Genomic DNA, 141306 nt, shown 5'->3' with positions numbered 1-141306 from the left:
ATTAAACCCAGTACCTCCCACTAGGCAAGCTCTCTGCCACTGAGCTATAGTCCCAGTCCTGAGAGATGGCTTTTGAGGGTCTCATTCCAATAACTAAATGCTCTGGCCTAGATGTGATACATGTTTTTTGTTTGTTTGTTTGTTTGTTGTTTTTTTGTTTTTTTTACAACTCATTGACCAGAAGAGTTATGTGGCCCCACCCAAACACAGGGGGCCAGACAGTGCACCCCAGAGTGTGCCTGGACAGGGGGAGCAATGGAAATCATGGTGAACAGCACTAAACATGACCATCTCTCCTCTGACCACTACGTATGTGGACCATCAACAAGCAAAGTGAATCTCTCCCTCCCCTAGAGAAATAATCCCCCAAATCCCACCCAATTAGGGCATCATGATGCAAGTCTAGGACCTCTCTCTGAGCTGCAGAATCTCTTTGGCAGGTCAAAGGAAGCCTTCTCTACATCCAGAGATGTGGGAACAAAAGTTCAGGTTACCCCAAGTTATGGCCCCACTCTCAATATATGGAATAATTATAGGCTAATTGCCATCAACACACCCTTCAGAAAGAGGAAGAACGGAGCTAAAAGAAAAAAAAAATCACAATTGCAGATCTTACTTGCCTTTATCTGAGATCCTAGAACCAGGCAGCAGCCTAGACCAAAGATGATTCAGAGTGCTCCCACCACCAGCAGCACCACCACCAAGTGGGTGGGTTATATTTACAGCCCGAGGAAAGGAAGTAACGTAAAGAACATGCAAGTGATACAGAGACAGCCTCAGTGCTTGGAGCTCAGACCTGTCTTAGTTCACCATGATCAGAACAGTTGGCTACTTGTGATTAGCTGAGACTCAGCTACCTGCTTCCAGAATAGGATCTAGTCTATTTACACATCGAATTAGGTTACCGTTCATTATGGACAGAGAAACCTTCGGGCCAAACTTAAAATATGTGTTGAGACAGCTTTAGAACAAACTTAATGGAAAGCCCTTAGACACCAACTCGATTTCTCTTTCTCTGGTGTACTTATTGCAGTCAGCATGTACATAATAGTGTCAGTGATCAGCCAGGAATCCCTCTAAGCCTGGCACCTGTGTTAATTGATTTAATTCTCATGCCACAAACCTACAAGAAATATATTATCATAAACCCCATTTTCAAATGAGATGTTTTGAACAATTCATTTGTGTAAGACCCCCCTGCTAGCACATATGTGCTGGAATGGGGACCCTGACCCAAGAAGCGTAGCTCCAGAGTTTGCTCCTAATCACTACACTCCCCAGCCTTTGCAATTTTGTCTTTATCTTTAGAGAGTCACTTACAACTCTAAATTCAACTTGCAGCTTTAAAATGGAAAGATATCTGTTTTGAGAAGTCTATGTTAGTCTTCAAAGGAACAGACTTGTGACTAGAGTTACCAGTGTACAGTGCACCATGGTGTGCATGTTCAGGGTCCCCTGTGCTGTGGTCATTTTCACTCAGAGTGAGCCAGAGAGACAGAAATACCTTTCATTGTTGGAGTCCAATGAGAAGATGGCTTTCAGAAAGGCCCCAAATAGAAAACACTTCTGCATTTTGATTATTGACAGCAAAGAAAAACGCCTGTGGACATTTACACACTGGTATGTATGCAAATGGAGATGGTGTTTATGGAACTAAAGCAGGAAGTATTTTAAAACTTACCTCCTAGATAGCCCCTAAGTTGGTGCCTGTGCCCCAAGTTCTCCTCTAGGGGAAGGAAGCCCTGTTGCCAGGAGCAGAAGACTCCACCAGCTTGCAGAGAGAGGTGGAGGTGGAGTGAAAGAATCCTGGCAGCATGCAAGTCTTAGTTCTGGTCTCTCTCATGGCAGTTGACACTTGCCTTATAAAGCTTGTTCAAGTTGGAATTCTGTCCCTTGCAATTAAAATGGTAGATATGCCATCATTTATTCAAGCAATCTCCTGTTGAGGCCTTCAAATTTTTCTAATTTTTGCTACTGCAAATAATGCCTGAAAAAAACCTTCTTTGTTCTTTGAGCCTGATTGGGTATGTCAATAGAGGGCGATCCTTAAAGTAGATTGTCTTCTACATTTAAAAAGTATTAGTGTTTTTTATGTATATATCAATACTTGTAAAAATGCCAGGCGTCGTGGTGCACACCTATAATCCCAGCTAATCAGGAGGCTGAGACAAGAGGATCACAAATTTGAGGCTAACCTCAGCAACTTAGCAAGATCCTGTCTCAAAATAAAAAGGACTGGGATTTAATTCAGTGTTAGAGCACCCCTGGGTTCAATCTCAAGTACAATCTCAAGGGGCTGGGGATGTGGCTCAAGCGGTAGCGCACTTGCCTGGCATGCGGGTTCGATCCTCCAGCACCACATACAAACAAAGATGTTGTGTCCGCCAATAACTAACTAATAAATAAATAAATAAAAGTACAAAATCTCAAGCAAGGGAGGAAGGGAGGGAGGGAGGGAGGGGGGCAGGAAAGAATGAGCCATGGGTAGTAGTAATATCATCATAGATATACATCTTGGACAAAAGGCACTGTATGAGTCAGAGGATTCCCTTTTATGACAAAGATTACATTCCACAACACAAATAAACATCATGTACTTTGGTACACCCAATAGTGTAGCTTTGAAATATATGAAGAAAATCTATAGGGCAGACATGGGGAGAGAGGAATGCATAGCAGTAGAGGGAGAAACATACTCCTCCCAAAACCAGTCAGGAAAAACATTAATGAGGATAAAGATAGAGAATTTGATTCTATTTTATATTCACACATGTACACACATACATATACATATATGTACACATATTTTATATGTACATATAAAATTTGTTATTTTATTTTAATCATATAATTTTAAATTATTTATATATAATAAATTATAGCCCCAGTCTTAGAAGGAATGTCTTAAAATTTGTGATTGTCTAAAGTTAGGGCTGAGATGAAAAGATCAAAGTATCATAGTGGCACTTCCTCCTCCACAGAAGATATTAACGAAGCTTCTCCAGAAATCTTCACCATAATTGATCTTAGGACTATCAGCAAAAGAGTCTCTACAAAAGAGTTCAATGTAGGCGAATTTCCTATTTTCCTGTTGCTCTATTTTACTTGGCCACTGGCCTGGGACAAATCAGCACTCTAGGTGCTGAACACCCCTTTACTAGGTTTTGCAAACATTTATCCAGTATAGTAGTGTGTAAAAGTGTGTTTGCAAATGCAAAATGTGATTAAAAAAAAAAAAAAGATCCTTTAACAAGGCCTCTGGCTTTGAGCAGGGGCTTCACAGAGATGTCTACCTTTCTAAGATGAGAGAGTTACCGATTGGGCTCCATGGTTACAGCTGGCAGGGGGAGGAAAGAAAGGGGAGAAGAAGCTCTCCCCTTCTCAGGTGTTGTCCTTGAAGGGTTAACCTGCCCAGAACAGTGAAAGAAAAAGCTGCTTCTATGTGAACTTCTGCAGACTGTGAACTTCTGAGCCCCTCCTCTTACATGCTGGGTATAAAGTTCTGAAACTCCCTGAACTCGGGGTTCAGGGGATTAATTGATTACAGCAAAAGCTGTACCTTCTGAACCTGGCTACAGCCAAATAAACTGTTTCCTGCTATCTTCGGCGACTTGCCTCATCTGTCCCTACCACAGTATCTTTATTAACTTTAAAAACAAAATTTAGATGATTTTCATTTAAACAAAACCTTAAATAATAAAGTGATTCCCTGTATAAAATAATGAAAAAAATCAATATGCTCTCCCATTCCTCACCTGCTTGGCACTAGCTGAGAATTTTGTGATCTATTATATTTCCATAATAAGTTAATGTAAAAATATTGTAAGTGAATTCTACTTCTATGCTCATAATTTCCAGCCATTTAGACCTAATCGTTTTGTATATTTACATTCATGGCTCATTGCAAACTTTATTCTGAATACTCAAGACTTCTTTATTTTGATTCTTCTTTTACTACATAATCCATCAAACACCTATAAATGATTGTCCCATTAACTGTTGGCATCTTGAGTTTTGGAAGAAAGTCAGAAGCCAACCTCAGAATTTCCCAGGATAAGTTGACCTTCTCCTGCTCTGGAGCTTTAGAGGACTGGTATTGGTCCTGATGGCCTCGTGCTCCTTTGTCTCGTGATAGTGAGAGAATCCTTTTAGCGCACAATTTCCACTGTAAATCTATTTTGTCTGTAAATCGGGTTTTGTCTTGTTCTCCTGGTGAAACTCTCTGTGCATTGTGTCACTGCTGTCTGCTCCCATGTCCGTCCCAATCACACTCCCTCACCCTCTGTCCCCTGCACTCGGGTGCTTTCTCTTTGAACCCCACCTCCATGACAGTGGTGCAGATTAGATTCTCAAGTGCTTGGGAGGTGGTTTTCATCTTACCTAACTTTTCCCTTGAACCCATTCTCCAAGAGCTACTTCCCCCCTTCTTTCTGAGGTTTAATGTTCTTGCCTTTAACCTCCTATGTCTCTTGTTTGAACTCTTGCTTCATAGACACGTCCTCTTTAATTTCTTTGAGGAGCTAGAGATGTTTTATCTAAATGTTTCTACAATTGTGAGATTCAGTTATTGGTCAGGGATTGTACTCAGGGGTGCATAACCATTGAGCCACATGCCCAGACCTTTTTATTTATTTATTTATTTTTAAGATATGGTCTTGTGAAATTGCTTAGAGGGCTTACTGTTTTTTCTGAGGCTGGCCTTGAATTTGGAATCCTCCTGCCTCAGCCTCCTGATTTGCTGGGATTCCAGGCATGTTCCACTATACCCAGCACAAGTGCATATTCTTAATCCATACTCATGCTTCCACTGTCTTGTAATACTTCATTAATTTTGTAAGAGCTCTGCCTAACTCCTGCATTGCTTCCTGTCTGGTCATCACCGTATACTGGGTTGGCTCTATCTGAGCCCACTAGAGAATTGCATAAATGCCATCACTCTCTCTTTCCTGATAAACTGAGCACTGTTTTAGTTCTTCTCTTAGAAAGAGAGGTGAAGAACTAGATGTGAATTATTTAGGTGTAATATCTGTTCACTCCTTTTGCTGCTGGGGCATGGGAGAGGGGGAGTCCGCTGGACTCATTGGCTCCCTTGACTTGGGAAGGTTGCCTGCAAATCTTTTCCACTGTTTTCCCCTGATATTTTAGGCACTTGTCTTTGGAGTGAGTAAGGTCACATGGCAGAAGTCCCCAGAGCCTGACAGCTCTGGACTGGTTATCTATGAAGTTCCTACAGACCATCTCAATACTTAATGGCTTAGTGTAACTGATTATTCTCTCTCAACAGTTCTGTGGTTCCCTGGCCTCCATGACGGGTCCTTGCTCAATGCTGTCACATTTGGATGGCATCTGGGGCTAAAGTCATCTTCTTCACTCACATGTCTGGCACCTGGGCCAGGATGTCTACAAGAGCAAGAGGCTGGCAGGGCATCTCTTTCTCCACGTAGCCTTACCCACATGGCTAGCCGGGGCTTTCTCACTGTGTGGTCATCTCAGTGTAGATGGATTCTACATGGCTACCAGTTCTAAACTGTGCAGGTCGGACTTTAGACACAACAGCCAAAGAGCTCTTGTTTTTGGTGTGCCTGTGACCTGAATTGGGGTGACAGAGTTCAGAGGAACGCAAAAGGTGACTTCAGGGACAAAACCCCTCTCCTGCATTAGGGCCACAAAGAAAGGTAAGGCACTCTGAGTGTGGGGGGTCATAGTAAATCTGTGCTTCTCAAACTTTAAAATGCACTGGTGGTTTTTGATAAACCTGGTGGGGTTTTTTAAAATATTTTTTTAGCTGGGTAGGACACAATATTTTTATTTTATTTATGTATTTTTTATATTTTTAATATTCATTTTTTAGTTTTCGGTGGACACAACATCTTTATTTTATTTTATTTTTTTATGTGGTGCTGAGAATCGAACTCAACGCCCCGCGCATGCCAGGCGAGTGCGTTACTGCTTGAGCCACATCCCCAGCCCAATATTTTATTTATTTTTATGTGGTGCTAAAGATCGAACCCAGCCTCTCGCATGTGCTAGGTGAGCACTCTACAACTGAGCCACAACCCCAGCCCCAACCTGGTGGTTTTTGATAAACCAACATGTTATATAACAACCATCATCATTTCAGTGTCACACAAAACAGTTTTCTCTGTCCTAAAAAAAATTCCCCTGTGCTTCACCTAATATACCAATCCCCACTCAAGCCTCGGGGAATCCTTAATCTACTTCCCATTTCTACAGCTTTGCCCTTTCCAGAATGTTATGTAATTGGCGCCACACAGAACATAGCCCTTTCAGACTTGCAACTTCTACAGGATTTGTCCCTACCTCCGGTCATAATGATACAAGAACTCTGTTTTTCCTTTGCATAAAGCAAATTAGCTGAGAGAGATGGGGATACCAGCTACCAGGAAAGTTCAGGATGAACCATGTGTGACACGGTTTGTAAACAAAATGTTTTCACGATGTCTTTGAAAGTTCTTTGACAATGTCCTATTTTTCTTCTAAAGTACTTGGGGAGGGAGAGAAGTACTCTGAATCATTGCCGCTAAAGAGAATCAAATGTCCTTTTCTGAAACAGATCATTTAAGTGTCTTTCTTAAGAGGTGCACCAAGTCCTCTTTTGAAGGACTAGTTATTATTTATCTTGGAAACACTTATGTATCTGTACAACTACATAAAAAAAGTGAGATATGGTTCTAAACTCAAGCTCTTTTGCTGATGACCTGTGATGTACACTATATTCTGTAATAATGTTTATTCAATAATAAGCATCAAATTAAAAATAAACATCTCTTTCTCTTCTTAAAAAAAAAAACAAAACAAAAAGATATGCTGCGAGACCTTATGGCACACACCTGTGATTCCATCAATTGAGAGACTTAAGCAGGAGGATCACAAGTTCAAGGCCACCCTGAGAAACTTTGTGAGGCTCTATCTCATGGGTAGCATGCTTGCCTAGCATGTGCAAAGCTCTGGACCAATCCCTAACACATACACACACAAAAATCAGTTGACTACATGTATGAGTCCATTTCTAGGATTTCTAATCCATTGGATTGATATATGTGTCCATTCTGTCACCAATACCATTCTGTCTCGATTACTGTAACTTTATATAAACCCTGGAAATTGAGTGGTATGAGTCTTCTAGCTTTGTTCCCCTGTGGTATCATGTTGATTATTACAGGTCTTTTTCTTTCCAAAGTTGATAATTAGTTTCTGGACATCTACAAAGTAGATATTGATTGTAATTATATTGAATCAAGTCAGGAAAAATTGACATCTTTACAATATTTGAATCTCCCTGCCATGAATATCTCCATGGAATTTCTCCATTTATTTCATCTTCTTTGATTTCTTTTATCAGTGTTTTCTGTACATTTTGTTAGATTTATATCTAAGTATTTATTTTTACTCTTGGTGCTATTTTAAAAGACATTTTTAAATTTTAAATTCAATTGTTCATTGATTCTAGGTAGGAAAACAATCAAAAATTTTATATAAGTAATCCAGAATTCTATAATCTTGCTGTACTTCCTGTATTTGCTTATTAGCTCCAGGTACTTTGTAGAGAAATGGTGTTTTTGTATGTTTTTTTGTTTGGTTTTAGTTTCATTTTTCTTTCTTTCTTTTATTTCCTTCTTTCCTTCTTATTCTTTGAGATTTTCTATGTAAATAATCACATTATCTGTGAATAAAGATATTATTTTTTTCTTTCCTAATTGTACTTTTTTGTCTTAATTGTACTAGCTACGACTTTCAGTATGGTATTGAACAGGAATTATGAGAAAGGGCTGAGCTATGATGCTCGGTCAGTTAGCTGTACTAAGTTCACTTCCAAATTGCCATATTTTCAATTTATGATGGGTTTGTTGGAATATAACCCCATTGTAAATTGAGAAGCATCTGGACATGATGGTTATTATGCATATTGTATATGTGTATGATGTGCCTACATACATGACAATGAATCCGAAAAATTCTAATAATAAGGGAATTGCTAAATAAATGAAGTTTGTGTATATAATAAATGGTCATTTAAACATTAAGAATCTTGTTCTCCAAAACAACCACAAGATCTTCAAAAAATATATCATTAAATGGAAAAAATTTCAGAACCACACAGAGGAAACTAAATGAAGATGGTATATCCAGCCTCCTCTGACTGTAAATGCCTAAAAATGACAGATATACATAATCACACACATCTCTGTCTGTATTTTTACATCTATAAACAGTGCTTAGAAAGGACGGGGTGCTTTCAATGAACCAGCAATTATGAAGAACTCTTGAAACTTGGAAGGCAGATTAGGCCTGAATTGGGGGACACACTAGCCTAACATGCCCAGGAATGGATGTCTATGGAATGTGGAAGCAGCTAAGTTATAGAGGCAAAGGGAGCTCCATGCTCCAGTGGATGGCTCTGGGGTGACCTAGGCACATCCCCTGGTCAGTTCCCCAGATCATGCCAACCAGAGGCAGGAACAAAGAAGTCGCAATCCTGAGAGTCCACAAAGCTAGGATGACTGCATGAAAAAGAACATGGAAAAATCTTGAAAATGAATGATCCATGCTGCAGAGGAGGAGCAGAGAGCAAGCGGCATGGTAGATGGAAATGTATGTAGAAGCCCAGGATGGGAGGGAGGGCTGAGAGAGGAGCTTCAACAGCACTTCAACTGATATCCAGGAGAAGAAGGTCTAAGGGAGAGGAATGGTGGGAGGGGGGATGGAGGAAGAGAAACAAGAGTGAAGACAGACCCGAGTCCACAAGCCAAAGAGTTCACAGAACATCAAGCAGGAAGAGTGAAAAGGAGGAGAGAGACTGACAACCCTGAAGAGAAGATCACAGAGCAACTTTTTCAAGGTTTTGAAGGAAATTATCCTGCACATGGAATTCTATTCTTAGCCCAGTCTCTTTCAAAACTAAAGGTCAAGGGCTAGGGCTGTAGCTCAGTGGTTGAGCCAGCATGTGAGGCCCTGGGTTTAATCTCCAGCACTGAAAAAAGGAAGGAAGGAAGGAGGGAAGGACAGGAGAGAGGGAGGGAGGAGAAGGGAAAGAAAGGGGACTAAGGGCCAGAGGAGAAACACATATTTGGGGGAGTCAGCAAATATATCCATTAGTTAAGAAAGGTAGTAACTCATGTGTATGTAAGTCTCACCAAATAGGTAATATTCCTGGCCACCTTAACAAGGCAATGGGAGGAAGTAAGAGTTAGTAAGGGTCTCACCCTGCAAGAGGCAGCAACAGGGATACTGCTAACTCTAAATCTTAGCAGGATGTAATCATGCTGTAGGAACATTGATCTGATTCTATGGAATCATTGATCCCAAGGAAATCCAGGTGATCACTTACATGCAGTGAGAGGTTCATTTATACCATCTGCAAAGGTTTGAGTAGACATGTCTGTTGAAGAAATATTTGTGCCTTTCACATGGCTGAAAACTCAAGAGTGTTAGGGAGATGTTTGAAAATGCAACCAAAGGTATCCATGGCCCTGTGCCTAGTGAGGCAGGTTCCGTGGCATTGGGGGTTATTCACGGCCAGCAGTGTTTGTTGTGTGCCCTGTTTGTTCTGAGCGAGCTGCATGCTCTAAATCTCCGACTGAGCCCAGATCAAATCCCAGCTCAGTCCTGCTTCAGCCAATCCCAGCAGTGCATATAAAAATACTCAAACAACTTAAAAGAACCTTCCACGAGGCTCTTCCCAAATAGTTATTCACCCAGGGTCATCCCATCAATGATTTTAAACCATGATTTTAAAACACGTGGCAAAATTTTTTTAAAAATAAAACAAAATTTATGACAATAAAACCTGATAACTTGCTACATCTAGAATTATTGAATCTGATACATTTTAATACCTTATCTCAGCCTCAGAATTATACCGAAAGCCTGGTATGGTGGTGCACTCCTGTGACTAAGGAAGCTGAGGCAGGAGGATCACAAGTTTAAGGCCAACCTCAGCAACTTGAACAGATCCTGTCTCCAAAGTAGAAAATAAAAATGGCTGGGGATATGGCTCAGTAGTTAAGTGCCCCTGGATTCAATCCCTAGTTAAAATATATATATATAAAGGTAGTGCAATAGGTAATTTTGATGGTTTTGATCATTATTATATTACCTTTGAATTCTCAGTTTTTAAAATAATTCACAGCTTTAGAACCAAACAGGTGAAACAATGTTTTTAAAATGACAAGCTCATCTAGTAAGACTTCCTAAAATTGAGAAGTCCTTTCCTTCTGGTCAATATTCCAACGTGGTATGTTAAATGTAAAAGAAGATTTTGTTTGTAAGATTTCTTTTTTTTTTTTTTTTTTTTTTTTTTGCCAGGGAGAGGGAGCCAGAGAATTCTCCTAAGATGGACAGAAATTGGCTCTATTGGGTTTTAGCTGAATAATTAGCATGGATTCAGTTTCTTATTTGTCATGAGAATGAAAAAGATAAGTGAATCAGGGCTCTGACCATTCTACCCCCAAATACAATTTCTTCATTATAAGGAACAAAACAGAAAAGAAGTTAAAGAACTTCCTTAATAAAAGCAGTGAACTGCCACAAGTCTAATGGACTATTAGAGCCTAGATGAAGATGGAAAATTACCTAATAAAAATTGCAATTTGCATAGATTTGCCCCATAATTACAAAACTTATTAAGCTCCATTTTCCTGATACCATAATGGGGTTCACCTTTCATTTAATGCGATTTGTGATCACTGAATACTGCAGGCAGCAAACGTTGGTAAAATCGAATCCATAATTACATTTTTGGTTCATACGTGGAAGACTGAAATATTCATTAGGTGTTATATATACTATTTGTAAAATAAAGTAGAATGAAAAATCTGGAAGAGAGTTTTCTTCGAACCCTTAAATTCCTTTTCCCGGGCTTTTGGTCCATTGATTCTGTACAGATTAAGGTTACAAAAGGTGATGAAACAGGTAGAGGGGACACTCGCTTTGAATCTGTGTTCATTCAGTCTAATTCAATACAACAAATGTTGATTAAAATCTTCCCAGATGTGTGGTTCTGTCTGGATTAAGCAGACAGCAATACAGCCAAATATCTGTTTTGTGCTGAACCTTTGGCAGCAACTGCATTATAGTTTTGGGTAGGTTGAGATAAGTTGGCTCCCACCACCCCATGAATCATGTAACCAGTGTCCACATCCTTTCACATTGTGGCTTTGTGACCTCCCTACCACAAGTGGAAGGATCTTTTTCTCCACCACCTGAATCTCAAGTTGTCCTTGTGACTGATTTTGGCTGGTAGACGGGAGGCCAGGCAATAAAGACTTTGGACTTCCTCTTCTACCTCTTGGAATGTTCCTGCTGAGATGTGAGAAAGACTGGGCCAGACTCCTGAGGGATGAGAGACCAGTAGTGAGTGAGGCCCAGCAACAGCCAGCTCTAGGGCCATCCTGGAATCTCAAGCTGCCCAATGAATGAATGCAGTTGAAACAGAAGGAAAACCTGAATAAACCCTCTAGTTTCACCTGCTTTCAGTTAACAGTAAAAATCTAATTCGGAAGCTACATATCATCATATATATGCTAAGCTATAGATTATTAGTCTCCCACTAGCTTCATGGTAGATTTGGGTCTCCCACCTCCATCGTTGGCTGTCTGACAAATAAACATGCTCTTTTGCAAAATTTGCCATTTTCATGATTGACACACCAAGAGGCAGACAAAGCCGGCCTGCTTTGATAGCACACTTATGTGAGTGACACTAAGTCAGGACAACAGGAGAATCCATCAGCTGAGCATGGCCAGACCGTGGAATTGTGAGAAATAATAAATCATTCTTATTTTTAAGCACTAAATTTGGGAGCCGCAGGTACTGACTCCAAATTCCCAGTTTTCCGGGAGAGAACTTCTATGGTACCAGAAACCATGTCAGTGAGAGTTGACTGTCCAGAACAAATGTACCTTTTTTTTTTTTCTTTTCATTGCTTTTACAAGTAATTATTGCTTCTAGTTCAAATGTACTGCTCCTATTCTCTCCATAATCACAACAACATCTAGGATTATAAAACATTTCTGGGATGAAACAGCGTGCAGGTCATGCATGCAGGACTCATTTCAGTGTGTTCCTTGTACCAATGAAGTCTTGCAGAGTGATTCTGAAGAGATTCCACACTTGCAGACTTCCAACCTGGTTGTAATCACGTAGTGGACTCTCAAATATGCAAGTGGATGGGTAGTTTGGTTAATTTATAAGGAACTAAAATCCACTGATATTTGTCCAATTTTGTTGAGCTTCAGTTAGGAGGGCAGAGAGGGACTCTCACATGGGGGCTTGTGTGTTGTGAGCTGGTTTCCTGACCCCAGGAGGACCCCTGTCCCTTCATGAGGTCCTCATGCCTGGCCACCCCTAACTGCTCCACTCCTTCTTTCCCACCAGACTTGGTTAAATTTCTCCAGAATGAACACCAAAACTCCTTTCCAATTGGGATAAATGGTGGATCTAGTTGAAGTGTCGGAAAAGGTATCTGAAGCTTGAAAATAAATACAAATTTGAAAATAGATAAAAGACCTGCTGAATGTTTTTTTCAGGGCAGTGCCGCTCTTGCATTTTTGATTGACTTTCTATCCACAGGGGCTGTTTTACAGCTCTGCGAGGGCAGAGGTGACTTCAGAAATTTTTTAGATATGCAAATCATGCCAATGTCAAAGAGAACCCCAGCTGTGATTTGTGGTCCTGCAGGAGAACAATCAGTTGACTATGTAAGCCAGCAAGCCTACCCTAATATTTCTTTTTTAATTTTTTTTTTATTTAAAGAGAGAGAGAGGAGAGAATTTTAATATCTATTTTTTCTTTAGTTTTCGGCGGACACAACATCTTTGTTTGTATGTGGTGCTGAGGATCGAACCTGGGGCACACGCATGCCAGGCGAGCGTGTTACCGCTTGAGCCACATCCCCAGTCCCCCCTAATATTTCTCTATTAACTTGTCTAAAATATCCAGTCCCCGGCTGGGGCTGTAGCTCAGTGGCAGAGCGTTTGCCTAGCATGTGTGAGGCACTAAGTTCGATCTTTAGCACTGCATAAAAATAAACAAACAAAATAAAGGCATTCCAGCCATATACAACTATAAAAATTTTTTTAATCCAGTCCCTCAAATGTGCTTTGAACCAATTTTAATATTTTCTTGTCTCCACAGTAATGAATGAGTCAAAGAAAGTCTTTGATGCTTGTTCTATGTATTGCCGAGTCGGGTTATTTAATCTTTTGTAAATTATAACCTAACATAAGACCACAAGAAGGTCTCAGGAGGCACTTCACTCATCCTCCTGAAATAGCTTGACTCCACAGGTTGCCTGGGGGCCATATGCTTACTTGAGCTCTCTCCTCCTTCTACCTCTCTCCTTCCTACGTTGATTCCCACACTTGCTCCTGCTCTCTTTCCACACCCTTAGAGAACAGAGTCCTCACCCTGCAATTCCCAAATTGCATTTCTCTATTTAGAGGAACACCCAGAATGACCAGAGTACCAGCAGATTTTTTTTTTTTTTTTGTACCAGGGATTGAACCCAGTGAACCCAGAGATGTTTATAAAAATAAACACCTGAGCAACGTCCCCATTCCATTTTTGGTTTTGTTTTTTTGTTTTTGAGACAGAGTCTGTATAAACTGCTCAGGGCCAAGGCTGGCTTTGAACTTGCAGGCCTCCTGCCTCAGTTTCCCTAGCCATTGAGATTGCGCCACCATCACCGGCAGTAGTCACAGAATCTGTTACCAGAGTGTCTGAGACAATTCCAGTTTGATTTCAGCATCTATCTTCCCCTTGACTACTGGATCATAAGGAAAAGGCTGTGATGTTTGTGCATTTGTGTGGCCAAAAACATCACTGGAACTCGCCCAGAGACTCCAAGTAACAACCCCTGCAGTCTAACAGCTTCTTGATATCCTGATACCCTAAGAGAGCTGAGCCAGGGAAGAGGGTAGAAGATGAGAACAGTCCTATTGTAATGGTAAGCCGTCTATCTCTAAGGTAACCCATCCTTTGCCATACACTAATGTTTTCTTTCTCTTTTTCTTAGTTAGCGTTACCAAAATTTAAGTCATTTTGATTTATTTATTTATTTTTTGGTACATCCCCATCCCATTTTTGTTTTTGTTTTTTTTGAGACAGGGTCTGGATAAATTGAACCCAAGGGCACTTGACCACTGAGCCACATCCACAGTCCTTTTTATATTTTATTTTGAGACAGGGTTTTCTTAAGTTGCTTAGGGCCTCACTAACTTGCTGAGACTGGCTTTGAACTGGCAACCCTCCTGCCTCAGCTTCCTGAGCCGCTAGGATTACAGATCTGCACCACCGCACCTGGTGGTTTTCTTATTCTTTAACGAATATTATTTATGTTCATCCTCACTTACGTAATAATGAGAACCCTTTGTTACTGGTGGACTGGCAAGGGTCCCTTAAGGGGTCAAAAGTCCAGGTTGGCATCCTGAATAAAGAATTGAGCAAGATACAAAAGGTTGACAAGCAAATCAAAGGTCAAAGTTTTACTGAAATCAAAAGTTCACTTTGGGAGAGAAGAATGGGCTGAGCTGAGAAGGCGCAGTCTACACAGTGGAGCTCGCTTTTATCGGATTGTGCTAGTTCTCCTCGAGTTGATGGACACCTTGATTGACAGCTAATTTACATAATTTCTCTTCTACTGCCCATGCTTAAGTTTCTTTTCCCTTAGGAAAAATGCAAGGATGGGGAGCAAATAGCAATGCTAGGTTAACTAGCAACAAGCTAACTTTAGGGCAGTTCTTCAGGCTATTGCCTAAGCCCAAGATTAGGGACTTTCCCTTCAGGGTCCTGAATTCCCCTAGTGGCCTCGAGCTTTCTTTAACTTCAAGGTGGCCCAGTTTCCCCTCACAGGAAGATGCTAGGTGGGGTTGCCGGGCCCTGGCCCTTTCCCAGGTCCTATCCCCTCCCTAACAACTTCATTGTCTTACTCTGAGCAGAGATGTAGCTGCACCTCTGAGAAGCGTTGGTGCTCTCTGTTCTCCACCATCCTGACTTCTAAGGAGCCTGCAATTGCTATTTGGGTTTCCTCCTTGACGGAAGAGCTACTTTAAAAAGTTTGTTTAACTTTTGAATTTTTAAAGTTAACCTTTCATAATTGATTTCTAGTTGTATTGCATTGCTGTCAAAAAATGTGCCTGGTGGCACATCATGCTATGTAAGTGGAGATTTTCTTCTTGTGACAGACTCATAGGTTCTGAAATAAAGATGACTATGCTTAATTCACAAAGTCCCATGGACCTAAGAGCCAGGGTTTCATTTTGTTTTTTCTTACTTGACCCATCAATGATTGAGAATGGTGTATTAAAGTGACTCACTATGATTTTCCTTATGATCATTTATTCTTGACTCTCCTCTAGTTTTGTTACATATTTCAACTTCAGTAATTTGCTATACCTGTGTTAGTGATATAAACTTCTTTATTGTCTATCATAACTCTTGTACTGTTAGTATTTTGGCCCAAATCCGTGTCACATATTAATATAATGACGGTGTTTTAAATTTGTATCTGCCTGACATTCATTCATTCATTCATTTGCTAGCATCTGCTATGTGTCAGACACTGTGCCTGTTGATAGGGACAAAAATGGTGAGAGGAATCAGACTCACGCTCTCATGCACACCTCCCCCACCCCTACACACACACATATACACACTCTCATTCACACATGCTCATGCACACTCAGACACATTGTTGCTCATTCTTGCACACACACACACACACACATGCACATAAACATACATTCTCATATGCACACTCACATAGTTCTTAACACCAACTCATTTTTAACTTGCAAAAGAACTCCTTAGGAGGGATTATTAGGAAAAACATTTGGGGGATTGAAAGTCATGGTCATTTTAAATTGACAAAAAAAAAAAAAAAAAACTGCTGCAAGTATCCTCTCCAAAGATGGCACAATTTTATGCTTCCACCTGCCACAACCAGTGTGGCCAAACTCAAGCAGTCCCAGCATGGGGCAGAGAGGGTTAAGAACAATAGACTCACACAAACATATTTTGAAGATAAAGCTGGGGTCAGGTGGAGTGCTGCTCTCTAATGGAGAAGCAGATCAGAAGAGTTACTCCAGCAATCTTTATTTATATATGTCTCATTCTCAAGGTTAAATACTATACAAACATTATTCTTCGTATTCAGGAAAGTTACAGAAACTAGAAACATCTATGTAGCTTTTCCACAGTTGCAATCCACAGTCGCAAAGTGCAATGTTAGGAGCTTTGTGTAATGCTCAAGAAGGTCCATTGTTTAAAGTTACTCTTAAGCAGGCAGGCTCAGGAGTAGCAGAGCTGGTAAACACATCCTGGTTGTCTAGCAAGAGAATTCCTCTGTTCCCAGGAGCTATGTGCCTGAGATCAACGTGGAAGCTTTTAAGCCTCCTCTTGCAAGGCATTACCAAAGGAGCTAGGGCATCCTGTGCCTTTGCATAGAAACATTCCAAGGCACCAGGCATGTCACAGCTATAAAGTCATCAGAGACCCCCATCTCAGACACTTCTCTCCTGTTCTCCAACACCACTCTCCACATCCACCAACAGAGCAGAAATGCTTCTCTACCATACACTCACAAACAAAATAAATTTCCCTATATTTTCACATTTAAGCTAGTCTGATAGATGACAGGGATATTTTTGCTAGTTTGTTTATATTTATTTGATTCATATACTGAGCACCTTTTACTGTATTTTTCTTATCTACTTTTAGAATCCCCACACACATTCTGGATGTTAACACTTAGTCATGTGTCACAAATATGTATGTGGGTTTTTTTAATATTTATTTTTTAGGTGTAGATGAACACAACACAATGCCTTTATTTTTTTTAACGTGGTGCTGAGGATCGAATCCGGGTCCTGCCCGTGCGAGTTGAGCGCTCTACCGCTGAGCCACAATCCCAGCCCTATGTATGTGATTTTGTTATTTGTTTGGTTTTTTTTTTTAACTTTATTGACAGTGATTGTATGTTTTAAAATTGGGGATCCCTTCCTTTTTTCTTCTATTGCTTCTAGATTTCTTTTCTTACTCTCAAATCATGAAAACATGCTCTTGTATCTATTTTCTTTGGATACCTTAGCAATTCTTTTACTCTCACGATTTTTAATCCATTCAGACTTTTGTGAATAGCAGGAAAGCAGAGATGTAATTTCTCCCCAAGTGGATAAGTCAGTTGTCCTGGCAACCTTTATGGCCTAATCAATGAACCAATTCACTAAAAGCAAAATACAATTATGCGAGAAAGGGATAGAGAAGAGAGATGCTGGGCAGAGGGTTAAAACACAAAAACAAGTCTGCCTTCCAATTTTCTTTTCAAATCTCAGAGCCTATATTCTAAGAAGAAACAGAAAGTACATGAAGAACCATATCCAGCCAAGAGAACTTGCTTTATTTAAGGAAGACAGATTTTGTTTCATAGAGGACACCAAACTTCTGGTCTGAGTCCAAGATACCCAGTCATGAGCAGAGCCCCCCCATCGGGAAAAATCTCCCAGGAGCAAAGGGAGCCGGTATAGGGTATAGACTGCATGCTGTGAACACTTCCGTGGTGAACAGTGACCAGCTTAATACAAAGCCAAGTCCTTTGTTTTGATAAAACTCAAATGCTTATCTTATAGAGAGAGGTTGCCATGGTAACTCTTTCAGTGACATTGTCTTCAGCAGAGACCAGTTGTGTAAACTCTGGAGAACAATCTTTTCCTCTGTGATGACAATTAAAACCCAACGGGAGAGCTGAACTTGGCTGCACCTCAGTGAAACTCAGGGAGACCTTCCCTGGTTTTCAAAACACTTCAAGAATCCTAAAATGAGGACTTTAAAGATCTGTGACACTTTTTTCAAAAACCTAACCCGGTTGATGCTTAGATCAACTGTTTTACTACGTGGATATGAAATAGCAGTTAGATTAACATGGCAAAATGAATAGTGTCATAATTTTATAACAATACTATAATAAGATTTCTTTTGTAAAAATATGGGGATATTCAATACGAAGTTAAAATACATGAACCCCAATTAAAATACATCCTCCTCATCTGCAGCTTCTAAAGCATTGTCTTCTGATGTCTTAAACCCATTTTGGAACCAGAGTTACCTGGTGCCTGACAGAGTCAGGCTAATAACCCCTGTTTGACTGTTCAAGATGTTTGAGGGACAGCAGATTTAAGGAAAGACTACAGAGGTGAGGTCTAGATCATGGGAACCCAAGGAGGTTGGTAAGGCGTTTTGGGGGACAGCCACGGTGGAAAGCCTGAGTCTGACACCTTCTTTTGGAACCCTGTGAGAAGGAAGGTTCGGGAGAGGGGTCTCTCCAAAGGACCGGTGGTCTCACATAGAAAGCAACTGCCAGGTGCAGAATGCAGGTTCTGGAGTTTAAATCCTGCAAAACAAGGTTATGTGCTTTGGTTTCCTCATCCTTAAAATGTTGATACTGATATTACCAATGTCGTAGAGCTCCAGATTAAACCTGATCGTCATACAAACACTTGGAATAGTGTTTGGTGGTTCAAGTAATAGATCTTCAAACATCTTAGTAAAAACAGGTTAGGAAATGAACCTTGCAGATTATGTTGGCAAATTAATTTTGACACTAGAACTTTTCTAACCCAGCCCACCTGTCGTTCAAGTGTTTTTCAAGTATGTAAAGATTTAGAAAATTTACCACCCACCCCTCATTCGGAGCATGGATGCCCTCAGTCAACAATGAGATACTCCAGTGCACAGAGTTTGCCTGACTGGAAACTTTGATAGGTACCGGAATGCTGTTTTGGATTCTATTTTTGAATTAGCCTCTAGGAAGATTAGTGAAACCAACAGTCAAAGGGGGGAAAAATGTAAATGTTGTTACCTTGAACATACAAAAACGTTAAAGAGACCTGTGACAGAAGTTGGAAATTTAGGTAGAAGGAGAGGGGAGGCAAGTTAGAAGATGGATTTCTTCGCTCCAACTGGTGACAAGCTTAGAAATACTACTCAAATTTGGTGAAACTAGACACAGATATTTCAGTGAGCTATTTAGTGTGACAAAGGTAACCACCCCTGTCAACAACAAAAAGTAAATTGGAAAAAGGAGGGAGATAGGGTGAGGAGTCAGTCCACAGCACCTGTGGAGCAGAACTACAGGCACAGTAATTATAGTTGTGGACAGAGACACTAGAAAAAAAACAAAGGGAAAATGTTGTAAAGTGACTGAGAGTAGATCAAGAGGCAGCCATTATAAGAAATTCTCTAAGCTTTTTCCATATTTTTATTGATGCATAATAATTATACATAATGGTGGAATCCATTGTTATATATTCATATATGCACATGATAGAACAATATAATTTGGCCCATATCATTCCCCAATGTTTCCCCTTCCCCTCCCCTCCTCCCTCCCCTTGATCCCTTTCTATTCTCTGCTGATCTCCCTTCTATTCTCATGAAATTTCCCTCCCCACCCACATTTCTTTTCCATTGTCTTCTCTCACTTTTTTTCACGTCTGAGAGAAAACATACAACATTTGACTTTTTGAGTTTGGCTCATTTCACTTAACATAATGTTCTCAAGTTCCATCATCCATTTTCCTGCAAATGACCTAATTTCATTCTTCGTCATGGCTGAATAAAACCCCCGCCGTGTATTTGTCTACCCATTCATCCATTGATGGACACCTAGGTTGGTTCCATAGTTTGGCTGTTGGGAATTGTGCTGCTATAACATGGACATGCTTGCTTAAGATTTTCACTATGGACATACATTGATGAGACAATTATAATTTTTCGCTCATGATAATTTCATGACACTTGCCATACTTAAAGTACACTCAGTGTATGGGACCATATAGGCATCTGTGTGATGAACAACCAACTTGTCAGATGGAACAACGCATCCAGTACACTTCATAAATGTTTAACTGGACAGATGGGAACCAAAGCACAGGCACTGAAGAAAGGTAGTAGCTTTTCCCCAAGAATGAGAGAAGAGGCTTGTTAATGAAGGCCAGAATTAAAACCTACATGACTTTTTACTGTGGTCTGAATGTTGTTCCCTTCCAAATTCATATGATGAAATCCTAACCCCCAAAGTGATGGTATTAGGAGGTGGGTCCTTTGGAAGGTGGGAGCTTCAGGATGAGGATCAGGGTCCTTATAAAGAGAAAGCAGAACCAGGTGTGGTGGTGCACTCCAGTGATCCCAGCAACTCCAAAGGCTGAGGCAGGAGGATGGCAAGTTCAAGGCCAGCCTCAGCAACTTAGCCTCTCAGCCACTTAGCCAGACCCTGTCTCAAAAATAAAAAAAAAAAAAAAAAGCAAAAAGGACTGGGGTTGTAACCCAGTGGTAGAGTGCCCTGGGTTCAATCCCCAGGGCCAAAATAAAAATAATAAAAGAGAAAGCAGAGAGCTAGGCAGCCTCTTCCACCATGTGAGAGCACAGCTAGAAGATACCACCTGTGAGGAAGCACCAGCCATTGGATCTGCCTGCACCTTGATCTTGGACTTTCCATCTTCCAGAACTGCAGGGGTAAGGGGACTTCTGTGTATGGTATCTTGTTGTAGCAGCCTGAACAGACTGAGACAACTTCAAACCAAAAGCTGAGTGTTCCCTGGTAGGAGTGAGTGCCAATATTCCAAATATTCAGCTGCTCCTCTGAAGGCCTTTCCTGCTAAAAAGAGCCTGAAGGTTTCCATTAATTCTTGTCTAAACTCATTTCTAACCACCCGAGGCACATCTTCTTTGGAATTTTGTAGTATTTTTCTACTGCATTTATTTGTTGATTGGCATAGTGTGGCTGCAACCAACCTCCCCAGTGTCATAAGTAGGCAAAAGGCAGCCAGAGTCCTAAGTCGAAAGAATTTAAGAAACAAAACATGTTTGCAAAGTACGACTTAGACACGAGTGGAAACGGCATTGCAGAAATGGCAAGATTCCATATAAATTGCTTCAGCTGACTGTAGACACTCAATTAGGCACTTAATTATCCTGCAGCCTTATTGATGCCCTATTAGAAGCAGCCCCACCCCTTAGAATCAAACAGAGACAAGCCAGCTCCCTGGAGGAGCCCGGAGGCGGGTCTTGTGCAGCCAGGGTAGGCAGCATCAATCAACAGGCCCCTGGGCCTCCTCCCCTCCTGTTGTCCTGGTCACACCACTCATTGCACAAGCATTTTCCCCCCCCTGAGAGCCTCTGAAATCTGAATTTTAAATGTGGGTTTTCTGTTCAGGACTCCAAAGAGATGATTGCTCTGCATGGCCCCGCTGTAAGGATGTTAACCCTTAGCAACAGCTAAGACTTCCAAGGGTCATCATGCCAGGCTCTTTGAAAAGCTGCTTGGAGTCAGACTCTGACTGATGAAGTCTGTTCATGTTCCTATCCCTCCCCCCATTAATAACTCACCTCTATAGGCAGCAGCGCTAGGTCCCTGCCCCTGATATCCCATTATATGATAATTATACTCAGATTCGTTTTTCATACCCTTTGGACAGAGACATGCTAATTTGGATTCTTAGACATTAAAATCTTATAAGGTTCTCTGGTGAATTTAGGTCCAAATTCTTCATTTGGGCACTCTACTAGAGAGAAAATATGTAGCTGTCAGCTTTGTACCAAGAACTGAGTTCTTGGTAGATAGGCAAGTGACTCTAATCAGAAGCTTCTCTGCAAAACCAGGGGTTATATCTCATGCCAATTCAACATGTTATTTTTTTTTAATTAATTAACTTATTTTAATTAGGTATATCTGACAGCAGAATGCATTTTGATTCATTGTACGCAATTGCAGCACAACTTTACATTTCTATAGATGTACACATATGGGTAGTCATACATGTACCTAGGGTAATGATGTCCATTTCATTCCACCACCCTCCCTGTCTTCCCTCCCATTTGCCCAATCAAAGTTCCTCCATTTTTCCCATGCCTCCCCCTACTCCCCATTATGAATCAGCATCCACTTATCAGAGAGAACATACAGCCTTTGTTTGGGGGGGGATTGTCTTCATGTTATTTTTTTCCCCATATCCTTTATTGGAGCATTTGAACATAATGGTGAGCATTTTAGTTGTACATAATGGTGAGTTCACTGTTACATGTTCATACATAAACACAATATAACTATATCAGCACCTTATTTTAAAATGTCTGTCAGAGAAAGACAAATGAACTAGCTGCCCCAGCACCACCACTTATCTGTTGGGGATACATTCCAAGACCCCCAGTGAATAACTAAAACTGTGGATAGTACAAAAGACTATAGATGAGCACTGTGGTATTGCAACAGTGATTCTGATAATCAGGATGGCTACTAAGTGACTAAGAACCTACTGTACTTGTATGTTCTCACTTATTTTGGAATCTAATAAAGTCAAGCTCATAGAAATAGAAGGACGGTGGTTTCTAGGGAATGAGAAATAGTAGAAACAGGGAGATGTTGGCCAAATGCTACAAAATTTCAGTTATAAAATGAATACATTCTGGAGATCTGTTTAGTGTGGTAACTATAGTTAACAATGGCATACTGCACACTTGAAGTTTGCTAGGATAGATCTGAAAGGTTCACACACACACACAAATGATAACTAGGTAAGGTGATGGATGTGTTAATTATCATGTGGTAAGCATTCACTCTGTGTGTGTGTGTGTGTGTGTGTGATCATCACATCATATACCTTAAATTTACACAGTTTAGTTTGTCAAAATATATATATATATATTCCAGTCCAGCCTTAAACTTGGGATCCTCCTGCCTCAGCCTCTTGAGTTCCTGGAATTACAGTGTGATCCAATAAACCTGACTTAGAAGTTTCTGAATGAAATATATATATACGCATATATGCATATATATGTAATTAGCTATATATGATGATTCAATGGTTAAGGGCATTTCAGTTAGGCTCTGCTTGGGGAATATTCTGTGTCTGACGTCCATCAGTCTGCCTATCTCTCTTTCTCTTTTCCTTACCTTTTCTCTACATGAACCCCACAAAGTGAGCTGATTCTGCCTCATCCATTCTCTGAGCATGGCTTATTGTCTTCCCAGCGCCCATTCATTCTGCCTCTGTCTCCCCCTGCTGTGTTTCAGGACTTCCCCTTTCCTGGTCCGGCTCCCTACCCTATCTGAACTCTCAACTGAACTTCTGGGAACTGATCTCCCTGTGACACCCTTAACATCCTTGTCTCAGTCCCACAGCCCACTTATCAGATTTCCAGGTCCTACCCAAAAGCCACACAGCCCAACGGACTTTGGCCACTCAAAGACCATGGCCACTAGCCAGGATAGGCCTTTAGGCCACACACCCTCCTCCACCATGCAGTATGCCAGCAGATAACGGACTGTGGCTCTTGGTATCTATGACTGGGCAAAGCTATTTCAGGAAAAGATTTTCTCACACATACAAAAATTATTTTTTAAATTTTCTTCCTTTCCTTTTCCGTGTGTGTGTGTGTGTGTGTGTGTGTGTGTGTGTGTGTGTTGCTAGAGGTGGAACCTGGGGCCTCACACATGATGCCAGTCAAGTACTCCACCACTGCTATACCCCCACACCCTCCAAACATTTTTTATAGGTTAATCTTGAAAATCAGGTAGTGGTAGTAGGATAGCAACTAATGGGATGACAGGGCATCTCAGCCTCATCAGTAATTATACTTCAGATACCAAAATAGATACAGAGACCAACTTCATTTCAAACTGGAATTCTGCGTGTGGTTCATGATGTACCCAGCCCACTATATTTTCTTTACATAAAATTCAACAAATTACCAAACTCAAGGTTAGGAGTCTTGGTATTCTAATTTTCTGTGGTCAGAATAATCAACTATAAATAACTCAGCATTGAGTTTTTGTGCATACCTTGTTCTGAAAGCAAAAGGTTAGAAGACTATGTATGTGTATATTTACTTTGGGTACCAGGAATTGAACTCAGGTAGAGATACCACTAAACTACATCCCCAACCCTTTTTATTTTTTACTTTGAAACAGAGTCTCCCTAAATTGCCAAGTCCAGCCTTAAACTTGGGATCCCCCTGCCTCAGCCTCTTGAGTTCCTGGAATTACAGTGTGAGCCAATCAACCTGCCTTAGAGAAGCTTCTGAATGAATTTTTCAAAAATACTCTAGGAAAAACAAAAGAGAAAGAAGTTGAATTCCCTTGAACTAATTCCCTTCTTGAAATTGTAAAGCTGACTTCGTGGAGGGCCCGAGGTAAAACAGTGACATTCAGAAGTGGCAGGTGTTCCCAGGCAGACCATCAAGGAAGGGAGTAGAGAGAATGTTTAGAGACAGGTAGGTGAGCCTCAGTGGAGTGACTAGAACTTTCTGTTCTTCACACTCGAATAAATCCTACTCCTTTAAAAAAATAAAATATGTATTCAACATCACTGTTCATCAAGCTATTTGATTTCAAATGGGAACTAGCCATTTACTTCCAAAATCTCAATCCAAAAGTCAGCATCAACATAGTAGGGAAACACTATCTACCTTTTCATTCCTTATTTCATAGCTTTGTCTTGGCAATACTCCCTAAAGCAATTGTTCAATAGAAGGAAATTCAAAGTATAAAAACTAGAAAGGGAGAGGTATACCATCACATTTTATGGATGATATGATCAGAAAGTCCAATGATATTAATAAAAATAACTATAAGAATTCAACAAGTACTTATCAAGCACGTGGGTGGGGCCATCGTAGACTATCCAAGCCTTGTTGCACCACCAGATTACTACAGCCACTCGAGCAATTCTTAATGAGACCAGCAGAACAATCCAACTAAGAGCAGCTCAAATTGCTGATCCACAGGACCCCCCCCCAAAGATAAGGATTATTGTTTTAATCCACTATGTCTTGAGTAAATAAATTCACTGGGAAACCTGATAAAGTGGTATGTTAACTATGTCACTAGGCAACATTGTTTATGATAAGAATGATCCTCAATAGGAAGCCCAATGCTTGAACTTTCCGGAGTGCAAAAACTTTTGTCATCGGCATGTCGTGCTCTGAATCAATTGCAAGGACCTGGAATGTATATGCATGGAGTTCTTACAAAAAAAAAAAAAAAAAAGCTTGCATCTTGTGAGACATGAGGCTTAAACTCAGTGAATCTCTGATAAAATGTATTTCATTTCTTTACACCTGAATTTTCACCTGAGAGATTGAAGAAGAAAGAGTCCACAGATATTAGATGGAGTGCTACTTTGACTGCTACAAGGTCTCCCTACTAAAAAGCCACACTGGACAGCACTTGCTCCCACCCTACATCTTTCTAAATAGACTAATTCCATGGGGTCATCTACTGACTCCAAATGTTTAGTTGGACCCGAAAAGACCTCCTGGTGGATATTCCATTCCCCCCAAGATATGCTTCATGCTCAGGAGCAGTGACAACTTACGTTGCTGTGCCATAGATGCTGTTTATGTCCTTAGATCCCCTTCCTTGGCTGCTATGAGTGTTGGCTGCTAACAGTTCGAATTATGTCCAAACTAAAGGCTGCATGAGGATCTTAGTGGCAGTCTTACTCCTAAGTGACAGAACTTGGAAGAAACAAAGATGTCCTTCCGGAGGTGAATGGATAAATAAAGAGCAGTACATCTACACAATGGAATATCGTCCAGCACTAAAAAGAAATCCGCTATCAAGCCAAGAGAAGACATGGAGATAATTGCACATCACCAAGTGAAAGAACCAATAAGAAAAGCCTCCATAGTGTATGATTCCAATTCTGTGATATTCTAGGAAAGGCAAAACTAGGGAGGCAGTCAGAAATGAATGGGTTGGGGTTGGGGAAGGGAAGAATAGGTGAAACCTAGAGGATTTTTAGGCAGTGAAACTGCTCTCTATGATACGATAATGGTGGATACATGTCATTATTCATTTGTTCAAACCCACAGAATGTACAATCCTAAGAATGAACTCTTGTGTAAACTCTGGGCTTTGAGTGATGTCAATCTAGGTTCCTCAGTTCTAACAATTGCACCAAAAAGGAAGGTCAGCAAAGACTCTACAGTGTGTGGACAGGAGAGTATTGGGAAATAATCTCAATATCCTCAATATCTCTTTTTTTTTTTTTTTTTTTTTTTTGGTGCTGGGGATTGAACCCAGGGCCTTGTGCATGTGAGGCAAGCACTCTCCCAACTGAGCTATGTCCCCAGCCCATGAGTAAAGTTTTTAAATAAATTAGTTTTTTAAAAATATGTTATGTTTGTCCATTTCTGTTCCTGAGACTGAGTAATTTATAAAGAAGTGAGATTTATTTTGGCTTACGGTTCCAGAAGGCCGGAAAGTTCAAAATCAGTTGGCTGTATCCGGTGAAGGCCTCCTGCTGCTTTCACACTTGGTGGACAGTGGAAGGGCAAGGAGTAAATTTGCCTGATAACAACCTGCTTTAATAGACTCAAACCCACAATAGCAATAATTGACTCATTCAAAAAGGGCACTAACCCATTCACGAGGGTTCAACCTCCATATCCAAGCACTTCCTACTAGGCACTCCTCCCCACACTGCCACATGAGAGCACTGAGCCTTAGCATGAGTTTAGTGGAGACACACCATAGCACATATTCCAATGTCTTCATTTAGCTCTTTAAGCTATAGGTTTGATGAAGGAGAATGAGAAAGCTCTTTCTGCATTTATATAGAAAGATACCATCAAGCGAAAAGGGTAAAGGACAGACCTCTAACAGAGTCTGCTATTTTGTGCTGCAAAGCAAGAAAAACAAAATACTGTGTATATTTTATAATTGTTTATGTATGTATAAATAAATCTCTAGAAGAGCACACAAGAAACTAATGATAGTAGGGTCTGGGGCAGAAACAGCAGATTGGTGTAAAGATGGGAGGAAATTTGTTTTTACACCTTTTTTGTAATCATGTGAGCATATTTCTGTTCAAACATTAAATATGCACAAAAATTAATTCAATGTTGATTTAAGAAGAGCAAGTTTTATTACAATGATGTTGACATTTGTTTAAAATATAATTGTGCCAGGCAGAGAGGCACATACCTGGAATCCTGGTGACTGGGGAGGCAGAGGCAGGGGATTCAAAAATTCTAGGCCAGTCTCAACAACTGAGCGAGAGCCTGCTTCAAAATAAAAAATAAAAAGGACTGGGGATGCGGTAGTGATAAAGCGCCTCTGGGTTCAATCCCCAGTACCAAAAAGTAAATATAAATAAATACATAGCTTGCGGGAAAGCAGGGAGCTGAAACTCCAAACCTCCATTCTTGTGTTTCCACACACACAAAAAAAATTTAAAGTCAGACACCAAAAGCCATGCAAGAGAACTGTATTAATAATTAGTGAAAGTGAAGTGGAAATGAAGTCAAAGTAAAATGAGATTCAAGCAGAGGGCACTCTCAAAGAGAGAGAATGGCCCACCTCTGAGCAGAGAACGACAAAGGAGATAACACTCTCCAAGTTTATTACGGTTTGATATTTACCAGGAGAACTGGGGACCACTTTCTGGACTCAACCAGGTGTTCAACTCCTTCACATCCAGAGGAGGAGTTTTTGACCTTAGCTGGTGGAACTGTCATGGTGACCATCCTATTGAGGGGGCTTCTTTTACAAATCAATTCCACGTTAATGCAGGCACTGGGTCATCAGCTGGTCAGAAGTTCCCTTAGTGCACCTGCTACTACCTGCTACTAAAGGAATCTTCCTTGCCAGACAAATGGGGACACCTATAGCTATAATTCCAGGCTTCACATCAATATCAATGGACCTGTCAAGAGTTAGTCCCATTGATCCTTTTCTTTTGATGTATTTTCCCATTAGCTCCTTTGCTTCTGTTTATTTTCTACAAATTAACCACCACCCTTTGCTTTCTTGTCTACTTTGGAAGCAGTTTAAAGAAGATCCTGAAGTAATTTGAAGAACACTTGTGACCTTGCCATGCATTTTACTGCTCATTGCTAGCTACTATCTAACAGATACATAAATAAAATATAATTGCACATAAATTCATTACTTTTACTTAAAACTCATATTCAACATATTTATTTAGAGAAACAGTCACAATGATTCAACCAGGTTTCTCCTTTCAACCTTTAATTTTAACTTTTTTTTTTTTGGATTGATCCCAGGGGCACTTAACCACTGAGCCACATCTCCTACCTTTTTATTTTTTTATTATGAGACAAGGTCTCCCTAAGTTGTTTAGGGCCTTGCTAGATTGCTGAGGCTGTTTTTGAACTTGTGATCCTCCTGTCTCAGCCTCCTGACTCACTGGGATTACAGACCTTTGCCACCATGCCTGGCAATTTTTACTATTTTTAAACCTTCAGAAAAAAATGAATAATAGTATCGTGAGCAGAGCCATATATCCTTCTCTTAAACTTACTGCTTGCTAACATTTTGCCCAATTAGCTTCGTCACTTTTTCTATCTCTATACAATATCTATGCACAACATGCACACAAGAATCTACACAAGTGGGGAGGCTAAAATATCTGAGCTTTAGTTGAAGACATGGTGACACTTCATCTCTAATAACTTCAGCAAGTAGCACCAGAGAACAGAGCTGTGTTGCCTGTACAACCACATACATTATTGCAATTAAGAAATTTAACATATGTGGAAGCTAGAGCAAAATAAGGGAAAGAAGGCAGTGGGGGAGGGGATCGGATCTCATAAAGACACAGGGAAGATCAATGGAGTAGACTCAGGAGAATGAGAGGGCGGAAGGAAGGGAATGGGAAGATAAATGGAATGAATTTAACAAAAGCATGCTGTATTCATATATAAAGATACAAAAGAGCACTTCACATTTATATGTATGTAGAAGAATGGAAGTTTAATGGAAGAGGGAGAGTAGCAGGAGGGAGGGGGAGGGAAAGGTAGGGGATGGGGCTTAAAATTAAATTCCTTGCATGTTTGATTTTGTCAAAATGAGCCCAATTACTATGTATAATTATGAGGTGCTAATAAAAATTTTTTTAAAAAGATGTAAGCATTTTGAAGTAGGGGATATGAGAAGGGTCAAATGGTCCAGTTTTAAGATTCTTTTTGTATTATTCTGAAGACAATAAAATTTTGAGGTTATGTTCACTTAAAAATTTTTTAACTTTATTATTTCACTGATAACCTGCCTGTGTTTAACTTTCCCCAATTATGTCTTTATTATTTCTTTTTTCTGGACCCAAGAACAAGTCCATGATCACAGATATGTTTTCTTGTTAGGTCTCTTTAATCTTTTTTTTTTTTTTAACACAGTCATGCTTTACCACTGAGTTACATCCCTAGTCTTTTTGTTTGTTGTTTGTTTTTAATTTTTTAATTTTAATTTTTTTTTTAAGACAGTCTCACTAAATTGCTGAGGATGGCTTCAAACTTGTGATCCTCCTGCCTCAGCTTCCCTAATCACTGGGATTACAATGTGTGACATCACACCCAAGTTGGTCATTCCTAATATCGACATCTTAATATTGATATTTAAAGAATCTGAGCGTGTTATTTTGCAGAATGTCACTATGTTTGGATTTTTTCAGTTGATGCCTCTTGACTAGATTTAAGTCTAGTTTTTATTTTTTTAAAAAAATATACTTATCTATTTTTTTTGTGGTGTAGAGGATTAGAACCCAGGACCTTGAATATTGAAGGCAAGTATACTCTACCAACTGAGCAATAGCCCTAGCCCATAAGTTGTTTGTTTTTGGAAAGAGCACTTACAGGTAAGTATGGGTATTACTGTATGGTATTACTGATAGGTGAAGTCTGATCATTTGGTTAAATAGTATCTGCCGGATTTCTGTATTGTGGAGACCCTTTGTAATTAAAATGCCCTTTGAGGTAATATTTTAAGATAATGTGGATATCCTTTTCCAATAACACGTCACTGGATGGCTTAGCATTCATTGATAAATTTGGCCCGAAACCAATTATAACAAAACTTCTTGCAAAAAACAAAAACAAAAACAATTTTCTGGTTTTATCATTTCTTCTACATTTACTATTATTATTGCCATTCTGTTTTTATAAGGAGTGTGAGGGGTACTAAGATTCAAACTATGTTTTTATTCGATGTGTTATAATCCATTATAGTTATAGTTTTTATGCTCAACTTGTCCAGATTTCCCCTGTAGGAATGCCTCCAAGCTAGCTCCTGGGTTTTTTTTTTTTTTAACATATTCGCATCGATGTTGAAACATGTCCTTGTATTTGGGAACAAGATGTTCCAGGCTTGGTTTGTATATTTCTTGCTCCAAACTTAAGTCCTTCACTTTTAAGCAGGCTTTGTCCTTTTAGTACAGAATGGTATTCACAGACCACAATCTGGAGCCAGGCACAGTGTAATCCCTGCAGCATGGGAGGTTGTAGCTGAGGCAGGAGGATGGCACGTTCAAAGCCAGCCTCAGCAACTTAGCAAAACGCTGTCTCAAAATTAAAATTTTTTTTAAAAAAAAAGGTTGGCGATGTAGCTCAGTGATCATCCCTGGGTTCAGCAACCCCCAAAAAGGAACTATTAATTAGAGACCACAGTCTGGATTCTAGGGGTTTCATTGCTTTGTAAATACACACTCATTTTTATAAAAATAAATTTTAAAACCAGTCTTTCCTTTTTACCTACCTTCTACCATGTCGCTGCCCTGGCCTCCTTATTTAAGCACCACATCCTTGACAGATGTCAGCTCTGAAGACTAGAAACTGCAAAACCAAGTGATCCAACACTCAAACGGAGATAACCCCTTCATTTCTTTCCCAGTGCATCCCATCAGCTTAAGATGGATTACAACTGAACTAATTTAGGGACAACTTTTGAAGAAAGGGGACACAGGCAGTAGTTTTCCACTCAGAACTTTTTCCAGGGGCAGGGGAAGAGGAATATTCTCTAATACAAATATCATTTGAATTTTAAAAGTCTAACTGCTACTTATAGTAAAAATTGATTATATACCCTGAAATTGTATGGTCTGAATATGTAATCAGAGATGCAAAGCTTGATGCCTTTGATTTGAAGTTCCATAACTAATGCCTCTCAGTTCACTCATTTCAGGGGTTTCTGGGCAGAAACTCCATTTCCTAGGGATCAAGATGTACATAGTAGTTCAAGACCTTCTCAGGATTTGGACCACCCTGAAAAATACATTTTATTCCTCATCATGATTATGTGTGGTGGTTTATTGAACTGGCTGTTACCTTAATCATAGAATGACATCTCACAGAATTCAGTTCTTGAATTCTAAAGGTGGTCTAAGATTTGGGAAACCCTGGCAGGTGAAAGGGTCAAATTTACCCATTGGCTATCAAATATTTTCTAAAGATAAAAAAGAAAATTATAGTTTGCAACAACTTGAGTTATATTCTAGTGTCTTATTTTATTTTATTTTTAGTTATAGGTAGACACAATATCTTTATATTTATGCGGTGCTGAGGATAGAACCCAGTGCCTCACACATTCTAAGCGAGTGCTCTACCTCTGAGCCACAACCCCAGCCCCCTGTTCTAGTGTTTTAGTAAAGAATTTCTTTACCAAGGAGCAGAGAGCATGTTGTTACCATATGATTCTGTAAAACACAGGACAAGCCATCAGGTACTTGTCCTGTGGAAACCCAAATTCTGGCCATCCCCTATACTGCAGGATCAGCCTTTGTCACACTGTGTGCCAAAATATGTAAAGAATATCAGCAGTCACCAGAATTCAAAGCAAAATGACTTAACCCCCAAATAGGAATTTTCTGGTAGTGGGTGACTCAAGCTATTTAGTGTAATTTAAGTTAAAATGATAATGTTAATGATAATATCTGCAAATCCAAAAACATTATTGTGTGGAATTAATTGTTCAAAACAAATTCAAGGAGACTTCCATGGTTAAATTAAGGTTAAATAACACATTCCAAACATTTTTTTAGGTAAATAATCTTTGATATCACCATGATCACAAAAAGAGAGATACTCTCAGAAAGAAACAAAAAATGTTAACAATTTGAAAATGACCCAAATAACTTCAAATGTCCTGTCCTTTATACCACTCAGATTATCTGCACTTAGAATAGGTGAGGCACTGGGTTCTGAGTTATTTTATTAACTTTGTACATTGTTCAAAACTGGCAGTAATGCAAATGATTCTTTTCCATTGAATTGCAAATGAATTTTGTTTGGTGGGATGCAATTGATCACGGCCCCATGGATATTTATCATTTTCGCACTTATTTCAGCACTCCTAGGTGGAAAAACTGCTTATGCTCAGTGAGGATTGAAGGAGCAATCCTTTTCCCTTGGGCCAAAGGAAACTCACCAGGCTTCAAGCAAGTTCTGTGCCGCCCAACCCCCACCCCAACCCCCCAGGCTCCTCCCCCTGAAGCCCTCTCACAGCCCCCCTCAGTTCTGTTCCTCACCTTGGCTCACAGCTTTTTACCACTTTGGAGAATTTTCCTTATGTTTTGCTATGTTACTTTTGTCTCCCCGAATCAATTAGGAAAATCCACCCACAGTCATTTAGAAGTTTCTTCAGTACTCCTCTGGCATTCTTTGACAATGAGTGCTCTTTATTAGGACAGAGAGACCAGGGTGGGTACAAACTTCACAGGTCATTTCAGCCTTTATTCAGGGAGAGGACTACATCTTCAGCAATGGACCCACTTTCCTGGTGGAAAAGGAAGGTACTGGGCTTATGTAGGTTATACTGAGAGGTGACTTAATGAGCATGTCAGCTTGGACACTCGGGAACTTGGGGTCTGTTTTATTGGGCGAAATGGGAGGGAGTCTAGGGTCAGTAGTCAGTCTCTGGGATTTATCTTACTGGACTTGATGGAGGGCCTGGGGTTTGTATTGTAAAGGACCGGCTAAACGTCGGAGGAAGAGACCACAAGAGACCGGCTTCATGCAATAAGCATAAGGGGATTTTTATTGAGGATCCTGATTCAGCGAGCTGAGGCTCCAGGCTCACTCAGGAAGACAGAGCAGCCCCGGGCAAGGGTTGAGCAGTGCTTAAGTACACTTTTTTGGGGAGGGCGGGGACTTTATACACATCATAGTCTCCTTTAACAAATCACCATACACCGCGGGAAAATCAAACAATAATTCTTAGACTTGATTAGTACATTCATTGGCGGGAACAGGCTGGGCAGGGGTGATTGGTCACTTCTAAGCAGGGTACACATTCAAACTGATTGGTTTTGGGGCCTGGATGCCTACGTGCGGGGCTACGCAGGGCCCTAAGTTATTAAACAGCCAGAGGATTCGGAGGAATATTTACTGGGCAGTTCGGGTATTGTCCTAACAGCTACAGGAATTCCAGGTTTGGGGGGTAGCGGAGGAATTTAACAATATCTGGTCCTTCACTTTTTAACTCAGGCCTTGCAGCTTGGAAACGTTACAATGCCCGGTCGTTTACACTTTAACTTCAATTTCTTTTACTCTTACAGTATCTGAAAAGGATTTTTTTCCAGAAGGATTAATGCTTTGGCCTCTTCCCAGAGACCGCCTTTCTAGGTTTGGTGGACACCTCTTCCCCAGGACCAAGGCTCTCAATGTATGGCTTTCCTTCTCACTCCTCTTTTCCCAGGTCTCACTATTTGGGGAGTTTGGCATTTTCCATAGCTAATACTCTTATTGCGGTTGTTATCATCAGAAATATAAAAGGAGCATGAACACACAGACAAAGCTTTAATTGGGGCAGGGACTATCCTCAAGGAGACAGGAGACTGCACTGAGAGAGATCAGCCTGCTCCCCAGGAAGGGAGGGGACAAGCCTTAGATCAGGTTGCCGGGGTGGGCTAAGGTCTGGTTGATCATGACCTCAGTTCTAGTTTTGCCAGGTGACTCTGCAGAAGTTCCTAGAGCTTGAGGACACAATCTCCATGTTGCATTTTGCAGGATGTTTATCAGACCTGTGATCCTGGAAGTCGGGGACAATTCAGTTCCCCTGAGGTGATTGTTCCTCCTTTAGGGGACAGTTTAATCGTGAGGTGACTGGCCTGCAAGACTCAGCTGTTCCTGGAAGGTGTAGGACATTGGCTTCAGGGGCTCTGGAACAGGATGTTGTAAAAGCTGACAGCTGCATGTCCCTGCACATATTGGAAATACCTTAGTTACTCTCATCTTGATGTCTTCAGCTTTGAAGGGGGACAGGATAGGTTCGGCAAATTTAGGAAAAGTTGTATTACCAGCTTTAATGATTAACACCAGCTAAATGATTAACATGCCTACAGGCAGAGCTGAGCAGAAACTTGACCCAAGGTTTAAGGTACTTAGGAGACAGATACAAAATGTAAGTAGAGATGTCGAATCTTTACCTTTCTTTTTTGTTACCCATGTCAGTGCTTTTTAGCAAAACCAACCTCTATGAATCCCTGTCATCATGGGGGCTCCGGCTTCTCTACACTTTGTTCCTGTGATGATCCCTGTCTCTTTAAGACTTGGGTTCCATTCCCAACATATGTCATTGGGCACACATAAATATTCAAAACAAAACAAAATCTGAAACATTTTTGGTGCCAAACATTTCAGACAAGGGATACTCAATCTGTACACGAGAAAACAATAGATATTGATACAGAACATCTGAAAAATACCAACTTCTACATCTATCAATTTCTGTATCTTTTAAACAGAAAATTCTTTTCAAATGTTCATGATGTATTTACAAAAATCAATCATACTGATACCGATGGTTATCAGTGACGGGTTCTGCTCCCTCGCATATTGAAGTCTGAACATTAGAGAAGCTCGCCAAGGCAAGCATATAAATCAGGGTTTATTTAAAAAGGGGTAACATAGACTTCTCCCGGGAGGGAGAAGGGGGCCATAGCTGGTGTCCTGGTATCCCCAGAAGTGAGGATGTTCTGCATTTTTATAGGTCTTAGGCTTCCTTTATTCTCCTGTTCTCTTCCTCTTATCTTTCTCCTTCCTGAATGTGTGACTAGGCCCAGGAATCCTCAGTGGGATGGCCAAAAGGTGGGACACCTTTTATCTAAAAGGGGGAAGCCCTGGACACATTAATCAACAACCTTATAACTCCCTGTAGGGAGGGGTCATTCTTGGGACAGGTTACCTTGGCAACAGGTTGGAGCTGGGGCAACTTCTGGATAAGGGTGGAGGAAGGGCTTTGAAGGAATTAACATTTCAATCCCTCAGGAGACAGCCTCCAACTTCCCAGACTCACTCAAAATTGACCTCCTTGATCCTAACTGACTTGATTTACCTATCTATACTGACTGCCTGTCTAATTTTGGCTTCAATACTAAGCTACAAAAAAAAATACATTAATTTCCAAAACAACATGGCATATATAATACTTAAAATACCACAGGTGTGTAGTGATCAGTTAATGAAACAAAACTGAACTAAAGTCACTTTCTTGGTCAGACTGGAAATCAATTAGAGCAAGGTATGTCAAAACTTGTCAGATGGGGTCCTAAATGAACTCAGAAAAAAAAAAAAAGTAGTTGACTAGAATGAAAAGCAAAAACACATTTTATAGCTTCATCCATTACAAAGTAGAGTTTGTCTACTCAGCCCTTGAACTTGAGTTACTTTGGCCAGCAGAATGCTTGGGAGTGACACTGCCTCAGCTCCTGAGCCTAATAACTTGTTGCCTCAACACTGCCATTTGAACAGGATCAACCCACTGAGGATGAGAAGCCATTGATTGAATAGTCCAGCTACTAACTGCTTGGCAGGTGAGTGAGGCTTGGCCCTTCCAAACTCAGTTGACCCACCAGCTGAATCCACCCCCATCAATGATCCCAGGTGAAAAAGCAGAGGAACCACTGAGTCGACCTAAATTATAAGAAATAAACTGTAGAGAATTAAGTTATAAAATTTAGGGCAGTTATAAAATTTGTTCTGCAGCAATGGCTAACAGTCACTTTGTTTTTGTTATTATGGACTTTTAAACTCATTACAAATAAACGAAATAACAGCGCTGAATGCCTCTTTTTGGCCTGTCCAGGATCCAGTTTCCCCTATGGTCCCAGGTCTTCTCCTGTAGATTGTAGGTTTCCAGGATGCTAGTGAGATCCAGATCCAGGTCAATCTGGGTAAGTCCATCCCTCTGGCCTGTGATTGGTTCACCTGTAGACCAGTAACCCACGGCCGTCCAATCAGGGAATTGAAGCGATTTTTAAGGCCAAGTGTCCTCTGCTTCCAGTTTTCCAGGGAGCAAGGCGGCTTGCAGGAGGTCCAGTCCCTCAGCGCAGTGAGAACCAGTCTCTCCTTGGGCTCAAGTTGGGGCCCTGTGGCCAGGGTAGTAAGACCTGCTGACTCACTGGACCCTGGGCACCCCTAGGAGTTCCGAAGTTGAGTTCTAAGCTCGATCTGAATCAATTATCGTCAATATTATTTCCTGGAAAATACTTGGCCGATGTTTCTGGTAACACCAGAAAGACACTCTTCAACTGATCCCTGACTTTGTCTTCTGAAGAGACAGAATAGGACACAGGGTTTATTTCATGTCCCAAGAGGTCCCAAGGGTCATCTTTCCATTTGTGTCAAAATAATAATTTCAAGACAAATAAACAATTGCTAGCTATAAAACAGGGATTTACTTCTTCCTTTTACCTTCTCAGAAGTATGTTTACAGAGTTATCAAAGAAGCCAGATATTGCCCAGTGTGGTGGCTCACTCCTGTTAATTCTGGCTTCCCTGGAGGCTGAAGTTAGAGGATCGCAAGTTCGAGGCTAGCCTGGGCAGTTTAGCGTCTCAAAAAGAAAAGGCTGGGGATGTAGCCCAGTAGCATTTTCCTAGCACGCATGAGACCAGGGTTCAAAACCCTCAGTACGGGGGTGGGGGTGTCAAATATTACTTTGTTGGTCCAGGCTTCCCCCCAAAACAAGTCTGAGCCCCAAAGGGTTGAGGCCCCTCAAGAGTGCTGCAGCCTTAGAGAGCAGAAAGATGCTCTTCTGGCTCTCCCAGGGCTGTGCGAGGGGCGCGTCCACGGTCCCAGTGGGCGGGCTCAACTCTGCCCCCCTGTCCAGCCTCTGCTTGGCAGGACGGCAGAGGGAGCCAGGAGGAGGAGAGGGAAAACAAGACGAGTCCTTGTCATCGGAGGCAACCTGGAAACCAGGGTGCAACCGAAAGTTTATGATGTTAAAGGGAGCCCCTTCGACGCTTCAATGGGACCAGGCCCCCAGAGCCCGTCGCGGGCCGAGAACTGCGACGGCTGCGCCCAGCACCGAATCCGTTTGGCATGCTCGGAGCGAAACTCGAGAGTTGGGTGAACCGGGAGTTTCGACTGTGGGAAGGGGGTGTTGACCAAGCCGCTGAGACTCGCGCGACCACAACCTGAATGGGGAGCAGATCGTTGAAAACAGTGCGTCACCTGCCTTCTTGAAGGTCGCCGCGAGGAGCGCGCGGGAGCCACCGCTGGGCCAGGCAGTGGCTTCGGTTAACCGCAGAGCTGTCGGGTCCAGTGACTCGAGAGAGTGAAGGGGGCCGCGGAAACCACATGTGGTCTCTATTAGGCGAATCGCTTCTTTTGCAGAATTAATCCTCTAAGTGGTTGGCATGGGGAAGTAAGTGCTGGGCATGTAACCAGGTAAGTGGCACCAGCGGTAGTGGTGACCTGGTATCCGGGAGGCGCTCGCTAGCTCCCCTCTCCCCACCCGTCCAGAGCGCAGCTGCAATGGAAGGAAGTAATCAGGACCCTGCACAGACCCCTGGCCAGGGACCAGGGCTTCGCTCTTCCTCCTTCGCTTGTCAGGCTCTTGGAGTGTGGCAAAGAAGTTGCCCACATGGCCCAGCTGAGGCCAGGCACCGTTAGGTACTGCTGTGGGGCAATGCAGAGCACAAGTCACCGCTGAGGAGGGAGGAGAGGATCTTGCCACAAACGCCCCAAGGGGTGTCTGTAGCCTGACATGCTCTGGGCTTTCTGTCCAGTGCCCAGAAAGCACAAGGGCCAAGGATCTGAAATCTTTTGTGTGCATTCAACTCTTTTATGCCATAAGAAGGGGACAAGAGAAGGGGCCTTCAGGTAGAGAGAATGATCCAAATCTACCACCCTTGGGAGTTGGATTGAGTAGCCCACCTGCTCCCCCTGGAGGCCCCGGAAAGAAATACAAGAGGTGACTCACAGCAGAGGCCCTAAATGTCACACCAGACCAAGAACACAAGTACCTGGACATGGCTGCTAAGTGTCCCTCCAAACTGATATTCTTTGATTTTCAAGTAAAAATATTAAAATATAGAAGTAATTTCATGCCGACTTCTAAATCACATTACTTCTTTAGGGGACTATTACAGTAGTTAAAATGTAGATTATCGATTACTCATTTGTTTCCAGTGAAGCAGTGGCAGGACCCAGCAGAATGCCAGCTCAGCACAGGCAGGCTGGCTGTCCTCGTGGGCTGTGCAACTGTCCTGCACAGACCCCTGGCCAGGGACCAGGTCCTCGCTCTTCTTCCTACATGAGTTGGCTGTGCTGCTTGCACTGAATGTCAAAGACATTCTTTGGATCAGTCCGTGAAAAAAAGATTTTATGTTTCTATTCTCATCTCTGCCTGCCACTGCAGGAGCAGAACTTACCTGATGTAGTGACAGCCACCCACCTCACTTCCAGGCAGCCTATCCCAAAAGTGACAGAGCAGAAGGACTCAGAGACCAAATTAAGATGCTAGAATCATTCTTTGTTAAAACCCAATGAAAACAGAGCTTGCAGTGAAGGAAAGAGATGGGGCAGGGTAGCACATTTCAAATAGAGGACAGAAGGTGGTTTGAAGGACGATCTTGAGTTATATAACATTTGCATGTCCTGATTCACTCAGTGGCATCAGTCTTCCCTGCTAACAAGGACAAAGCTGAGAACAAGTAAGCTACATAGGCAGCAGGTGTCTGGGCCTGTGCACATTTGCTCTTATCAAGGAGCTTTGGAGTGAGGATGCCCAGCGTAACCCCAGGTAGCCAGTGACCTGCTGAGCAGACACAGCTTTATCTGCATTTTGTGAGCAGAGGACTTGTGTGTTCAGAATGAGTATCACCATGGTAAGAGGTTAGGGAGAAGAGCCCAATCATGCGGCTATTAAAGGACACTACTTCCAGTACAAAACACAGAAGATAATTCAATGCATGTCAGCTGACACCAAAGAGGAATTGTGGCTTGAAAACACAAAATCAGTGGAAATGAAAGTGTTGAAACCCTGTGGCTGCATGCCCGGAGACACAAAACATAGGTCTTGCCCTAGGACTGAATGGACCTGTGTTTCATGTGTGGATTATTTAAAGAAGCCACATTTCTGCTGTGAACTGTAAACACAATAACTTAGTCTTCCAGAGAGTCTTAAGCTTATCAGGACGATGTGTTAGGTAACAAAGTGCGTAGGAGTGAACTATTATGGGATGCAGCTTATTATTGAAAATACTGATGTATAGAACAAGAGAAATGGAGCGGTAGGAAAATTCATAAGTGTACAGAGTAGACTGTGAAAGATGTCGGAGGAATAAATGGAGCCCATGTGCAGTAAATATGGAAGAAGAGGATGGAACAGAACCAGAATGCTGCCTTTACATAGTAAAGGATGGACCAACCAGGTAAGATTTAACTGTCTTTTTTTTTTTTTTTTTTTTAGTTTTTTAGTTTTAGGTGGACACCATATCTTTATTTTGTGTGTGGTGCTGAGGCTCAAACTCAGTGCCCCACATGTGCTAGGTGAGTGCTCTTCCACTTGAGCCACAACTCCAGCCCCAGATTGACTGTCTTTAACCATTTTCTGTTGCTGTAACAAAATGCCTAAGACTGGGTCAGTTATAAAGTTTATCTAGTGCACCGTTCTGGAAGGTAGGAAGTTCAAGATCAGATGGCTGTATCTGGAGAGGGCCTCATGCTGTGTCAGAATATGTTATGTGGAATCATATGGTGGATATACAGGCTAGAGTGGCAAGTAGGAGTGTGCAGAAGAGGTCAAAGATCACGGGTACACTTGCTTTATAACAATCCAATCTCATGGTAACTTAGCCAGTCTCCACCAAGACCCAATCCCATCTTGAGAGACTTAATCCAGTCTCTTAAGATGAGAGATGACTTCGTTCATGAAGGCAGTAAGTCCAGGACCTCACACCTCCTGACACTGCCACCTGGAGGAATTGAGCCTCAACATTAAAACCATAGCACTTAACTTATTCACCAGGCTCAGATATGTTCGCTCCATATTGACAACTCTGACATCCTTACCTTGGTGCCCCATTAGTGACACCATTCTGTTCCTGAGTCCCCTGCCTGGACATGGAGGTAAAAGTCATGGCAACTCAGCGGGACCCTTGTGAGCAAGACTTCATGCCTCTGCCTTCTTCCAATAGGACAAGTATGTGCTGATTCCAGTCTGCTCCCATTAATTGATCCTTTTTTTCTATTTTTCTTTATCGCTAAATTTAAAGATTCAGTGAAATGAGCATATCAAGATTTTCATGTCCCCCCCCCCCCGGCTTTTTCCCAGGGATTGAACCCCAGCCTCGCCCATGGTTACATTCCAGACTCTTTCCTTAATTTTTTAAAAATTTGAGTCAGGATCTTACTAAGTTGCCTAAGCTGGACTCAAACATGCAATCCTTCTGCCTCAGCCTCCTGAGTAGCTGGGATTATAGGCATGAGCCCAGCAATATCAAGCTTCTTCAAGCCTTTTGGTTGAGTCCCCTCTGGGACAGCCCGGCTGGTGGCATAATGGGAGGCTCTCATGACACCAGGTAAATTTCCACCACTCTGGGAACAACTCACACTTTGCCAGTTATGAGAAAAGTTGAGTGTAGAAACCCGAGTTAATTGGTGCCATGTTCCTGATGTATTTCAGTGACACATTAGCCCTTCCTCTAGATTGGAGCTCAGGGAAACTGTCTGGCTATCCCATGGCTGATCTAGTTCTTATCCTGGGATACCTCTCTCCAGTATCTTCCAGATGAGTTCTGAGAACATCAGCCCAGCATCCTGGGCACACTGGACACCCTTCACCGAGCGCTGGAGGAGTAACAAAGGATGCATGCATTCTGTCTGTGGCAGACAGAAAGGACTCCAGGTGATGATTGTGAAGCATCTCTCCTGGAAGATCCTATCAGATAAGATGTTCAAACAGAGGAATGTCAATGACCTCAGGCAGGGGCCAGAGAATGCCATCTAAGAGCTAGCTGGTTCTTCTGCTAGGCTATTTCTAGAATAAGACTCTGAGCCTCTCAGAAAAAAAATATGGGACAAAGGAAGAAAAGTCTAGGCATATTCCCAGTGTCCTGGGTCATCTGAGAATATTCCAGTTTTTCATTATGATATTCTACTTATATTCTTTATGGTATGAAAAGATACAAGTAGCTCATAAGTTCCTGAAAGGTGCTCAGCATTATCAATTATTAGGAAAAGGCACATTAAAAGCACAAGATACATACTCTAATGATTAACATTTTTAAGCCAGGCATGGTGGTACATGCCTGTAATCCCAGCAGTTTGGGAGGTTTAGGCAGCAAGATCACAAGTTCAAAGCCAGTTTCAGCATCTTAGCAAGGCCCAAATCAACTTAGTGAGATCCTGTCTCTAAATAAAACATAAAAAGGGCTAGGGATGTGGCTCAGTGGTTAAGCATCCTTGGTACCAAACAAAAAAAACAAAAACGTTTTTAAAAGGCAGATAATTCAAAACATTGAGGACTGTCAACCAATCAGAGCACCTCAACTGCTGGTGCGGATGTGGAATGAATAAAGCAACTACTTTGGGAGACCATTTAACAGTTTCTTATAAACTTAAAAATGAACTTATAAAAGGACCCACAATTTAGTTCCTGGGTGTTTAACCAAGAGGAATAAAGCTATAGCTGCACAAAGACTTGTCACAAATGTTCACCACACCTTTACTTGAAATTGCCAAATCTGGAAATAATGCAGATATCCATCAACCCAGTAAATAGCAAAAGAGCTTTGGTGTATTCATATAATATAATTCTTTTCCACAACAAAATAAACAGCTGCTAATCACACAACATTTTGCTAAGCAAAGTATTTCACTAACAAAGGAATTTGTACTGTAGGATTCTCTTTATCTGAGGTTCGGTAACTCACAGTATTGATAAGTAGGGTTAGAATTAGATGACCAGTAGTCTGAGCTTGCAGTGGTGTGGGGCGGGATTGGGGAGAGGCATGAGCAGTGGTATACTGGAGCCAGTTCCTACTGGATGATGAGCCCGTTGTTAAATTTTCAGAATGTTGGTGAGCTGGTTGTTGACTGCAGACATTATTAAAATTAAACTTACAATTAAATAAATTATATTAAAACAAAGATAATAACCAGGCACGGTGGCACATGCCTATAATCCCAGCAATTTGGGAGGCTGAGGCAGGAGGATTGCAAATTTGAGGCCAGGCTCAGCGACTTGGTGAGACCCTAAACAACTTGACCCTGTCTCAAAATTAAAAAAATAAATAAGTGCTGGGGATGTGGCTCAGGTAAGCACCCCGGGGTTTAATCCCCAGTATCAACACACACACACACACACACACACACACACACACACACACGACACACACAAAAGTAATAAACACACCAATCTTCTTTACTATGACTTTACTATATTTTATTATTGCCTGTGCTCTTGAGATTATTTAGAGCTATCGTTAATGTGAGAGAGAAATACTATATAATGGTACGCATCTCTTCCCAACTCCACATGGAGTAACATCGGGTCATGGGAGTATTGGAAATCGGTAAACACTACAAATCAGGCCTTGATTTATTATTTTCTTTAATTGTCTAGACCTGGGAAAGTAACAGAAAAAAATTTTATGATACCAATTAAACTTAAAAGTCAATGGTTGTTTATAGCTGTTAACGTTGTGAATAGCACAAAAAAAAAAAGGAAATATTCTTCTAGTATTCAAAAACTGTCAATCTGATTCAGGCAAGAAGTTGCTAATGTCATTGACAAGTGATGTTCCAACATTTCCTGTGGCACTTTTGTCTTACTCCTTAAAGTAAATGAAAATAGCAATCAACATTTGTGTCAGAACTACACTATTTTACTATTAATTGCAGCCATTGGTTGGCTATAGATCCAAGACGGTGGCAAAAATCAATGAAAACATTTGTGATAATCAACTGGCTGTATGGAATTTACAATAAAGAATACCATATTTTTTATTACTTATAAACTATACAAAATGCTTTATTTTTTATCAGTTTATTTATCTATTTATTTATTTTTTGTGGTGCTGGGGATCAAACCCAGGGCTTTCTACATGCAAGGCAAGCACTCTACAAACTGAGCTATATCCCCAGCTCCTATACAAAATGCTTTATATCAGTAAAATTGACAGGATTTTTGTTATGCTAAGTTATTAGTACATTAAAAATTAAACATATAACACTTTTTCCCCCAAGGCCCTGCTAGTAAACATTTCCCCACATATTACTGAGCACAAGGGAATATTTTAAGTAATAAAAATTATCTGTATTTTAATTGAAGTGATGGTTTCATGGTATATACATTTGTTAAAACTCATCCAACCATCTAGTTAAAATGTATGCATTTTGTAGTATGTAAATTACACCTCTATAAATTTGGTTTTTATCTTTTTATTGTTCTTTTTAGGTATACATGACAATAGAGTGTATTTTGACATGTTATACATACATGGCGTATAACTTACTCAAATTAGGATCCCATTCTTGTGGTTGCACATATGAGTTGCACTGATCATGTATTCGTATATGAACATAGGAAAGTTATATCTGATTGATAAATAAATAATAACATTGGGGACAATTGATTGACAAACCAATAAAGACCTCAATGAATTCCACAGTCACTGTGGAATACTTTGTGAAAACTTTGTGAATCACAAAAGTTTGTTGGTTTATTTTGAACTTCCTTTAAGCCCAGAGCAGACAGAAGTCACCAGTGATGCCTGAGTTCCAGTTTCATGGCCAACACATCATGGGAACTTGAGGTCCTTGCTCCTGGGGCCAGCACATGTTTCTCTCTCATCCTCTGAAAACATCCAGGAGTTCATCTGTTACAATAATTTCTGAGACTAATAGGACCCCACAGTAATTATCAGCTGGGAGTAAAGGAAATGTATAGTTTATAAGTAATAAAAATATGGTATTCTTTATTGATCTAAGTATTTGATGAATTCTCCATGGAGACACACTTCAGTCCCCAGCCCTTTATGACAGCAGAGGAACAGGAATGGCCCCATCCGGGCACTTGGAGGCAAGTACTGGCCACTGCTGGGAAAGAAAAGCCAAGTCGCAAAGTTAAAAGTATATAACACAGGGGAGAATCATATATTTGGATGCTCTGTCTTAATGAAACTGAATAATTACAGTGTTTGGAAACAGCCAGTCAGCCCATCTCATTTTTTCCTTTCAAATATCTCATAATTCTATCAAGGTTTTTATCAAAAAACAAAATGTGCATACTGATGACATTCTTTTTAGTTCTATCTGGACACAATGCCTCTATTTTTATGTGGTGCTGAAGATCGAACCCAGTGCCTCAACATGCTAGGCGAGCACTCCACCACTGAGCTACAGCCCCAGCCCCCGATGACATTCTTATAAAGAAAAAGTGAGTGATAACTAAGCTGTAAACCATGATAAAACAAGCTTAAACGGCATGTGAAAAGATTTGCAGATAGGCATAGAGCTCCTAAGTAGAAAATAATTCAAGTCAAAATCAACAGAGGTTGGGGCTGGGGTTGCGGCTCAGGTAGAGCTCTTGCCTAGCATGTGTGAGGCACTGGGTTCAGTTCTCAGCACTGCATATAAATAAAGGTCCATTGACAACTAAAAAAGAAATTTAAAAATCAACAGAGGTTAAAGAGAAGTTTCTAATTTTCCAACTATTTTGATACAAATTTTTTCAACTACCATCTTTCATTAAACCTTTTGTGAGAATAATATAAGCAGAGTCCTAAGAAACATACGTTTAAATGATCTTATACAGGTCACTTTGCCTTGTTAAATAATAATCCACATAATTCCAATTGTATTGCCTTTTTAAATGTATGGCAATATCCACGATATTCAAGTGTCACTATTTTTTGTACTGGGCATTGAACCCAGGGGCACTTAACCACTGAACCACATTCCAGTCCTTTTGTTTTATTTTGAGACAGGGTCTCACTGAGTTGCTTAGGTCCTCACTAAGCTGCTTGAAGCTGACTTTGAAATCAAGATCCTCCTGCCTCAGCCTCCTGAGCTTCTGGAATTATAGGCGTACTTCACCATACCTGGCCACAATTTAAATTTATTTTGATGTAGTTAGAAAGTTCTATATTTAGAAATACTTAAAACATTTAACAAAGACATGGGATTGATCTCAATTGCACTTTACAGGTAAGAAAAATAGAAATTTGGTATGAGAACACTTTTTGCAAGTTTTATCTATGCCCTCATCATAAATAAAGCAACTGGGGCTGGGATTGTGGTTCAGTAGTGGAATGCTTGCCTGGCACATGTGAGGCATTGGGTTCGATGCTCAGCACCACATAAAAATAAAGATATTATGTCCATCTGCAACCAAAAAAATATTTTTAAAAATAAAGCAACTCTATCATGTAGGAGTATGTGTATATGAGTGTGTATGTATATACACAAGCTTTTGTATCAATATATATGCTTGTAAAAAAAAAAAAGACACTGGTCTTCACTATTGTACCTGGGATTGAACTCAGGGGCACTCAACCACTGAGCCACATCTCCACCCTATTTTATATTTTTATTTATAGACAGGGTTTCATGAAGTTGCTTGGAATTCATCAACCACACTTTTGCTGAGGTTGGCTTTAAACTCACGATCCTCCAGCCTCAGCCTCCCAAGCCACTGGGATTACAGGCATGTGGCACCATATGGGCTGGTCTTCCCCATTTTTGTGAATTAAAATCCTGTGCTACCAGGAATGGCAGCTACAAGCTCCTAGGAAGGCTAAGGCGGTGGAGGATCACAAATTCAAGGCCAGACTCAACCATTTAGAAAGACCCTAAGTAACTTACCAAGATCCTGTCTTAAAATGAAAAATAAAAAGGGTTGGGGATGTGGCTCAGTGGTGAAGCACTGGATTCCTCATGTATCATGTATCATCTGGGTTCAATCCGTAGTGGGAAAAAAAAAAATCCTACTACTAGTCTTGTTCTCAGTACCCTAAGCCAAGCAGCTTGTAGTTTAATATTAGCGAATTGGAGCTGGGCATAATAGCACACACCTCTAATCCCAGCTACTTGGGAGGCTGAGGCAAGAGGATCACCAGTTCCAGGCCAACCTGGACAACACGGAGAAACCCTATCTTAAAAACAAATCCCAATAACAGCAATAAAGTATTGGCGAATCAATCAGCAGGCATTTACAGAGAGTGATCACATGTTTCTGATGCCTTCCTGGAAGGATGGACATTCATAACTTTGTGATTCTTCAGTCGCTCTGAATAATCCCAGTTTATTATTCCCTTTATATTCTTCTGGACCCAGCAGAAGTGTGCCTTGAAATTGTCTATCACCATGACTATGTACTGGCTGGGACTGTTTTGTCTGACACATCTTCATTACCAGTTGACCTTTGGATTTTCACTCTGAAATGATTCAATCACACAGATAATATTCACATTAATAATTAATCTTGTATTAGTGGTGAATTGGGGTGATTTTATAACTAATTCCTTGTAGGTAATGCACTATTATATAAAGGACTAGAGGAGAAATTCCTCATGGATCATACCATGTCGGCACAATCCCAGGAAGAAACAGACCTGAGTGAACTTCAGGGAAGACAGCTGAGCCCCAGAAGTTACTTGCTAACGTCACTCAGGAAAGAAGTAGACCCTCCAGCACAAAGTAGTATTGTCTAAAACCGGCTCTAGTCACAGTGCCCCATATTCTTCTTGGACCAAGAAAGTCACTTGGGCTCTTCAGGATGGCAAAGACCACAGCCCAGGTCTGTGGCTGCCGACGGTACTGTGCACCTGAAGAGTCCACCTAAAACCACTTGGTAAAGTGCTGCACTGGGGCATGGAGACAATGCTGAGGGTTGTCTAGGATTTAGGTGCAGCTATGGGGCTTTGGAACAAACCAGAAACTGTTTCATGGCCTGTTTGCAACTGTTTGCTCACACATTCCCACTGGAAGCTTCCAGATGGTTGGTGTGTTTATTCACAACCCACACAGTCTCCCAGAATAGGGTCATTTGCTCACCACTTCCACCACATTCGCCGTATCCACATCCCATCCCATTCCAGGCAGAGAATTTTTACCCCGTCTCTATGCTGAAGCCAGTTTCCACTAGCTTACAAGTCAATTTTTACATGTTCTGAAAATGCTCAAGCTGTTTTTTAAAAACATAGCCATTATAAAAATTTAAATTTTGTGCACTTATAGTCAAGCAAATAATATTGATATAAAGGTGATAAAGACCCAAAACATCAGTCCTAGTTATTGCATTTTACTCTTATATTTACTCTTTTGAGTTTATTTACATCTGTTGTATCTCAATAGCAAGAACACAATACAGTGATGTGCTATAGAAATGTCCCTTCCCAATTCAACTGCCTGTTCAGTGGCTTCACTTCAGTAGAAGTTGGCCATGGTAAGAGCGTTTACACCATGGAAGTCAACAAATGCAACAAATCAGGATTTCTTTTGTTTTACTTGTTCCAAGAGGCTTTTTAACACATTGACCAGCCCACTGTTGGATATTGCCATGTCTCTCGCAGGACTGCAATGGGTTGAACAGTAACGAGGCTGGTGAGTGGCAGAAGATACTCCCAGCAGAGTGAATGGCCTGAACAGACACTTGGAGGTATATTGGTCAGTTTTCCATCGCAATAATGCAATACCTGAGGCAATCTGTAAAAACAAAAGGTTTATTTTAGCTTATGATTCTGAAGTTCCACTCCATGATCAAATGGTCCAATTCACTGGGCCTCAGGCAAGGGTAGCACATCATGATAAGCTGATGCAGCAGAGAAAAACACCTTATTAACCAGGAAGCAAAGAAAAAGACAGGGGTCCCATGATCCTCTTCCAGGGCATGCACTGATAATGTAAGGACCTCCCACAAGGCTCCACCTACTAAAGGTCCACAGCACCTCCCAATAGCCCCACCTGGGGACTAAGCTACACAGTAGCCCTTTTAAGGGACACCCATATTCAAACCATAACAGAGATAGCAAGAGGTAGCAAAGGGCATGACCCCGTACAAGACAAACTTTCAGAGAAGCTGGGTCCTGCCCAGGGACCAAAGAAAATGAGAAATGGCAATCCTCTGGGCAGATGCAGTGGAATGAAGCTCCCTTCCCCCCACCCCAGGAAAAAAAACGAAAGAGAAGCTCTAAAGAGAATTCACTGTGGCTGAGGAAAAGGAGCCCCTAACCTTACCCCTCACCCTAGAAAAATCCCACACCCCATTGATCCGTCTATACCCAAAGGAAGCAGATTGAGAAAGTGGACAGTGAGTCTGCCATTGGGCAGAGGCCTCCTACCAGGTGAGGAGGGGCTGGCTGAGGACCCCTCTTTCTTCCCTTACCCTACCCCCAACCCCCACTCATCCATCCTTATAAGCACCATAGCCATCCATCCAGCATTTCTAAAAGGTCCAGATGAGTCCTTGGTCCTCTGGACTGTAATATGCCATTGACCGGAGGGTTCAGACCACAGACATTTTCTCACAGTTCTGGAGTCTGAGATTAAGCTGTCACCAGGGTTGGTTTCCTTGGTGGCTTCTCTTCTTTGGCTTAAAGATGGCAGTCTTCTCCTTATGTCTTCTGGTGGTCTTTTCTCTGCATGTCCTGGTCTCATAAGGACATGAGCCACAGGGGATTAGGGTCCACTGGGGGTTAGGATTTTAGCATAGGAACTTGCTGTGAAAACACAATACATCGCCTAGGAGCCAAGATCAGAGGCTGCTCTGGAGAGACAAAGAGCAGCCAGCCCTGGGACCGAGGAACAGAGGAAAATTTTGCTCCTTAGGTGTGCACAGAGGAAGTGTCTGCCTTTGTCTCCCCAGTGCCTAACACTCTGACTGCCACTGAGTCAATATTTCTTGAATGAGTGAATATCTTTGTAGAAAGAGAAAAGGCAACTCTTTCCCAGGAACAGGCAAGAGTCCTCCCAGTTTTATTTAAGGAGAGGTGCTCTTTGGATCAGGCAGGTGTGAACTAAGACTTCATCCTGGCCCCCAATCATCCAGGACCATCGTTTGCATCAAGTTCCCCCAAACCAAGGCCAAAGGGTCCATGGAGGTGTACAGAACCTGAAAGAGGGAAGAAAATCAGTACCCAGCGGAGAAGTCAAGATTAACACAGGCCTATGTCATTTTATTATGCTCCACAGATACTACGTTTTTTACAATTTGAAGTTCTGCAACAACCCTGCATCAGCCAAGTCCATTTTTCTAACAGTTCAGATGGTCATTAGCATTTTTTAGCAATGAAGTATTTTTAATTAAGGTATATATTGTTTTTTTCCGACATAATGCTATTGCACACTTAATAGATGATAGTATCACGTAAACATAACTTTTATATGCAGTAGGAAACTAAGAAATTCGTGTGACTGGCTTTATTGCTCTATTTGCTTTATTGCCATGATCCACAACGGAACCCACAGTATCTCTGAGGTAAGACCTGGGTATTTGATGAAACATATATCAATTAGTGTCCTAGCCCTTTGTCATCGTTTATTATTTAGTTACACATTATATTTGAGGTGGCATAAGTGTGCATTTCTTTTATGCTTGACATTTTATGTAGTGGAGGCTTTACAAGTCAGGGACCTGGGAAGCTCTCAGAATGGCCCTCTGCCATTTCTAGCCATGAGAAGGAAGTCATGGTGAGGTGATCCTACTGTTCCTCATTCTCCTGCCTGGAGATCTCACTGTGAGAAAGAACCTGGCCTCCCAGCCAGTGGCCACACAAAGTAAAAGACACTGCACCTATAATCCCAGCAACTTGGGAGGCTGAGTGAGACAGGATTACAAGGTCAAGGCCAGCCTCAGCTCTCAGCAACTGAGCAAGACCCTGTCTCAAGATAAAAATAAATAAAAAGAACTGGGGATGCAGTAGCTCACTGCAACAACTCTATAAATGATTTTAAAGGAGACACTCTTTTTCAAATGTTTCTTGTTGGACTCCCTTTCCCACCAGGCATAGATGACAGCTGTCCCTAGGTCAGTATGAAGGAGTTGAGGGGCTCTGCTTGTAGGAGTGTTTCAGAACTTCGCTGATGGGGAGGAAATGAGGAAGTGGGTGGGTTTCAGAAAATATTTTTCTTTTTGCTTTCCCAGAAAGAGCACAGTCTAAGGAACAATCATGGTTTGACTCAGCCACAGCAGTAATCCTGGGTCCTGATACTCTGATACCACGCTGAGCTTCAACAGGGAGCCAGAAAGGATGATGATAAAATATCATTCTGCATACTGCATGCGATTTCATGTAAATAGGTGTGGTGAGAGCAAAGGAGCATCAATATCTATTACTTAGAACTAGATGAGGAGGGAAATCAGCAGCTGCAAGACAACCATCAGACCCAACCCCACTCCTCGGTATTTTGTGCCTCCAGATTTTTTTTTTTTTTTAAGTGGGCAAATTCTCCCTCTGCCTTGAGCATCTTGTCACTGAGTTCAGTGGTACTTTTCCATGACATAACCTCTTATCAACTGCAGGACCACGGCTAATAAACTCATGGAAAACCACTGATTAAGACATAACCTTTAAGCGTGCGAGGTAACAACATGCAAATCAACACGCAGCACAAATAACGCTGGAGTCCAAGCTCACCCGCCAAGCTGGCTATGGCTCTCGTAACGAATCCGGGCATATGGTACCATAATGGAGCATGAATTTACAGCAACAGAGATGTACGAGGGAGATTAAAGCTTCCTCTGTAAGGACACACTGCCTGGCGAAAACAACAATTACGGTATTTTCTGCTTTGTATTATGAGCAACATCATTCCTTTCGGTAGAGTGTGGGCTCCCTCTGCTGCCGGCAAGAGATACCCAGACATCAGGCACTTAGACACCTGAGCAGAGATAGGGGCCTGTCCTGGGGAGAGGAAGATTGTGCTGAAGATTGTGGCAGAGGACAGGCTTGTTCTGTAGGCACAGGTGCTGTGCAATTCTGGGACTATTTGTGTTGGTGCTGCTATTGCTACAAGAAGCAAGAAGTAGAAGTAATGGAAAAAACACAAAGAAATTCTATCTGTCCACATCACCTGTGTTTGTACTGAAACATATATCACAGAAGCCATCTTGAAATGCAGCCTGCAGCCCCTGCTTACTTGCTTGCTTGCTTCCTTTCTGGTCCACCTCTTGTCTTTTGACTGACAGCAGGATAATACCAGACTTTCAAGTCTCCATTTCCATGATAAGTCTAGGTTGCTTTGGCCCATACTGACCAGTTCTAATTGGAACCTGTTTATGGCTGGGAGAATTATCTTTATCTCCCTGGCTTCCAGGATCTGGCCTGTGTAAAGTTCACAAAAGTCCCATACTTCAGGGTAACTTGTGTTCTTAGTGGCATTTTGAGACCTGCATTTCTCCTGAAGATAGCAGGTAGTTTGCTGTAAGCCATATAGGGGCTGTAGATAAATTGCTTTTTAAAAGTAAAGGCATGTGCTGGTCAGCACAGGGCGGGAGGGCATTTATAGAATTATTCCCTTAACCTCATGTGCCCACCACTGGCATCTGTCTGCTCCCTATCATTTTGATATCATTCCAGCTATTTCTATTCCCAAGTTTAGGTGAGAGATCAGGAACTCTGACCTCTGGAGATGGACAGGGTATGAGGAGTAAGGGTCAAGCACACATGTTGGACCCCATGCTCTTTGAAACGAGGACCACACTTGCTCCTCCCAGGAAAAATATCCAATTCATTCTGTGACAACTGTCACATGACCAATATCTCAAACTCTGATTTCTCTCTTAAAGTTCTAATGGCCGTGATTTCAGTTAGTCAGCAGAGGTAGAACTTCCGGATGAGGTCAGTTTCATGTTACTGGGGGTATATCAGATACTGGGTGAAAGGTGAACAGATACTTGCTAGTTCTCTGGGTGATATGTATTGATACATGGTCACCTATTCCCACCTGCAACCTGCACAGAAAAATGTTCAATTACAGTTCTGATGGTGTCCTTCAGAACATACATTTTTATTTCTTCAGTTTTAACACTCACAGCATTTCTTTGGCTGTACATCCAGCTAAGAAGCCACCACAGTCATTGAGATGAGAGAGGAAGGTGGTGTGGCCACAGCAGAGTGGAGGTAGGGAGAGATTTTGAAGAGACAACATGAGACTCAGATGACTTGGATGTGAAGTGAGACAGAAAGAGAAGCCAGGTGGACTCCAAGATCTTTGCTGTGTGGCCATGGGGGTGCCTGTGTTTTTCCTGGTAGTGAAGTGGTGTTTTTTTACTGGGATGGTGAAGAATTGAGGGGACAGGTGCTAAAAGGAAGTCAGGGCCTTTTTTTGGAGTGTAGTGAGTTTCAGATGCCTATGAGGCCTCTTGGAGAAGTTGAGTGTGCAGGTAGATGCCCTTTCCTCAAGTTCCAAGAGAATGTGGGGCTGGAGATAGGATCTGACAGGTATTAGTGTACATAGATCGCACTGGGGTAGATTGCCAGGAAGTGAGGATGGAGGCGACCCACAGACAGGGTCAGGAGCTGGGGCCAGGCAGATCCAACAAAGGAGTAGCTTCTGCTGGAAAAGAAAACCAGGAAGCCAAAAGCACATGTTTCAGTGAAGAGCAAAAGAACAAAAATCTTGCAGGGAGATTGGTAAAATTACTATCCAGTAGTTGAACTATGTTCAACCACTATAATTGAACAGATGAGTTGCAGAAAATTCTGATGGGAATGGGTTCAACAAAAAATGAGAGGTGAAGGGCTGAGGATGTAGTTCAGTGGTAGAGTGCTGGCCTAGGAGGTATGAGCCTTGGGTTCCAACCGCAGCATGAGATGGGGGTGGGAGGAGAGAAAGGAAGAAAAAGGATTTGAAGACAGAAAATATAAACTACTTTTTTTTTTTTATTTCATTATAGAAGGAGGGCAGAAAATAGAACAGTAATAAGAAGGATATGGGGCAACTAGATAAGTATTTGTTTGGTTTTAGGTATATATGTGTAATGGTTAATTTGAATTGTCAACTTAATTGGATTAAGAGATGCACATGATTAAGGGACTTATAGGTGTGTCAATGGGGTGTGTCTAGGAATGATTGGCATGTGCGATAGCCAACTGAAATGGACAGCCTCCCTAAGCATGGGCATCACAGTCCAATAGGATGATAGCTTGGATGGAATAAAAGTTGGAAGAACAAGGAAGCTGCAGCAGATGCTAGCTCAGTTCTTGAATGGGTTCTTGATTGCTGCTCTGATCCTTTCCATAGCAGCCTCTGACAGTGATTCTCCAGAAGCCTCTGGTCTTGAACTAGGGTAACACCATTGATTCCTCTTGTTCTGGGGCTTCAGCCTTTGGACCATGCCTTTGGACCTTTGGACTGGTTCTCCCAGCTCTCTAGCCTGCAGGCAGCCATTGTGGACTATCTGGCTTCTGGTCATGTAAACCAGCCTGATAAATCTTCTTATCATTATACTTCCTGTTGATTCTGTTTCTCTAGAGAACCCTGACTAATATGTACGTGTGCAGACATGTATCTATTGAGACAGGGTCTCCCTGTGTTTCCCAGAGTGGCCTTGAATTCCTGGGCTCAAGCAACCCTCCTGCTTTAGCCTCCTGAGTATCTGGGACTACAGACACATGCCACCGTGCCTGGCTTGTTTTATTTTTATTTGTAATAAAATATAGATAAAAGAAATCTTGGCATTTCAACCATTTGTAAATGTATAGTTCAGTCGTGTCAGGTGTATCTACACTGTTGAGCAACCAATCTCCAGAATTCTTTTCATCTTGAGAAAACTGTGTACCCATTAAGCAGCTCCTCGTTCCCTTCTCCCCACCAAACCCTGGTCACGACCGAGCTACTATCTGACTATGACTACAGCCAAGCCTCGCTCTACCACATAGACACCTTCCAAGAAATGCATCATTAGTCAACTCCATTACTGTACAAACATCACAGTGAATTTACACAAACCTAGATGATATAGGCTAGTCACTCAATATGATCTCTTAATGGGATCAAGAAACAGGAAATAGAAGATGTACGGGGCCACTTCCAGTGTAATGCAGTATACTGTTTCACAATAAATGATTTTTATAAGAGTACGATGTAAAATAATAACAAAAGTATAGTAAATATAAAAACCAATAACCTAATCATTTACTAACAAGTATTTCTATGTGTGCTGTACATAATGGCATGTACAATATTTTCATATGACTGGCAGAGCACTGGGTTTATTTACATCAACATTCCTACTCACACTTGAATAAATGTATTGCACTGCAATATTACATTGGCTATGATGTCACTAGGTGATAGGGATTTTTCGGCTTCATTATGATCTTATGGGACCACCGTCTGTCGTTGACCAAAATGTCATTATGCAGTATGTGACTCTGTTCTAGAGCGTTACTCTCCTCAGGCTGCCATACCAAATAGCATAGTAAGAGTGACTTAAACAACCGAAATCTACTTTCTCATCGTTCTAGAGACAGGAAGTCCAAGATTAGTTGGCAGATTTGCTTTCTTCTGAGCTTTCTGTCCTTGACTTGTAATTGGCCACCTTCTGGCTATGTTATCACTAGGCATTTCTGTATGTCCATCAGTGGACACTGGGTTACTTCCACCTTTTGGTTATTGTGGATAATATTGCTAAGAAGTTGGTGTACAAAGAAGTCTTAATTATTTTAAGTATATGCCCAGAAGTGGAATTACTGGATCCATGATGTTTTTTTGTGGACCCACCATACCACTTTCCATAGTGGCCCACCACAGGGCAGGGGATATAGCTCAATTGGTAAGAGTGCTTGCCTTCAACGCACAAGGCCCTGGGCTTGATCCCCAGCAAAACACACACACACACACACACACACACACACACACACACACAAACCCATAGTGACCCACCAAAAGTAACAAGGGTTTGAATTTTTCCACATCCTCAACAATACTTGTTCTCAGGCTTTGTTTGGGTTTTTGATTTTCGTATTTTGATAGTTTATATCCTAATGGGTGTGAGGTGATATATCATTGCAATTTTGCCTTATATTTCCTTAATGGTTAATGATATTGAGCATCTTTTCATGCTTGTTGGTCACTCGTATATCTTTTCTCTTTTTGGGTGGTGATGCTGGGGATTGAACCCCATATGCTAGGCAAGTACTGGATCACTTGGACCCCAAATGGACCTCAAATAGACTCCAATTCCAATTGTGTGTGTATCTTCTTCAGAGGAATATCTATTCAATCCCTTTGCTCATTTTTTAATCAGGTTGTTTATTTAGCCATTGTTAAGTATTGTGTGTGCAGCTTTATTCAATGCTACTCAATGTAGCGTAGAAAACTTCATGACCTTGTTGGAAACATCTAGATGCTTTAAATTTTTAGATGTTTCTTTTTAGATGTTTAAAAGTATGCAACACGAGGTGAGAGTAGAGGGCTAACGTAATGCCCTATGAGTATTTCTTGTTACTTCATAAGAATGGTTGTATTTGGGGAATGGTGTAGAGAGTGGTGACACAAAATGGGAGACACAGTGTCTGAAATCAGGGGTTTCTGATGGCATCATAGCTGTGGCATGCTGGGTGCCTGGGAAAGTTTCTGTGCAAAGGTGCAGGATGCCTAGCTGCTGTGATAATACCCTCTGTAAGGACGCTCTGTGCTAGAGTCTTATCAGCCTTGACCTTGATCTCAGGCACACAGCTCCTGGAAATAAAGACACTCTCTTGCTAGAGGACCACAATGTTTCACCAGCTCAGCTGCTCCTGAACCTGCCGAATAACAGTAACTTTAAACAATGAACTTTCTTGAGAGCTACACAAATCTCCTAACATTGCACATTGCAACTGTAGAATGTAATTGCAGAATAAGCTGCATAATGTTGCTAACTCTGTAATTTTCATAAATACAAAGAATAATACTTGCATAGTGTTTAATCTGATTAATGAGACCTATATAAATAAAGATTGCTGGTGTAATTCTTTAGACCTGCTTCTCCATCAAAGAGCAGAGCTCCACCTGACCCAGCTGTTATCCTCAAAATCTGAATCCGTGAGCCTTTATTTTTCTTATCCCCTTTTGCCCCTCACAGGAATCTGCAGAATGGAATTGTTAAAGTTGACATCTTGGAGAGCATGCTGACTGTTCACTTGGTGGTGGGCAGAGAAAAGTATACAGAGAGAAGCTCCTTTGATTATTGAGTGTCTAGCCATTGTTCTATATGTGCATTTTAATTAATATTGCTGGGTATTAAAGAATAAATCCTAATGGCCAAAGTACAATAGAAGTAGCAAAAATAAACCCTATGTAGTTTTTAGGAAAAAACTATCCTCTGGGAATGGGTTTTGTTAGTCTACCTCCTGGAGCTAGGATTGGTCCTGAAGTTTGTCACTGGATGGTGAAGAGGGAGAGAAGGGAGGGTGAGTGGAAGGGCTCTTTCCTAGTATCTCCTTATCTACAAGATGGTTTTAGATTATAACTCTAGGCCTACATGATTTTTTTTGGTAAAGTACTTGTGTCTATCAGGCATGAAGTTCATACTTTATTTCCCAATATCTAAGCTTTATGGATGTCCTGAGGTGGCAGTGTATGGTAAAAAGTAGAGCTAATAGGGACTAGTGGTGTAGCTCTGGAGTAGAGTACTTGTCTTGCATGCCCCGGGTTCAATCCCCAGCACCCAAAAGAAAAAAAGTAGAGTTAGTGAATTAGCCAACTCGTAAATATCTTTTTGATTATAACAACAGAAAAGATGCATCTTGGATGTGGAATTGTTATGGTTCTGGGCAGTGTGTATCAGGACTTGTTCATTAGGCTGCTGCGGAGGGGCAAAAGGAAGCACACAGGGAGAGATGGGAGCAAGTGTGCATAGATTTGTATTTGGATAAGAGCCACTGACATTGTGTGCATCTGCTGGCTGTCATAGGACTATTTTAACTCACTGAGAACATGTCTTCATACTAATATTTTAGTATAAGTTAGATAAAGAACTCTGAGAAAATCATGCTTGGTATATTCATTGCTTTATGTCTCACATTGAATTGAGCATTAGCAGAACATAGTATTTTAATTGTAACACTGCCAATACATCTATCTACAGCCTTGTTGCCATTTCTGTTTTCAGCGAGATTCTTGTCCAAAGAAAAGCAGAATTATAGTTTTTTTCTAACAGACTGAGTTGGTATAGTATATTCTTGGTTATCAAGAATACTCATGTAGTTTTGGGATTTTGAATTGCTGAATATTCATGATGTGTGGAGAAGCACAATAAAAACTACAATCTCTATCACATAAAATGGGGTGTTGGGTCTATATATGCAGGACTAGGAAGACATGTCCCACTGAGTTGCTTGTGACTGGAAGACTTTGTTCTTTGCTTCTTGGGTTTTTCTCTTCCCTGTAATGCATAAATTCATTTTAAAACATTATATTTTTAAAACCTGGAAAAATTAGAAGGGATATTTCACTACCCATTGTAAAAGATTTTAAGAATGTACTATGAAAAAATGGATAACTTAGAGAAACGGACAAGTTCCTAGAAACACATAGCTTACCAGGACTAAATCAAGAAGAAATAAGGGCTGGGGATATAGCTCAGTTGGCAGAGTGCTTGCTTTGCATGCACAAGGCCCTAGGTTCAATCCCTAGTACCACAAAGAAAATCCAGAACCAGATGGTTTCATTGGTAAATTCTTCCAAACATTGAAAGAAGAATTAACACCAGTCCTTCTCAAATACTTCCAAATAATAAAAGAAGAGGCAATACTTCCTAACTCACTATTCCAATACCAAAGACAGACAAAAACAAGAAAACCAAGAGGCTTATTCACCATGACCAAGTGAGATTTATTCCTGGAATGCAAAGATTGTTCAAAATTGGCCAATGTAACACAATACGTTAACAGAATGAAGGAGAAGACTATGTGATCATCTCAACTGATGAAAAAGAAGGATGTGACACAATTGAATACACATCTATGATAAAAGCACTTTAAAAACTAGGAAAAAAAGGAAACTAGTTAAGTATGACAAAAGCCACATATTAAAAAAAAAACACCAGGAATATCAAACTCAATGGTGAAAGACTGAAAGCTTTTCCTCTAAAATCAGGAATAAGGCAAGGATGCTGGCTTTCACCACTTCTATTCAGCACAGTAATTGAAATCCTAGCCAGAGTAATAGGGTAAGAAAAGAAATGAACTACCCAATTGGAGGGAAGAAGTAAAATTATCTAGGTTCAAAGATGATATGATCTTATATGTAGAAAACTCTAAAGAGTCCACCAAAAAACTGTGAGCATTAAAAAAATCCATCAAAATATCAGATACAAAGTCAACATACAAAAATTAGTTGCAACAATATGCAATCTGAAAAGAAAATTCAGGAAACAAACAACTCCAATTGTAATAGCATCAAAAGAATAAAATACTTAGGAATTATTAATCAATGAGGTCAAAGACTTTTACAATTAAAATCATAAAACATTGCTGAAAGAAATTTAAAAAGTCATTAAATAGACATCCTATGTTCATGGATTAGAAGACAAAATTGTTAAAATAATATTACACACATTTAATGCAATTTCTACCCAAATTCCCTATTTTTTTGCAAAAATAGAAAAAAATATATCCTACAATTTATATGGAATCCCAAAAGACCTGAAGTACAAAAATAATCTTGAAAAATATCAAAAGTAGGAGGATTCACACCTCCTGATTTGAAAACTTACTACAAAGCGATAGTAATCAAAACACTATGGCACCAGCATGACACTTGGGTTACTTTCATCTTTTAGTTACTGAGATGACCATAGACCAAAAAGTAAAATAGCCTACAAATAAACTGTTAAAGATACATTTAGATAATTTCTGACAAGGATGCCATAATATTCAATGAGGAAAGAGAAGCCTTTTTTTTTCAGTTGTACAGGGATGATTTTTTATGTGGTGCTGAGGATCAAATCCAGTGCCTCACATATGCAAGGCAAGCGCTCTATCGATGAGCTGCAATCCTAGCCTGAAAGGGCAGCCTTTTAAACAAAGGTACTGGTAAACTGACTATCCAGATGCCAAAAAAAAAAAAATGTAGATCTGTACCCAACACCATACAAAAATTAACTCAAAAATGGACCAAAGACTTAAACAAAAAATTCTATACAAGAAAGCATACAAGGGTCTGGGGTTGTGGCTCAGCAGTTAGAGTGCTTGCCTAGCATGTGCGAGGCACTGGGTTCGATCCTCAGCCCACATTAAAATAAATAAATAAATAAAATATATTGTGTCTAACTACAATGAAAAATAAATATTAAAAAAAAAAGAAAAGGGAGGGCTGGAGATGTGGCTCAAGCCATAGCATGATCACCTGGCAGGTGCGCAGCGCTGGGTCCAATCCTCAGCACCACATACAAATAAAGATATTGTATCTGCCGAAAACTAAAAAATAAAGATTAAAAAAAAAGAAAAAGAAAAGGGAAACATAGGAGAAAATCTTTATGACATTAGAATTGAAAGTTATTTCTTGGATATGACATCAAAAGCACAGGCAATTAGATAATTTGGACTAAATGAAAATTTAAAATTTTGTGCATTAAAAGACACAAAATTCAAACCATGAAATGGAAGAAAATATTTGAAAATCATATATCTGATAAGGCTTGATATTCAGTATATGTAAAGAATTCTTATGACTTAATAGAAAAGAAACCCTTTTTTAAAATGGGCAAAGGACTTGAATACACATTTTTCTACAGAAGATATGCAAATAGCTAACATGCACATGAAAAGATGCTCAATATCTCTAATCATTAGGGAAAGGTAAATTGAAATCACAACATAACCTCCGAGAACCTATTAGGATGGCTATTTAAAACAAAAGAAAATAAGTGAGAAGGTGGTGAAATTGGAACTTGGTGCATTGCTAATAAGAAGGTAAAATAGTGTTTCCCCTGTGGAAAAATTCCTCAAAATTTTGAACATAGGTTTACCATGTTCAGCAACTCCAATTCTGTATATGTACCAGAATTTTTTTTCCTTTTTTAAAATGGTACTGAGGATTGAACTCAGGGCACTCTTCAACTGTGCTACATCCCCATCCCTTTTGATTTTCAATTTGGATACAGGGACTTAATAAGTTGCTGAGGCTGGCCTCAAACTTGAGATCCTCCTGCTTCAGCCTTCCCATACTCTGGGATTAAAGGCCTGCCACCACTGAATCGGGCTTACCCAAAATAATTGTACAGACACTTGTACACCCAAGTTCACAGCAGCATTATTCACAATAGCCAAAAGATGGGCGCAACCAGGGTCCACTGATGGATGAACTTTTTAAACCAAATGTAGTGTATACATACATACGATGGAATACATTCAGCCTTCAAAAAGAATGAAGTTCTGATATGTGCTGCAACATGGATGAAGCCTGAAGACATCACACTAGGTGAAATAAGCCAGTCACGGGACAAATGGTGTATAAACAGGTACATTCACAGAGACCACAAGTAGAAAGATGTTTGTCAGGGGTCGGAGGAGGGGGAAATAGTTATTTGGTGGAGTTTCAGTTTGGGATGAGTGGGTAATCCCAGCAGCTCAGGAGGCTGAGGCAGGAGGATCTCGAGTTCAAAGCCAGCCTTAGCAAAAGCAAGGCCCTGAGCAACTCAGTGAGATCCTGTCTCTAAATAAAATACAAAGTAGGGCTGGGATGTGGCTCAGTGGCTGAGTGTCCCCGAGTACGATCTTGATACTCCCCCACAACCACCACCACCAAAAAAAAAAAAAAAAGTTCTAGAGATAGTAGTGCCGGCTGCCCAACAGTGTAAATGAATTTGATGCCACTGACCTGTATACTTAAAAACCATGAAAGCAGGGCTGGGGTTGTAGCTCAGTGGTAGAGCACTTGCCTAGCATGTGTGTGGCTCTGGGTTTGATCCTTAGGACCACATAAAAATATTTTTAAAAAGTTGTCTTAAAAAATGATAAACTTGATGTTCTGTATACTTTTGCAACAATTAAAACTCCAAACACGGATTACCTCCATGAGTTACCGGGTTAGGGAGTTGAGTATCCTCCCTCTTCCCGGAGTCCTCATTCCAAAGACACCGCTAAAGCCACGGAAGCCAATCCCAGCATCCTCCCAGCGGAGAAAGGGCCTGGTGCCTGGGAGGTGACACCACCCCCCATCCCATTCCCCCATCTCCAACTTGGTTCTCAGCCTCCAAGTTTAATTTGTCCAGTGGCTGGGGGTGGGGGTGGGGGGGCTTCCGCGAGTGTCTTCGACTTTGTCCTCCCACTGTCACCCCAAGCCATTTTAAGTGTACAACTTTTTTTTTTTTTTTTAAAGCACATTTAAGAACTGTGCAGCCACGGCCACAAAGCAGTTCCGGCACATTTCCATCACTCCACTTTGCCATTCTGAGCCCCTGGTTCCTCGTCTATAAATGGTGATACGATGAGCCTAGCACTTTAAAGGTCCCCAACAAACTCCACCCATAATTATTCTCCTTGTTGAAGACATAGATCTAGATTAGTTTCTTTTTCCAAATCGCAGTCCAGTTTTTTTCCCAGCCGGCATCCACGCATTTACAGCCGTGGAATGCGGGCAGGGAGGTTGGGTCCCCAGGCTCCGCGGGGGGTTTCAGTCTAAGGTCCCTCCCCACGGTACCGCTATCCCGCCACCGGCCCAAGCCCAGCAGCCAGCGATCGGGGAATCGGGCCTCTCCCGGGCGCCCTGAGTGCTCGGGGCTGGATTGGTGATGCCTGGGCGCTGAGGGCGCCTGCGCAGTCGTGAACGTCGGGATCGCGCCCAGGGGCTGCGGAGATCCCTCTGAGTGGGCTCGAGATCGCTCCGAGTGGGCCCGAGAGCGCGGCGGCTGCTCGACCCCCGTCGGCCGCAGCATGGCGGACGAGGAGCTGGAGACGCTGAGGAAGCAGAGGCTGGCCGAGCTGCAGGCGAAGCACGGGGTGAGCGTGCGGGCGCCGCCCTCGCCTGGGGTGGAGCGCACGGCCCCCGGCTGAGCGCTCGGGCGTTAGCCTCCGGGGCCGGGGACCTGTCCGCTGCCCCCGCGGGGTCGTGGCCTACCCCGGGGCCGCCGAGGCCCCTTCCCAGTCGCCAGGCCCCGGGCGGGCGCCGAGCACGTGCGCGGTGGTTCTGGATGGGGGTCTGGCAGCCCCCGAGGGGGTTCGCTGGGCCGACGTCCGCCCGGGGGAAAGCCTGCGCCTCGCCCCTCCCTCAGCCTCGGCTTTCAGGGCTGGCCACCGTCCACTGCCGTGCCCGCCCATCGGAACCCAGTGTTTCTAGAATTGAGTTGTTGTACCCCCGAGTGGCCTCGCGTTGCGTTGAGGGCCCGCTGTGTTTCGGGCGCGGGGACCGGCGAACTCCAGCCCCGACGGAGCGGGACAGCCGACTGGTCCTGTCCGGGAGCCGGGGCTGGAGGAGCGGGTTAGGGGTGGAGCGAGGTGGTTGGCATCATCGGTGTCCCTAATTCGGAGGCACGTTTTAGAAGCGTAGTGTAGGAAACCGGGGTTGTCTGTGTTCTCAAACGTTCTATGAGTTGTGACTTCAGAAGTTCATGGAGACTCTCTCGCTGACTTCTCTGAGCCCAGGTTTTAATTATTAGAAAAGCTGTCTCTGGTATGTATCAGAAAGAAAGCAGAATGGGTTCTGTCTTTACCCCTTTGTGAAATTACACTCAATGAAAAATTATTATTTTTTTTTTTCAGGATCCTAGCGATGCAGCACAACAAGAAGCAAAACACAGGTATGATGGGCTGGACATCTGAACTTCATGAGAGGTGGTTTCACCAAATGAACCAAACCCCCATCCCATCCCCGAAATGTTTACAGGTGTATAAGCCTTGAACCTTGTCCTGGCCGAGTGATTTTTGCCATGAATTGTCATCGAGGAATCTTTATTATTTGTTAATTAAATACACATTTAATACCTTGTATTGCAATTACTGTTTATCTGCTAAACTGTGACTGCCTTAACACAGCATAATAGAACTACTTCATTGGTGTGTTGTGACAGTTGAACACTTCAATAAATATTATCTGTTTAAAAAAAATAATAAAAATAAATATCACCCATTATACTAGTCTCATTTTTATACCAGCAGAAGGCAGAGCACCTCACCGGCCAAGTTAATCAAATGAATATTTGATTGCCCCATCATACTGCCTGTTTTTTTCTTTTGGGGTAAAAAAAAAAAGTAATAAAATTTACTATTGCAGCTATTCTTGTTTTTAAGTATACTATTCAGTAGTGGTCACTGTATTCACATTGTTGTACAATAGCTATAGAAGTTTTTCATCTCATATGACTTTAAACAGTTGAACAACTCCTGATTTCTTCCCCCCTGTCCTCATGCTACCTTTTAAACTCCCTTTGTCATTTGCTTTGGGTCAGGCACTGTATTGGGTTTTTAGAGGTAGGCAAGAAAGTGAGGGTTTAGAAAAAGGCAGATGATAAACACTGAGTGATATGAAGGAAGTATTCAAATTTTGTTGGTTCTGAGAAGTACATTTTTTTCACATTTTAACATTTGAAATTGGAATGCATTATAATTGATTGCTCTTGTCCTGGATTCTTCCACAGAGTATTTACTTTTACTTCTGCCATTTCTTGGGTTCATTTGAAATCTGAGATCTTTTAAAATTTTGTTTGAGGTTCTCTTCTCCCTCTTGCCTGGTAGTGTGAAGTCAGACAGAAACCCTGTAAAACTAAAGCTTGCAGTTCAAATTTTCAGAGGAACTTTTATTTTTTCCTTCCTCTACTTTGGGTCAGATACATGAAGAATTCCTTGCTGTTGCATGGCAGGCTTATTTCTTGTTTATCTTTTATAGAGCATATTGCTTTTATTTCCTCAATATTTTTATTACTTATTGATGGACCTTTGTTTATTTACATGCAGGGCTGAGGATTGAACTCAGTGCTTCACACATGCTAGGCAAGTCCACTGAGCCACAACCCCAGCCCATGCATGTTGCTTTTTGACACCAGCTTTGAGTGGGGGTCTCTTAAGAGACCCATAAACTAGAGTACCTTTTTTTAAAAAAAAACTCTTAAAAATACATAAAACTATGGTGCTTCCTACAATGGGTGACATTTTAGATTGAGTGAAATATAACTTAATAGCAGATTTTAAGCACTCAGGAATTGTAAGGCCTAGGGAAGTAATCTTTAAACTGTATTCCTTAATCTCTAGGGCTCCTAGGTTGAAATGAACAGTGGGCACAACGAGCCCCAGCTCTGTAATGCAGCCAGAGTACACCCTTCAGGTTCCCTGAAGGGCTTCACTTGAGGGAAAAAAAAATTAATTTACAACATTAAAGTTTGAAACCATTGCCCTACGAATATGAACTAGTTTGAGTATATAGAAAGAAGCAAGAGTAGTTGCAGAGTTATAATCTTACTACCCTTCTCCACTCAAAAATAGAACCGAGATCCCTGAGCAACTGTATTTGGTTTTAGCTCGGCCATGGTTACCTGTGTCTCTCTAATATGTCCTCCCTGGGCCTGAGCTTATCTCTAATATGTCCTTCCTGTCCCTGGAAACGGCACCGATTAATCAATTAATTGGTGATTCTCATTGCCTGAAATCCCACTAAGTTTCAAGCACCTGTCACACAATAGGTACTTAAAATTTTGGTAAACGTGGTTGAACTGAAACTCCTCTTTAATTATGAAAATATTTAAGTTTCCTGAAAACATGGTAGGTTTACAACCATATAACAAAGCTGGCTATTTGAAGGCAGAAACACCACAGCACAGTCTGTGTATCCCAAGTGTCTATCGTAAGAAACATCTTGTTACTTTCTATGTATGTTCTGTAGGTATGCTGACAGCCGAGTTCTAATTTTGCTTGACCTATGTTTTTATTGTAGGGAAGCAGAAATGAGAAACAGTATCTTGGCCCAAGTTCTGGATCAGTCAGCCCGGGCCAGGTGTAAGCATCTTCCATTTCCTTTAAGATATTTCCATAAAATTGGCTTGATTGGGGAGATACATATACAGTTACTGCTCTCTAGAGTTAATGTTTGTTTTACCTAAAAATACTTGAGATAACATTATTTGTAAGAAGTGTGAAATTTATAAACCTAGAGAAAATTTCCTTGAATTGTTGAATTGTTAAAACTGCCAGCTCACTTCTCTTCTTAGCAAGAAAATCTTTTCCAAGTTTCTTTTCAGTAAAATTGGTAGAAAACAACTCTAAAATAGAAACAATCAAATTGTTGCCTGTTTGACATGGGTGATAAAGATTGGTGATAGTCTTGGTTTTATTGTATATGCAGTTTTTTATAATAAACAAAAAAAATACATAGAAAGAAAAAAATTAGCCAATCAGAAGGAACTATCTTCTGTAAGTTCTGTGTTGTAAATGTAAGCTCAATTTGAGTTCAGAAAGGACAGATAGCTGTAGATGATCACCACCATTTTATATGCATGGTAATAAATAAATTACTTTTCAGAAGGCAGTCATTTTAAGAAACAAGACAGTATGGGGCTTAAAACCTGAGAACCCAAGTTTAATCTTGGCTGTACAGCTGTGATTGACATGGGTGAACTCTGGCTTTGAGAGGAGTAGCCATTGTGTGCCCTACCTACTTCTCTGATTTGGAGACAATACACGCTTGTGAACTGCTTTGGAAACGTCAATGCGTAGTTTTAAGGTATAATATAAATATGAGTACATTTAGTTTTGATGTCTTTTTGTATGTTTTTTCTTTACAGTAAGTAATTTAGCTCTTGTAAAGCCTGAAAAAACTAAAGCAGTAGAAAATTATCTTATACAGTTGGCAAGATATGGACAACTCAACGGGAAGGTGAGCTTGGCCTACCTTGAGGGAACTGTACCCACTCTTACCTGCTTTATCAAAACATGGCTTCCCCAGGTCAATTTACTGTTCATCCAGTTATAAAATTTGTGGGATTTTGGGTTTTTTTCCTGTGAAGAATTTTTTAAAGGATAAAACAGTCATCAGTTCTAAAAGATAATTACCTTTCTCGAAATGCTATGCTTTCTCCTTTCCTGACATTGCTGTGGAACCTTGCTGATGTCTGTGTGACCCAGTGACTTAGGGTTAGCTAGCTTAACTTAAATTATTTCCTGCACTGGAAACAAGGCTTGTCAATAATACCAATTAAAATACTACCTGTTTAGGTAGAAGTTAGGTTTTGTTTGCAAATGAGGAGAGATTTTAAGCCTTTGATTATCATTTGTGTTGCTGATAGGCCTTGAGGTGTGGGGATCATCTGGCAAGCCTAGCCTTCTTTCAAGTTCCACCTGCTGCTTTCTTAGCTCTTTACACTAAGAACAACTAAGAAAACCTTCCCTTGGGCTGGGGTTGTGGCTCAGTGGTAGAGCTCTTGGCGCCTAGCATGTGAGAAAGACAACCTGTTGATCTTTTTGAGGGTGGTGTTTCCTCCAAGGTTGTTTTTAAGCTTCTCATGGGCAGAGGTAGAATGTCTTTCCCCTGACAACACAGTGGTGTATTTTTCATTGTCGTCTAGTGATGATAAAGATGTTCTTATAAATATGGTTGTTTTGAACTTTTCTGAAGAGCTGTTTGGTGAATATTATCTATTCTCCCACTGAGGAATATAGCAAAGCCAATTTAGTTGGAACTTAAACCAGTAGTTCTAACTCCCTAACTCACTCCTTTCCTCTTTTCTCTCTCTCTTTTTTTTTTTCCCCTGATTATCCTAGGTATCAGAACAAGGCTTAATAGAAATCCTTGAAAAAGTAAGCCAACAAACAGAAAAGAAAACAACAGTTAAAGTAAGTTTCTGCAAATGAAAAGGTTGAAACATTAAATGTTAAGGGTTGAATATACAACTGCCATATCAAAACATCTTTCAGTATTTAGACAGTTTTATAACATGGAAATATTGTGGGGTGACCAGCACACCCCATCAGGGTACGTTCCTGCTCAGTCTGAAATAATTATTAAGAAATAAAGGCAGAGCCAAAAATTAGATAAAAAGGGGGGGGGGGTGCCTGATAGGCCTTCCAGTCCAGAACAACTGAAACAGGAGGATACTCTTTCTTTAAGGAGGAGTACATCAAAGGCAGGGATAAGGTTTCAGCCAAAGGAGTCTTGGTGCTTACTTCTCAGTGTGGCAGGGGGCTTGCAGTAAACAGGTTGATTGGCATTTTGGCAAGCCACACCCATCTCCTAGACTCCAGTGGGTCATCCCATCTCTTATCCTATACTGAACTTGTGATGAAGCTAAGTGGTCGTCCCATCTCTGATGCTGTACTGAACTTGTGACAGAGCTAGGTAGGACGCCACATGAACCAGGCGTTCTCAAATCAGCAGGATTGTTGCTGGGAGTTCCTGATACCAGGCTTTCCAGCCTAATGGCTTCAACATCGTTTTAGTTCACACATAGTTCATAGATGGCTTCTCACATGGAAGTTCTGGAAGAAACTATTTATTGAGGTTTTAATGTTTAAGGTTCCTGTTGCCCTCTTTGCTCATGAAATTGTTTTAAAGACAGGACTATGACTCATTTGCCTGTCATGCATGAGACCCTGGGTTCTGTCCCCAACACCACAAAAAAAAAAAAAAAGACACACACAGTCCTGAGTGGGTAGAAATTTTTCTTCTCAGAAAGTCTGAGTTCTGCTTTATTAAATATGTTATGACATTCATTTAATTTTCCCCCTAGTTCAACAGAAGAAAAGTAATGGACTCTGATGAAGATGATGATTATTGAGCTAAAATGTTTAGAGACTGGACCTTAATAAAACAATTCTAGTACAGAAGTTAAGATCTGATTAATTGTTTACTTTGTTTATTGTCTATATGCCTTTAAAAAATAAACTTGTTATTCAAAATAAAGCAAGTTGTGGTAAGTTATTTCAGTATCTGCCAAGTGACCAGAAGATCTGCATTTTGAATGTATTTCCCTTCCTACCAAAAGCATTTGAGTACTTAGCAGCATGAATGTAGGAGAAATACAAGTTGTTCCAGCATACTTCAATAGGAAGAAAACACCAACCACAGCAGCCAGAAACACTAGGAAATAAAACCCATGGACAGTGACTGAGTATGACTAATATTTCTGCAGGTAGTACTTCCATTTAATGCAAGAAAATCCCTGGCTTTGATTTCTTTTGTAATATGCTTTTCAAAGGCCTTGATATTAAATTATGTAACATTCATCACTCTCATCCAAAACAGCTGGAGTGATACTTCCATTGATTACAATTAGCCACAATAACTAGGACAAACTGGTAATAATACTTCAACAGTAAAAATGTTTGTAAGACAAATGACTTTTAAAAAAAATTTTTTTAAAGTTGTCAGTGGGTCTTTATTTATTTATTTATATGCAGTGTACTGAGAATTGAACCCTATGCTTCACACATGCTAGGCAAGCACTGTACCACTGAGCTACGACCCAGCTCCAAGATAAATGACTTTAATGATTAAAATCTAGTTTGAGTTGAGCAGTTACATTTTGGTAGAAATGTTTTTGAGTTTTTTACTAATGAAGCTGCAGATGATTTTAAGGCAAATGTCATACTGAGCTTTACTTGCACTAGGTTATGAAAATCTTCTCGGGCTGGGGTTGTGGCTCAGTGGTAGAGTGCTTGCCTAGCATGTGTGAGGCACTGGGTTCGATTCTTAGCACCACATATTAAAAAAAATAGATAAAGTTCCATTAATAACAAATAAAAATATTTTTTAAAAAAAGAAAACCTCTCATACATTTAGATCATAAACTTAATAACTAAGCTCTTTGGTATAATCTTTTAAACGCCTTAGTTCTATGAAACCAAGCCCAGGAGTGAATTCACAACACTTAATGAGATGAATAGGATTGGTAGCAGTGGGAAATGTGGTTTACAGTCCAAGTTGGCTTTAAACACAGCATACTGCTCATGTTTAAACTGTATTTGAGATTTTACAATATTTGAAATTTGTAACCATAATAAACAAAGTCATCATAGGGGTTGGTGGTGTGGCTCAGTGGTAGAGGGCATCCTGGAGGTCCTGAGTTTGAGCCCCAGCACCACAAAAGAAAGTGTTGGAATAAGTGTCTAATTTCTGAATAAATGAGTTATAACCATTAAGAAAATTAAATTTTTAATTTTTTTTAAGGAATAGAATTGTAGTCAAAATCTGTTCCGGGATTTTGGGAGAACCCATTTATAGATTTTGCTTTAGACCTCATTGACATAAAAATGTAAAAAGCAGGGGCTGGAGTTGTAGCTCATGATAGAGTGCTTGCTTCGCATATGTGAGGCACTGGGTTCAGTCTTCACCACCACATAAATAAAGGCATTGTGTCCATCTACAACTGAAAAAATAAGAAAAAAATGCTAACAGCACATTATATAATTCTTAGCAAGTTTTGTTACATTTTCTTGTTCAGAATAACCCGTGTCCTAATTCTAACTACGATGTGAATGTGTTTAAAGATTGTCAGATGTTCTTTTCAAAGACGCTTGAGAATGGAAAGCGATTGTGTATACAAGGATAGAAGTTATTGAAGGCACAAAGGGTGGAGAATACTGCTAAGAAGTGAGGAGTGGTTATTCTAAACTTTTTTTTTTTAATGGAATCTGAAAAAAAAAACGCAAGTTTATTTAAGTTAGTAGATTCTACACCTCTGGACTAGAATATTTAGGATTTAGGATGTGTTCTTTTCAGCTTAGGCTAAAGATCTCTTCTAGCCCTTCTTTGATTGAAATGGAATATATTCATTAGCCTCCATTAAGATAAGTGTTTAGTGTTCATCTTATTTATATGCTAAACCTCTAATCCCAACAACTCTGGAGGCTGAGGAAGGAGGATTGCAGGTTTGAGGCCAGCCTGGGCTACTTAGTGAGATCCTGGAGGATCTGTGGAGTTGAAGGTCAGAGCAGGAGAAGCTGAAGAACAGGTTCTCTTCTAGATAGTAGTGTTTGGAGTGTAAGAGCTGCTGGTGACTTGAATAGGTCATTTCATAACATAATAGGTAAAATCAGGTAACCCATCCACCACTGGACCTTAACAAGGTGTCTGCAGAACACAACTGTCCGAGATTTTATTAGCAGGACCACAGCGGCCAGTCGCAGAGGAGAAGGGAGGAGAGAGAGGGAGGTGGGGGGGGGGGAGAGAGAGAGGAGGGGGAAGAGAGAGAGGAAGGGAGAGAGAGAGGAGAGTAAGAGAGCAAGAGTAAGAGTAAGAGCTATTCTAAACTTAAATAAGTCAGTGAGCTGGCAATCCTTTGTACTCAAAACTTACACAGACATAGAAATTCAGGCATTACTTATTTGTGAACTGTAAAATTATTCTTTCAACCTAGGAAACAAGTGGAAAAACAGAGGTGTAATGAGCTAGTCAATTGAGATAGCTCCTACTTCTAATTACTGCAATAGCTCAAAAGGAAACTCCCCAAAGGCTGACAGTTTCATTCAGGACTTTTTCTCCAGATGAAGGGCACACCAAACTTGAAACAGCCAATTTAGGTGCCACTGCCAATTTGACCTTGACCCTCAGATCTCAAGCAAATCAGACCCTTGTTTCTCTGAACCTGTTTCCTGGCTTGCCAATTCTATTCAGTGAGACAGAGTTAAATGATTATGCATCAGGAGACGCCCATAGGAGGGCGCTATTATGGTGGGCAGCGCAGCGGCTCAAGTGGGGCCTGGCCTAAGCTATCCAGTGGCTGTTTGCCAGTGCCAGCACGGGGGTGAGGTGCCCATGTTGAAGAGATTACGGCATCTGAAACTCACAATGTTAAAAAATGGAACGTTTGTAATATTGAGGATCATTCCATTGATCATCCTAGAAAACAGATCTAAAAATTCACTAATATGAAGGAGGTTAAGAAATCTCCAGAAGAATTGGCTGTTTACATAAATACAACAGTTGGACAAGCTGTGAAGTCCCGATAAATTTTGAAAGGTGATCCATCACCAAAAAAAAAAAAAGTTCAACATCTTTATCCAAATCCTTTTTACAGAAAAAAATAGTCCCCTATAAGTGAGGGCTGTGATACGGCAAATAAAATGAACTGGCTTGTGCAGGCCACCTGCATGAAAAATTATAGCCATGATAGTTGAAGATATTTGGTTAACTCCACAGTGATTCTGGTTCTTCACAAAGAATCCATCATCTAAATACAGTGGGGTTTTTTCCTGAGGTTTCTCAGGATCATGAAACAATGGCCTAAGTTTGGTTCAGCAGGAATTTGAGATTGAGTGTAGCTTTAACTTTCTGGGGAAGTGTAAGTGAACTTGTAACTTATTTGGGGAGGATAGAAGATCTTGGAGTTGAGGTAGATTGCCTGCCTGTATTAATGGTTTACAGAAAGAAGAACAATAGATCTCACTTGGCTGCTGTGTAGACTTGTTGCCTCTTGTAAAGTCATTACTTAAAAGCAAATTTGAAGAATATGTGATAGTTAGTTTAAACTGGCTTCAAGCTGTAATAAAAAGGTGGTCAGAACTATCACTCAAAAAATTATAAATGATGGAAATATTCAGGATTTTAAAACAATTAAGTGGCCTGTAGGAACAAGAAAACCATCTTACTTTGGTTCTAGGATACAGTGGTATTATAGCTAAGGATGTAGATGCTTATTTATTATAGTTGAATTGAGAGATTTTGTCTACTAAAGAGCATTTGGTTACTCAAAACATCTTGAACTATATGATTTCCAAAAATTGATCTGAGAACTGGGAAGTGTGGAAGAAATTAAAACCATTTTTTTCTTTTAAAAAGCCACATAATGAAACCACTAATGAAAACCTTGAAACAATCTACTTCACATTGAAGTGGAAAAGTATCCAAAACGAACAGCTTCAACTTCAATGAGATGAAAGTGCACTACAAAGATTGTTTGCCTTTGCTGCATTTGGGCTTTATATGGTTATCTGGTAACATTGTTTAAGAACTACTGGGTCCTAATGCAGTCCTCAATGAGAATATAATTTATACTAGGTGAAAAAATAAGACAGGACTTATTACTAGGAACTACAAAGACTAATTATCATTAATTTTTTATTGTTTTATAAAAACCACTTGTACGTGGGCAGCTATTAATGTTGAATAGACTTTCAAAGTTTAAAACGTCATAGTAAATAACGTTAAAAGTTTTTGTCCATACTGAGATACTGTGTATACAAATGCCTTAATTATTAATAAGCCAATGTGTTATGATACCAATATTTGTTTTTAAAAACATTAAAAACCTGCCAGGCATGGTGGTACATGCCTGCAATCCCAGCCACTTGGGAGGCTGAGGCAGGATAATCACAAATTTAAGGCCAGCCTCAGCAACTTAGGGGAGGCCATGTCTCAAAACAAATAATAAAAAGGGCTGGAGATATAGCTCAGTGATTAAGTACCCCTGGATTTTCAATCCCAGTGCCAAAAAAAACTTAAAAATTAAAACCAACCATGATTCATTCTGGCATAATAAAATCATGAAATTAAATCAGAAGTTTACATTCATGTAGAATGTGGTTGAAACATTTTCCATACTATTTTTAAAACTTGAAAATGTTGTTAGAAGTTCTGATTTTTTTGTCAGAATTTCACATCATGTACATATGTGTTATCTCTATAAGGAAAAAGGTGAGTATACGTTTGTATGAATGTTTAACTGGAAATGTCCATAGAGTTAGCTAACTTATATTCACTTTTTATTGTATGCAGATTTATTTTTACTTTAATGTTTTTTAATATTTTTATTTTAAATATTTTTATTTCTGTATCATTAAATTTCCTTCATTTGAGTAAATTCACTTAATATTTCTTAAAAAATGGTTATGCATCAAAGCATTTTCAAAATTATACTGCACCATCCATAAAATTAGTACTAGCACATGTACATGTATGCATATTGAGAATGCCTATGCCAATAAATTATATGACATAGTTTCTTAATTAGTATGATAAAAGACCACATCAATTTAAGTTAATAATGTTCTTTTGGTTAAAAAAGGAAAGAGAAGAAAAACTAATAAACTGGTAAAGCAACAGTGTTCATTTGTGTTTGTACTAGAAAGCTGTATTGTATTTATTATTTTGATTTTAAAAGAAAACATTTTTGTGGTCCCTCAGCACTGCACCTACAGCATTAAGTCAGCCCTGGTCAGGTAGGTGGATAATGATCTGATCTGATTGGTCAAATTAAGTGTTTCAGTCACATCTAAAACTGACAAAATATACATCCATCCAAGGGGGACCATTTTTCCACACACAAAACATATGTTTATTAGAGGGGCTGAGAAACAAATCTCCATCACAAAACATTAAAAAAGCATACCACGGGACTGGGGATATGGCTTGGTACAGAACTTGCCTAGCATGCATGAGGCCCTGGGTTCAATCCCCAGTATTGGGAAAAAAAATACCATGACACGTTCAAGAATCATAAAGTTTACTGTTTCTCTTCCATCATTTGGCACATATCCAAGGCACATTAGAAAATTAGAAATCATAAATTACTTTGTAGAAAAATAACCCCTCCCTTCTATACACACAAGAATTTCCAAGAACATGCACAAAACCATTTCCCTATTACAAAGTTATTTGAAAATGTACTCAGGACAAACCCATGTTTATAAGCTGTAGACCAATAACATAAAAAAATAACAGTATAATCTATAGAAATTTATAAAAATCAATAAATTCTAACTTAAAATAACTTTGACCTGGTTTGTGCTGTAAGTTCTGAATCTGAATCAAAAGATTAAGATGTGCCAAATCTACTCTCTAATAACCATCCATCAGGTGTGACATTTAAGGGAGGTTTTTAACGGAAAGGGATGTTTCTAGAAACACTGCTACAGGTATATATGTGCAGTGACCAATTATCTGTACTTTGTTGGAAGAAAAATTATATCCAACTTTTTCTATATAGTGCAGAACAGGTCTGATATGTCCTTTTTACTAAAATGAACATCAAAATGGCATTTAGGCATATTTTGGTTCAAGTGTTGCTTTGCAAAGGAACATTTTGCATGGTCTATTTCTTCATTCCAATATGACATTTCTGCATGGCTTCCACAGTAATTTACTGTGACCTAAATCGCTTCTCTTTAGATTATCCTGGAGTATGGGTAGGGAGGATATTTTAGCTTATGGCTTGCTGATTTATACACATCACAGAGGTTTAGCACCTTTCCATGGAATATCAGAATCTGACAGTGAAACCTCTCCCTATAACCAGGAAATCCTTAGAAACATACATCCCAATTAAGGAGCTGGACCCTACTGAAATTTTTGTCCATTTTCTTTCAAGTGTATTCATTAGCTTTGAAGAGGAGAGAGATGGTGGTAAAATTTTTGTTGCACTTATTCCCTCAGCCACAGAAAAGCTTTCAGGAACTTTCTGCTGAAGAGTCTTTCAAGCCAGTTGTTTGAAAGTATACTCAGTCCTAAGCTGTATTCATGCTCAGCATCATCTTATTGCATACTCACTTCTTGGCAGCACACTTAACAATGACTTATTACTGTTAAGACTGGGAAACGCCAGCCCCTTGGGGCAGGGATAGGTTGTCGGCAGTCTCTGGACCCTTGGGAACAACTGGGTCTTCGACAGTGTGCCTGCGGAGCATTTTCCTGTTTCCAGGAGCAGTTTGCTTCTGCCTAGGCCTCTCCTCAGGCCAGTCATTCTTTCCTTCATTAGCAGTCTGCGATCTGCTCTGGTCTGGCAGGTTATTCTGTTTCCGTGTGATTCCTTGCCTTTCAGGCTAAAGAAAATGTACAATTCAGTTTATGTCTACACTGTATTATAAACCACATGACCACACTGCACCTACAGCATTAAGTCAGCCCTGGTCAGGTAGGTGGATAATGATCTGATCTGATTGGTCAAATTAAGTGTTTCAGTCACATCTAAAACTGACAAAATATACATCCATCTACCCCTGTGGGCTACTGTGGGACAATGTGCTTAGTACTCCTCAAGCATATTTTCAATTCTAACATCCCTGTGATGACAGTGTGTCACGTGCTCACCACCTATACATTGTAACTACAGAAAGCACCCAGAGAAAGTGCTTTACACATTTGCACACTTTGTAACTCTAAGTATATATACTGCAGTCCCACTCCACAGCTGAGGAAATAGAACTAGCAGTTAAGCCATGTAACTAAGTCCCGCAAGGGAGAAGCTAGCACTTGATCGAACTCAGGCGGATTTAAGTTAGTGGGTTTCCCACTAAGGAACAAATCTATTAGCAAAGCTACAGAAAATTAAGTGTGAAATAAAAATTTGTTATGTTAATAGAAATCACTTTAATATTCTTGGGCTGGGGTTGTGGCTCAGTGGTAGAGCACTCGCCTAGCACATGTGAGACACTGTGTTCGATCCTCAGCACCACATTAATAAATAAAAGATATTGTGTCCATCTACAACTAAAAAAAAAAAATTAAAAAAGAAATCACTTTAATGTTCTAAAGAAATGATTTAAAACTTACATATTTGTTCCAACAAGCCTATGCTATCAATTCTCAACAATAAGAAAAGTCATATTTCTAAGAATCATAGGTAATTTGTTCAAAGTTAATTAAAGCTGTTCATATGTTGCTTCTGTTCTAAATACATTTTGGGGTCAAGGTACAAAAATCAACTTGATTTTTTTTTTTTTGAGCATAGATTGGGCTGTCTCTCCCTCTGGAGAGAGTAAGCATTCTCCCTTGAGTGTGTATTCTTGCTTTACCAGTCATCTCACTCTTGGGATTAACCCCCTTTCCTACTTAAATGTGTATCTATTTTCCTAAATAATCAACTGTCTATGCCTTAGGAAAAAATAGCACAGATTGTAAAGCAGGCTTCATTTTATGCAAACTTTTTAAATGGTGCAGGGGAGAGAACTACTGTACACACTGAAACTGCAGCTTCCCAGGCTTACTACTGCTTCCCACCTTTCACCACTCTCCTTTCTCTGCTCAGAAATGTATTTTAAAATTTATCAATGAAGTCCATACTCTTGACTGTCCCACTAAAGTACTGCAGTCTTAATTGCTGTTAACTCTTACAATGAAGACTACCATTAAATGAAGATGACTATCATGGAGAAATGTGTTTCCTGTGGACCACTTTTGAAAAAGTCAGGTTTTTAAAAGTAGGAATATATTGGGGCTGGGATTGTGGCTCAGCGGTAGAGCGCTCACCATATCACATGTGAGGCCCTGGGTTCAATCCTCAGCACCACATAAAAATAAATAAATAAAGATATTGTGTCCAACTAAAAAATAAATATTAAAAAAAAGTAGGATTATAAGCCAGTGTTTAATAACTCACCTCATGCAAAGAACCTTCAGTAAAATTAGGGACACTTCTATCTCTTGCCATAATCTCCCTAGAAGTCTTCCCCCTGAAACCCAAAATAAAAAATAAATATTTGGAATAGTGGTGTGAAACACTCTGGCCACAAGATGGCAGCATTGGATGACATTATTACTGAGAATTCATCCGCAGGTAATTAAAGCTGTTTATATGTTGCTTCTGTTCTAAATATATTTGGGGGCCAAGGTACAGAAATCAACTTGATTTTTATACTCACCTAAACTGACCACCTGAGTGAACAAAGTAAAACTGTCTTGTAAAAGGTTCATCTGGTAGATCGTACATTTTTGAGTTCCCTGTAGGTAAAAGAATAAATAACTGAAAACTTAAAAAATAGTTATATTAAAATTACAGCACAGACTGAAACTTTCTAATTTCTTAGTTTAACAAAATTTAGAAAATTAAGCATTGACTTTGCTTAACTATAGTAGCAAATACCTATTTATTACTATGGGAACCTTCGTAAAACAAGGATAAATCCTTCATACACTGATACTCCCCCATTAAAATCAATTATGCTGAGGTAGCCTCAGAATTATCCAGATATGTACATGGTGGTGCATGCCTGTAATCCCAGCAGCTCAGGAGGTTGAGGTAGGAGGATTGCAAGTTCAAAGCCAGCCTCAGCAAAATCGAGGTGCTAATAAGCAATTCAGTAAGACTCTGTCTCTAAATAAACATACAAAATAGGGCTGGGGATTTGGCTCAGTCTTCAAGTGCCCCCTGAGTTCAATCCCCAGTACCCACCCCCCCAAAAAAATAAAAACAAGAAAAGAATTATCCAGATATGTAAGTGGAGTTATTTACATTATTGCACTACACTACTTCTTAAAGATAATAGAACAAGGACCTCTTTAAACTTTTAACAAAGGAGAAAATATTTCCACAGCTATTTGGTAACTGCTATTCTAATTACCATCAACCTCCATACACCTGTACTTTTTTAAAAGTTGGGGGCAGGGATGAAGTTCAGTGGTATAGCGGTCCTGGGGCTTCAGCCCCAGCATTGGGGGGGGAAAAAAAAGACAAAAAGATGCATTCACTCTGGAAGTCTAGGAAATGCACCAGAGAACACGTGGCTTTGGAATATGAGGCATAACAATCTACAAGAGGTTACTCCTCTCCAGGGGGTAAGTTGAGGCCTAAATCTTCAGGTAATGAGGTATTGCTGGGAATGTCTGATTTCCTCAGGAAACATAATCAACCAGAAAACTAGTATTTAAAAAAAAAAAAAACTTACCCTCATTTGAGAAATTCAAATGTAACATACATTTCTGTGTATCCCTCTCAGTCATAACTATGACATTTTACATTTACAATTAAATGAAAACCATCCACTACCCATGAATTTGCAAATAAACCTAAGTTGAGAGCTATAGAAAGAAAGTAAGCACTTACATTTTTTCCTGATCTTAACGGTCACATACTCCTTGTGATCTATTTCGGCAACATCATCTAATGAGGCAACACAACTTGGTACTACTTGAAGTAACTCCATTATTTTCGAATTCTACAATTTCAAGGGAAAGGTAACAGTAACTTTAATTCTTCATTAGCATATTATTGATCTGTTGGTATAGCTGTGACTGTACCAAAAGAAACCTGAAAAACAACTATAAACAAAACTCTGAGGCCATAAAACCTAGTGGCAAGAGCAGCCTGTGTGCTGGGGGTTAGCTCAGCGGTAGAGTACTCACACAGCACACACAAAAGAAAAAGGAAAAAAGAAAAAGAAAAACCTGAATCTGGAACCTGACTGCCCTCTACCAGTTACCATGGGCTGGCTGTTTAACCACTCCATGCAACTGGGTGGCAATAATAGGCTCCATTATTGGGTGGTCAGGGAAGGTTATCAAGGGGCCACCACACAATAAGGACTCAATAAAACCGTCACCATCATTGTCCTTAGACTAAGTACTGGAGTTTAAAATACTTCAGTTCCCTTAGGAAATATCAAGCTCACAGATACACCCAGAAACACTGCTTCATCAGCCAGCTGGGCATCCAGTGGGCTGACACCTAAAATTGTTCCCCACAGGCCCACCCCTTGCCAGCCATACACATCTCCTTAAACCACACTTCATCTCCAGATGAAGACAACATCAAAGTTAAAGGAAAGTCACCGAAAACTCAAATGAATATAATAAACCTATGATCAGGCTGGATTTTGGTAACTTTAACATCTCGGTGGGGTCATTTAATAGCCTACTAGCTGTCCATTCCCACGCTGACTAGAAAATCAGACAGATTCACCATGAAGACACGAGCTGGAAAGAGCTCCCTTCTCCCAGGAGGAAAGGACTTTTTCTCACCAATTTCCCACAGCACTAGAGAGGGTGGGGACCTGTTGGGACTCCCCTTCACAGGTTTAGTTTTGTTCTGTAGAACTGGGGATTGAACCCAGGGCCTTGCACATGCTAGGCAAGCACTCTGCCACTGAGCTACATCCCCTCAGTCCTTTTATTTATGTATGTATGTGGGGTTTTTTTAAACTTTTTATTTTTTTTATATTTATTTTTCAGTTTTCGGTGGACCTAGCATCTTCATTTTTAATTTTTTTATGTGGTGCTGAGGATTGAACCCAGCGCCCCGCGCATGCCAGGCGAGCGTGTTACCGCTTGGGCCACATCCCCAGCCCCTGTACGTATGTGTTTTGAGACAGGGTCTCGCTAGGTTGCCCAGGCTGGACTTGAACTTGGCATCCTCCTCCCTCCCAGGAGTGGAGAATACAGGCAAGTAGTTTTAAATCCACAAACAAAACTAGCTTTCTCAATCATGCTGCAAGGATGGTGAATCCAGAATGGTGTCTGAACTTGCTATTTCCCTTTGGTACTTGATCGCCCATTAAGTATGTCAGATCAGGGTGCTAACTGGGGTACCTCAACACAGACCTTTGGAAGCTACTCCTGAAAGAATGATTCCTGGCTCCCTGAGCCTGCCACCTTTAACCAGGTGTCAAGGACCAGTTATCTAGCCACACAGGTGGACTTGGCCCGGGACCCAAGGATCAGATCTGGGAAAAATCCACAGAGGGCTATGTGGGAGCCTGAACTCCTAGCTCCAATGCTGTCTGCACTCACCTGTTCAGCACAGTCTATGGCTGTGCACTGCCTCTTGTTCAAGATGTGAACTGATGCTCCATGAAGCAGAAGCAGCTCCACCACGAAGACATGCTTTTCTATCACAGCCTCATGCAGAGCTGTATTGCCCTTATTATTAGTAGCATTAATGGAAGCCCCATGCTAGAAGGAGAAACAGCACAATATTAGGAATGCTAAAAAATCTTCAAGGCAGAATCTACAGGGTAGACACATGGGTATACACTATAAAAGTCTTTCAACTTCTATGTCTGATATTTTTCTTAAAATGTTGGGGATAAAAGTAACAGTAAGAGGGGCTGGGCTGTGGCTCAGGGGTAGCGAACTTGCCTGGCATGTGTGAGGCACTGGGTTCAATTTTCAGCACCACATACAAATAAATAAAATAAAAGTCTATCAACAACTTAAAAAATATTTTTAAAAAGTAACACTAAGAAAGGACTTATGAACAAAGGTATTTATTGCAGCACTTATCACTATAGCTGGGAAAAAAAAGATTAAATTTAAACAAATAAGAAACATTAAAGAAAACACTAGGGTAAATCCATACTTACTTGACCACTAAAAATAGTGTTGTTATTGGTTTTGTTTTTTGGGTTTTTTGTTTTGTTTTGTTTTTGGTTTTTGGTTCCAGGGATTGAACCTAGGGATGTTTAACTACTGAGCCGCATCCCCAGCCCTTTTTATGTTTTATTTTGAGACAGGGCCTCACAAGTTACTTAGGGCTTCACTAAGTTGCTAAGGCTGGCTTTGAACTTGTGATCCTCCTGCCTTGGCCTCTCAAGCTGCTGGGATACATCACTGTACCTGGCTTAATCAACGACCATTCTACACTAAGTTAAAGAGAAAACAACACTGATCTAAAACTACACACATTTTTAAAAAGTCCACCAAAGTGGATTATGAACAAGGTGGGTTTTTCCTGCCTCTGTGACCCAGAAGGCCACTGGGCTCACACTTCAGGGTAACAACTCAACTTACCCATGGTAGGTGAGGTCAGGCCTACACCGCCAGCAAAAGCAGAACCCAGGTCCTAAGCACTGCCTCCCTGACACAGCACCAGCTCCCTTCCACACAGAACCACTGTGGAAATGTGGTGCAGAGCTCCTCTTCTGGAGGCCTGTGACTAACAGGTGGACCAGCTCAGAGAATGGGGAAAAGGCCTGCTGGAGCTGGGAGGGGCCTTACCTGTAGCAACAGTGCTGCGACTTCATGATGGCCACTGGAGCAGGCATAAATGAGGGGTGTGTTTCCACTTATATCCTTTTTATTGGGTTTCACATTAGAATCTAATAGATACTTCACCACCTAGCTCAGAGAAGAAAAAAATTCAACCTCAGTTAAAATGTGCAAAAAGAAATCTCTAATTTGAAACTGATTTCTCTCTGCTTACTGAGAAGGCTCTTGAGACATATATCTGACCCCAGGGAAAGCAGACCAGCTGGAGGCAGGGAAGTACCATCTGCTGAGGGTCTGCTCTGGGCCAGGCACTGCACCGAGCACTACTGTTCTGGTTTAATTTTTACATCTACCCTATGGAGAGGTGGAATTATGACTCAGAAATTAGGAAGATGATGCTGAAAGCACACTGCTGAGTGTTCAGGATAGAGATGAAGACCTGAGACACGGTCCTTGTCTTTAAAGAGTTTACAGTGGAACTGATAAAGGAAACAGAAAAAATATACACATAGATAATTTCTATAATAAAAATAGTAATTTAAAAACACAAACTGTTCCAAAATTCTCTCTTGGACCCCCTCCTACAGGGCCACGGCTGTACTTCATAAAGTACGAAACTGTTTGGCACAGACCTACAGGTGGAGAGATGAACAAGACCCAAGTGTAGAAGACAACTCTTGCTGGGATCAGAATCAGAATGACAGCTCTGGGTCATACAGATGTAAATGACAATGGGCAGAGGTCTGGCTCCACTCCCAGGGAGCACCAGAGTTCTGTGTTCTGCTGCCAAGTGCTCCTGCCCTGTGTACTTCAGAATTTCAGGGTGGGAGGAAAGAAATGCAAATATCCTCTGGGCTAGACCCTAAGACCTTTCCCCTCGCACATTTCCCCCAAGTAAGTTCCTGCTACCAAAGCTAGCACCTGCTACAATGCCCAAAAGACAAAGCCCAGACCTGAAAGTGGCCCTTCTGGCAGGCCAGGTGGAGGGGGACGGCTTGGTTTGCATTTCTGGCACCTGCGTTGGCACCATGCTTCAACAGGAGGGGGATGAGGTCCACTCGACCGTGCAGGGCAGCAACATGCAGTGGGGAAGAGCCATCCAGGTTAGTCACATTCACGCCAAGCCCACTGGTAGGAATCCTTGCCAGCTTCTAGTAAATGCAGAAGACGGGAACAGAAACAGAAACATCATCAGTACTTAAGAAATTGGGCTGAAGGAATGATTATCACTTGTCCCTGACACACACAGCTCCTATGCAAAATTTGGGATCACAGTGGCATCTGGAATCACAATGCCCACAAGTGAATTCTTATTACTTTAGAAGGTAATAAGACCACAAGAATAACCTCTATTTTTAGTAAAGCAAAGCCCCTAAAATGATATCCCTTTTTACCAGTCAAATGGTGCTAGGATAACTGGATACCCACATATGGAAATGCTGCACATCAACCCTACCTTACTGCAAGCACAAAAATTAAAAAGGCATCATAGTCAGACACATAAAAGCTACAACTATAAAGCTTCTTAAAGAGAGCAAAGAAAAAATTCTTTGCAACAATGGCATAGAAAAAGATTTCTTAGATACGATACACACAAAAAAAATTAAAGTTAGATTAAACTGGACTTAACAAAAACTTTAAATGTTTGCTCTTTGAAATATATGATTAAGATGAAAAGGCAAACTGCAGAATGGGAGAAAATGTGTGCAATACATATACCTCACAAGACTTAGGTCAACCAGAATTAATCATTTTAAAAAATTAAGTATTTTACAACAGAAGACAATTCAACTTAAAAAAGTTAGGCAAAAAGTTTGAACAGACCTAAAATAAAAGAAGATAGGTAAATGAATGGTCAGTGAGAACATGAAAAGATGTTTAACATCACCAGTTACTGGGAAAATGCACATCAGACTCAGGAACGACAAACTGAAAGGTGGGAAAACAGACTACAGCCTCCAGGGGGTCAGGGGAAGGAGGCCGGCTACAGTGGGGCAGGAGAGTATTTGGGGGTGGAAGATATTCTATATCTTAATTGTGGTGGGTTTGTTTAACCTCATGAAACTGCTCGTTACTTATCTCCATTCTCCACCTTCATTTTTATCATGAATCCTCCATTTTACTGCTAGTGGTTTTTAAATCAATCATGCTGATAAAAGATCGATCAAAAGGGAGGCAAAAACTGCTGTCTAGACCATACCACTAAAAACAAACATTAGGTTGTAAATTATCATTATTGTTATTAGTATTATTATTATTGGTACCACAGATTGAACCCAGGGGCACTAAGCCACATCCTCAGCCCTTTTTATATTTTATTTAGAGATAGGGTCTCTGTAAGTTGCTTAGGGACTTGCTAAGTTGCTGAGGCTGGCTTTGAGCTTGTGATCCTCCTGTGCCACTGTGTCATGAACATGCACTACCACACCCAGCCTATGTATTAAAGGCTGAATTTTATTATATGTAAATTATTCCTAAAAAATAAAAAACAAATCCAGGGATGGGGGCACATGCCTATATTTTGGGACCAGCCTGGGCAACATATTAAGACCCCCGTCTCAAAAATAAATAATTTTTTTTAAAAAAATGAAGAAGAAAACACATGCACATAAAATGAAATACTCTAACATATTTAAAAAATATATATGTGTGTGGAAGCACACTCCTCACACCATCAGTAAGCCACAGCACTGCTGCTACAGGTAAGGGCCCCATCCCAACCTGCTGGCTGACACACCTACACTCGTCAGCAATGGCACCCTTACCAGAATGGCTAAAGTTAAAAGGTCAATATACCAAGTGTTGACAAGGATGTGGAGAGACTGAGGAAGGAGGTTCACTGGATCCTATAAATCCAATACCAACCTGGACAACATAGTGATATTCAATCTCTATAATAAACAAATATACAAGTATCACGAGTGAAAGAACACAGACACAAAAGAGTGATTCAGGTTGAGCATCCTTAATCTGAAAGTTTGATTAGGTTTACTCAACCTTTAAAGTCTATGCAAATATTCCAAAATTCAGAAAACTCTTGAAATCTGAAAAACTTCTGGTCCCAAGCATTTCAGATATGGAATGTCCAACCTGTACCTTACTGTTGACCACATAAAATTCTAGAAAATGCAAACTAATCTCTTAATGATGGAAAATAGATGGATGTTGCCTGGGACAGAGGAGTAGGGCAGCAGGGAAGGACTGTGAGGTGGCAGGAGGCAACGCCGGGGGGGACGGACACCAGGTGATGGAATGGTCTCTCAGCGCAGCAGGCCTGTGACAACTCAGCAAGCTGAATATTTACAAGGGTATGCTTTATTGTATCTAAGTTACAGCTCAGAGAAGAATTAAAAAAGAAAAAGAAAAAAAAACAAAAACAAATCTGACACACACCACTGGGCTAGAAAAGGATGATGGTTGGGGGAGGGATGTTGATTTAATTCAGACATGAAGCAATTTCGTGCCGTGTCTTTTTGAGAGATTACAAAAAGAAAAGAGGATAAAAAGAAGATGAGGGGTTTCAAAACAGCAAGGAGTATAAGACTTTATCCAATAAATTCCAGTGGTATTTTAATGTGGATTTTGATTTCTTACTACAACTTATGTGAACCGTAAGGAGGGGAAGCACACAGGAGCAGGAAAGTGACAGACACACAGCAGCAGGATACAGGAAGTGACCTGGACCACCTAGACTCAGACTTGCCAGGGCTTCAGCTTCGTGCATCCATCAGATCCTCGGAAACATCATCTGCCTTTTTAATCCCCAGGTTTTCCTCAACAGCCCACCTAGGGAAACTGGGTTTTGTACAATACACATCCAGCAACGTGAGAACAGATCTAATTTATATTTTACTCATGTCTATCTTACCCTGCAGCTAAAAAAGCTGTATGTGGATGATAAAAGGTAGTCACTTTCAATATTCTTAAGATAGAGTAACCCATCAGAAGCTTTTTTTAGTACTATCTTGCAATATAAAGGATAACACTAATCTGTTCGGTAAAGGCAAATTAATTTTCTTAGTATGGGACATTTATGTTTAGGTAGCTTCAGCATGAGCACATACTGTATACATGATACCGTTCACGACTACTCAAAATAAAAGGATTTGCATGCTAAACATCACAGAATGTTGATGAAAGAAGGTACTGGAAGAAATGGATCATGTTCATTGAAGACTCAGCATTGTAAAGATATTATTTCTCCCCAAACCAATTCATAGGTTTCATGTAATTCCTATCAAAACCCCAGCAAGTTTTTTTTTTCCATAGACATTGACAAGCTTATTTAAAAATGAACCTGGGAAAGCACAGGCCCTGGAATAGCTATAACAATCCTGGCTAAGCAAGTCTTAGGTAGGAGGAATCACTCCACCCAATACTCAGGCTTTCCACAGAGCAACAGAAATCAAGACAATGCAGGAGTGGGAGAGGGGCACAGAACAGAACAGAACAGCAAATCCAGAAGTAGACCCACACCATACGTAGTCAGCTGAGGTGCAGAAGCAGGTTAATGGAAGAGGGGTAGCCTTTCCAGTAAATGGTGCCAGAGCAAGTAAACCCGGCAAAACAACAAGTAAACAAAATCTCCAATCTGACCTCAATCATTGCATGAAAATTAACTCACACTGGGTCCAGGAATTAACTATAAAATGTAAAATTATAACTTAAAAAAGAAAAAAAGTCTTTGAAATCTAAGGTTAAGTAAAGAGATCTCAGACTTGACACCCAAAGCATAATCCAGAAAAGGAAAACTTGACAAACTGAGCTTCTAAATTAAAAATTTTGCTCTGCTAGAGGCCATGTGAACATTTTTCAGATTAAAATGCTGACTAAGGGGCTGGAGTGTGGCTCAGTGGTAGAACACTTGCTTAGCATGTGTGAGGCCCTGGGCTCAATTCTCAGCACCACATATAAATAAATAAAATAAAGGTATTATGTCCATCTACAACTAAAAAAAAAAAATCCAAAAAATCCTGACTGAAAACATTTGCAGACCATATATCTGACAAAGACCAAGTATCTAGAAGATATAAATAACTCTCAAAACTCAAAAAAAACATTTAAAAATGTGCAAAAGAAATGAACAGACATTTCACTGAAGTGCGTGAAAAGATGCTCAAAAAGGCACACGGAAGATGTTCGACATCATCATCCACCAGGGAAACGCATATTAAACCATGATGAGGGAGATCTATACTCCTGTCAGAATGGCTAAAATAAAAATGGTGACAACTCCAAATTCTGGTGAGGATGTGGTGAACTTGAACACACTGCTGGTGGGAAAGTGTGATGGTAAAGCCACTCTGGAGAAGTCTATCAGTTCCTTGTGAAACTAACCATGGATTTACCGTACATGCCATATGCTTGGCAATTGCACTCTTGGGTATTGATCCTAGAGAAACGGAAACATCCTCACAAAAGCCTGTTGGGATCATGTTGAGTGAGCCAAGCCAATCCTCAAAGCTTAGGTACCTTGTGATTACCTCTGCGTGATCTTTCTTCCTTCACTTCCCTTTCCCCTTTGCTCCTCTCCCTTTCTCTCTTCCCCATGAGGTCTAGCTATATTGCCTAGGATGGTCTCAAACTCCTGGGTTCAATGGACCCTCCTGCCTCAGGCTCCGGAGCTGCTGGGAGGACACATTGCCAGGGGTTAGGGATAGTGGGGATGGGGTGGCAAAGAGAGGGATAACGAAAGGCCAGCAAGAGTGATTCTTCTTTTTTTTTTTTTTTTAAGAGAGAGTGAGAGAGAGAGAGAGGAGAGAGAGAGAATTTTTTTAATATTTATTTTTCAGTTATCGGCAGACACAACATTTTTGTTGGTATGTGGTGCTGAGGATCGAACCCGGGCCGCACGCATGCCAGGCGAGCGCGCTACCACTTGAGCCACATCCCCAGCCCCGAGAGTGATTCTTCTTGTGGTGAGAAAACTGTTCTCAGCTTGAATGTGTTGGAGGACAGACAAACCTGCAGGTGATAAAACCTCACAGAACTAAATACATGCACACAGACAGGCAAAGTGAAACTGGAGAAACCTCAATTAAGAGTAATAGATTCCATCAATGTCAATATGCTGGCTGAGGTTTTATTTTTTACTATAGTTTTGCAAGATGCTACCACTGGGGACTGGAGTTGTGGCTCAGTGGTAGAGCACTTGCCTAGCACGCATGAGGCACTGGGTTTGATCCTCGCACCACATAAACATAAGTGAAGGTATTGTGTAAAAAAAATAAATAAGTTGTTACCACTGGGGGAAACTGGGCAAAGGGTAGAGGAAACTCTCTGTACTTGGAGGCTGGTCCCCTCCAAGTGCAAACCAACACGAGCAAAGGCAGCAAAGAAACAACTCGTAGCCTCCCCAGGGCGCTCCAGTGCAGACAGAGACCCTCGGGCATGTCTGTTCATGACTGCCATGCGGCCTAGGGGCCAGCAAGCACCAGAAACACTGAGCACGTGGGCGCCACCCTGCTGGCTCACCTGCCCATTCAGGAAGCAGGCCGCACAAGCCGGGTCCTGCACAGGGTTAGTTTCTCTCCACTCTGAGCAAATTAACCCCCACCCCCACCCCCACATATCTCAGGGGGTGCCTTTTAATAGCCAGCCACTCAGTAATTATCTGGCTAGGAAGTAGAGAACTCTCCTAAGGGAAGAGAGAAGAATATGCCAGTCCCCCTCCCCCAATAGAGGCAAAGCCAAACCTTCTGAGCAGGAGCACATTTGGGGCACTGACACAAGGGATGACAGAATTCATGATCTGCTGCACCAATAGTATCATCCACCTCATCCAGGTCCTCTTCTGTCCACTCCAAAAGGTAACGCACCTGGTGTTGGGAGAAAGAGGAACTAGAAGTTATCCTTGGCGCCTGTGCAAGCTATGTATCTCACATACACATCTCACACGCTGAACTGTTCCCAAGACAGGGCCTACACTTCCTTCCTCAGCCACCAAATTAATTTATAAATGGCTTCTTCTCCCTAATGCAGACTCCCTGTGTCACCTGTGCTCAGGCTGTTCCACCTCCTTCCAACGAGGGTGGGGGACCTTCCACAGCTCATGTTAAAGTCTTTCTTCTCTCTTTGAGGGACAGACTGGTGCTGCACTGGGGTGAGGGATTTCAAACCTGCACTGAGTAAGTACATTCTCCTGTGCTAGCTATGTGCTTTCAACAACCCATGAGGCAGCTCCAGAGTCCTCCCTTCAAATCTGACAAAACTCAGGCCAAAAAGGTTAATAACACATTCCAGAACCCAAAACTAGAGAGTGGTGGTGGCACCCATACATAGGCCCCTGACTCCACTAAAGTGTTCTTCCCACCGTTGTGTACTAGCTCACAGGTGACAACATTGAGAAGACCCCAAACAGTTCAAATTTATGTAAAGACTGGTTTCTAGGATGTTAAATTTGGGGAAAGGAAGCAATATAAATGCACTTCTAGGTCCTGATGTAGGTGCCAAGAAATTAGCACATGCCTTCAAGGAGGGACCATTTCCAGAAAGACCCCATTAACGCCAAACCTTGTGTCTTCTAGGTCCTTTCTACATCCCTGACAACTCTGCAGTGGAAACATAAAGGCATCTATGCAGGGGCTGCAGCTAACAGACTAGAGGGTAAAATTCTCAGGTAATCTCTCTCAGTAAAAAGGGAACAAGATCGGGGTGCAAACCTTGGAGGCAGGTGGCCTTGAGAGGGACTTGGGATGTGATGGCATGTGAATGGTGACTCAGACAAATGGGCAGTAGTCTCTGTTCATCTGCTTCATAAGTGGCCCACCCCACTCGCCACAGTAGGAAACAGAACAGATAATGTAATCATGTGGGATAGTGTTAGCACTTCTACACAGGCTGGGCCACTGGCTCACACCCTGGCTCTTGGAATACCTATAGACAGACATCCTCCTTTGCTTCTGCAAAGAATGTTGAGTTCTTCTGGGACTGATCTCACGAATGGAGCTACCCAGCATCATGGGCCAGACACAGATACCCCTGTCCCCAGAGAGGATCTGCATATCATTTTGATTTTGATGAACTGACAGAGGCCACCAGGCAAAGGCTAATATTCTGATAACCATAAATTGCCTCCCAAAGGCTATAAGAATCAGGCCTTAGCAATTTCTGTTCACCATCTTAAACTCAAGCATTAGTGAAAAACATACATCACCACACTGGTCTCTTAGAAGATGACATATTCCAGCTGCTCTTTTTTTAAACACCTGATTTATTCCTCCAAAGTGGAAGATATATCCCTTTCAGGAAGCCAAAGGAAGCCAGGGAAACCACCCTGGGAATCTCACAAAGGCTGTCTCCACTGATCCCATCAAGAGTGTTCCCTCTCCTGACAGTGATGCTTAGAACAGGTCCTTCTCTCAAGCCATGAACTCCTCACCAGCCAAAGACCTAGAGCAGCCAGCAGCATCTTGTCCAGACCCCTGATTCTGACTCCTCGAAGGCCCATGCCTCAGACCTCAGCCTCCTGGCCCAAGAGTTGGAGCTGTCCACAATGCTATCTGGCACATCACACCTCTGGCCTGGCCTTGGCCTCTGCCACCTCTACCCCTCCCCACAACTCTGCACTCTTTCAACCAGGAAGCCCACCTTGCTCCCTAGCCAGAAGGCCTGGGCTCTGAGCCCACACTCTATGCCACTGAGCATGGCTGGTCTTCTTGCCAACACCTCGTCACATTCCTAGAATAGGAACATCTACAAGGCAGGAGACACATTCACAATGCACTGCCTTACTTGTTTGGAAAACACGACCTCACCATTACCAAACATGCACTCAATGTGCCACCTTCTCTGTGGAGCTGAACAAAGAAGCCACGCAGCTTCAGACTGGACTAGCAACAAGAAACGCAGGTATAGCCTCTTTAAACTGAGAGCGAGCTTTTAAAAATGCTCTTCCAGGGCTGGGGTTGTGGCTCAGCGGCAGAGCAGTCACCCAGCACATGTGAGGCCCTGGGTTCGATCCTCCACATAAAAATAAATAAATGAAATAAAGGTATTGTGTCCAACTACAACTAAAAAATATTTTTTTTAAATGCTCTTCCAAAAACTCACCATTTCTAGATCTCCATCAGCAACTGCTCTTAAAAGTTTTTCTACCTTAATAAAAGGAAAAAGAATGTTAGGAAAATGATTTTAATAACAAAATAATAACAGAAATAATAGACATCTGAAAGTTTAGTGACCTTCATTTGTCTTAGCTTGTGGTGTTAAAGTGGATCATTTATTACCTTTCTGACAAACCCTAAAGCTGCTCAGAAGGATCTGGAAGGTGTGCGTGTCACTGCCACTTATACAGTATAACTGCTAATTATGTGGAAGGTGAGACATGGTGACCCTGACAGTCACCTCCTGGGAAGATAGCCACCCTGTGATTCAGAACCATACTCACTGGGCTCTCGTGAGCTCCTATCTGAGGGTGCCACAAGGGTGAACATCCCTTCCTGAGGACAACATCAGGCCTGTTAGACTGTGGACTATGTCTCTTGTGCTCTTTGCTGTGGCTCCTGGAGCTAAGCTTGCTGGACCTTCTGAGAGTAGATCACAATTTGGGGTTGCCGGGAGCACTAGGGCTACCAGTGGATCATCAAAAGAGCTGAGCAAGAACCATACAATGGTCCACTCCTCAGTTAAACAATGAGACAGCTCCACTGGACTGACACTGAATCAACTCTAAGACAAAAGGGGGGAAAACCTCAGGCTATAAATCACCTCATACAAAATGCAACTTGTGTCTACTTCTCAATGTTTACCTAAACTCATCAAGAAGCCAGGAACTGGGCACATCAGGGCATTAAACTGGGTGCTGAGGGGTCAGCATGGAGGGAGAGGGCAGAGAACACACTTTGTAAGAGGTCTGAAACCAGTGGGCCTATAGGTAGCTTTACTTGTATTCTTAGGATATATTCTGTCTCTATATCTGTCTGTCTCTCTCTTTCTCTCACACACACACTCCACCAAGCAAAGAGCTCCAGGGAGGATCCTGGAAGAACCAGCAAAAGTGAAGAGCAATGTGAGATACAGCTGGGTCAGGGTCAACTGGAGGGCACTGACCACCTCAGTGGAGGAGTGGCTGTGTGAGTAGCTGCATGAATAACAGGCAGAACGGCAGCTCTCATCAGGGCTACTAGGTCCTCTTCAGGGACCTCCCACCTGGAAGGCTCACCTCTCGGTAGTCCTTCTTGGTCTCCTCCTGTCTGGAGCTCCCTGACATGGAGGAGAAGCTGGAGGTGGAGGACCCTTGGCTGATGGAATCCACAGAGCGTTGAGGGGACTGTTCAGGGACCTACAGTAAGAGAACCCAGATGAGAGATGAAACTTGGGGATACAGACACTTGAGAACCAGAGGAGAAGCCCTGGGCTCCAATACAAAAGCTCTGTTGACTTACCTCAGAAGACCTTCTTTCCTTTGGCCTTCTTTCCAAAGACAGATGATGGGCTTCCATCACAGACAGAATCTAGGAAGATAAAAAGGATATTAAAAGCCCTGAATGAGACAGGCTACAACAAAGCACCATCACCCACTCGTCTGTCCACTTGGGATGTCAGCACAGCAGGAGATGTAGGTCCTGCAGCCCAGCCACACCTGCTCAGGTGAAAAAACCAAGACCTGAAGCAGGCAGGAATGTATTTAGGATCACATGGACAGCGAGGGGCTTCCTCCCAGCATATGATGCTCCTCCTGTCCAACGGGGTGTCAGTGCTTCCTATGAAGAGCTTCAAAGGTTCTCTTATCTGGACCCTGGCTGGTTTGTCCACTGAGTGTGACCATCCCACCAGAACCCACAAGTCTCAAGTTGGGGAAGCTCAGAGCTGAGTCAACAGGGCAGCTTCTCTTTCCTCTATAGATCTCCTTGCAGAAGGGCCTTTGGTAGAAGCCACAGTGGTAGGAGAATCACCCTTGTGATGTGCTGAGATTTCCCAGCACATCAGTCCAAGGGTGGCACCTTAGTTATTTGCAAAGCTGAGTCACTGTGAATTTGGGGGGAAGTACAGCTAACATCTCCTGAAGCCAGGGGCAGGAACTTAACCCTTCAAAACCAGTGCTACCACAGACCTTAGGCTAAGAGTTCTTACGGCATACAAAAGCAATAGTAAGTAATAGACTCCTGCTAGTGATGGCTGCATTTACAGCACAAATCATAGTGATGGTCTGTCTCATTTATCAGTGAAGATGAATGCTTATCTCCAAATCCACCGGCTATTATGTCTGAAATGTGTACAACCTTTTGTGTATCAATCATACATCAATAAAGTGGTTTCAAAATAGACAAAAACTGTGCTACTCCCAGAATAAGAAGTTAACAGCTAAAAGAATTCCCTGGAAAAGAACTGGAAACCACTAAAGGGAGCAAGTTAAACATCAAATGGCAGGAAGTTGGGTCTGAGTGAGGGCGATGACTGGATCACTCCAATAAAATGGAATCACTTGTGTGAGCCATGATTCACTGATATTCTGGGCACCCCAGAGGGCTCCACCTCACATGGCTGCTGTTTTCTCTGGTGAGCTCTCCAACCTGTTTCTCTTAGGCATCCTGCCCACCAGGGCTATGCAGAGAGGCAGAGACACTAGGCACTGGTCTCTGTGAGCAACCCTCTTCCCCACTCATCATGAATGGAGAACACTTCACCACAGAATGCCAAAACCATGTTTCCAGAAGATAATGCCAGGAAAAAGGGGAGTGAGTTATTACAAATCAACTACACGACTAAAGTTTCTAGAAGCTGCTATGATGGAAAACAGGGTTTAGACACTGTGTTCACTCTCCCAATTCTCTGTCCCTGCTTTTCTCATCCAGAGCCATTGTCCCCTTTTTCACCCAATCCATTTGCTGGTGAGCCCAAAGCACTCAGAGCACGGGGCCAACTCTGCTGGGAGTGGCTCCTAAAAACTGCAGTGAAACTGGAAACAATATAAATAAGTAAAACCTATTAACAATGAGGCCCCAAATGTAGCAGGGAGCATGAGGGCCAAGTTCTTCCTCAGGCATTAATGCACATTTGTCCAGCAAGGCCAATCTATGGACATTGATTTTCTACAGTCATACTGCTGCCAAGAGATGAAAAGAGCTACCTTAGAGTTTAGTGCGCATTTGAGCGGTGTTTCTTTCAGTCTGTTCTGGATCTCTGTGGGTGCTCCATTCTGTAGCAACGTCTCTATGATGCCCTGGTAACCCCAACGTGCAGCTATGTGTAGGGGTGTGTCTCCTTTCTCATTACCAATATCCAGTCTGCACGCCTGCACATCGTAGTAGACCAAAGCCTTCACACACTGCAGAGAAATTGGAAAATGGCAATATCAGTGCTCATGCTCAATCCATGTTCTGGTTCAAACAAGGCTCCACTAGGAAGCAAAAATGCAGCAATGGACAATTGTAACTCAAGGGTTCCATGCTATCTGATCAGGACATCTCATTTTTCTCAAAAGTTCAATAAGGGATGGCTGGCTGAAACTAGACAGGACAGATACCATGGCAGGCCATCCCTAGGAATGCTATCCCTTAAAAAGCCTGCTTGCAAGATTGTCCTTTGGCCTGCAACAATTCCTGGGGCACTTGTATTTGGAGATCATTCCCACAGTTCCCTCACTGAAAAGGTGGCTCACTGGGCTTCTGCTGTTTTATACAATGATGTGGTTTATGCTGAACATCTGTTTTCCCTCTAGAGCATGGAATCTTGGCACATGCTATATAGAGGGTGCTCCGATGACTAGCCTTCAATAACATAAGTCTTGGGCACTGAGTCCGTAATGAATGTCCCTGGCAGTCCACACTGCCTGTGTGCTGTTATAACGCATGTTGGAGGAACCAAGCACATTCTTTTGTGACTCCATAGAGAGAGAACTGTTTGAAGCTCAGCTCTGGTTCCCTCTGGACTTCATCCCTGTCCTTCCTTTTGCAGATTTGGCTATGTGTTCTTTCATTGTAATAAACCATGGTCATAAGTAGTATGATTGTATTCTGAGTACCAGCAAATCATTAAACCTGTAAGTGGTCTTAAAGACCCTTGACACAATGCATATGACAGATCATTGTGCAGCTATTAAAGAATGGGTGCGATGAATATTGGTGGACCTAGAGGACTTCGTTAAGGAGTACTAAAGTAGAAAAGTGTGGTGCATGAAAACAGACAGGGCATGATCCCATTTTTGTACATTAACCACCAAGCCCAGCCTAAACTCTGCATATGTATAAATCTATCTTTATATAACTCTGGAGAAGAAAAGGAGGGATAGTGGGTAGCAAAAAACAAAAGACATAGTAAAATAGAGGAGGTGAAACTTAAAAAATTCCTAGATGTTACCATCAAAGGGAAAGACTGACTATATACAAAGATAAGAACCAGATGGTAGCAGGCATGGAGGAAAATGGGCAAGGAAGGAAAATGGGATGAGGATAAGGTAACGGGCAACTAAGTTTTAGATTTCTGCTACTTTGAAACAGCATCTGTAATACATTTAAAAATGTTAATTAAAAAAATTACACACCCAGTGTTCCAATAATTTATCAACACAAAATTAAACTAGTCAGAAATTCATATTTCTCCCAGTGCCACTTACATCTTCATGACCATAAGTGCAGGCCAGGTGGAGTGGGGTGTTGCCATTATTGTCCTGCACCTCAGCGTTGGCCTTGTAGTGCAGCAGCAGCAGCTTGCAGAGGAGAGAAGACAGCAGGTGAGCCCTAACAGGAAGTGTGTTCTTGAGGCTTACAGGGGGAGGTCATTTGTTCCCATCTTAACTCTTAGTTATTTTTACAGGTTGAGCATTCCTAATCTCAAAATGTGAAATCCAAAATACTCCAAAAGTCTGAAATTTTTCTTTCTTTTCTTCTTTTGTGTTTGTGTGGGTGTGCGTGTGCACGTGCATGTGTGTGGTACTAGGAATGGAACCCAGGGCCTTGCACATGCTACCCAAGGGTTTTACCTCTGAACTACATCCCCAGCCCCCAAAATCTGAAACTTTCTGAGCACTAACATCACAAGTAAAAAGTTCCACACTTAACCTCAAGCAACAAGTCACAATCAAAATGTAGACACAGTTAAAATACTGTATAAAACTACTCTTAGGCCATGTATGTAAGGGATATAAGAAATCTGAATGAATTTTGTATCTGGACTTGGATCCCACTCCCAAAATATCTCATTAGGAATGTGCCAATATTACAAAATCCAAAAATATCTGAATTCCAAAACACTTTGAAGCATTTAAGATAAGGGATACTCAAACTGTACTCCTATTAAAATGTTACCACTACTCTTATTCTTCCTGTCCAAAAGTTTAGAGACTAAAAAAAGAAAAAAAAAAGTCTATAGTCCCACCCTTCTCTCAGCAGATGACCAGGAAGCTTCACATCCCAACCTAAGGATTTTGTCGAGAAACCCTGGGCAGGCGCCATGGCCTCCTAGTACCGATCACACTGCGGCAGCAGCGCCTACGCAGAATGGAGAAGGCGTGGTGCTGGGAGAGACTGGGGTGCAGCACAGCCAGCAGGACCATAAAGCCCCCATGCAGAGCTGAGCTCCTCTGAGCACTGTGAAGGCACCGCTGCTCACCGTCACACTCTGATAGCCCTTCTGACACGCCAAATGAAGAGGAGTGGACCCGTGATAGTCCGTGGCGTTCACCATGGCACCCTTGGAAACCAGGAGGTCGATGAGAGACGCCTGCCCTACAGAACAGAGGGACTTCAGAGTGGAGAAGGAAAGAGAGGACCTTCCCATATCTAACGTGAAACTCCAGCACCACCTTGTCTTCCTGTGCCCTGGCAGGAGACACCAGGAGACCCGTTTCTTGCCTGAGAGGAGCCAGAGCTAATGTCAAGTCAGGCTGTGCAGACTCAGAATACTTTGGGGACTCAGATCAGGTCTACCTCTCGATAATAAAAGGCAATGGAAAAGAGCTTTGATATCAACAGAAGAGTATATGGTTCATCAATTTATAGGGTGAAATACTTTGAACCCATTCAAAATACTGACAAGGAGAAATGTTCCGACACATTGCCAAGTGAAAAACAACACAATCCAGAACAGCAAGAGCCCCCACAAAACCAAACATTTTATATACACACACATGCAAGCATGCAGACATTTCAGATACTAATGAATCAAAACTATCTCAGGGAGATAGAAGGATGGTGGATAACTCTGGAGGAGTCTGTGTCTTCTACCTTGAATGTACACTTTTAAAGACAACACAAAAACAACTTTTTTTGAGACAGTGTCTTGTTGTGTTGCTCAGGCTGGCCATGAGGCAGGCAATCCTCCTGCCTCAGCCTCCCAAGAAGTTGGGATTATAGACACATGCTATCAGGACTGGCTCAAATTTACTTTTTAAAAGCAGGGTTATAAGAACTAAAACTGACAATCAAAGACCATTCTCATAGCTAGGATGCCAGTCCTCCCTTAATGGCCAGCAGGCCCAGGCAGTATCTGAAGTTTCTCCACATAGTGAGAACCATATGCAAGTGCCCATCTAGCCCAGAAGTCAGCCTGGGGCCATCTTCTCGTTCCTGCCCTTGTGTGCTGGCCCCACAGTACAACCCCTTCCACCACCCCTATCAGCCAGGCCTGGGCTGGGATCATATTTCTGTGCCACCCGCTTCCCTCAATAACCCACAGGAGCCAGCCCAAGACCACATACCACAGAGAGCAGCCACATGAAGAGGTGTATGACCCCTGTCATCTCTGGAGAAAGGAGTGACAACTGAGGGATCATTCAGCCTCCTAAAATAGAGGAAGACACAGAAAAACACACCATGAAATGGCCTGTTACAGCCTCTTCTGGACCAGGCCGGACATGCCAGTGACCTGGGGCTGCAAGAGAGATCACAGAATGTGACCCAAGATGGTTCTCTTCGATACTGTCCCAGGGATCAAACAGCCCTTGCTCGGACTCCTGTAGTGAGAGGACCTGAGGCCCAGAGTTCTAGGGTCCCCTCCCCATCAATCCTTTAGGCCTCAAAACCCTGCAAGACAGCCTGTTGAGGATAATGGGAAACCAAACATGGTACCAGGGAAAAGTAACATTCTCCCCCATCCTGAAACCCCCTTTCTGAGGCTAGGAAGGCCCTACTACAGCCTGCCCTGGTATCTGGCCCAGCAGCATGCAGGTATTTTTATGACCTCTATTCCACCTAATTCTCCAGAGAGACACAGGTCACTGCCCACACCTGACAAGAGGCAGCTCAGGTACAGTGAGAATAAGGCCACATTCACAATCCCATGGGAAATACTCCCCCAGTCTCGGGTCTCCTGTTCCCTGACACGCCAAGCCTCACCAGCACCCTCTTACCCAGAGATAAGCTTCTCACAATCATCACAGAAACACAGTGGGTGACACATCTTTTGGACGGCATCTTTGTCATGGTCTTCTTGGCTGAGAAGCCTTTCCACTTCTTTCTGGTTACCTGACGCAATGTGCTAAAGAGCAACATCCCAGATAACGTCAACATTAAGGAATCATTCGTTTCTGAAGGCATGAATTTTTTTAGTATTGACAGAAACGTACATCTATGTGTTTATGGCTAAAATGACCCACTCCCTGGGATGTGCTTCAAGATCACTGGGGCAGATGGGGAAAGTGAGGAAGGTGGAGATGAAACAAGATTGGGTGGTTTGCTCATTACGCTCTTTTCTTTGGAAATTTCCCATAATTAAAAAACAAGTATGACAAAATTCCAGATGCACGGGGAAGGGGAAGGTGTAACACATCTCTGAGCCTCAGTGTGGTTTTTGACACCTCACTAGAAAAGCCTCCGTCCTATTTCTCTTATTTTTGAATATAGCCTCAGCTTGGAGAAAATTATCAAGAGGCCCCATCAACCTGCAAGGCTCAGCCTGTGAGTCCCTGGATGTGTTCCCTCCACAGAACTCACTGTGGCACCAGGTAGCTGAGAAGCATTAGCAGGCACCCTGAGGAGGTATGCCCTCACCCAGCCTTCAGCGGCTACCCAGAGGGCACCCACCAGTCCCCCAGGGATCATTCAGCATCAGAGTAGGGAGCTGCCTCTATGTGCCCACCATCAAACCACCAGAAACCTGATGGGTTCCCAGCCTGGGGTGTGCTCACACAAACACCTGGTATATAAGCACCTTGAGCCAGGAGAGGCAGTGACTCTGAGAGGGCTACCAAAGAAGGTGCCACTGAGCCAGTCTTAAGGAACAAGCAGAACTTGGACAAACTGAGAGAGGAGGACTGCCCAGGCAGCGGGTTCTGAGGCCCATGCCTTCAGTGAACTGTGCAATGAGGCCACAACTCTGCCCACACTGGAGGGGATGGGAGACGGGCTAATTCAGAATTTAAAACCTCGGCATTCCTACCACCCACCCTGACTGGCACAAAGTGTACTTCAGAGTTTGCACAGATCACCTGGTGGGTTTTTTGTTTTGTTTTGTTTTGTTTTGTTTTGTTTTAAAGAGAGAGTGAGACAGAGAGAGAGAGAGAGAGAGAATTTTTAACATTTATTTATTTTTTCTTAGTTCTCGGCGGACTCAACATCTTTGTTGGTATGTGTGCTGCTGAGGATCGAACGCGGGCCGCACGCATGCTAGGTGAGCGCGCTATCGCTTGAGCCACATCCCCAGCCCGACCTGGTGGGTTTTATAGACATTGAAAGATGGGCATTCCTTTGCCTTCTGTAGGCAAAGACGTCTTAGTGTCTTACCTTAAATAGGCAGTCAATGGGAGTTGAGGTCATCTGAGAGAGTAAGCTCATCCTCTGCTTAAGGAACAGCCTGTCACCAAATCCCTCAGACTCCTGCAAGAGACACCAAACCACCTGTTACCATGTATCACAGGACATTGATGAGGACCCTCCCTCAGAGAGGGACCAGCCACCATCCTTGACATTCATCACAGAGCAGCAACGGCAGGTCTCTTCTCCTGCACCTGGATCTGCTCACCAGGAGAGAGCAGACTGTCCTCCAACAGACAGCAGGGCCACCTGGAAGTGGTGGCTCTGAGGACTGCTGCCTGTTGCGGGAAAGCAGGACACTGGTGACGCGGGTGTGGAATTTGTCATCTCTGCATGCGGAATGTAGCACACTCACACCATCATCCTCCAGATGGAAACTGGGGTTGTCCTGCTCTCCTCCCCCTTAAAACTTGTCCTAACACCTGCATGAGCCTATTCCTTGCCACTTTAACCAGCACCTCAGACAGGAAAACCATCTGACTGGTTGGTCTCTACTTTCAATGCCAATCAGCAAGAGAAGAAAGGGCCTTGCTTTAAAAACAGGAGACCATACAGTCACAGGCTAAAGTCCTGGGAGACACTGGGGAAGTTCCTGACAGACAGATTCTCTCATCTCCCATTGCTTTTTGCATTTCAAGGATCCACCCAATTCATAAACCCAGATCTTCTTATTGCAGGTAATGTTTACCTAGGTACAAAAATCTAGAAATTTGTCCTTTATGAAATCATTTCTAGCAAAATAATTCCATGCTCACTTCAGCACCTGTGACTAAATTATCTAATGACATATTCATTTCCTGAAAAAGAGTCTTGATAAAGCAAAGGGAATTTTTTTTTTCCCGCCAGATGCTGCTGGAAGAAATCACCAAACCCTGCCAAAATTTCAGGATGAGGCTCTCTCTCTTTTTATGTCCCGCTAAGTTCTGACCTGGCTAAGGACCAAGTTACTGGCACTTCAGGGGATGGACCACTTCTGGGGTCCTCCATCAAGCCAGGGCCTCCCACTGTCCCTGAAGAAGAGTTAAGTTGACAAATGCACATCATCACCTCAGAATAAGCCACTTCTGCCTCCAGCTGCTATGTGCTATATAAAGCCTCCCAACAATCTGCTTTGAGCAGTGACTTATAGTTGAGCAGCTTAGGCCAGAGAAATATCAAAGACATTGCTGTCAGGTCACTCCAGGGCTCTTTCCCTGGCTCCAAACAACGACTTGAAGGACAGTGATGAAGGAAGGTAGGTCTTCCAGGACCGAAGCTTCAGGGAAGAAGCAGTGGTTAGAAGAGACAGTGTATCAGCAAAGACTTATTTGGGAAATGGGTGAAGACTGTTTGTTAGAAACCCAGGAAAGTGAGGAAGCCCAGAAGTGCCCAAAGCTGGGGCGAGAAAGAGTACAGATTCTTTCTAGGTTTTCCCTCTGCTTATTGTTTGATGCATAAAGTAAAACTACAGCCTTAACCAGTATATTTATTTTCAGAAAGCTAAAGTCTTCATTTATAAACATGCTTAAAGAATGTTTACGGTCATCTCAAGTATGATCATACCTTAGGGAGAAAATTTCTAACTGTTTATCATATAAACAGTTGATAGAAAGACCTAATTTGTTTTACTAACATTTAGACTTTAATGCTTTTCAGAAACCATGGTTGTTGTGTGGAGATGCATATGTTTTTTTCCCCCCCAGGAAATACCCCAAGACTTTCACTGGCTTCACATATTCCAAAATGAAACCTCATTGCCTAACAGAAGCTGGTCAGCAGCTAAGGCAGAGGATATTGTTACAGATGGAATCTCGATGCTGGTGTCAAGAAAGACAAGAAAGGCACCATTACCTACTCTGTCAATAAAAGGCCAAACTCGACAATGGTGAGGAGTATCTCTCAGGCCTGACTCCCTCAACACCCAGGGGACAAGCTCAAAACAGGTCATGAGGCTGACACACCCCATGCCCCAACATCTAACAGAATAGAATATCCTCCATCCAGGAATGCAAGACCAGGAGAGGCACTGCAGACAAGATGGGCACACTGGGCTTGCCCACCCAAGCTAAATACTGTCTGGGGATATGCCTACAGGATATGCCACAGAACCAAGAAATAGACACCCTGGATACAGGGGTGTGGGGAGAGCAAGCAAGGGAGTGAGTATCCCTTGATGCTTCAAAAAGGTACCTTTCAACATCACATTTGATTCTCACAACAAACTATTTATGGATAAATGTGCAGCATTATCCCCAGCTATGTAGATATGACATTGAACAAAGGCTTAGAGTGAGACTAAGGCACAAGAGCCAGACTCAAATCAACAGCACTAGAGGGACCACCTCGAATATAACCACTTGCAACATTTTTTTGGAGTACAAGCAGGTGAGAGAAGCTGCCTGCAGTCAGCTACCTCCTTCCAAGGCCTTCAGGGGTCAACTTCCCTACCTAAACACCACAGAAAGAAATGACCACATTATGGGAGTACCTTCAAGAGGTGGACACCTCTCTCCAAGGGACAAGGATGCTCCCAGCCAGGGAGCGACCTCCCAGTGCAATCACAGGAAAAGAACCAGAAGGCAGGGTCATCACAGAAAAACAATCCAGCACCTGAGGACAGCAATGGTTCCTAAAGCCTCACAGGAAACAATTCAAACCAAGAACTCTTCCTCTTCAACTATGGAAATGAACAGGAATTCTGATTCTGCACACATATGTGCACAAAGAGGCATGCGTGCACACAGAGGTACACATGCACACACAAGCATTCTAGAACGTTAGTGATTTACTCCTAAATACAGAAATAAAGCCAGGCAGAAGGAACAGCTCTTCAAAAGAGCCACAGCCACACATCTGAGATGGATGGACATCTCTAGTGATACCAGCACCTGAGTGGGTATCAAATCAGACCCCAGGCAAGGGCAGAAATTAACTCTTCATTGAGCACTACAATGCCATCAGGGTATATGCTGACCAGGACAGCACAATCTCAAATTCTGTTTAAAACACAACCTTTAATACAAAGAGAAAAGCATACACCAAACTTGACAATAAAAGTCACCCCTGCTGGTAAATTTTTGAGAGTTTTTTAGTTGACTTCACTACAAATTTGATACACTGCAAACATTATTGGTAAGCAAATATTAGTCTTGTAATTAGAAAAATAAAGCTCTTCTTTAAGGGGAAAAAAACAGTACACAATATAATTTTAATTACATAAAATATGCATGGATAGGAAAGACTGAAAAACATAGCAATGTGTTAATGTTGAGTTCAGTGGAACTGCTTTTATCTGAGTGCACCTGTGTAGACAGGCTTATGTTTTCCAGGTGTATAAACTTGACTCTAACATCAGTAGAGAATTAGCATCAAATAGAATATCCGATCGTCAGGACTCTTGGCTTGTAATGTAGAAATCGCTGCATTTTACTGATTTCAACTTTGGGGTTTTTATAAGCACTGTGAGTTTTGTTGGCTGGTGTATAGTCAAACAGGCCAGCAATGCAATCTTGACTTAAGAGTCTCACAGTTCACACAGAAATAGAACCTCCTCCTCTAGTCAAAGCTCACCAACCAACCCAGACAACAATAATAAGGCCACTGAGTCCTAAAATTACTCACATTAATAATCATTTCTTGGCTATCATTGTCAAGAAAATCAAATTCACCATTTCTGGCTTCCTTTCCACACATGTGCTTTTGAAAATCACAGGGATTAATGGAGCAGGATATTAACAATGTGAATCACAATGATAACCTGTAATTTTCACAATTAATTAGAGATTTAATATTCAACATCCTGGGGTAGTTTCTAAGCCTCAAAGCCTTCAAACAGCTGAGGCCCCATTTCTGGGAGACCATGTAAGAATTCTCCTCCTTACAAGAAACCCCAGAATCCCAGCAAAGGTGCATGGTTCACATAGAGAAAGGTCAAGAATGAGATCTTACAGGTGGTTTAACAGAAAGGCTTCCTTGCCGAATATATTCGATTGCAGCCTCGATTGAGGTCAGGCAGTACCCCAATTCATCTTTTGCTGAGCTGCTAAATCTGAAGTTTTTGATGTAACTCAAATTTGCCATCCTAACAAAAAGAAGAAAAAAGTTTTAGTATTGAATATCTAATTAACACTTCTTCAAAAAAAAAAAAAAAACACTAGTGGCTTGGGTAACCCATCAAATACCCACAGTTAAGACAAAATTAATTCAGAGAGCTTAGACTGCTGTCCCCTTGATCTCTCCTGTGTGTGTGCAATTAGGACAAGTAAATCTGCTTGTTACTTCCCTGAAATAGGCTAGTTTTCACAAAGCTGATTATTATTAACTGAACTGTGGGTTCCCCTGGGAAGACAGAACTGGAGTCAGGTTCCTCTTAGCCACAGACTAGCCACATGTTCCAGAACAAGAAATGCAAGCTCTCTGGGCCTTAGTTTCCCCATTTGTAAATGGAGGGTCAGACGCCCCTGTAAGAGGAAGGAAGGGGAGGCACAGCCCTTGGCTCACAGGACATGCACAGTTGTAGCTTTTCCTGGAGATACAATGAAAGTACATGGTACCACTATGCTGCCATTTTCAGAAAGTATTTTAACAACAACAAAAAAATGTTACCAATTGGGGATCTCTGTTTTCACAAGCAAATACAATAGGACTGAGAGAAGATCATCAGCACACATAGTCTCCAAGTTCACTGCAAGGGGAAAACATGTCCAAAGTCATCAGGAGACTCAAATGGAAGTACAAGTGTACAATCTCCCTACCACCAGCCAACCCACAAAACCACTCTTGAGTAAGATTGTACACTGGGGAGAAAGGGCACAATTTCCTTTACAGTTTGCTGAAGAAATACCTGATTCAAGCGGATAAAAGAATTCACGGCATTTTCAGAAAACATGCAAAAGAAAAGTGACTCCAAACCAACCAGGACTTGCCACCTTCCCGGATGAGCAAGGAAGGAAGAGCCCAGGGAAGCAGTGACAGTGGACACAAAAGGAAGACACGCTAGAGTCATCAACAAAAGCCTGAGGCCACTTCCATTTTATATACGTGGAGTCTAATGCCCACATGTAACTTCACTTCATTTTTTGCATTTTGAAAATTTAAGTGATTCATTCATATGTTTTAAAATTCAACCAGTATGAAGGTTGTAGCTCAGTGGTGGGGTGCTTGCCTAGCATGAATTAGGCTCTGGTTTTATCCTCAGTAATAAATAAGTAGACAGATAAATATTCAAACAGTACAAAAGAGCAAGCTGTGAGTGTCCTCCCAGCCCTCTACCCAGTGTCCCAGTCTCCTGCTGCTGCTTCCTGCATATCTTTCCTAGGAACACAGACAGTCTAGGAACTCACCATTACACATGTGGATATAGAGCAACCCCTTTCCTTGATACTTTTGAAGTGCTCCATATACATTCCTATTTATTTCCCTCGAGAAACCGTGGAGATCATCCCTTACCTATACATATGCATCCGTGAATATTTTTCTTAAATTCTTTTGTTTTGCTTTTTTTTTTTTTCTTTTCTGCAGTCCTGGAGATTGAACCCAGGACCTTGAGCATGCTAGGCAAGTGCTCTACCACTGAGCTAATATCCACAGACCCTGTTTTACTTTTAATACTAGAAAATTTAAAACATATACAAAATGAAGGAGAACACCCCAACAGTCTAATTCCCCATGCACCCATCACCAGCTTGGAGGCTACTGCTTCCCTGTCCCTATTTTCTTACCCTCGTCATGCCCAGCAGAGCTCTCCCCAGGGCAGGGGCACTGGAATGCTCTACTGGCCCTCAGCCCCATATCCCTCAGCCAACTTCTTCACCTGGGTGCCTGCTCCCACCCTTTGCCAGACCCTTCCCCAGGCACAAACCTCTCTGGCTAGGAGACTGTGTAATGAGCTGCACCACCTTTCGCAAACAGACCAGCTTCTGCTGTGGGGAGGTGCATCTGTTCAGCTGAGCCAGCTCTCTCTTTGCACGAGGGATATTGAAGCTGTAAAATCATTCAGAACATGATAACTTCAGACCACAGTGGGAGGCCTTCTTCCTTGCTCTAACGACATATCTCAGGCTACACATTCCTTACAACAAACCACAAGTAATGAGAAACAAAAATAGAGACTGAAGAGCAATGTGACTCAAGTCAGTGGCAGAACAGAATGGCTTAAGTCCCATTCAGACTGCCAGGTGATAAGACTGCCACCAGAAATTTTGAAATAAAAATTTATAGCCCTAGAGGGAAACAGCCCAAATGGGGCTGGAGCTTCTATATCAACACTAGACATTTCAGATAGGCAGGCAAGGAGGGACATTCTGCATGCAGAGCCCACTCGGGAGAGTGATGTGCCTGCTTGCAGACCATGGACATGAACCCCACCCCCAGTGTCTGTCCTGCTGAAGCATGCTGGCCTGCAGGTGCAAGAAGGTTCTGCTGAAGTCATCAGTCAACTTCAGCCCTTTATCTCTGGTCACAAATAACTACTCTGCTTTTGGTAGCAACCACGTCAAATCCACCTGCCACCATTGCCACCAAGAGGTTTTGCTTCAGGAGAAGTCAGTACAGGCTCCAAGGTGGCCAAGCTGAGTGCAGGCCCTTACCTGAATTCAGGTTTCACACCAATATCTTTCTGCTGGAGATCTTGAAGGCTTCTTGTGATTTTGTTAAAGGCAGCATCCTAACAAAAGATTTTAACGAAGCTTAAAATTTCTTAAAAAGCATAGAATAAGGCTTCCATCCCCAGTGGTGAAAATGACTGCAAACCTACCTCGCTCGCCTCCATGGTCCCCACATACTTAAAGATCAGATCATAAATATCATGATGGATGTACATCTGTGAAATCAACAGAACCCGGTTCAGTGTGTGTGCTGGGCCCAAGTAGAGCCCCCAGCCGCCGCTGCCCCCCCAGCTCACCTCTACTGCCTGCTTCATCAGGTTCATGTGGGCCTCCTGCTTCGCAAGCACTTTCTAGAGGATGAGAGAAGTACAGTTAAAGAGCTTGGATTTGCATGGTGCCAACTGCAATACTTCCTTCTGGAAGTCCTGCGGCTTACCAGGTGAGAGTCCCTCAGAAGTTGCTGGAGGCATTTTGTGTAGAGCGCATTCACCGAGTCCTGTGCAACACAGAGCAGAGAGGAGGCCCCCTCACAATCAGAGGTCATGACACATAAACCTGAATGAGCAAAGGTTTTCCTGGCATGGAGAAAACCTTCCCAAAATGCACTTCCTGGGTAATATAAGATTTTTCAGAATAATTATATCATTGATTTTCTTTCCCATTTTTTTTAGGTACATATGTATTAAAAGTAGGAAACAATTCCCTTTAGAGTTACCATGGATGATAACAATACTCATTTTTAGACTTCTTCAAGATTTTCAAGTGTTCTATGGTGACTTATGCTGCTTTTACAGTTCAGGAGAAACTTTTAAACAAAACTTCCAACAGTGAAGGCAGCACCCAGAGACGTTTCAGAGTAAACTGAGAGGGATCCTGAGGCTCTGAACTGGCCTGAGACAGGGCCTACCAGGCAGAGCCGGACAAAGCTACTAACTATGTGGTGACGGAGGCTCTTTCTTTCACATTCTCGGAATGTTCGGTGGAAAGAGGCGATGTTCCTGTCAAATCTCTCAGAGTGTCTTCCCAAAAATTCTCTCACGTCTTCAATAGTTTTCAGGGTAAAGGAATCCGAGGGTGCTGAAGGCTCTTCTGAAAAAGAGACAGAAGGTCAGGTTGTCCGAGGTCTTCACTGTTTCCCGATGGGGGAAGTACCACATCCTTTGTCCTGCTCCCACAGGGCCTGGAGGCAAAGGCAGAAATATCCTTATTTCAAGATACTGTCCGAGAACAGCCCAGTTACAGGACACCCTGAGGTCCAGAGAGTATGGTCCTCTCAAAACCTTTTCCTGGGACAATGTCTGTACTCCCTGAGGCCATGGGCATGATCCATGGGGGCTAGGAAAAGAAACCTGATTCCTGACAGTAAGAGCTTCAGAGCACACTTAACACACAAATTGTCATCTCAGCCTTCTGGAGCAACTAAAATAATAACCATTCTTTAAAACTAATGAGGTCTTGGGCTGGGGCTGGGGCTCGGTGGCAGAGTGCTTGCCTCGCATGTGTGAAGCACTGGGTTTGATCCTCAGCACACGTAAAAAATAATAATAATAAATAAATAGACAAAGTTAAAAATAATGAAATCTCAAAGAGGCACAATGGGGAGGCTGGTGGGTAGTAATGTTATAAGAGCAAATCCTAAAGCTGACTCTCAGAAACAAGGCCAGGGGTATGGCTCTGGGACGACATTCACAACCCAGGTTTGTCACAAGTACAGTGAGGTTCATGTGAATGGCACTTTCTGGAATTGTATAATATCCAACCTGGTCTACCACATTCAGCAGCACCCTGGCTAAGGCCACGGATGACGTCGATTAAGTTCTAAGGGGAATTTTATAAATAATAGGTTTCTAGTAAGAACTTGAATATTTTCTACAACATTTAACCCTTTAGCAGCTATACCGTGAAGAAGTTCAACAGCCCCATTTCATCAAGCCAGGAGGAAAGGGCTTTCTCCCAGAATACCTGAACTCTCTCTCTTTTCCAAAGGATGGGCTATACACAGGATGCTGAAACTTTCTTCTTTTTCATTGTAGAAAGTTTCTTCAAAGAGAATGGGCACTGAGAGAAGACAGGCAAAACCAGCTCCTAATTTAATCCTGTTTCCTTGTATAAAGACATCCTGGAACAAGAAAACCATCACTGCTGGCAGCTGACCCCCTCTCAGCCAACCCCACAACACAGCGCTGACCCAGACGCAGCCACCCCACTGCAGTGTCTTGCTCAGGCATGTACACTAACCAGTGAGTGGCAGCAGGGTGAGCAGCTCACTGGCAGGAAGACAGCATCATGCCTCTTAGAGCCACAGGGCTGCTGACCCCAGGCAGGCCTGCCAATAACCCCAACCTCCTCTCCCAACCAGTCCACATGCCTGGGCTGCCAAGTCCCAGGGACCAACCACAGCCTGACCCCAGTGGGAGGGGGTCACGGGGCCTGGTCCCCTGAACGAGCCAGCCTTGGCTGCAAACAAAACTCCCCCTCTCTGCCTCCACTGGAAAAAAAGAAAAACACCCACCCACACTGCCATCAGGATAGACCAAAAAGACCACGGGCCACTTGACAGGATATGAAAGAAAGATAAAAAGCCCCATTCCTACCCAAAATGCCCAACTGTGATCTAATCGTGAGGAAACACCAGATAAGCCCATACTGAGGGATTCTGGAAAAAAAAAATGTCATGAAAGACACAGAAATGCTGAGGGGCTTCTCCAGATGAAAAGAAACTAGAAAGGCTAATAACCAAACACAGCATTTGATCCTGGGTCTTAAAAAGAAAACTGTCTGTGTGTGTCAAAGGGCATTATAATGAGCCCAATGTGTAAGGACAGTGAATTGCAGAACATTCTATCAAGGGTGAGTTTTCCAATTGTGATCCCTGCACGGAAGTCACGTAAGAGAACGGCTATTGTCAGGAAAACACCCTGCACTGCTTTGGAGAAAAGGGCGCAGTGTCTACAACATCCTCCCGCAAGGTTGAAAAAAAACGGTACTAACAGGTGTATTGGGCGAGACGGCTAAAACAAGTGTGGCATAGATGGGAACAGCCGCCCACCCTGGGAGGGTGTGCGAGGGTTCTATGTACTCAGCTCAATTTTTGGTGGGGTTGAATTTATTTCAAAATAGAGTTTTTTAAAAATAAAATATTCATCCCCTATGTCCAATTTTATAGCCAATGAACTAAGGGCCTTTCAAGGGTTCTGGGAAGAAAGCTCACTTGGACATAGACCTTGCTCAGAAGGGGCTCAGAGACTCCCAGGAACAGGCAGAGGAAGCCACCTGGCTGCTCCGGACCCTCCCAGGGGTCTCCCCTCACCACACCTCTTTCCTCCAATGCTCTACCACAAAGGTGCAGTCCTCTTACCCAACCCAAAGGCTGCTGTGTGTCTCAAAGATGTTGCTTACCCCAACAGATGTGCAAGGCCTCAGCAGGATTCCCTTCCCTCCCCCAGCCCCAAATACTGAGTCAACAACCCAAGAAATGAGTACCTTTCCATTTAAGGTCTGAAAATGTCCTTCCACTGGTATCAATATGTAGGATTCAAACTGACAAGAGGACTGAACACTGCTTGATAGGCTTCCTTTACAGGGCACTAAGACCTGGAAAAAAATAATGACAATAAACATAGAGAGAGATGCCATTTACAGCTTCTGCAGCACAGCTGGAACCATTACAGGAACCCACTGTAAGAGACAACGGCCTTGCTTGCCAAAGTGGCTGCAGTTGCACCAAGCTGAGTTCATTTGTTGTGGAGATGATGGAAGCAGATGCTCCCCACCCAGGAAGAAGCAGGCTGAGGACAATGCCAGTCCTTTTCCAAATCCAGACTCAGAAGCTGGTGGGCTTCATTCCCCTACTGGATGAGTCCCCCAACTCTATTCCCTGCACAACCACATGCAGATCTGTGCTTGGCTGACTCACTTTTGAATAGGAATTTCAAACTCAAGTGTACCTAAAAGAAAGATGACCAAAGCAGAGAAGCCCTACAGAGCCAAACTCCTATGACAGTCCAGTGGGCTGGGCACCATTCCTGGTCATATGCTTCCCAGCCATGGCCCTGAACACAAGACTGGTCCTTGTTCCTTGGTTCCTTCCAGCAGAAGTGCCCAGCATACAGGTGTGCTGAGAGAGTCATGCAGGCCACAGGACACACTCAGCCCAGGGCTGGCACATAACCCGACCCTGGAGGGCCACTGCTCCTCTGGAATCAGAGGTGCCCTTTCCTTATCTTACTCAGCTATTAGAGCAGGACACAAGTCCTTGGGGTTTAACTTGTGGTCCCCAGAGAGCTGAAGGGCTATCGAGGAAGCCACCAGCAATCAGTCCCAAGTTCACTCCAACATGAGATGGCTGCCAATTAAGGAGCTGATTCCAGCCTGAGACAGAGATATAAACACCTCCTGGTCCCTCCAGAACTAAAACTTGATGATTCAAATGGGTTAAATTTCAGGGGATGTCACAGAAATATAGAGTAGGAAACTCCAGAGGATGGGCCCTCCACCAAAACAATCCTTAAGCTTAGAAAAAAGCTATCAGAAACCACAATTCTGGAACTCCAGACCCTGATCAGTACACTTAGTATGTGAGAACCCAGCCACCAAGATATTCAAGAGTGGAAACATAATGTAATGGGTATCCAAATACCTACAAGCAAGCTTTACCAACTGTGAACCGTGTGCCAGTCTTACATTCTTTAAAGGTAAGAACAGAGGCTTCTTTTTTAGCAACCTCATCTTAGGTAGGCTTGTGTAATCTGAGCTGGGGCTCCCATTTCTTGAGCAATGCTATGTGTCAGGCACTGTGCTGAGGGGTTCAGAGAGCTATCACTTCAATAACTGCCTAGGTAGGGTAGTTTCAGCATTATCCTCACTTTACAGATAAGGAAATTGAGGCTCAGGAAAGTTAAGTAACTTGTTCAAGGTCACAGCCAGTGAGTGGCATAGCCATGCTATAGACTCCAGCCACCTCCCTGGAGGCCCCATCCCACTGCCCCCTGGAAGGCGGTGCTGGAAGCACAGCTCAGTGCCCATGAAACTCCATCATCATGGGCTTCTTCAGTTGGTGAGAATGAGCGGCATGGCCATCTCTCCTCAGAGGGACAGGACAATTCCTCACAGCAGAAAAGGGAAGCACTTGCTGATGGGAGAAGGAAATCCTATATGTGAGGAGACCTTGTAAACTCAAAAAATTCAAGACTACAATCCAGATGTGCATTTAACTACCAACCTCAGAAACAGGGTCATGTTAAACACCACCACAGAGCACAACTGGCAAAAGGCAGAACGCAGGAAAGTACGGAATCAACATGACCTGTTTTCTTCTGCAAATGATGGCAAAGAAAGAAAGGAAAAGGAGGAGAGGGGAAGCTATAATTCTAAAATGCTGAAGAATGTAGTTTCACAAGCCTAACACATGTCAAAATGGGGTCAAAATGCGTCAAATTTTACACCATGAGCATACATAGTTCGACACAAGAAAAATTAGGACAAACAAACTTAAAAGACCAATCGGTCTATGTAATGTGCAGCTCTCCTTTGGATTGTGATTTAAACAAACCAACCATAAAACAAAAGCTAGGAAAAAATTTGGGGAAATTGAAGTGACTATTTGATAATACTGAAGAATTATGGAGGATTGTTTGAGCTATGATAATGGCATTAGGGCTATAGTTTTTTAAAAAAAGTCATGCTCACTTAAAAATATGTTCCTAAAAATATTTATAGTTGGAAATCATATGTCAGCCTTACATAATAGTCTGGGATTTGCTTCAAAATAATCCAGGGTTCAGGGTAGAAAGAGATGGAACGTGACCGGCCACTAAATTCCCATTTGTTAAAGCTGAGTGAAGGACACGTGGGGCTCATTCTGTTATCCTTCCTACTTTTATGTTTGAAATTAAACATAATAATCTGGAATTTTAATTAAAAATTAAATAGAGGAAGGCCCTCAACTTAGAAACAAGAAACAAGGCTCCCAGGGGTCTCATGGCTGCACAAAAGAGCCAAGAATCTGAAGACAGAAGAGTAAGTCTCACAGGGACACGAGGGGCCAGTCCTGGAGGCATGTAAGGCCTGAACAAATGGCCTGAATGAAAGACCCACCCCACCCTATTCAAGGAAGGGCCTTCATCTGCCTTTGCAGAACTGGGCACTCCTGGCATGCTCGGAGAACTCTTCCCAACCATCCTGTTCTCCTGTTTACACGCAGCTCCTCCTGCCCAACTTAAAGGAAGCATGTTGGCTCCTGCTGCGCTGAGTCCCACTGCCCAGCCTGCTACTCAATGTGCAGTCCATGTTTGATCAGTGAACAGGGGCCTCCCGATTTCACAGGACCCCTTGCCCAAAATTTTCTGACAGACAGGGGAAAGGGTTCCAATTCCTCCCATTCCAAGGAAGAGAGGCCCCTGCTGCCCAGGGCATTTCACTATAAGCAGAAGCCAAAGTGTGGGCTCTCTGTGGCCAATCTACCTCCATCAGAGTCCTTCTGAGACTGGGATGAGGAAGCCCACCCTGAAGTAGGTAGCAAAACAGCTATGAAGATACCTAGGGAGGTAGGGTCCTCCACTCAGAAGGTGCTGCAGAGAAGTCCTAGAATAGAAGGCAGGGAGTCTAAGCAGCCTGTGGAGTGTAAGGTCCGTGTGTAGACCACAAACTAGAATCTACTCACTTCAAAGTTTAACAACTTTTTTGTTGTCCCTTTACAAAGACTTTTAAAAATAACAGTAATTAAAGAAGAGAAAAAAGAATAAAAAGCAAGAATCTGCAATAGTGATCCCAACTCCAGGGTACCCTCCTGGTTCCCCAAACTGGATTAAACACTCCACTGGAGCCTGTGACGATGACTATCCTACACTCATTCTTCTAACCGTCAAATGGCCTGTTTCTGGAATTCCCTGAATGCCTCCTGTAATTCCCATTCATCCACGTAACCCAGGAAACCTAGCTCAGTGCCTGGCACATTACTGATGCTCAGTAAACTTTTGCTGGTTGAATCTACACTAAATGAATCCTAAGAACTAGAATGAGAACCTCAGTGCCCTTAGCTGGGCTGCAGAAGATTCAGCTTGAAAATCAGTTCCTGGGAAGCTGGATACCATGTTGTTATATTCCCAGGCTAATCCTCAAAGCCTATTTAACCTATAATTACAGGACATCAATAAAAGATCAAACTTAATCTCCTTTTGTAATTTTTATTTTTCCTAAGAGTACATGGATCCACCCTCTAGTACACCTGGAGTATCTGAAGGATCTTCCCTCAGCAGCTCATGGACAAGAGCCCCAGTGATGCAGGCCTGCCCAACACACTCTGAGGAAGACACAAGTGCATAATTAGCCGGATGATTAAAGGCAGGGATGCCCATTTGAAGAGTGTAGGGTGTCACAGGCTCCTGTGAGTGGAATCTGGAAGAGCACTGGAGAAGGAACTTCTACTGTGCAATCAGAGAGCAGGTGACAATAGGAAGGAGATGCCACTGTCATGAAACGGGGTCTAGAATGAAGCCAACTGGAGCAGCAGCCGGAGCAGGGTGGGACAGCAGTCAGGCTGCACACTCAGCCCCACACACAAGCTGGTGCAGATCAGCAAAGGATGAGGTGGCCCACCAGCTCCCTACAGAGGGACAAGCAGGGACCATTAATCCTGAAGACACACAGTTTTTGAAAAATGGGCTCAAATTTTTTTAGAGCCCAATAAAAACTGATCACAAGGCAAGATTCCAGGACAGACATACTTGGTCCCATGGCCAAGCTCCATGGAAAGAAATTCAGCATTCACCTGCCAAGGCCACGTCGATCTCTCAGAAGTGACAAAAAGAATGAGTGCCCTTTCAGAAGCCATCAGAATATTCTACTTGATCATTCAACCAAGAGATGGACTCAAGCACAACTACAGATTGGACAGGGATGTGCTGGTGGCCCCATCACATGGACAACAGGGGGCAGGAGAGAGCCACTGCCATCTGACCTCTCTGAGCATGCCAGGAGAGCAGTTCCTTCCCACTGCTGACTTGGGCTGGGAGGCCGGCCTCACTGACTCCCAAAGGCCAGAAATTCAGTATCACTCAATACAGACCACAAGTAGTTAGGGGATCCTATGGGTCTCGGGAAGGGCTGGAGTAAGGAATCCAGGAGAGTGGTAAGAACATGAGATAGCAAGTAAAAGGAGAATCTTCCATTCATTTGTGTACCTGAAAAGAAGATATCAAAAGGGCAAAGTTCTTATTCAAAATTTCCCTTATGATAGGTGGCACACATCCATAATCCCAGCAACTTGGGAGGCTGAGGCAGGAGGATCGCTAGTTTGAGTTTGAGGCCAGCCTGAGCAACTTAGTGAGACTCTGTCTCAAAATAAAAAAAAAATTTAAAGGCTGAGGGTATGGTTTGTTGGTAAAATGCCTCTGTGTTCTATCCCCAGTACTGCATCAAAACAAATAAAAAATAAAATTTCCCTTCTGAATCTCCCCGTTGAAGTGAACTTGAGTAGGATTCCATTACTTGCAGCTGAAAAAGCACCTGTGAGGTGAAAGGAACTGATAAATGCTGGAACACTTTCAGGCTTCAGTCAGCAAGACAACTTACAAAGAATTTACTGAAAAATCAAGGAATACCACAGTGACATTTATAAAAAGCAAAACAAAGTTATATATGATAAAACCCTTGGTGGTACTTAAAAGAATAGCATTAAACAGAGACAAGAAGAGAGAAATTATTCCGGGTATTAAGTCAGGTCCTCCCTGTGACATGGCCACTCAGCATCTGGCCCCCTTCCTCTGCATAAGTCCCCCTGCAGTAATGAGTATGTATTTGCCCAGGGTGTGACTGTCTCTCTTGATAGAATTTAAGCTCCATGAGGGTAAAGATGGTCATGGGGACTGGGTGCAGTGGCATGTGCCTGTAATCCCAGCAGCTTGAAAGGCTAAGAAAGGAGGATCGTGAGTTCAACGCCAGCCTCAGCAACTTAGCAAGGCCCTGGGAAACTAATTAAGACCCTGTGTTGGGGCTGGGGTTGTGGCTCAGTGGTAGAGCCCTCGCCTCTTACATGTGAGACCCTGGGTTCAATCCTCAGCACCACATTAAAAAAATAAATAAATAAACAAAATAAAGATATTGTGCCCATGTATAACTAAAAAAAAATATTTTTAAAAAAGACTCTGTCTTTAAATAAAATATAACAAAGGGCTAGGGATGTGGCTCAGTGGTTAAGCACCCTGGTTCAATCCCTGGTACAAAAAAAAGACTGACGTGTGTTCCTATTTTTTGCTGAATTCCCAGCATCAAATGTACTGCCTGGCATGTGGCAGCATTTAATAACCACTGTGAGATGAACAGATGACAATGAATATCTATGGTGAACTTCACTGATATTTTAATTTCCTTCTTTGGAAATAGCTATATTCACTATTTTTTTAATAACAAACTATGACTTCTAAAATCCAAAGTAAAAAAAGTTCTGGTGAAAATATGAATCACAAAATGAATCATAAAAACTGGAAGGGACCTGAGAAACCACACTTCTGAGGACAGAGGTCAGGAGAAAGATAGTTCCGGTTTTGCAGAAAGGAAGCCAAGAACCTGAGGCCAACCTGAGCTAATCTTACTTCTCCTCCTCAGATGCCTACCGTGCCTGAGTTGAGTCCCACCAGGGGATAAGTGGAAGCACAGGTATGAGACGACACATGAAAAGAAGACCACAGACGTCTCACGCAGAGGGCACACAACAAACGCATTCAGCATGCTGCATCCTGAAGTGCTGTCTAAAGATGGTCTGGGGGCCCAAGGACCAGGAAGACCTGCAGCCCGGGGCCTGTCCACACCACAGCCTACGCTTCTCCTCCATGCTTCTCCTTCCTCACTGGCCCTGTGGGCTTTTGAAGTTATGGCCTTTTATGGAAGATCTTCCCCTTTAAGAAATGCCTTTCAGATTAATAAGAGCTCACAGATTTCGTCTCTCATGGGAGTGAGCACCCACCTCCTAACTGATGAGGTCCTGAGGAGGAGTCTGACTCTGTCCTTGAGAAGCCCACAGGTAAATAAGAGAGAGAGGTGAGCACCTATGACTGCAGCCATCTTGGGCACTCCATGAAAGGGCACAATTCATCAGAGGTGGGAGAGGAGCCCTGGGAGAAGGGATCCCTGGGCTGCAGCTGCAGGAGGCTTCTTGGAGGGAGCAGTTCATGGCAGCCCGGGGGCTCATTCTCACACTGGGCAGGATGTGGAGGTGAAGTAAACCCAGCAGGTCTGTAACAGACTCCCACTACACTTCCCCTCCAGCCACCACATCCGTGGCATCACCAATGCACAGGGACAACCTTCAGGATCAATGCACTTACTATGCCATGGATTTGGGCCACCTTACTGCACAAGTCAGGGCGCCACTTCTGAAGAGCCAGATAGAAAGGATTCTTCAGGAGATCTTCATCATATAGAGCCATATGGACTTCAGAAAGGTCAAAGTGAGTTTCCTGGGACAAGAGAAGAAGCAGCAGCAAATGACCACCTTCAGATTTATATATACCACATAGAAGTCTTCATCTAGTCTTCATCTAGTGCTGGGGATAGAACCCAGGGCCTCCAACATGCTGGCAAATCCTCTACACTGAGCTATACCCCCAGCCCTTCATCCTTGACACATACTATTCTGTTCCACACAGGTATTTTATTTATTTATTTTTAAATTCTGCTCCACACTTTAACACTCCATCAGAATTATCAAATGTAATCCACCAATTCCCTGATGACCTATTTAGTGTTTAAATGTGGAAACCGTGTTCAATGGCTCTTATTAAACTCCAACTTGCAGCAAAGCCTAAATGTCTATTTTCTGGACATCCTACTTGACTGTAACTATGATTCTAAAGATACCCTTGGACTTTCTTTGGGTGGGGGGGGGGCCTTGCTATGTTGCCCAGGGTGTTTTGAACTCCTGAGCCAAGTGATCTTTCCGCCTCAGCTTCCAAGTAACTGGGACTACTAGCATGAGCTACCACAAGGCTCATGTACTTTTGATGAACTATTTAAAGCACATAGAAAAGTATTAGGTAATAACACAAATCCACTACACAGAATTACTGTATCATAACATTTTGCCATATTTGCTTTTGGGGGGTTGGGGGCATACTGGGGATTGAACTCAAGGGCACTCAACCACTGAGCCACATTCTCAGCCCTATTTTATATTTTATTTAGAGACATGGTCTCACTGAGTTGCTTATCACCTCACTTTTGCTGAGGCTGGTTTTGAACTTGCGATCCTCCTGCCTCAGCCTCCTGAGCCACTGGGATTACAGGTGTGTACCACCGTGACTGGTGGCCATATTTGCCTTTTAAGAAATAAAATATACCAGAGTAAACTGGGATTCCTCTTTAGCTATCCCCCATCTCATTTTCTCCTCCCCTTTCAAAAGTAACTATTATCTTTAAGTTGATGTACAGTTTTTCTTACCCACGTCTATATGCCTTTAATATGTACATATTGAAAAACAGTAAAAGTATGGTTTGGTGGGTTTCAAATATAGGAAGAATGGTGGAGGACCGAGAATAGGAGGGAAAGAGAAGGTACTGGGGACTGAAATGAAGCAAATTAAATTCCATGCATGTGCAATTATGTCAAAATGAATCCCAGTGGGGCTGGGGTTGTGGCTCAGCGGTAGAGCATATGCCTAGCACGTGCAAGGCCCTGGGTTCAATCCTCAGCACCAAATAAAAATAAATACTAAATAAAATAAAGATATTGTGTTCAACTATAACTAAAAAGTAAATATAAACAAATGAACCCCACTATCATATATATAGCTACAAAGCACTAATAAAAATAAAATTTAAAAAATGACATCATACTATTACAATTCTGGAACATACCCTTTTCACTCAACATTATGTTTTCAAGTTCTCTCCATGCTGAGTCACAGCCTATATTCATTCACTGATTTTTGCTATACAGTATACTTTTTTTAACTGTGTTTTGTTTGCAGTGATGGGGATTGAACTTGAGGTCTTATACACTCCAGGTGTTCTACCACTGAGCTACATCTCCAGCTCCTATAAAGAATTCTTGTAAGTGAATGTGTCACAGTTTATCTAACATCCCATATTTAAGTTGCTTCCACCTTTCAGTATTATAATCAATGGTGCAAGAACACCCTTATAGCCTTGTATGTGTTCCACACACTGAAGCATGCCCCTAGGAGAAGCACTAAAAGGTGCAGTCACCTGCAATTGTGGCAGATGCTGACAACACAGGACCACTTTCTACCCCCGTTCCCTTTATCAGGTCATATGCTGACCAACATTCCTTGCATCATCAGATTTGTTGTTGTTGTTGTTGTTGTTATTTCTTGGCCTTGTTGGGGATACAGCCCAGGGCCTTACCCATGTTAGGCAAATGCTCTACCACTGAGTTACATCCCCAGCCCTTCATCAGATTATTTGTCAGTTTGTGCGATGGTCTGAAGGTCTAGGTTCCCCCAGTGTATCCTAAACTCTGGGTGATGATATTTGAAAGTAGAATCCTTGAGTGTGATTAGGTCACAAGAGCAGATCCCTCATGAATGGGATCTGTACTCTTATAAAAGAGGCCTGAATGCTCCTTGGCTCTTTCTGTCCTGTGAGGTAGAGAAAAGACAGTCATCTAGGAACGAGGAAGCACCCAGCCCTCACCAGACACTGAATCCACTGTGCCTGGATGATCTTGTACTTCCTAGCCTCCAGAACTGTGATAAATAAATTTCTGTTGTTTATAAGATGCCCAAGCTTGGGGGGGGTGTTGTTGCAGCAGCCTGAAGGGACTAAGACAGTCTGTAAGTATAAACTAGAATGCACTGTTTTTCTCTAATGAAGTTAGAAAAATGAAAATTGACAATTAAGTAAAGTCAAACATCATTCTTCATGTTCTATAAATTGCTTTATGTCTTTTGCCCACTTTTGTAATGGGTTGTTGGCCTTTTTTCCCTTATGATTCACAGTTATTTATATCTCTAGATAGTAAATATGTTGTGAATATCTTCTCCCAGCCTATGACTTGATTTTTTTTTAAGTGGAGTGGTAGTGTGGGGGCACTGTCTAGCTATGTTGCCCAAGTTGGCCTCAAACTTTTTTCCTCCTGTCTCAGCCTCCTGTGTAGCTGAAATTACAGGCACAAACCACTGCTTCCAGCTATGACTTATCTTTTAATTCTTCCAAATTGTTGTTTTCAGGAATAGTTTATTTTAATACAGATGGATTTGCTAATCTTCACCTTTATGGTCAGTACCTTTTGGATCTTAAGAAATCTGTGCCTATCCTCTGGCATACCCCTTTGCAAAATGAATTCACTGTTCCCCCTATAGAAGGGGGAGTCTATTTCCCTGCCTTTTGAATCTGAGCCAGCTTTCAACCTATGACTTGCTTCAGCCAACACACAGAAGTGATGCTATGTGATTTCAGAGCATCAAACTTGAGAGGCCTTGCAGATTTCACTCTGGTTCTCTTGGAACACCAAGCCCAGTATGCTCGAAGGAAGCCCATGGGATTAAAGACCATGGGAGTGGGGTGTGGGGGGCACATGGTCCAGACAGCACAGCCAACTCGCCAGCAGATGTAGCCACACCAGCAACCCCAGGTGAAACCACCAGAAGGCCCCCTAGCCACCCCACAGAAGAGTGGGAAGTAATGAAATTGGGGAAGTTTTAAGTTACTAACTTTTGGTCAGTTTGTTATGCAGCAAAGACTCTCTGAAACCACATTCTTTCCAACTTCAAAGCCTTAAATATACTCCCTATAATTTATAAGAATCTTAAAAAAAGTTTTTTCATATCTTTCAGTCTTCAATCCATCTGGATTTTATTTTTGCATATGCTATAAATTAGGAATTTAAATTTATTTTCCATATGGTAAACCAATTGTCCCACCATTTTTCGAACATTCTCCTTTCACATTGGTTGATACTGCTATCTTTGTCACACCTCAATTCCCATGTGTGTATGGCCTGTTTCTGGGTTTTAAGAGTCTAGGCCAGCCCTGCCCAATAGAAATACATGATAAATACAATTACATGTACGACACATATAATTAGATATGTAATTTTCTTGTTCATTTTGCTTTGTTTTTTTGAGATGGGGTCTCACTATGTCACCCAGCCTGGGCTCCAATCCACTGAGACTCAAGTTATCCTCCCATTTGAGCCTCCCAAGTAGCTAAGACTACAGCAGGAGGCTATCATGCCTGGCACACATGTAATTTAAAATTCTCTAGTAGGCACATTTAAAAAGAAATAGGTAAAATTTATTTTAACACACTTTTATATCTTTTTTTCTGATACTGAAGATTAAAAACGGGTGTTCTGCCACTTACTTATATCCCTCACCCCTTTGTTTATTTATTTATTTTATTCACAGACAGGGTCTAAGCTGTCGAGGCTGACCTCAAACTTTTGATCCTCCTGCCTCAGCCTCCTGAATAACTAGAATTACAGACAAGTACCACCATAACAAACTACATATATTAATATACCCAAAATAGGGCTGGGGATGTGGCTCAGTGGTAGCGCGCTCGCCTGGCATGCATGCGGCCCGGGTTCGATCCTCAGCACCACATACAAACTATGGTGTTGTGTCCACCGATAACTAAAAAATAAATATTAAAAAAATTCTCTCTCTCTCTCCGTCACTCACTCTCTCTTTAAAAAAAAAAAAAAAAAAAAATATATATATATATATATATATATATACCCAAAATATTAGATTTTCAGCATGTAATAATTATTTTTAAATTAATGATATATTTTACAACTTTTTTACACCTGCAAAGTTTCTCAATTCATACTAGCCACATTTCAAGTGTTCAATAGTCACAGATGGCCAGTGGTACTAGACAAAGCAAGATTACATCCTATCTCACTTAACTACAGCTTCATATTAAGCCCTGATATCTCACAGAGAAAGGCCTCCTCCTGCCTTATTGTCTAAAAATGTCTGATTATTCCTTGTTCTTTATAATGAATTTGAATCAGGTTATCAATTCCATGAAAAAGCCCATTGAAATTTTTATTGGAACTGCAGTTAATTCATGGGCTGGAAGGTCAATACATTTATAATAGTGAATCTTATCATCTACAAACATGGTACATCTCTCCATGAAGGTCTTCTTCTATGTCCTTCAATTAAAGTTTTTCCATAAGGATCACATATAAAACATATACAACTTTTTTTTCTTTTTTACTTGTAGTTGAACACATGCCTTTTATTTTTTTTTTTTTATGTGGTGCTGAGACTCGAACCCAGGGCTTCACATGTGCTAAGCAATCACTCTAGCGCTGAGCCACAACCCCAGCCCATATATACAACTTTTATTAGACTATTTATATAAGCTATATAGATTTTGCCACTGTTGTAAATGTTTTTAAAAAACTAAATTTATTTTTGTATACCTTTTGAAAACAAAAGCCAAATAGACTTTTATCCGAGTTGATCAAATAAGAATCAGTGAAGAACACACTGTCACCTTCACAATTGTGACTTCTGCAGCCAGAGTTGACCCTGACGTGATTTATGGTTGAAAAAAAGACTTCAGATCAATGTTTAACTCACTTTGGGAAACAAGCTACTTTTAAGGATCTTGCTGTCTGTGAACCACTATTGCTGCTATTTAATGTGAACACATGGTAGAAACATTCCACAACTGATCTTGCACTGTCCAGTCAGTGTGCTACTGAATTATCAGAAGGATAATCCACAAAATGGGCAGAGAAAAAGAGATCAGATTTGTAACCATGTCATTCCACCTATCTGAGCCTCCACCTCAGTATGTGCAGTGGAGAATCTGCCTGCAGGAACCTCACAAGAATAATTTACATGTCACCTTCACTATTTTTGACATACTGCAAACCCATGAACCACCAGTTACCCAGTTACTGCTGGCTCACACGGTGTCGTTGTAAGAATTAGAAAAGGGCACCTCTATTCCCAGTGCATGCAGTCCTGTGCCAGGGCACAAGGTGTGGTAAGCAACTCAGAGGCTGTGTATCAGGCCAAAGTTTGCCAACTCTGCTGGCCAAGTATCCCTGACCAATGAATAACTTGCACACTTATACATAATAGTTGTTATTTAATATGTTCCTTTAAACATCTCCTTCAAAAAAAAACCCCACAACATTAAATAATCATTTCCCATAAAGAGAAGATAATCTCAAAAATTTCAAAACAATTGATGTTATTTAAAACCTTACTAGAGGGTATGAGGCTGTGGCTCAGTGGTAAAGCTCTTGCCTAGTATGTGTGAGGCACTGGGTTTGAACCTCAGCACCACACACCTAAATAAAATGAAGGTATTGTATACATCTACAACTAAAAAATGTATTTAAAAAAAATTTTAAATGTTAAAAAAAAAAACTCACTAGAAGCTGGGTGCAGTGGTGCACACCTGTAATCCCAGCTACTCAGAAGGCTGAGGCAAAAGGATCACAAGTTCAAGGCAAGCCCTGACAACTTAGTGAGATCCTGTCTCAAAATAAATAAAAAGGACTGGGGATGTAGCTAAGTGATAGAGTGTCCCTGGGTTCAATCCCCAGTACCAAAAAAACAACCCACCACAAAAACCCCACCTTACTAGATACTATTGCCAGTTAGAGCTTCTGGGTTGAAACCTGAAGCCTTCTCTCAATCATAAAGAAAAAATTAGCAGCTATTAGAGGACACTATTACTCTTGATACAATCAGATGAATGAAATATAAATGAAAAATCAAGTTACTGTCTCACTATGTAACAATATTCTCTAATGCTGCCTTGGGAAGACACCAGAACATTTTGCTTAAAGGCATTATGAATTCTATCCTTGATAACTAAAGAAAAAACAGCGATAGGGATGTAGCTCAGTGGTAGAGCATTTGTCTAGATACGCAAAGCCCTGGGTTCAATCCCCAGCATGGGGTTGGGGGCGGGAGGAGAACCCAGCCATCATTTGTGAATATCCCTGTTCCAGGCACTGATAACTTTTATACATCCTCATCCCATTTTAATACTGAAAATAACTCCAGGTAAGATATTATTAGTCCCATGTCACATATGAAGAAACTGAGATTTAGCTAGCTCCTGAAGGTGGCACAGATGTCAAAACTTATTCTAAAACTTGTCCCTTTAACTACTATGTCCATGATGTAAATATGCTTGGAAAGGGGTTATTTCATGAGCCACAGAGAGATAGGAGCCATGCTTTATTTACCTGGATGACAGCCACACAGGCTCCACACCAAATCTCTTTTATCCATCCATAGCTGTCCTGGCTGCAGACTCCCTGGAGTCTGCCTAAAGGAAGCCCCTGAGCTCTTGCAAATCCTCTTAGGAAAAAGAGTCTAACATAAAAATGGCTACAAATAATCCCTTCTTGGGCCCTAGGGAGAGCAGTGCACCAGTTCAGGTACTTTACTGTTGAATTCAATTATTACTAGAACCCAGATAATCCTTTCATGAGTCCCCAACAGAACAACTGAATGATGCAATTTTGCCAGGACAGTCACAAAGAATAACATTTTTCATGGTTCCCAACACAGCTGGTTCTATTTGGAAGAGTGAAAGAGTAAAGGTGCTTTGGACAAAAACCATGTGAGAAACTTGATGCAAAGTATGATCAGACTAAAGCTGGGAAAGGGCACTCCTGCTCCTCAGACAAGGTGCTGGCAGAGCTCCAAACCTCCATTCCCAAGACAAAAGTGTTAAGGGAGCGCTTCTGTGGAAGAACTAACAAACCAGCTGGGAGGAAGGGACAGAGAGAAATGGGAGCAGCACAGAAAGGGGAACAGGTGGAGAGGGGGAGGCATGCCTGGCAGGGACAACATAGGAACCAAAGGTTTAGGATGCAGGGACAGGTTCCATGTGGGCACAAAAACCCAAGAGTAAAATTTTTTTGTTTTTTTAACTAAAGGAGGAGATGAGTCCAAAGAATCATAAGAATCCAAGCAGAAGACTGGAGGCGGAGGTGGAGGTGGAGCTCTCAGTGGTAAAGCACACACACACAAGGCCCTGGGCTCATCCTCAGCATCACAAGGAAAAAAAAGGAAGAAAGAATCCAAGCACAGCAGGTCAGAGCAGGACAGAACAGCAAGGAAAAGGAAGGCCCTGAATGCCACATCAAAACATTCAGGTCACACATGTGAAGTGTGTAAGCACACAAGGTTCTTTCTTATTCTTTCTTTGCTTGAGCAGAGAAAGCTTGCTGTTATCTTCCCAAGTCATCTGCTTTCTCTTAGACATCAGTCCCCCTGGTCACCAACACCTGAAACCCTGTTCGGGAGTCAGGATTCAAAGAGCTCTGTCCAGCACTGTCCTCAACTTTTCTGTCCTAGAGTCAACAATATGTAGTAATCAAGTACAATCCCAGGGTTAATGTCAAAGTTCAATTGATATATATATATATATATATATATGGATAATTGCTTAAAATTATTTAATGCTCTGATAAGTTTATTTCCAAGAATGAGCATTTTATTTTAAAATACACACACACAAATAAAAACAAATTTTCCTTATAAAACTGGAAAGTGAATTCTCTTAGAAAACTCCTTTAAAAAAACAAATAGCATCCCTGCCTGAGCTCAAAATGATGGCATCATTTACAACAAATCTAGTGCAATTGGTTAGAGATACCAAATACCCCTGATGTGAGTTATCAAAGTTACTCTATGAATAGGAAAGACGTATGAGGCCTCAAATTAGTATGGGCATTTGGGAAGGCAGTGTGCACACTCATGGTTTTGTGGTCTTCGACCACCCTGCCAGTCCGGTTAAGTCTGGGTAGTCAGGAACCATCTGGTGACAGAGTGCAGCCTGGCTCAGCAGAATCCAGCACAGAGAAGTCTCTACCTCCCAGAGATACACTCCCTGCCAAAATCTCACCCTTGTGGCTGTTTCCATCCTTCCAGGCCCCTGACCAAAGACTTTACCAAGCACACTTTCCAAATGATGAGCAACATTCTCCAGTTGGTTTAATTTGTGATTCCAAAAGAGAAAGGGAAAAAAATTTCTTTTCATCTATTTTTAATACCAGTGGAAGCAACTGGATGATGTAATGTATGCTGTTATATTCACTTATGTCCTTCTGGCCTGTAACATTTATGGATCCTGTCCATATTTTTCTTAAAGCTCCACTTTAAACACTCAGCCCTGCATCTGGCTCACCATAGGAAGGATGCAACTATTTATCTAATTGAACAAAATGATAGTGAGGTGTTAAGAAGAAACTCAAAAAAAAAATTCAAAAAATTAATAAAAAAAGAAGCAGCTCAACCTCTCAGGGAGAGATCATCTCTCACAGGATCTGGAAAGCCACTGCCCTTAACAGCATAGGTGAGGGGCTAGCCCCAGGCAGTAGCCAAGCAGGCACAAAGGCAAAAACCCCCAAACAAACACAATGACAGCTGGAATGTGCAGCATTAAGAGAGGGAGAAAAGTCTCATGCCTAGAAGCATGGTGGGACCATGAAGACAGCAGGCAGATTTGGAAGAACACAACCACCTCTCAGAATGACACCCAATCAGACAGGCACAGGAACCCACACCTGTAACCCCAGATACTTGGGTAGTTCAATAGTAGAGCACTTTCCTAGCATGCATAAGGCCCAGAGTTTGATCCTTAATACCACAAAAAAAGGCGGGGTGAGGAGAATGCTACCCCTCACACTGCTCCTAGAATTGCAAGTAGAACCATCATTCACCCATCTCTCTGCCAGTATCTTGGGTTAAAGGGCAGGTGCTCTAAGGGCTACTTCTCAGTATCTCTCAGATATGGAAAGAACCTCAGGGCAAAGGAGGACTGAATTTTTCTGGATTAAATCCTTTCTAGGTCTGGTATCATCATGTAGTCACATTCCTCCACAAATCTATGAGAGGCTGAAGTTATTGGACACGAGCCAAATGCTGGCAACTAATAACCATGGAAAGTGCAAACAGGGCAGATGCCACAGAAACACTAAACAGCACATGGATGCACCAATAACAAAGATCCAGCAGCTCCCATATAAAGGCAAATAGTCCAATAGGTATATGGAGGCACAGCCAAGATGGTGACCCCAACCCTATGCAGATACTACTGCCTGCTTTCCCAGTAATGCTGCCTGGCAGTATTATTTCAGGTAACAAGTCAAGGGTGGGAAGGCTTTATTGCTGATAGACTTTGAGAAGAAGCACACACTCCTGCTCCATTCTCTTATCTCCTCCTCCAAAGCCTAAGGCTTCTGCCTCCTAGATTTCCTGAAATTCAGCAAAGTGATCTTTCCAACAGTGAGGACTCTGTTTGGTATTGAAAGCCTCTCACAGCAGGCCTCAGCCCACCTTTCTAGCCTCCTCATCCTTGGCTGTTCCCAAAGCTCTCCAAACAGATGGGTTTTCCCTTCTTCCACTCATTTTGTTCTGAAAACTACCCCAGGGCCATTGGGTGACTGTGACCCTCCTCCCTAGAGAATAGCCAAGGGCCAGAGCGCCCAAGCTCTATTCCCAAATAGCCCACGAGCCCAAGAGAAGGTTTAGGGACAGACTGAGTGACAGCAAGTCCTAGGACTGACTCAGCACTCCAGATCCTCTTGAGGGTCACAATACTAAGCCCCACGTAGGAATCTCAAATTGCTCATGTTCACTGCTATATTCTAGGGCCAGCGGGAAGGGTGTAATATTTCATCAAAACAAGGCCCTCTCTCCATGAAACCCATAAACTTTGAAAATCTCAGCTCCCGTGCACCCTAACAGTCCCCCAAGTCTTGCAACCCCTCGTTCCCTTAAGATCCTAAACCCACAGTGAAGATGTACCACTTGCTCCCACCATTGGCATGGGCCGCGAGTGCCCACCTCCCCTTGCACTTCGAGCGGCAGCCAGAAGAGCAAGGCTCGACGAGCCAGCGCGCCGCTGGGCATCTTCAACGAATAAACTAAACAGACCCAGAGTTTGGAACATCTCTTGGTGCCTCAGAGTTTTCCTCCAGTAATCTTCACGTAGGTGGGCGAGGGGACCCCGCTCCAAGAAAGGCAAGCAAGCAGAGATTCCCCGCTCTGCTTCCGTCGTCTCCCAGGACCACAACCCGCATCCCCAGCCTCCCCCTCCCAGTCCCCCCAGGCCGCTAGGAAACCGCGGAAGCGACTCCACGCGTGAGCTACCGTGCCCGCCCACTACCCCAAGTTCTAGCTCCCCGCACCCCTGACCCGCCGGCCTGTCCCAGACCGCGGGGGTCAGAGGGCGCATTCTTCGCGCCGCCCTCCCCTTCCCTCTCGACACAGGAGCGTAGTAGGCACAGCGCGCCCGGCTGCGGACCTGAACGGGAGAAGGCGGCCAGGGGCGTCCGGGGCCCAGAAGCCCAGCCTGGGGCGCCGGCTCCGAGAGGAGGGAGCCCCTCCCCCTTCGCACTCCCGGGCCCCGCCCGGCCTCAGGGCCCCGAGGCGACGCGGTCCCGAGAGAAGGAAGGCTCGAGAAGAGACAGGCTGGAGGACACTTACTTAAGAGGCTACATAGTTTCACTCCCAGCCCATCTCTGGGCTGCGGCAGCACCTCCCAGGCCCTCTGTTGGGACCTCAGTGCCCACCACCCCGTGCAGCAGCTCGGCTCCACAGCCCACCCCTTTACACCGCCGTTGGGCGGAGCCGCTCCTTAGCCCGCCCGGCCCAATAAGCGGCCGTCCTTATCCAGAGTGACGTGTACGTGAAGCAATCGTTGAGTCCGGCCCAGCCGGGGGTGGTACTCAGGCAACTCACAGCGCTTCCTACTCAGAGAAGCCCCGCCCAGAATCAACGACTGCGCGTGCCCAGAATGGAAGGGGCGGGCCCGAGGGCAGATCTGACACTAGGGGTGGGGTCCAAGCTAGCTTTTTGAAAGGAGGCTGGACTGCGAGGGGGAAAAAGAACCCCGTGGGGAAATTGTCCCACCGGGCGGATTGCTAGTCGCTGCTCGCTTTGCGGGACTTAGGTACCCAGTCTTACGAGGCGCATCACTCTGTTGCCTAGAGGATCTGGGAGTCACTGTCCTTGGGTTCTAGTCCCTTCGCTTGCATGGACTCTGCATGAACTAAGCCTTCTTTTTACCCAGTTCTTCTTGACTTAGTTTCATCATCTGCACAATAAAGAAAGGTTGTAACTGCTGGTCTTAACATTCCAGAACTGTAATGGGGTACAGAGGAGGTAGAGATGCTAGACCCACACGTGACTTCCCCGAGCGGGGCTCCGCCTACTCCTGGTCCAGGGGGTGGAAGCACACTGCGAGGACTGGGGTGGGCGGGTCCTCGAAACCCGATCCGGCTGCCCTTGGCAGCGACTAAGGCTAAGCGCACAGCTGGGCGGCCCGCTAGCCCTGAGGTGGTTCTAGAGGAGGATGGGGTCCGCTCTTCGAGCTTCTCAGGGAGCCGCTGGAAAAGCAACAGTCGTGCAAAGATAAGTGTGTGCCTCGGAGCGCGTCTGGAAAGAATGAACAAGCGAATGGGAGGCAGCTGACTCAACTCCCTCTCCGCGCTGGGTCTTTGGAGGTGCAAGTCGCGAGTCCTTGGAGAGCTTTGTGGCTAGCTGCTGAAACGCGGAACGAATCACGGGCCATGAAGAGTGTTCAGACCGCTCACCTCAAAGGTGGCATCTGGGCTGGCAGCGTCCTGCCGCGCTGAGGGTGTGAGAGGGGTGCGGGCTGCTGGATCCCGACGGAGCGCACCACCATGGCCAGAGAGGAATGCAAGGCGATGCTAGACGCGCTCAATAAGACCACCGCTTGCTACCATCATTTGGTGCTGACCGTCGGCGGCTCAGCGGACTCACAGAACCTGAGGGAGGAACTACAGAAGACCCGCCAGAAGGCGCGGGAGTTGGCGGTGACCACTGGTGCCCGGCTGACTGTTGCGCTGCGCAACCGGGGTCTGGCCGCGGAGGATCGCGCGGAATTTGAGCGCCTCTGGGTGGCCTTCTCTGGTTGTCTGGACATACTGGAAGCCGACATGCAACGCGCACTGGCGCTGGGAGCCGCGTTCCCGCTGCATACGCCTCTGCGGCCGCTTGTGCGAACAGGTGTAACTGGTGATTCCTCCCGGGTAGCAGCGCGCGCCTTGAGCGCCCGCAGCCTAAGTCACCAGGCTGAACGCGATTTCGACGTCTCAGATCTGAAGGAGTTGGAGCGCGAGGTCCTTCAGGTGGGCGAGATGATCAACGACATGGAAATGAAAGTCAACGTGCCGCGTTGGACAGTACAGGCCCAGCAGACCGCGGGCGCCGAACTACTGTCCAGTAACAGCATGGGCGCCTCCTCCGTCGGCGCCGTGTCTGTAGAAGAGCCCTCGAGATCCTGCAACCCCAGCAAGGCCTTGGCTGCTACTCTTTTCAGCGCCGTGCTGCTGGCGGCTGTGGCCCTAGCCTTGAGCGTGGTAAAACTAGGTTGATGCCTGACGGCCACCCCTACCCACCGCCTGCAGCCTGCTCCCTCCCCGGGAACAAGATTCAAAATGGGCTTTGCAGTCTGGCCTGTTAAGGCAAGCAGCACAAAAACACCGTGTGCGCATGTGTATATGCATTTCTAGCACACCTCTGCCTGGGCAGGACATGGTTTTCTTTTGCTGGCCCGGGAGGAGTTAACTTTGCTTGAGCTGTCAGGGCATTACCCGCTAATATCTGCAAGAGCTTTATTCCCTATTAATAGAAACGATCCATAGTGACCCCGGATTCCTTTGAGTTAATGGGTTAACACATGTGCTACTGGGGCGTCTTCACACGGAGTCCAAATTTGGTGCCCCTCTCCTGCAGGCATCTCCCACTCTCTGCATGGGACAGTTTGGAGAAGTGGGTGAGGTGGTATGAAGCATGAAGAGGGGGATGGTTTTGCTGTTTGTAGGTGGCTGATTTTTTTCCTGGACAAGAAACGAATTGCAATAAGATGTAAGCAGGTATTATTATTATTATTATTATTATTATTATTATTATTATTATTACCTCAGTCCTTTGGGGCCTAAATTTAAGAAAATGTGCAGTTAGAAGTTCAAACAAAGTGCTTTCTTATGGCCCAGTTTATGGCAGTTGATCCATTAGTCAACAAAAGAGATTTGGGGTCTTAACCTCCCGCTGCTGTACAAAATCTGACCCTATTTAGGAAACCAAAGAAAGTAGTTGGTTGAACCTGCTATATAGCAGGATTGGACCCAACGCACACACCTGCCTGCCAAGAAGAGTTCTCCCCAGCCAGCCTTGGATGGTGGAGAAAGAGGATGAGGAGGCTTTGGGAAAGGCCACATGCTATGTAAACAAGCACTTTCTCCTTCTCAGGGGCTTATTTTTGTTGCAGAACTAGACCAGAGTGTTTGATCCTCCTTTGAGGGAGGGCAAGAGAATCCTCTTTGAAGCACTTAATCCTATTTATCCTCAGAATTTGCTTGCTAGCCAATAGGATGGTTGGCTTTGGAGAAGGACTGCTCCCTGACCCCCACACTGTCCGGTCATGTGGCATTACTGGCCCACAGAGATTTTGAGTCAATGAGCTCTGACACTGGGTTAGAATATAACTGCTTTAAATTGAAATTTAAGAAGCTTTAAATATATATATGTGTATATATATTTAAACATACATATGTATATAAACATCTTGAAAGAAAAATAACATTACCACATCATGTACTATCAAAGCTGTTTTTTAACATGAAAGCATTGGACAACGAATTCATATGTGCCAATGAGTCAGAGGTCTTTATGTACCCTTAGGTTACAAGATAAGTAACTGCACCTATTTTTCAAATCTATATTCTAGAATACAGATTGAATTTTGAGGTTGTAGGATCAGTACTGGAATCACAGGTTAATGTAAGAAGTAAACTGTCTTTGCTTCTTTTGATCCATAAATAAGGAAATGTGGAAAGCACCCTTGGTCCCAGGCAGGAATTTGCCTAAACAGTGCTGCCACCTCCTGCTTGGGGTCCAGAGAAGTTCTGTCACTTCTTGGGGACATGAGGCTGAGAAAATAGATGCATTCAACTTTCTAGAGATAATTTAGAACAAAATCAAGAGATTTTGGTTTGGCTGAAAACCAACACAGATATTTTTTTCTTTCTCACCCCAGAAGTGAGAAAGGGGATCAGGTGGAAGGATTGGCAGTTTTCCACAAGAGCAGCTTGGAGGGCCAAGGGACAGAAGCAAATAGCAGCTGGATTCGTGTCTGGGCACCCAATCCTGAGGACTGCTCCTTATCCTCTACCCTAGCCCAATTTCACTCCTTTTCAACACATAAATTCCAGCGCCAGGTAGGGAAACAGAATCTGTTAGCTTATGTCTGTGGTCATGCTTTTAAAAAACCCACAAGATCTTAAGCTGACCAAACCTCTTATAACAATTGCTAAGAGAAGCTCCTTCTGCTTCACTCAATCTGGATGAGTCTGAATAGGGGCCACTTCCAATTCTCTTGCACCTGTCTTGCCAGGGTGCTTTTGGAGATGACGTAGAAAGATTTTAAATTTCCCACACACAACAAAGTCTAATCTCTCTCAAGCAAGAGAATGCTAGGACACTTTGTAAACCAGTGTTGAAAAAGGTCCCTAAAAAATAAGCCCTAGGTGCTGGGGCTGGGGTTCAGCAGTAGCACACTTGTCTGGCATGTATGAGGCACTGGGTTCAATTCTCAGCACTATGTATAAATAAATAAAGGTCTATCAATAACTAAAAAAAAAATTAAAAGACAAAAAAGCCCTAAAGGTGTTCTGCCATTTCGAGGACTGCAACCTCTATTCTTCTCAGGGTGTTTTGGGTCATGAAAGAAAAATTCAGTAGAACCTGTTTTAAAAACAATCCATCTGCTGTTCGGTAATCCGCTGAGAGTAAATAGGGCAAACAAGTTTCCTTGTCACTCCTTCCATCCATTTGCCAGTTCCTTGGGTATTATAAGAGCAATCAGATGTGCACCTGCTCTGAGGATCTCTGCTCAATGAAATTAGTGATTAAATGTTGCAAAAAGAAAAGGCTGAATTACAATAAGTATATTTATCCTTTGGGCTTGTTAACCTATGGAACTTCAGCTATGACAAATGCAAAATCACTTTCTGCCTGTGCAATAGATTGCTCCCTGCCCTCTGCCCTCTTTCTTTCTTTTTTCTTTTCTTTTTCTTTTTCTTTTTCTTTCTTTCTTTTTTTTTTTTTTTTTTTTTGGTAGTGGGGATTGAACCCAAGGGTGCTTTACCACAGAGCTATTCATCCAGACCTTTTTATTTTCATTTTATTTTTTAAATTTTGAGATAGGGTCTTACTAAGTTGCTGAGACTGGCCTCAAACTTGTAATCCTCCTGCTTCAGTCTCCAGAGTCACTGGGATTACAGGCGAGTGCTAGCCACACTGAGCTTCTGCTCTCCTTTTATATATACAATTCAAAAGATTGCTTTTTGATAGAAGCCTGACTTAATTTTGACGTTTGATACTTAAATCATTTCTTTAAATAATAAATTTAAATTTCTACTATACCATGATACAATGGTAATTTTTTTTAAAAAATCAATAAAGATAAGAACTTGGAATGTCAAGGCACCTGTCAGAAGAACTATGTTTTCAGAAGTGTAAATTCTAAACTACTGCTATTAATAAAATAAAAATAATTGTAATCAGAATATTTATAGGAGAAAAATGTCACAAAGGGAAATATTTTTGTGTATAAAATTAGAGCATTTCTTGAAAATAAAACATGATTTATCTAACATTTACAGTAAGCTACATAAATAGCAGGTGATATTGAATGAATAAAAAAAGTTGTATGACCCTGAATGACTAAAAAAGTACTTCTGATTGAAGAGGTTTGAATGAGAACCCTGGTAATACTGTATCCCAGTGTGCACTCTGATTCATTTTTAGCTACTTGGGTCCTTCTCAGAATGTGCTCTTCCATTCTATAATGAATGTTTTGTAAGGATGCAAGCCTCAAAGTGTGAACCTATGTGTCCATCTGAGAAATAAAATGGGTATGCCTCCTTCCCCAAGGCCCAGCCAGCCATGATGGGCAGGGAATTCTGCCTCTGAGTACCTCCACAAGTATTGACCTCCCGGTGCCTCAAATCCCTCATTTGTGAAATAGAGGTTTTGACTGTATAATTCAAAGTTCCCTTCTAGAGCTTAAAGCGTTTAATAGAATGCAGTTAAACAAGAAAGAGTTTTGCTGGTTAGTTTGGCTTTGGGTTTTGTTTATTAGTTGTTTTTGGTGCATATTAGAATGCAATCTTACAGTTCAGTGGTTATTGTCTAAAATTAGCAAGAAATTATTTAAAACTCTATTAATTTTAAAAATCAGAAATAACTAAGCTTACTGTGATTTAGTGCACATCAGAATTAGAGGATGGACTTTAAAAAGCAAAGGTGGGGCTAAGGGTAAACAAGGTCCTGGGTTTGATCCCCAGCACCACAAAGAGGGAGAGAAAGAGAAAAGGAAATGTGTATACATGCTATTTATTTATTGTGTTTAAATTAGATGAGGAATTTAAATTCAGACTCAAAGTAAAACCCAATATGTATTTAAACAGTTTATCTAGCCCATCAATCAGGCCACCTAAATGGATTCTGGGAAACTGCACATACAAACCCTTGTCATTTGTCACGGAGGCTGGAAGAAGGGTATTCTGTAAGTAAGGTGGCAGCCTCAGAACTATAACTGCATTAGCTGCCTAATGTCGGGAAACATGAGGACAGTAGGGGTTGTTTCTGTATGTGGCATCAGATCTAGGGTGGAATTAAAAGCTTCAGATCTTCTCTTTAAATGATATTTTATGTTCACAGGTTCTAACTAAAATGCTTATCAATAGGCCAAAATTTAAAGATAATGTGCAGCCTTTATAACTTAGTGGGAAAAGGCACCCTCAAATGATCCAGCTATCAACTTTGTGATCTTAAAAAAAAGTATTCTTCATTTCCTTTGCACACGTCTTAATGGAAGTGAACATCCTGATCAACATATTTACCCTTTACAGATTTTGTTACATAAATAGATGTTCAGAAATACTTCCAGACTATAAATCTCCAGGTGCTTTTCTACAATATGATTATACTCAGCTTTTAATTCAAGAAGGAATGTACATGAGAGAACTTCCACTGGATTAAACACAGATCAAAGTCATATTTCAAATACCGTTTCCTCTGGCTTTCAGGAATTGACCAAGGTCAATGCTGTGGCTCTTGTGTCTGTGAGGACAAGGTGGATTTCTGGAAAAACATTTCTCTGATTTACTTATTTTCCAACTCATTCCATAGAGGATTCTGGGTTTTTTCATCAAAGTGCTGTGAGATCTTGGACATGTTTATTCATTGCTGTTTGAGAATCTTAAAACCTCAAGGCTTTCATAACCTATACAAATAAGCTGAATGAGAGCTCCTATTGTCAAATGAGTGTAAGAGTCCTTTTAATATTCTGTTGCCAGAGGCAAAATTGAATGTCCCCTGCTTGTCTGTCTTAGGCAAATGGGAAAGATCTCTAAGAAAATAAAGAGAAATGAAAATATATGCTAAGGTGGTGAAATTATGAATGATGTTTTTTTCAACATTTTTATGTAACGTTATGTTGTTTTACAATAAAAATTTGAATGCTCTTATCATCTATTACTCAGTTATTTAAAATGTACATTTTACCAGAGTCTCAAGTAGAATGAAAATAATTTTTCAGAACACAAAATGCAAAACAAAACATGTCAGAATCTTACCCAAGGAGGATCAAAAAGCATGTTTTGAAATGTGTTTTCAGTGCTGTTATTATTTATCATATTATGTTAAATGTCCTAAAAATTGAGTGGTTGGGCAAAAGCCCATATGTGAAGATTTCTATATGTGAAAATTTCTATAACTTAGAATCTAGTAAAAATCAATTTGAAGGTTAAAGCTAGATGTACTTGTCAAAATGAGAAAAGGTATATGTAAAAGAAAAACAATTTGATATACGGGGTTTTTTTTTTCCTACACATCAAGAAATTTTGCGATAGGCCCAACCTGGGATGTCCTATAATTCAAATCTTACACGATATACCTGGAGATAGGTTAGGTACCACAGTTTCAGAGCTCTGTCCCACAAGACCCTGGTCTCTGACTTCAGACACTAATCTAATCTGTGTGGCCAGTGCTTCTGATCAAATAGTTATAAAATTGGACTTCCAAAACCCCCTTCCTTGGGTTGTAGAAATTATCAGTATCAATATGGAGTAATTTGTGTCAAACTCTAACAAAATGGAGTCAGAAATGAAGGAAGAGCCACCATGCACATAGGCATATAATGGGACTTATATGAGAAACTCCTCAAAACTTCAATTTTCCAGATAAGCCTCTTCCACAAAGACACTTAACTAACAATGGCTGTCTCTGCCAATGAGCTCATGCCAACTCCTGCAACTCCCTATGGCCAGTGGTCTTTGTTTCAAGATGACTCACATGGCCTTCTTTTTATCTTTAAAAGCCTTCCCATTGCCTCAATGCCCTTGTGTATGCCTATGGTCTGCCATAGCCTATATCTCCTGGATTGCAATCCCTTGATGGTCCTAAATAAACTCTGTTTTGCAGTGTCAATCCTGTAGCTCATTTTATGTTGACAACATCAATAATTTGTTAGGACAGCCATCAGAACTCAGGGAAACACCTTACTTACAGGTGCCATTAAAAAAATCTCCTCAGGGACACAGATGAACAGCCAGATGAAGAGATGGACAGGGCAAGATCTGGGAGGGGAGGACTCTCATCTGCATCTCTATGTTCAACAATCCAGAACTTATCAAATCACTTGTTCAAGAGTTTTTATAGATCTTACTCTGTAGCTGTCACTCTTTCCTGGAAGTTGGTAGGTGGAGTTGAAATTACCAAACCTCTAATGCTCTAAACATTTGATCTTTATCGTGACTGGCCCCTCCCTGTTACCTTATCATTTCAGTAACAAATTTAGGAGTTAGCAAAGGGACACATTTGACATAAATCTATTCCTAACATTCAGGACATTTTAAGGATTTTAGAAACTCTGACAGGAGCTAGAGACAAAGACAAATATATTCATATTATGCCACATATACAATGAAAATGTCTAGAGGAAGTTGGAATCTACTTTTTTTTCAGTACTGGGGATTGAACCCAGGGCCTCATACATACCAAATAAGTGCTGTTGAACAACATCCCCAGTTTTTTTTAATATCTTTTTTTTAGTTGTAGTTGGACTCAATACCTTTATTTTATTTGTTTTTATTTGGTGCTGAGGATCGAACCCAGGGCCCTCCACTGCTGAGCCACAACCCCAGCACCCCCAGCTCTTTTTATTTTATTTTGAGACAAAGTCTAGCTAAGTTGCCCAGGCTGGTCTTAAACTTGAAATCTTTCTGCCTTAGCCTCCCAAATAGCTGGGATTACAGACGTGTGCCACCACACCAATCTATCTATATCTATATATCTATATATAGATATATATATATGCATGCTGAGGGCCATTGCCAAGTAGGAATGACGCATCGAAATTTCCTTGCCAGCGTACCCCATGTTGCTTAGAGGAAGGACTCGTGGAAATGGACTTACCTTGGACATTCACTGTGACATTGCATGTGTGTTTGAGAAAGGTGACCCTGCTCAAGGACCAGGGTGGATCCAGGTTTAGGGTGTATCCTGCAGGTTTTAGGAAGTATCCCGCCTTGGGTTTAGGGCGTTCCCGGTTTAAGACAATCTGGGTTAAGGGCAGTTCCAGGTTTAAGGTTATTCCTGCTGGGAATAGGATAAAAAGCCTGGTGGAGTACGTGTATTTTGCGTGGCAGAACTTGGATTTCCCCAGAACGTGTTTGTACAGGGCCGGTGTGAGTTCGGGCATAAAGAACTGCTGTTTGAATCTACAAGGTGTGAGTGGCTCGTGATCTTGTGCCCAGCCAGACTGCAGCATTTATATATTATATTTATTTTTTAGTTTTCGGTGGACACAACATCTTTATTTTTATGTGGTGCTGAAGATCGAACCCAGCGCCCCGTGCGTGCCAGGCGAGTGTGATACCGATTGAGCCACATCCCCAGCCCCAATTTATATATTTTTAAAGTCAAATTTATTGAGGTAGGTATAATTTAAATACAGTAAAATTTACTGCTTTCAGATGTGCAGTTTTTGAGTTTTGATAAATGTATATAGTAGGCCCCCTTATCAGTGTGGGGGGGATATGTTCCAAGACCCCTAATGGATACCTGAAAGAACAAAATCCTATCTATACTAGACTTTCTCCTACACTTACATACCTAAGATAAAGTTTAATTGACTGTCCTTGCCTTTCTTCTTGTGATGGTGTGAAATAATACAATGCCTATGTCAGATCAAGGGAGGTAAATGATGTAGCTTGAACACAAGCACAACACTGTGACAGACAACCTGATGATAGGGAAGGGTACTAAGTGAATAATGGGTTGGAAGCCTGTAAAGTATGGATATGCTGGACAAAGGGATGATTCATGTCCTGGGCAGGATGGATTGTACCATGAAAGATGTCATTGCTCTACTCATAATAACACATAATTTAAAACTTTCAAATTATTTCTGGAATATTCCATTTAATATTGTGAATTATTGTTGATCTTGGGTAAGTGAAACCATGGAAAGCAAAATCAAGATTAAGGATTATAATAGTTTTCTAACATTACAACAAATGCCAATGATAATTAATTCTTAAAGACACATGGTTTATTTTCACTCATAGTTTTTGGAAGTTCCTGTCTAAGACCAAGTGGGCTCATTGCTTTGGGACCCTGATGGGGGTGCTGAATGGTGACATCAGGGAACCTGTGGCGGAGCACATTGCTCACTTCATGGCCAGAAAGCAAAAGAAAAAGAGGAGGGGGCTGGGATCCCACAATCCCCTTCTTGGGCAAGTCTCTAATGACCAAAGGACCTCCCAGTTAGACCCCACCTTTTAAAGATTTCAGAACCTCCAAATAGCAATCCCTTGGGCACTAAACCTTGAAGACATGGACCTCTGGGGGACATTCAGGGTTCAAATGATAGCAGGGGGACTCCTAAACAATCATGTAAGCACTACCACAATCAAGGTATAGAATATTTCTATCATCCTTTAAAAAATTCCCCATCCCTAAAAAGGTTCTGTTCTCCCATTCCAGACTCTAGCAAACACTGAGTTGATTTCTGTACCTATTATTTTGCCATTTCCAGAATGATGTCATTATGGGGAAACAATTCTGTTTGCAGATCCAATTGGCTTTTTAAAATTTATTTTTCTTTATTTATTTTGGTACTAGGGTTTGAACCAAGGGGCACAGTATCACTGAGCCACATCTCCAGCCCTTTTTATTTTTATTTTGAGATAGGTGCTTAGGGCCTTTAAGCCCTAAATTGCTAGGGATGGCCTTGAACTTGTGATCCTCTTGCCTCAACCTCACCAGTAGCTGGGATTACAGCAAGCCCATTGTTCCTGGCCAGATCTAAATGGCTTTTATTTGTGATTTATGAATCAGAGCAGCCTCCATTCTATAAAAGAGAGTGAGAAGTCCCACTGGGCAATAGCAGAACAGTGACTTTTAAAAAGTGGGAACAAGGGCTGGGGATGTGGCTCAAGTGGTAGCGCGCTCGCCTGGCATGCGTGCGGCCCGGGTTCGATCCTCAGCACCACATACCAACAAAGATGTTGTGTCCGCCGAGAACTAAAAAAAAATAAATATTAAAAAGTGGGAACAAGAAGGGCTGGGGATGTGGCTCAAGCAGTAGTGCTCTCGCCTGGCCTGCGTGGGGCCCAGGTTCGATCCTCAGCACCACATACAAACAAAGATGTTGTGTCCACCGAAAACTAAAAAGTAAATATTAAAATTCTCTAAAAAAAAAAAAGTGGGAGCAAGAAAACAGAACAATAGGGAAAAAATTAATTGGTTACAATCAGTACGTCAAGTTAACTTTTTTAAAGTATTGAACTAGAGGGGACTTTCTTATTATATGGACTCAATAGGCTGGAAACTCCAGTTTATAGAAAAAAATTAATCTGTTTTGGAATATATTTTCTTCCTTTAAGTTTCTGTTTGATTATGTGGCATTTAGCAAGAGCGACTTCATTTTGGTTTCGTCTGGTTGGTTGGGGCCTAATACAGCAGCTTAGTCTGAATGGCCTCCCATAATTTTGCTTAATATCCTATAAATGGGATCCCTACATTTTGAGAAAATATTTTCTATTGCTATAATAAATTACATAAAGCTGGGTACTTCAGAAAGAAAAGTAGTTTATGTAGCTCCCAATTTTGGAGGCTGAAAGTCCAAGATCAGGCAGCCTTGTCAATGTGTCCTCTAGTGAGAGTCCCCTGGATGCATCACTTCATAGAAAATAGGATTATGGTTGGAGCACATGCAAGAGGGAGAGCTCACAGGGTGAGACAAGAGCCAGAGAATGGGGAGGTATAAGGCTCACACTTTTAGAACTAAATACTCTCTAGGGGACTAATTGGGATTAATCTCTTCTAAGGGCAGTGTCCCCAGTGACTTAATCACTACCTACTGTGCCCCATCTTTTTTTGGTACCAGAGATTGAACCCAATAGTGCTTAACCACTAAGCCACATTCCCAGTCCTTTTTACCTTTTATTTTAAGACAGGGTCTCAATAAGTTGCTTAGGGCCTCATTGAGTTGCTGAGGCTGGCTTTGAACTTGTGATCCTCCTGCCTCAGCCTCTGGAGACACGAGGGATTATAGGTATGCACCACCACGCCTAGCTTGGAACCCATTGTTTAAAGATTCCACCACCTCCCAGCATCACCATACTGAGAATCAAGCTTCTAACGCATGAATCCTCGGGGGACACAGTTGAATCATGATCCAAACCATAGGAGAATTTTCTTAAAGCTCTTCTTTAATTATATTATGAGAAATTATTTTCATGTGCTGAGTCTTGGAGTACAGGATGTTACTAGTCATCTGTTGGTGAATTTTGTTTATCCCCAGTGACTTGGCTTGTTTGGGACAGGTTAAACAAACTCACCTGTAACTAGTGAGCTTTCAAACTGAAGTTATCTCTCCATGGCTCGCCCCATAGATCACAGCCTCTTTCCATCCCCTTTTTTAAACTGACAAAACCTGATAAATAAGGAATAATAGGAATAAGTTTGGACTTAATGAACTTGAGATTGAAATACAGTAACATGTCCTGTTTAGAAAGTTTGTTTTTATTCAAGGTTATGCAAGTTCTAATATATCAAATAAGAACATTTCTTATTGTAATGACAGCTAGGGTGGATCATTTAAAGAATGAGGAGTCATATGTTTTTAGCTACGAAGTGAGCAACTGTTGTCATAAACCCACTCTCTTGTGACCTAGTGTCACACGGTAATTGGTAGTGCTCATTAGGGATGGCTGTATGCATTTACTGTCAGGCCTGGAGCAGCTGGCAAGGTGCCATGTCACAGGAAAAACAGGGCAGGGCACCCTGAGCACATGTTGGTAGGTTTGAAGACAGATCCAACACTTGCTGGCCATATGGCCTTAAGTAAATAACTTAAGTAAATAAATATGAACTGTCTTTTCACATCTCTTGCTCTTTTTAAAAATTTTGTACTGGGGACTTAACCCATGGGTACTTTACCACTGAACTATATCCCCTGCCATTTTTATTATTTTTAAGTTTTTATTATTAACATTTTTTAGTTGTTGATAGAACTATATTTATTTATATGTGGTGCTGAGAATTGAACCCTGTGCTTCACACATGTTAGGCAAGCACTCTACACTGAGCTACAATCCCATCCTGCCCTTTTTATTTTTGATACGGGTTTCACTAAGTTGCTTAGGGCCTCACTAAGTTTTTTACTTAATAATTTTGTTTTATTTATTTATTTTATTTTTAAATGTGCTGAGGATGGACCCCAAGGCCTTGCCCATGAGAGTGCTCTATCACTGAGCCACAAGCCCAGCCCCCTCACTAAGATTTAAAGGCTGGCCTTGAACTTGAAATCCTCCTACCTCCACCTTCAAGTCTCTGGGTGTGTACCACTGTGCCTGGCTCTCTTGCCCATTTTTCTACATAGTCTTAGGTTTTTTCTTACCCATATAAAACAAAACAAAACCCAAAAAACTCTCTAATCCTTTGTGACAGATTTTCCAGGTCATCTGCTCATTTTTTCCAGGTTTATCATATGTCATAAACTCTGCCCTAGTATTTTTTGTCATAATGTATAGGGAGCCAAGTTGATCAAATCTTTTTTTTTTAATTTGTCTACAGTTTGAGTCAAAGGTTACAGAGGAATTTCCCAGAGTGCTAGGCCAGAGGCCTGACTCTGGGGATCCAAAACAATCAGGTCCAGTTACTCGCCCCCAAAAACAAACAGAAAAGGTAATGGTGAAAAGCACGAAAGGAATTTTAATAAGTATAGCTGGAGAGACGGGGGGGGGGGGGGGGGGGGGGGGGGGGGGGGGGGGGCACGTTCTTAGTCCTCTCTTTGAGGGACTGACAATAACTTCAAGGTGTTATTGAAAGGGGAATGAGGGCCAGGGTTGGGGGTTTTCACAGCCGCTAAACCAGGTAAGTTTGATCAGATATGGTATGTCCACTGTTATCTCAGGATTAGTGACCGGGGCCTTGTCTGAGGGGGGGGGCACGTTCTTAGTCCTCTCTTTGAGGGACTGACAATAACTTCAAGGTGTTATTGAAAGGGGAATGAGGGCCAGGGTTGGGGGTTTTCACAGCCGCTAAACCAGGTAAGTTTGATCAGATATGGTATGTCCACTGTTATCTCAGGATTAGTGACCGGGGCCTTGTCTGAGATAGAAAGTTGCTGTTATCTGAAAGGGAGGGAATAGCTTCAAGTCAAGATAGTAATTGATCAGCCTTTGTTCCTGGTAACCCAGATGACTCAAAGCAGAGGAGACAGATGCAAAATGGAGGCAGAGATTCAATCCTACTTTTAGTCACTCATTCAGACAAAAGTGAAGAGTCAAATTCCTTGCTACAGTTCCAATTTTTTTCAACCCTATGGTGGTCAGCCTCCAAGATGACTTCCATCCATGTATTTTTTTCTCCCTCTCACATTTTTATTATTATTAGTTGTTCAAAACATTACAAATGTATTTCATACATTTGATTCAAGCAGATTATGAACTCCCATTTTTACCCCGTATACATATTGCAGATTCACATCGGTTCCACATCCACTTTTTTACATATTGCCATACTAGTGTCTGTTGTATTCTGCTGCCCTTCCTATCCTCTACTATCCCCCCTCCCCTCCCCTCCCCTCTCCTCCCATCTTCTCTCTCTACCCCATCTACTGTAATTCATTTCTTTCTCTTGTTTTTTTTCCCCTTTCCCCTAACTTCCTCTTATATGTAATTTTGTATAACAATGAGGGTCTCCTTCCTTTTTTTTTTTTAATTTTGTGTTAGATAAACTTTTTTATTTTTAAAGATAGATGGGGAGAGAGAGAGAGAGAGAGAGAGAGAGAGAGAGAGAGAGAGAGAGAGAGAGAATTTTAATATTTATTTTTTAGTTATCGGCGGACACAACATCTTTGTTTTGTATGTGGTGCTGAGGATCGAACCCAGGCC

The 141306-nt window shown here is 42.1% G+C and overlaps 3 protein-coding genes, 2 long non-coding RNA genes and 1 pseudogene across 15 annotated transcripts; 4 read left to right on the top strand and 2 right to left on the bottom strand.

Moving 5' to 3' along the window:
- Window positions 1-36911: 36911 nt before the first annotated feature.
- LOC144370834 (uncharacterized) lies at window positions 36912-46522 on the top strand. Its single transcript, XR_013430819.1, has 2 exons — window positions 36912-39462; window positions 43777-46522. It is a non-coding gene; the product is annotated as an uncharacterized LOC144370834 (long non-coding RNA).
- A 999-nt stretch (window positions 46523-47521) lies between these two features.
- Window positions 47522-50823, bottom strand: LOC120887917 (uncharacterized). Of its 2 annotated transcripts, XR_005731297.2 has the most exons (3): window positions 50671-50823; window positions 48458-49145; window positions 47522-47740 (listed from the first exon to the last, which is right to left on the bottom strand). It is a non-coding gene; the product is annotated as an uncharacterized LOC120887917 (long non-coding RNA). The 2 variants fall into 2 exon arrangements; XR_005731296.2 differs by having other exon boundaries at window positions 47522-49145.
- A 10935-nt stretch (window positions 50824-61758) lies between these two features.
- Pdcd5 (programmed cell death 5) lies at window positions 61759-67849 on the top strand. The gene is made up of 6 exons (XM_005330638.5): window positions 61759-61965; window positions 62725-62762; window positions 64889-64950; window positions 65736-65827; window positions 66712-66783; window positions 67677-67849. The coding sequence occupies exons 1-6, from the start codon at window positions 61900-61902 to the stop codon at window positions 67722-67724; spliced, it is 378 nt and encodes a 125-aa protein (XP_005330695.1). The 5' UTR covers window positions 61759-61899; the 3' UTR covers window positions 67725-67849.
- Window positions 67850-70581: 2732 nt separating this feature from the next.
- LOC101970369 (KATNB1-like protein 1 pseudogene) lies at window positions 70582-71602 on the top strand (annotated as a pseudogene).
- A 1769-nt stretch (window positions 71603-73371) lies between these two features.
- Window positions 73372-127865, bottom strand: Ankrd27 (ankyrin repeat domain 27). Of its 10 annotated transcripts, none has more exons than XM_005330636.5 (29): window positions 126296-127865; window positions 115178-115309; window positions 108339-108449; window positions 106818-106974; window positions 105790-105944; window positions 105292-105351; window positions 105152-105205; window positions 105005-105070; window positions 104838-104914; window positions 104111-104232; window positions 102856-102934; window positions 102199-102331; window positions 98242-98334; window positions 96870-96997; window positions 96219-96301; window positions 95132-95247; window positions 94137-94229; window positions 92652-92849; window positions 90967-91035; window positions 90744-90863; window positions 89633-89677; window positions 87277-87399; window positions 81535-81732; window positions 80591-80710; window positions 79385-79546; window positions 77703-77814; window positions 76522-76600; window positions 76260-76332; window positions 73372-74703 (listed from the first exon to the last, which is right to left on the bottom strand). In XM_005330636.5, the coding sequence occupies exons 2-29, from the start codon at window positions 115277-115279 to the stop codon at window positions 74467-74469; spliced, it is 3165 nt and encodes a 1054-aa protein (XP_005330693.2). In that variant the 5' UTR covers window positions 115280-115309; window positions 126296-127865; the 3' UTR covers window positions 73372-74466. The 10 variants fall into 10 exon arrangements, 8 of the variants coding, with proteins under 8 accessions (XP_005330693.2, XP_021585734.2, XP_040134970.2 ...); XM_021730059.3 differs by having other exon boundaries at window positions 87358-87399; XM_040279036.2 differs by having other exon boundaries at window positions 105790-105941.
- Rgs9bp (regulator of G protein signaling 9 binding protein) lies at window positions 126731-133368 on the top strand. The gene has a single exon (XM_078032205.1). It carries the CDS (start codon window positions 127495-127497, stop codon window positions 128206-128208), a length of 714 nt encoding a protein of 237 aa, XP_077888331.1. The 5' UTR covers window positions 126731-127494; the 3' UTR covers window positions 128209-133368.
- The last annotated feature ends 7938 nt before the right edge of the window (window positions 133369-141306 follow it).

The sequence above is a fragment of the Ictidomys tridecemlineatus genome, chromosome 15 (assembly GCF_052094955.1).
Source record: "Ictidomys tridecemlineatus isolate mIctTri1 chromosome 15, mIctTri1.hap1, whole genome shotgun sequence".
NCBI lineage: Eukaryota > Metazoa > Chordata > Mammalia > Rodentia > Sciuridae > Ictidomys > Ictidomys tridecemlineatus.
The sequence above is the reverse complement of the archived record's forward strand: the minus strand, read 5'-3'. Positions and strand labels throughout refer to the sequence as shown.

What these genes read in the sequence shown, in the direction of transcription:
- Ankrd27 (XM_005330636.5), bottom strand. Translation starts at nt 115,279, where the DNA reads ATGGCTCTATATGATGAAGATCTCCTGAAGAATCCTTTCTATCTGGCT. An exon ending in CCATAGACTGTGCTGAACAG is followed by an intron (nt 77,815 to 79,384) that starts GTGAGTGCAGAC and finishes TTGAAATTGTAG; the next exon opens with AATTCGAAAATAATGGAGTT. An exon ending in CTGAAGGTTCTTTGCATGAG is followed by an intron (nt 74,704 to 76,259) that starts GTGAGTTATTAA and finishes CATTTTCTTTAG; the next exon opens with CCTGAAAGGCAAGGAATCAC.
- Pdcd5 (XM_005330638.5), top strand. Translation starts at nt 61,900, where the DNA reads ATGGCGGACGAGGAGCTGGAGACGCTGAGGAAGCAGAGGCTGGCCGAG. An exon ending in CAACAAGAAGCAAAACACAG is followed by an intron (nt 62,763 to 64,888) that starts GTATGATGGGCT and finishes TTTTTATTGTAG; the next exon opens with GGAAGCAGAAATGAGAAACA. An exon ending in ATGGACAACTCAACGGGAAG is followed by an intron (nt 65,828 to 66,711) that starts GTGAGCTTGGCC and finishes TGATTATCCTAG; the next exon opens with GTATCAGAACAAGGCTTAAT.
- Rgs9bp (XM_078032205.1), top strand. Translation starts at nt 127,495, where the DNA reads ATGGCCAGAGAGGAATGCAAGGCGATGCTAGACGCGCTCAATAAGACC.